The sequence below is a fragment of the Ranitomeya imitator genome, chromosome 2, assembly GCF_032444005.1.
Source record: "Ranitomeya imitator isolate aRanImi1 chromosome 2, aRanImi1.pri, whole genome shotgun sequence".
NCBI lineage: Eukaryota > Metazoa > Chordata > Amphibia > Anura > Dendrobatidae > Ranitomeya > Ranitomeya imitator.
Genome location: NC_091283.1, coordinates 429,969,415 through 430,094,181, shown reverse-complemented (window position 1 = coordinate 430,094,181; position 124,767 = coordinate 429,969,415). Strand labels below are relative to the sequence as shown.

Sequence of the window (124,767 nt, the reverse complement as noted above, 5' to 3'; positions counted from 1 at the left end):
ATCTGTGGCCATTGCCACTTGTAAGACCCAGCTGGAAGAAGTGAACTGCCATCCTGTAGTTCACTCTAAAAATAAAAGCCCACGCCAGGTTTCCTTTAATCCGCCGCAGCCATTTGGTAAATTCAAAACTGTTCATTTTTTCACATTAATGTATACTCTGCACCCCATTTTGACTGAAGAAAAACAGAAATGTAGTAATTTTTGCAAATTTATTAAAAAAGAAAAACTGTAATATCATATAGTCATAAGTATTCAGACCATTTTGTCAGACACTCATATTTAAGTCACATTCTGTCCATTTCCTTGTGATCCTCCGTGTTATGGTTCTACTCCTCCATTGGAGTCCAGCTATGTTTAATTAAATTGATAGGACATGATTTGGAAAGGCACACACCTGTCTATATAAGACCTCACAGCTCACAGTGCATGTCAGACCAAATGAGAATAATGAGGTCAAAGGAACTGGCCAAGGAGCTCAGAGACAGAATTGTGGCAAGGCACAGATCTGGCCAAGGTTACAACAGAATTTCTGCAGTACTCAAGGTTCCTAAGAGCACAGTGGCCTCCATAATCCTTAAATGGAAGAAGTTTGGGACCACCAGAAGTCTTCCTAGAACTGGCTGTCCAGCCAAACTGAGCAATCGTGGGAGGAGAGCCTTGGTGGGAGCGGTAAAGAAGAACCCCAAGATCACTGTGGCTGAGTTCCAGAGATGCAGTAGGGAGATGGCAGAAAGTTCCACAAAGTCAACTATCACTTCAGCCTCCACCAGTCTGTTTGTTTATGGCAGAGTGGCCCGACAGAAGCCTCTCCTCTGTGCAAGACATCAAAGCCTGCATAGAGTTTGCCAAAAAAAAACACATGACAGACCCCAGACTATGAGAAATAAGATTCTCTGGTCTGATGAGATGAAGATAGACCTTTTTGATGATCGTTCTAAGCGGTACATATGGAGAAAACCAGGCACTGATCATCACCTGCCCACTACAATCCCAACAGTGAAACGTGGTGGCAGCATCATGCTATGGGGTTGTTTTTTAGCTGCAGGGACAGGACAACTGGTTGTCATTGAAGGAAACATGAACGTGGCTTCAGAACAACTCTGTGAACATTCTTAACTGGAACACCAAAGAGCCCTGAGCTAAACTCAATTGAGCATCTCTGGAGAGACCTGAAAATGTCTGTCCACCAACTTTCACAATCCAACCTGATGGAACTGGAGAGGATCTGTCAAGGAAGAATGGCACAGGATCCCCAAATCCAGGTGTGAAAAACTTGTTGCATTATTCCCAAGAAGACTCATGGCTGTACTAGCTCAAAAGGGAGCTTCTACTCAATACTGAGCAAAGGGTCTCAACACTTAATGTGATATTTCAGTTTTTCTTTTTTAATAAATTAGCAAAAATTACTATATTTCTGGGTTTTTCAGTCAAGATGGGGTTCAGAGTTTATATTAATGAGAAAAAAAATGCACTTTCTTGAATTTACCAAAATGGCTGCAATGAAAGAAAGAGTGAAATTTTTTTAAAGGGGTATGAATAATTTCCGTACCCACTGTGTATATGTATGTATATGTAAGCAGATAAAGGCATGCAGTAACGCAGGGAATGCAGAGCAAGGATTAACAACAGTGCTGTTTAATTTATAACAATAATGAACTAACAATAATGAACTCGCAGGGAGATGAGTTAATTAACAGTAGAATTATGGAAAAACACAACAGTCTTATTAAACTTCACTTATCGTGACTTCTCTGCTCATTCGCATGCAGTTTGATGAGAGTTGAAATACCGGCAGCGTCCGGCACTGCACCTTCAGGCGTAACCCGTCAACACTTGATCCAGCTTCTGGCAGCAATAGGCGGTCACCGATTTTGCCTGTTGAGCCCCTGGTCCATTAATCTATAAAGCTGGGTGGGAAGTGTCGTAGAAGTCTCTGTCCGGTCGTTGCTCCGTTGCACGCCTATCGGTGAAGAGGAACACACCTAATGATCAGGCACCATGCACTTGCTTCTCAATGCGGGCACTGAACACTTTTTCGCTAAGCACCCGACGCTCTGCGCGCTCAATGACTCTCGGAGGCCCTCAAGTAACCCCGGCCAGGTCTCAGCGCCGCACCTTATCTCGCTCTGCAGCGCACGAAACACGTCTCCTTTACTCTGCCGGCGGGAAACTTCCCCCTTTTCCCGCGTTTCCCGCTCTCTGCCCAGTCTCGTCATGCGCCCTCTCACCAGGTCATGGGTCCTGTCCGGTTCCCCATTCTTTCCCCCCGGCAACACTGGATGCAGCCTCGACAGTTCCGGAGATATATATATTGTTTACCCCCTTCCTGATTTCCTATTCTTTTGCATGTTTTTCACACTTAAATGTTTCAGCTCACCAAACGAATTTAAACAAAGACATTAATCAAAGATAACACAAGTAAACACAAGCCGTTTTTAAATGTAGGCCTTTATTATTAAGGGAAAAAATCTAAACCTACAGGGCCCTGTGTGAAAAAGTGATTGCCCCCTCAACGGAATAACTGGTTGGGCCACCTTTAGCAGCCAGAAATGCAATCGGCAATTAATCTTTTACAACGCACTGGAGGAATTTTGTCCCACTCCTCTTTGCAGAATTGTTGTAATTCATCAACATTATAAGGTTTCTGAGCATGAACTGCCTTTTTATCGCCATGCGACAGCATCTCAATCGGATTAAGGTCAGGACTTTGACTAGGCCACTCCAAAGTTATCAAGAAAACTAATACCCTAAAAAATAGCTTGTATTAAACATATTAAAACCAATATAATTTGTAAAGCGCTGCGGAATATGTTGGCGCTATATAAATAAAAATTATTATTATTATATAAACTAAAAGGTACAGTAAATTAACGAGACGGCATAGACAGCACTCTGGGTAAAAATGGGCACACAGACCCAAAAATCTGGCAAAAAAAGACAGAAAATAGGGCAGAACTATCACTCGCCCTGACCTTCCCCTATAAATGTCCCTACATTGTTGCGGAGGTTTTGCACCCTATCTTGACATGGAAAATGGCTCCCCCACTCAACGAAGGCTCACGCTGTATTGCCCTTGGAAATTTTAGCTTAACAAAAAGATTAACAACCGTTAAGAGGGAATGCAACAAAAGGGGTGACTCACAACAAATATGTATGCAAATAGGCCATGACACAGTTTCCAAAATAGGGGTTAAGAGGAAGATCAGCAAGCCCCTTGGTCCTGTGCAATATACCTAGTTTAGACAGGTGTATATACTCAAAGGGTTTGGGCGGTATATAAATAAGAGATATGACTCACAAGTCCCCAGCATACAATAAGCCAAAGAATGACAAAAACAGATGTCCAGAAAAATAATATAGTTATGGTGGACCTAAACATGTGCCTTACCCTGTGGAGTCCCAAAAGGTTGTCCCTATCTTGCCATGGAGGTTGGCACCCTTGCTTGAATGCAATATGGCGCCCCTGCTCACTGAAGGCTAACCATATATTTACCTTTTCAGACTCCCTCCCGCAATCCTCTTAAAGACCGCTGCAACAAAAAATGAGGGGATAAGAATCGGGGAATTCAAGAAGGAGGATATACAATGGTCAGTAAGATAGGATTAGGACACAGACTGAAGCAGGGTATACTCAGGTGATGACATGTTGATCCACCCGATGCATAGGAATCAAATCCATAGACCAGTGGATCATGTGAGGGCAAAAATTATTTGGATTTATCAACAAAAAAATATCATAAATGACACAAACCATTACCCTGGGCAGAGGTAAATCAATATAAAAAAAAAAGAAGGTACCCGGAAAATGTTGATTTATCTGAGGAATCCTAATAAATAAGAATAGCCTCGGTCCACCTGATACAATAGTCAAATGCATAGACTAATAACTCATGTAGAGATTGTAGTTATGGTTATCCATAGAAAAATCCCCACAGATAACACATGAATAATTACCCTGAACAAAGGTAAATCAATATCAAGATAGAAAGCTAAACAGAAGATGATGACTTATCTGTAGCATCCTATTGAATAAGAACAGCCTCGACGCGTTTCCCATCCATGATGTAGTTCCTGAGGAGGCTTATGAACAATGTCATAATCTTGACATCTGAAAAAAGCAGCAGCCCGGTGGAAGGTCCACTCCAATGTCTTGATTTTGTTTTTCTTAAGCCATTCAACGGTGGACTTGGTGGTGTGTTTTGGATCACTGTCCTGCTGCATATCCCAAGTGCGCTTCAGCTTGAGGTCACAACCAGATGGCCGGACATTTTCCTTTAGGATTATTTGGAAGATAGCAGAATTCATGGTTCCATTTACCACAGCAAAATAGCCCTAGACCATCACACTACCAACACCATATTTTACTGTTGGTAAGAGCTTCCTTTTCTGAAATAATGTTACTTCTACGCCAGATGTAATGGGACATACTGTACACCTTCCTAAAAGTTCAAATTTTGTCTCTTCAGTCCACAGAGTACCCTCCCAAAAGTCTTGGGGATCATAAAGATGTTTTCTGGAAAAACTAAGACGAGCCTTTGTTTTTATTGCTCTGCAGTGGTTTTCGTCTTGGAACTTTGCAGTGCAGGTCATTTTTGCCCAGTCGCTTTCTCATGGTGAAGTCAGGAACACTGACCTTAAGTGAGGCCTGAAGTTCTTTGAATGTTGTTGTGGGGTCTTTTGTGACCTATCGGATGAGTTGTCATTGCGCTCTTGGGGTAGTTTTGTTTGTCAGGCAACTCATGTTCACCACTGTTCCATGTTTTTGCCATTTGTGGATAATGGCTCTCACTGTGGTTCACTGGAATCCCAAAGCTTCAGAAATGGCTTTCTAACCTTTTCCAGACTGATAGACCTGAATGACTTTGTTTCTCATTTGGTCCAGAATTTCTTTTGGATCGCAGCATGATGTCTAGCTTTTAAGGATCTTTTGGTAGGCTTCACTTTGTCAGGCAGTAGAGAACAGGTGTGGCAGTAATCAGGCCTGGGTATGGCTAGGGAATTTGAACTCCGCTTCTCAAAAGATGTGATAAATTAACCCTGGTTTATGTTTTTAACCCCTTCACGCCGAGGTATTTTCGTTTTTGCGGTTTCGTTTTTTGCTCCCCTTCTTCCCAGAGCCATAACTTATTTTTTGGTCAATATTGCCATGTAAGGGCTTGTTTTTTGTGGGACAAGTTGTACTTTTGAACGACACCATTGGCTTTAACAATTTATTGTGTACTGGAAAACGGGGAAAAATAATTCCAAATGCAGTAAAATTGCAAAAAACAAAACGTGCAATTCCACATTTGTGGGTGTTTTTTTTTTTTTTTTTATACAATGTTCACTAAATCCTAAAACTGACCTGCCATTATGATTCTCCAGGTCATTACAAGTTCACAGACACCAAAGGGCAGTCTCACACGTCCAGATAATTCCGGTACCGGAAAAATCGGTACCGGAATTATCTGTGTCCGTGTACCAGTGCGGCACACGTGTGCCGCCCATGTGCCCACTGGGTACCACACGCACCGTGCCGGAGACAGTGCTAAAGTTTAGCGCTGTCCCCCCCACTGGTGCTGAAGCCCCATTCATATCTTCCCTGCAGCAGCATTTGCTGTAGAGAAGATATGAATAATAGTGTGTAAAATCCAGGTCCCCCCCCCCCCCCCCCGCTGTGATCAAAATACTCACCCAGCTCTCGGCTCCCTCGCTGCTTCCTTTCCTGGCCGCACCTTCTACTGTATGAGCGGTCACGTGGGGCCGCTCATTTACAGTAATGAATATGCGGCTCCACCCCTATGGGAGGTGGAGACGCATATTCATGACTGTAATCGGCGGCCCCACGTGACCGCATACAGTAGAAGGTGCGGCCAGGAGAGGAAGCAGCGACAGCCAACGAGGGAGCTGGGTGAGTATTTTCAGAACGGGGTGGGAGGGGGGTGGGGACATGGACCTTTATTTTATACAAGAAAAAAACAAAAAAAATGGATTATTCATATCTTCTTTACAGCAAACGCTGCTGCACAGAAGATATGAATCGCAGCTTCAGCACCATGTGGGGGGGACAGCGCTAAATGTTAGCGCTGTCTCCTGCACGGCACACGGACTGCACACGGACAACGTCCGTGTGCGGTACAAGTTTTACACGGACCCATTGACTTTAATGGGTCCGTGTAGTACGTGCGCTACCACGAACACTGACATGTCTCCGTGTTTGGCACACGGAGACACGGTCCGCAAAAAATCAATGACATCTGCACAGATGCATTGATTTTAATGCGTCTACGTGTGTCAGTGGCTCCGGTACGTGAGGAAACTGTCAACTCACGTACCGGAGCCACTGACGTGTGAAACCGGCCAAACATGTATAGGTTCTCTCTTATTTAAGTGGTTTAAAAAAAAAAAGGCCCAATTTTCCGAGACCTGTAGTGTCTCCATTTTTTGTGATCTTGGGCAGGGTGAGGGCTTATTTTTTGTGCGTCGAGCTGACATTTTTATTGATACCATTTTGGTGTAGATACAATCTTTTGATTGCCCGTTATTTCATTTTATTGCAATGTAGCGGTGACCAAAAAAACAATCCTGACTTTTTAAATTATTTTCTCGTTACGCCGTTTAGCAATTGGGTTAGTTCTTATTTTTGTATTGATAGATCGGGCGATTCTGTACGCGGCGATACCAAATATGTGTATGTTTTTATTTATTGTTTTATTTTGAACAGGGTGAAAGGGGGTGATTTGAACTTTTATATTTTTAATGTTTTTAAAAACTTTTTTACTTTTTGCATGTTTTAGTAGTCTCCATGGGATATTAGGAGCTGTACTACTTTGATTGCCTTTGGTACACACAGGCGATGATCAGATCGCCTGTGTGTAGTAGAAATGCCCACTTGCTATGAGCACCGACCACTAACAATCCAGCTATGACAACAATTGAGGTCTGCTGGAGATCTCTGGTTCTAATGCCGACCAATCGGTGACCCGCGATCATGGATGGGGTCACCGATGGGCGGGATTAGTGACGCACTTCCGGTAAGCACAAGTTAACCTCTTTCTGACCTCGGACGGGATAGTACGTCCGAAGTCAGAAGCCCCGCTTTGATGCGGGCTCCGGCGGTGAGCCCGCATCAAAGCCGGGACATGTCAGCTGTTTTGAACAGCTGACATGTGCCCGTAATAGGCGCGAGCAGAATCGCGATCAGCCCGCGCCTATTAACTAGTTAAATGCCGCTGTCAAATGCAGACAGCGGCATTTAACTATCGCATCCGGCCGGGCGGCCGGAAATGATGGCTTCGCCGACCCCGTCACATGATCGGAGGTCGATGATGCTTCTCCATTGTAACCATAGAGGTCCTTGAGACCTCTATGGTTACTGATCGCCGGTAGCTGTGAGCGCCACCCTGTGGTCGGCGCTCACAGCACACCTGATTTTCTGCTACATAGCAGCGAACAGCAGATCGCTGCTATGTAGCAGAGGCGATCGTGCTGTGCCTGCTTCTAGCCTCCCATGGAGGCTATTGAAGCATGGCAAAAGTAAAAAAAAAAAGTTTAAAAAAATGTGAAAAAAATAAAAAAAAATAAAAGTTTAAATCACCCCCCTTTCGCCCCAATCAAAATAAATCAATAAAAAAAAATCAAATCTACACATATTTGGTATCGCCGCGTTCAGAATCGCCCGATCTATCAATTAAAAAAAACCATTAACCTGATCGCTAAACAGCGTAGCGAGAAAAAAAATCGAAACTCCAGAATTGCATTTTTTTGGTCGCCGTGACATTGCATTAAAATGCAATAATGGGCGATCAAAAGAACGTATCTGCACCAAAATGCTATCATTAAACGTCATCTTGGCACGCAAAAAATAATGGAGACGCTACGAGTATTGGAAAATGGCGCAATTTTTTTTTTTTTTTTTTTTTTTTTTTTAGCAAAGTTTGGAATTTTTTTCCTCCACTTTGATGAAAAAATAACCTAGTCATGTTAGGTGTCTATGAACTCGTACTGACCTGTCAGGTCAGTTTTAGCATTTAGTGAACCTTGCAAAAAAGCCAAACAAAAAACAAGTGTGGGATTGCACTTTTTTTTGCAATTTCACCGCACTTGGAATTTTTTTCCTGTTTTCTAGTACACGACATGCTAAAACCAATGATGTCGTTCAAAAGTACAACTCGTCCCGCAAAAAATAAGCCCTCACATGGCCATATTGACGGAAAAATAAAAAAGTTATGGCTCTGGGAAGGAGGGGAGTGAAAATCGAATACGGAAAAATGAAAAATCCCAAGGTCATGAAGGGGTTAAATGCCGCCGTCAGAAATTGACAGCGGCATTTAATTAGTTAACAGCTGCTGGTGGATCGTGATTCCACCCTCGGCTGTTGTGGGCACATGTCAGCTGTATATATCAGCTGACATGTGCCCGGAAAGGTGCAGGCTCAACACCGGAGCCCGCGCCAAACAGGTGGAGTCCGACATCGGCGTACTATTGCTCCCAATATTGGAAAGGGGGGTGCAATCACTTTTTCACACAGCCCGCAGGTTTGGATTTATTTTTCCGTTAATAATAAAGACCTTCATTCAAAAACTGCATTTTGTGTTTACACGTGTTACCTTTATCTAATATTTAAAGTTGTTTGTTGATATGAGACATTTAACACTAGAACTACTGATGAAGTCATTTTGACTCCTTTCGTTTTTTATTTCTCTTCTGTGACTACATTTTTCAGAATTCCGGCTTGAAACTCGGTGACTTTTCCTCAAATATGATGTGAAAAAAGATTTTGTGAGAATAAATAATTTTGGTAAAAAATTTGCGCGTTTTTTTCAAAATTTACCAAGAACTACTGAAGGGAGTAATTTTGACTCCCTACTATATTTTGAGGTCCTTTTGTCACTAAATGTTGCTATAAAGTTTTGTGCATAATTTTTTCACTCTGTCTTATTTACCCTGATGTTCATATAGATGTAGTTCAATTTACATGTCAACTTTTCACATTTTTCTTGTGTTTTACCTGCTTGTATTACTGTGTAATGCTGAACAAAATAGCTTGTTTACTCTAGGCTCTTATTTTATGCTAATGAAGGGTGGTGTTTTTCTAAGGTCCTAGCAGGAGACAGTATTCTGGATAGTAACTTTACTTTCAGTTCAGCTGAAGAGACAAAGAGAACAGACGCAGACATATGAGCTCTGAAGACTCATACAGGTATGAATTGTTATGAAATAGTTTAGCTGTCTGTCAACTGATTCAGCCCACCTACTTTTGAAGGTGGCAGAACAGTTATTATTTCTTTTAGTTTTTATTTCATTTCTATTTTTCAGCAGGGAACTATATAGAATTATGGAATTTGTGAGGAATATGGAGAGAAGACGTTTGATAAAGCCTCAGGATATTCTGGCTACTTTGCAATCCATACCGGAGGATGAATCGGAATCCGAATTGCAGGAACATGTATTTGATTCTGACAGTGATGAAGATTTCATTCCTCAGAACATATCAAGTGAATCTGAAGACTCAGAAGGAACAAATCCAGAAGGTAAGTAGTTATGTGTATTTATTTGTTCTTCCACACACTGAGTTAGGGCCTGTGCACACTAGCAGAATTCTGGCTGAATAGCCATCTGGATATTCTTGCCGCAATACAGGCCGTACCTGCCCGCTCATGCCTGAAGCTCCGCTCCGAACCCCGGGCTGGAGCCGCTGTCAGGGACAGAGCAGCACTTGCTTACGCGCGAGCACGGCTCCGTCCCAGACAGCGGCTCCAGCCCGGGGTTCGGAGCGGAGCTTCAGGTATGAAACTCCGCTCTGTACCTGAGCGGGCAGGTACGGGCCGGATTGTGGTGAGAATATCCGGTCGGATATTCCGCCGCTAATCCACCCAGTGTGCACGGACCCTTACAAAACAAAAATTCTAAATATTCATCAACTTTTTTCCAGATATTCCAAGCACATCAACTGGGGATCGGGCTCATGCAGTTATGTTGCCTCGTGACCATCCTCCTGGTCGTGGACAGAAAAAAATCAGCAAAACGTCTCAGAAATGAAAGAACAACAGATAACGATGGCGGCGAAGGTAATGCAACAACAAACACCAGAGAAGGCGAATCTGAAGGAATACTAGTTTCAGCGGATGGTATTCAATGGAAACCTGTTGAAATTGGACAACACTTGCCTGGTAGGCGTGACAGCCAAAATATTCTTCGAGAAGCACCTGGCCCTACAGGATACGCCAGAAGAAATATCATTATCGATAGTCCTTTGAGCGCATGGCGTTTATTTTTTGATTCATATATATTGACACATATAAAGAACTGTACGCTTGCAGAAGCATGCAGGAACAATAATTTACAGTTTACTCTATCTGATGAGGAGCTAGATGCATTCATTGCGATATTCTATGCTCGTGGAATATCTGGCACGAACCGTCACTCGATTAGCAATATTTGGTGTAATGACTGGGGAATACCGTTTTGCAAAGCGACAATGTCTAGGGACCGCTTTGTTGAAATTATGAGGTTTCTCAGATTTGATGAGAAATCTACTCGATCGGAGAGACTGCAAACGGACAAGTTTGCTCTATTTTCTACTGTGTGGGACAGGTTTATTGAAAATTGTATTGCGTGTTACAAACCTGGCCCATACATAACGGTGGATGAGCAACTTTTCCCAAGCAAAACTAGGTGTCCATTCACGCAGTACATGCCTTCCAAACCAGATAAATATGGCCACAAATATTGGATAGCTGTTGATAAGGAGAGCAAATATCTGGCAAATGGCTTCCCTTATCTAGGCAAAGATGACACACGCCGTGCTGAGGACCGTTTAGCTGACCATGTGGTAATGAAGTTATTGGACCCGTTTTTGAAAAAAGGTCGCAATGTTACAACCGATAATTATTTTACTTCATTAAAATTAGCTAAACAGCTAAAAAGCAAAGGAACAACCATCGTGGGAACACTGAATAAGATAAGGCGAGAAGTGCCTAAAGAAATAAAATCCATGAAAGAGGAATTGTACAACACTAAAGTGTTTAGAAATGAAGACAATTTTACACTTACAGTATATCAAGGAAAGCCCAACAAAAATGTTGTCATTTTGAGTTCCGTCCATCCAGATGCTGTTGTTGCGTCTGATTCCGCTAAAAAAATTCCAGAAACGGTAAAGTTTTACAATGAAACAAAATATGGAGTAGATGTAGTGGATCAGATGGCACGAAAATATACCACACGAACATCCACAAGGAGATGGCCTGTTCATGCATTTGAAAATGCCTTAGACTTTGCGGGTATAAATGCATGTATAATATTCAAGGAGATTACCCACCAAAAAATGTCACGCAAGGCATTTTTGCAAACGCTTGTGAGAGAGTTGAGTGGTCCTTATGTCACAGATAGGGAAAAGGGTTCCACGTCCCAAGTTTCTACATGTTCAGAAGTGATGGTTCAAACAAAATTTTGCCAGATCAAAGAAAAGTGCAAGAAAAATAGATCTGTCGGCAATTGTAAGACTTGTGGTAAGTCTTTGTGTGGGCAATGTACTGCCATAAATCAAAGGCAATGCCTAAAATGCGAAACACCAAATGTTTAGAAGGTGAATTCTGCGCCATATTTTCATTTTTATGCTCCTCCACCTACATTTTCTCTGCTTTTTGTTCTTCAGTTGTTGTTTATATGTGTGCACTTGAATAAAAAAAATGTTTGAAAAACGTCTATTATAATTTATTGTTATTTTCTGTAGAAAAATAAGAAAAGCAGAAAAAAAACAATCAAAAGCATTACTGTTGGATCTCACAATAATAATACATTACAAAAAATATAATTATTAATAAATAACCACAAATGAAACTCTAAAAATAAACGAAAACAAGCAAGGAGTCAAAATGACTCCTTTCAGTAGTTCTAGGCGGGGTCACGAGTCCAGTAGTCCTAGTGCTAAGTGTGACAAACATGCAAAAGAGTAGACAATTGGGAAGGAGGTAAACACTTTTTCACACAAGTGTGTGTGTTTGTGTGGATATATATGTGTGGAGATATATATATGTATACATACACTAGATGGTGGCCCGATTCTAACGCATCGGGTATTCTAAAATATGTATGTCCACGTAGTATATTGCCCAGCCCACGTAGTATATTGCCCAGCCACGTAGTATATTGCCCAGCCACGTAGTATATTGTCCAGCCACGTAGTATATTGCACAGCCACGTAGTATATTGCACAGCCACGTAGTATATTGCCCAGCCACGTAGTATATTGCCCAGCCACGTGGTATATTGCCCAGTGACGTAGTATACAGCACAGAGCCACGTAGTATATTGCACAGCGACGTAGTATACAGCACAGAGCCACGTAGTATATAGGCCAGTCACGTAGTATATTGCCCAGTGACGTAGTATACAGCACAAAGCCACGCAGTATATTGCACAGCAAAGTAGTATACAGCACAGAGCCACGTAGTATATTGGCCAGTCACGTAGTATATTGCCCCGCCATGTTTGTCACAGGTTAAAAAATAAAAAACATACTCGCCTTTCCGAGGGCCCGTTGTAGTCCACGGCAGCTTCCGGTCCCAGGGTTGGTATGAGCGCAGGACCTGTGAAGACGTCGCGGTCACATGATCGTGACGTCATGGCAGGTCTTTCTAGCGCAGGGCCTGTGATGACGTCGCGGTCACATGACCGTGACGTCATGGCAGGTCCTTGTCCCATACCATCTTTGCCACCGGAACCTGCAACGGAAGATGGCGGCCGGCGCGAGCGGTTCGGCGGATTACAGAGGGTGAGTATAGCAGGGTTTTTTTTTATTATTATTTTTAACATTACGTTTTTTACTATTGATGCCGCATAGGCAGCGTCAATAGTAAAAAGTTGGGGACACACTGGGTTAATTGTGGCGGTAACGGAGTGCGTTACCCGCGGCATAACGCTGTCCGTTACCGCCGGCATTAACCCTGTGTTAGCGGTGACTGGAGGGGAGTATGCCGGCGACAGGCACTGACTGCGGGAATTAAGGAGCGGCCATTTTCTTCCGGACTGTGCCCGTCGCTGATTGGTCGCGGCAGCCATGACAGGCAGCTGGCTAGACCAATCAGCGAATGAATAACCGTGACAGAAAGACAGACGGAAGTGACCCTTAGACAATTATATAGTAGATATTCACAGCCTCCTGCTTCTCCAGTCTGAAATTATAAATTCTTTTCTTATGACGAAGTGTGAAAATGAAACAGGAACCAAACCACATTGGTAATCAGAAGAGACAGAAAACCCACGGTGTCCTCCATCCCCCATGTATAATAAAGCAAAGATATTTAGCCAGCAGCGTCTTCTCCGCACACTGGGGCATTTAACATAATAGATGACAGGCAGCGAAGCTGAAAGTGGGGCATGTTCTACTTTTCTCAGTCCATTTGTAAGTTTTGCCTTCAATATGTTTAGACACTTGCAGTCAAAAGTGAATCAGATAAAAGCCTGTGTGTGACACAGGAGACGAGTAATCTGTACTGTGCATGGAGAGGGTGTTCTCATTGAGCAGATGCATGCACCATGCTTGAACTACCAACATGCTGGCCTGTCCGCATATATACACTGCTGGAGACCCACCACCCATCTATATTACATCCATGTGCCCTAATAAACATACGAGAATTCTAACATTTGGGTATGATTCTTGGTCCAGTTCATATTGATGCAGCTATAGCACAAGGTCCATTCACTTCAGTGGCCCTTTTTTATCAATAGTTGTACATCGGCCCAGCTCTAGAGAGTGCAGAGGTTAGCAGTCTCCTCCAGCCATAATTCTTCAGGGAGTCCAAAAGTCACAAGAGCTAAAATTGGTACATGGTGGATGACTAGAGTTAAAGGGAAAGTGTCATCGGTGTTACTTGTATTTTTAAAAACTTTTTGACAATTTTTCTTTGTTGTTCTCACAATCTGTATAAAAAAATAACAGAATTCGTAGTCTTGCAAATTTTACACTTGACAAAAAATCAATACAAAACTTAGGAGGGCCCGATTTATCACTCGTGCTTTTTTTTTTTAACATCACTTTTCTATTTTTGCCCTGTGTTATTCTTTGACTGTTTTGATGCTAAATTCTTCCAAATGGCGCACGCGGTTCAAGAGTTTTGCATGTAATCAAAAATGCTAATTATTTTTGTCGAGTTCGCATCTCGGCTGCAGGAAAATGGCCGCCGCGATCTCCATCTGCGCACGCGCGGCATTCCGCGGCCATTTTCCTGAAGCCCCAGGAAGCCGAGAAGAACCATCTGCGCACGCGCAGCCTCACAAAGATGGCCGCGCCCACCGATAAACGGCTGAATAGCGCAGATCGCGCTATTTTCCTTGAAGCTGCGCAGTAGATTCACCACTTGGACATGCGCACACCACTACGCCACCAACGGAGATCTGGGGGAGAAACAGCGCTGTCACCACGCCCATATGACCTGACCAGCGTGAGTGACAGCCCAAAACGGCGACTTTACAAAGGTATTTCGGCAGCATAGGTGGGGAATAAAGGCTCCAAAATACACTAATGTAAAGCCCAGCTCTGCCCCTATTTAACGCTATTTTTAGCTCTTCTTGAAAAAAAACAGGGTGAAAGGTTCCCTTTAAATAATAGGTTATTTTCTGATCGCACATTGCCTTTATGGTCTATTTAGATGAGCCGATACTCAGGAAGAAGTATTCATTAGAACGCTATTTTTTTGGTAATTATTCTGGCAAGACGCTCGTTCGGCAGGTGGTTGGATAGTTCATGTCAATATTAAAATCCTTATTGGCACCACATTATCCTAGGATGCAGATGATATATGTGCTGCCGATAACTATGATATTCTCTGTGCAGATAGACAGGCCAACCAGAATCCTAAACAAGCCATTAAATGTGCGCTTTTAACAGACACTATTGGCCTTTACGTGTGGGTTTACATCTGTTGGGAAGTTCCAAACATCCCCTAATGGTGGAAGATTTCTAGTTTTTGCCATGATCATAGTATAAAATTCATCTGTAGCAGAATACCTGTAGGTTTGAATGAATATTCTGCTCCACTGACGGCACCAGTGTGAATTTTAAGTCATGTGATCTCGCATTCTATTCGAAGGGTTCTAATTTGGATTTGAAAAGGGGCTAAAGCAGGCCACACACATTTACTAGATGACAGTCTAGTGCCTGATTTTTCTAGGCAAGGAGTACGCGGATGCATGCTCTATGGTTTCGAGTCTGCAAGCTCTGGATATGACCTGTTTCAGTGTCCCTGCTCTTCTATGCTGAAGAGGCTAAGCTGGCAATGCTCGCAGCCTGGAAGAGAGAGCCATGCCGCTGGTCTAAACTCACTCATATGGAAAGCAATGCCCCCCTGGAAGAAGAGGAGTGGTGCGCTCCTAAAGGAACAAGATGAAACCCCTTTAACATTATTTTGTACAGCAGTAGTCAAGTGTGTCATTGATACAAAGGGTTCCAGGAGATGCCCCTTCTGTTTCTTCTACTTCAAAACACTTTCTGTGTCAAACGTATATCCCTATAAGCAAGAAATCACACCTAAAATAGAAATGAAAAATGCAGCAATATATAGAAACCCGATACATATGATATAAGAAAGGGTCTAACATACTGTATATGTACAATAATTTGTAATCACAGGATTATATGGGGGGGTGTCTTTAGACAACTTTGTAAAATTACCATGTGAGCACCGCCCCCTTTGTAAAAGCCATAAAAATTTGCACTAGATAAAAAGGTCCATATCTATGGAACCGTATGGCTAATTTGTAAACAAAAACAAAATACTCAAGGGAGCAGTGGAAAAAAAAAAAAGAACTAAAACTGGCCTCTTTTTACTTGTTGACAGGCCCTCTTTAAGACTGCAGTAGATAATTTGACGCTTAGTAAATAGACAATATTGTATGTTGTCTGAAATTAACGTAAATTTTAATCCTAAATGTCTATCTAATGTAATAATCTAATAGCTATTCTACTATACTTTAATTAAAAAGTCCCTATTATTCAATTGCGGTGAGCAGAAGAGACCAGCTTTCCCCCTGATTGTGACGTCTATTTTGGGGAAGAACTGGTCTCTGGTCTCCTTGTTTGCCGTGTTCTTGACTTACAATGTACACTGACAGTGCGCTCTCTTGCCAGCTCGGCACATCTCATTAAAGCCGGCGAGGGAGCTCACGGTCACTGTTTATTTCTTTTATTGAAAAGAATATTGCACAATTAAAAGCTTGTACTGAGCATATGTTGGAATTGACAACCAACGCATGCTCAGTAGAGCAAGGACTAGCCCACCCCCTAACTACACTTCATTTCAGGGTGAGCAAAGAGGCTTCGGCAGTGACCACAGCCTCTGCTCCCTGATGAAATCTCATTTGAGTATCCCAGCATTCATTAAAACAGAAGTCAGTAAAAAAAAGTAGATCAGAGAGGAAACAGTAGGGACTTTAATTAGAAAACTGGTGTTTTTAGAAAACACCAGTTATTGTCTTACCGCTGCCTCTAACATCATGTCCTCCCTCTATCTGAAACTGAACCTGTCAAAAACTGAACTCCTTGTGTTTCCTCCCTCTGTACTAATGTACCTATGCACAATATTGCCATCTCCGTGTGTGGTTCCACCGTTACTCCCCAGCAACATGCCCGCTGTCTTGGGGGTCATACTTGATTCAGAGCTTTCATTCACCCCCCACATCACTGGCTCGCTCTTGTTATCTGCACCTCAAAAACATTTATAGAATTCGACCCTTTCTTACTTTTGACTCGGCAAAACTCTTACTGTTTCATTTATTCATTCTCATCTGGACTATTGTAACTCTCTACTAATCGGTCTCCCTGTTGCCAAACTCTCCCCTCTCCAATCTGTCTTGAATGCTGCAGCCAAGATCATATTCCTCACCAACCGTTACACCGATGCCTCTACCTTGTGCCAGTCATTACACTGGCTACCCATCCACTCCAGAATCCAGTATAAACTTATTACCCTCGCCCACAAAGCACTCCATGGCTCAGCATCACCCTACATCTCCTCCCTCGTCTCAGACTACCACCCTACCTGTGCCCTCTGTTCTGCTAATGACCTGAGGTTAACATCCTCAATAATCAGAACCTCCCACTCCCGTCTCCAAGACTTTTCACGTGCTGTGCCAATTCTTTGAAATGCACTACCCAGGTGCATACGATTAACACTAGAACTACCGGAGGCGTCATTTTGACCCTTTTGCTATTTCTTTTTCCTATGATTTCTAAAATTTTAACAAATGAGTTCTGAGTTTTTGTGACTTTTATTTATTCATGGTAGTGTATATTTTAGGACACAAAAATGAATTGAAACTTTTTCAGGGGCCCGGATTTTACAATTCATACCTGTAAATACTGAAGGGGTCAATTTGACCCCATACATAAAAGTAAAAGTAGGCAAGTCTCCTAATAACAAATACATATGAGACTACTCTGATGAAGAATGGTGACATCACTCTTACAGTTTACCAAGGTAAGCCAAATAAGAATGTCATTTTGCTCAGTAGTCTTCACCCAGATGTAGCAGTTGGAAACGACAAGAAAAAAAATGGAAACGGTACAATTTTGCAATAAAACAAAGGTTGGAGTGGACACAGTAGACCAGATGGCTCGAAAGTACACCACAAAATCTGGAAGCCTCCAATGGCCTGTTCAGGTGTTTTGTAATGTACTTGATTTAGCAGCTATAAACGCAACTATACTCTATAAAACAGCAACTGGGAGTAAAATTAGCAAACGGGAGATCATTCTTCAGCTTCATGCTATGACCATGTAAAAGGAAAATGCGTGCTGTACTTCATCTTAACACTGTTCCTACTAAGTTAAAATAAATGTTCTTTAATTTGTTGGCAACAAAAAAGTTATTTTTACTCCAGAGTCAGTACTTTTGAATGGGGGTCAAAATGACCCCTAATGGTAGTTATAGGTATTATGAAACCTGCGGTAGTTCTAGTGTTAATCCCCAATCCCCACAGCTTTAAGCGCTAAAATGCATTTGTTCAGACTGGCCTACCGCCTCAACGCATTAACCTAACTATCCCTGTGTTGCCCATTCAAAATTGTCACCATACTCTGCTTCCTCGCATCATGTTCTCATACACTTTATGCAGTTAATAGCCCTCTGTGTCTGTACTGTTACATACTTGGCAGTTAACTGGTTCATGCAGCTTTACATGAACACCCGATCCTTACACTATGGCCGGTCCGAATAACTAAAGCAATTGTTACCATCCACCTCTCGTGTCTCCCTTTTCCCTCATAGACTGTAAGCTTGTGAGCAGGGCCCTCATTCCTCTTGGTATCTATTTTGAGCTATGTGATTATTGTTATGTTGTAATGTCTATTGTCTGTACCAGTCCCCTCTAAAATGTAAAGTGCTGCGGAATATGTTGACGCTATAGAAATAAAATTATTATTATTCTTATTAATTAATTAAAGAGTCTACTGGAAAAGCGATTAGATTATTACTATAAACTGACAATAAGGATTAAAATCAAGTTTAGTTTAGGACCACCCTTTTAACAGATCCATATTGAAGAGTTTATACAACACAATAATATTAACCCATTAAAGATCTTGCCCTTTTTCGTTTTTGCGTTCTCGTTTTTCGCTCCCCTCATTCCCAGAGCCATAACTTTTTTATTTTTCCGTCAATATGGCCATGTGAGGGCTTGTTTTTTGCGGGACAAGTTACACTTTTGAACGACATCATTGGTTTTACCATGCCATGTACTAGAAAACGGGAAAAAAATTCCAAGTGCGGTGTAATTGCAAAAAAAAGTGCAATCCCACATTTGTTTTTTGTTTGGCTTTTTTTGCTAGGTTCACTAAATGCTAACTAACCTGCCATTATGATTCTCCAGGTCATTACGAGTTCAAAGACAACAAACATGTCTAAGTTACCTTTTATCTAAGTGGTTAAAACAAAAATTCCAATCTTTGCAAAAAAAAAAAAAAAAATCCAATACCCGTAGCGTTCGTGATCTCAGGTTAGGTGAGGGCTTATTTTTTGCGTGCCGAGCTGATGTTTTTAATGATACAATTTTGGTGCAGATACGTTCTTTTGTTCGCCCGTTATTGCATTTTAATGCAATATGCAATGTCGCGGCGACCAAAAAAACGTAATTCTGGCGTTTTGAATTTTTTTCTCGCTACGCTGTTTAGCGATCAGGTTAATGTTTTTTATTGATAGATCAGGCGATTCTGAACGCAGCGATACCAAATATGTGCAGGTTTGATTTTTTTTTTTTATTGTATTATTTTGAATGGGGCAAAAGGGGAGTGATTTAAACTTTTATATTTTTTTTTTTTTTCATATTTTTTTAAACTTTTTTTTTTTTTTTTTTTTTACTTTTGCCTTGCTTCAATAGCCTCCATGGGAGGCTAGAAGCTGGCATAGCCTGATCGGCTCTGCTACATAGCAGCAATCATCAGATCTCTACTATGTAGCTGAATTGCAGGCTTGCTATGAGCGCCGACCACAGGGTGGCGCTCACAGCAAGCCGGCATCAGTAACCATAGAGGTCTCAAGGAGACCTCTGGTTACTATGCCGACGCATCGCTGACCCCCAATCATGTGACGGGGTCGGCGATGTGCGCATTTCCGGCCCGATGGCCGGAAGCGCCGGTTAAATGCCGCTATCAGCATTTGACAGCGGCATTTAACTAGTTAATAGAGGGTGGTTAATCGTGATTTTGCCCGCCACTATTGCGGGCACGTGTCCCGGCTTTGATGCGGACTCACCGCCGGAGCCCACATCAAAGCAGGGGATCCGACCTCCGCAGTAACAGTACGGCGGAGGTCGGTAAGGGGTTAACCCCATATTCATCATAAGATGAGTAAATATTAGTGATGAGCGAATATACTCGTTACTCGAGATTTCTCGAGCACGCTCGGGGGTCCTCCGAGTATTTTTCAGTGCTCGGAGATTTAGTTTTTCTTGCTGCAGCTGAATGATTTACATCTGTTAGCCAGCATAAGTACATGTGGGGGTTGCCTGGTTGCTAGGGAATCCCCACATGTACTTATGCTGGCTAACAGATGTAAATCATTCAGCTGCAGCAAGAAAAACTAAATCTCCGAGCCCTAAAAAAATACTCGGAGGACCCCTGACCATGCTCGAGAAATCTCGAGTAACGAGTATATTCGCTCATCACTAGTAAATATTAATCCAAAATTGACGTTAACAGGCGTCTGCGCAATAGAATGTAGCAGAGAAGTAGTTTACTAATTATGCATGAGTAATACAGAAAATAGCAACCATGGAACCTAGGTTGTTATCAAGAATAGAGCCTATCTGAATAACAGTGAATACACTGTCTGGACAGTACATAATGCCAGGGGTGTTATACATATAATAGTGTGTCCGTCTAAGGGCTAGTGAAGGGGACAAAAATATTAACATGAGAAAAAAATGTCAATTGAAAGGACCATGGTAATATAAAACAGAAATGGCCCATGGCAGATACTCGGGTATCAATAATACCCAAATTAGGAAAGCTAGGAAACTAAAGGGAGCAAACCTTAATTGCTCATTCATTCTCTTTGGAATCACACAGTCTAGCGGAAAAATCAATTTACATTCATGTTGCAGAATTCTCCTATTCCACCCCTTCTCATTTTCTAGAGAAGCATAGCTTCTATAGCACCTAAAAAAAAAAATAGACCCCACATCGCTGTTTGTCGGGTGACATTTGTGGGAGGAGTTCTTTAGCCTTGCAGAAAATAAGGTATTAATAATCTCAAAGATCTTATTTATGCAAATGTGAATAGTCACAGAATGTATGTATCTGTACATGCCACCAGGGCATTTAAAGGGGTGGTCCAATGCCTACAATGCCCCCAACCCCTCCCCCCTGAAACATTACTTAATCGGGGGCAGCCCTGCAGTCACTTCCCTGTAGGTTACATCTCTGCCATCCCCTGATGATATCTTGTTTTGGGGGTGATGGCAAAGTAACCGCAGCTTCAGTGGCCACCGCCACACTTCTGTGCCTGCCGCCGCCACACTTCTGTGCCCGCCACTAATATCTTCAATGACCGCTGCCATACTTCGTCTGTGCCCGCCACCCACATTCTCAGTGGCCATTGTAAGGCCAGCATCACACTTGGAGTATCAAAATACAGTTCGTTTTTTTACAGGCGTAATACGCAGAAATGTTCCCTAAACACTGATCCGTATGTCATCCGTAGGCAGGGTCTGGCAGCGTATTTTACGCATGTCATCCTCCGCTTGTAATCCGTATGGCATCCGTACTGCGTTTTTTTCTCGCAACCTTGCAAAATGGACATATAATGGATCCATGGGCTCAAATATTCGTGAAATCATATATACAGTCTACACACATATATATATATATATATATATATATATATATAATATAACGCTGGGAGCGTCACTCTGTCCGAAGCCTTTATAGACTGCGCAGGCGCGACGCTCCTAGCGTTACATTATAGAGTGTCAGGAAAAAAAATGGCACCGGAAGGCGCGGACTGCCGGGAGCAGGGGGTCAGGAGCAGGGGGACACCGTGCACATATTTGCGCCCTGATTATGCTGTGGCACTTCATGCCACAGCAATTTGTTACTTACGCCATTCCTTTGCCATTTTCTTCGTCCTCCTACTGCCGGAATCGGCGCCTGCGCAGTCCGTGCTTTCCGGCGCCATTTTCTTGAAGACACACTGCAGTGTGTCTTCAAGAAAATTGCGCCGGAAAGCGCGGACTGCGCAGGCGCCGATCCCGGCAGCAGGAGGACGAAGAAAATGGCAAAGGAAAGGAATCAGGTGGCGCAAGTAACAAATTGCTGTGGCATGAAGCTGTGGCACTTTATGCCACAGCAATTTGTTACTTACGCCACCTGATTCCTTTCCGCCGCCATTTTCTTGGTCCTGCTCCCGGAATCGGCGCCTGCGCAGTCCACGTTTTCCGGCGCCATTTTCTTTTCAAGAAAATGGCGCCGGAAAGCGCGGACTGCGCAGGCACCGATTCTGGCAGCAGGAGGACCAAGAAAAAGGCGGCGGAACGGAATCAGGTAGCGTGTGCACAGGATCCCGCCCTCATTACGCTGTGGCACTTCATGCCACAGCGATTTCTTAATTTTAGGCCCCCTGACTCCAGGCCATGAGTACTTTGCATACTATTAGGGATTGGTGTGCTTTCAGCATAGGTATTTAGTGGGGCCTTGGTGGCTTAATTAGTGCAGCTCCTCCATTACTTCAGCACTTTAGCTTATATTGCACTTTAGAACTTACATTTGTTATTTGCACATTTATACCATTTTTGGTTGTTTTTCTAATTGTTCCAGTACAGTGCAACTATTCTCCTTTTTTCTAAATATATGGTCAGGGATCAGGCTGTTAAATTTTTATGCGGACGACCTGTATTTGTCTTTTACCTGCTTGGTAGTGTTTATTCTGCTTTTGTATTCTGTAACTAATAAATTTTTGATATATACTCCTTTGGGTCTCTGATGTTTGAGCTTTCCCTGGTTGTGCTATGTATTGTTTGGAGTTTCTACTATTTTGATCCTGTGGTATATCCTGTGTTTCTAACTGTTAGTGTTCTGTTTTATAACAGTGTTGATTTTCCAAATGGATCTTAAAGCCAGAGAAAAAAGCTGGCTGGACAAAGCGTCTAATTTATTTAAGCAGGGTATCACTACCAATTTTAATTCTGCTCAGAGTGACATTAAGGAATTATTATCCAAATATAAAAATGTATTGAATAAAAAGACAAAAATTTGGTGGACAAAAACAACATTGGATAATTATATGCAGCAAGGAATTGTCCCAAGGGGCTTGCGGATACAGCTTTACCCGACCTTTGGATTGGATGATGTTGAATTGACAAATAAATGGGCCAATGCAGCCTCAACATGTTCTATGACGTTCATGGAAATTATTAATTGTAAAAACACATCACTATTAGAAAAAATTGATAGTGAATTGATTGAGTTACAAAAAGAACTGGCAGGTAAATTAACCCCGGAAGAATCCAATAAGTTTTATCAGGAGATTAATGTGGAGATGGAAAAATGGGAACAACAGATTAGTACTGCCAAAATGAAAAAGTATGCCCGTGATAAACAGGACTACGAGCAGAAGAGAATTTTTCGATGGCAAAATGGATCTAGAGATGAAAATAAGTCCCATACTCGGAGTCCATCAGCCTCATCAACGTCATCTAGAGCAAGCAGTATCTCTTCAAATCATGAACAGGAACAGCATGGACCCAGACATATGAGTACGAGACTTGGTGGTAAAAGAGACTATCATTGGAAAAAAGGAACGGGATCCAATAATAAAAGAAAGGATCATTTAAAGGTAATCAATCTGTCCTCCCATATATTATCACCTGAACATATGTCATTGCTTGAAAAGGGTCTAACATTTTCTCCTCCACAACATCTAGACCCCTTCACAACTGTGAAGGACATCCATTTATTTGCCAGGAAATTGATCCTTAAGAGATTCCATGAGAAGTCACACATGGGGTTAACTACGAATGAGGATGAAGAAATGGAGGCATTAGCTATCCTGGAATCACTAGCAGAGGAAAATAATTCAATTGAAATGGTGAGCAATTTCCCTTCCTCTCTGTTTAATAAATCAAAAAAATTTCCCAATATTAACACATGCTCTGCCGTTGAGGTCTTCGTGAAATTGGTTACCAAGGACATAGAGGACATCAGCAGCGGGCACTATTTGAAATCATCTGATATAAGAGATAGAGAGATCATTCAGGAACTACAGGGGTGGAAGGATGTCACCTTTAAGATGGCGGATAAGGGTGGCAATCTTGTTATTTGGCCTAATACATTATATGAAAAACAGGCCTTCAAACTTCTTCTAGATGACAGATGTTATAAGAAGCTAACATATATTCCCCTTCAACAGTATCAAAGTGAACTTGTGGACATTCTCATGGAGGCCTATGCAGAAGGAATAATTCCTAAGAAATTTCTTGAAACAATTGAGACACTTAAACCAAAGCTACCAACGTTTTACCTACTACCAAAATTACATAAGAACCCGAAGGATCCACCTGGACGCCCTATCGTTTCTGGTAAGGAAGGTTTAAATGAGATCATATGCCAAGTCATTGATTATTATTTGAAACCATTGGTCACAACTCTGCCGTCACATATATTGGATACAACAGCGGCTCTAAGGAGACTGGATCAACTCCATATAGAGAAGGACATGATACTTGTGACGGCAGATGTTGAGGCACTATATACCTCCATAAAACATACCCAGGGCTTAGCGGCAGTTGGATGGTTCTTGAATAATAGTAATTTGGATGGTTCTTTGGTTAGATTTTTATTAACTCTTTTGGAGTTTGTACTTACTCATAACTGTTTCACATTCAAAAATCAAGTCTTTCTTCAAGTACAGGGTACGGCTATGGGGGCAGCTTGTGCCCCCTCATATGCCAACCTTTTTTTAGGATTATGGGAACGCGATTTGTTTCAATGTTCTTCTATTCCTGGTATTGATAAAATACATAAGTGGCTAAGGTATATAGACGACATTATTTTTGTATGGGAAGGTACTGTTGACGAACTTAATTATTTAATGACCCATTTAAACAACAATGACATGAATATCCATCTAACTTACACATATGGTCATAGAGTCACCTTCTTAGACATTGATATTTCAGTGGATCCAGATGGATCAATTTCTACAACTATCTTTAGAAAACCGACGGCAACAAATTCTATCTTACATGCTAGCTCCTCCCATTTACCATCCACAATTAGGTCTATTCCGGTTAGCCAATATTTAAGAGCTAAAAGAATTTGCTCAACTGAACAAGCATTCCAAGAACAAGCCAAAGATTTATACTCCAGATTCCGGGAAAGGGGTTATGGGCATAGGCCAATTAGACAGGCTTACAATAGAGCAATAAACGCAAACAGAAACCATCTACTGTACCACAATAAAGGTGGAAAGATAAAATCAGAGAACACCGATGTCAGACTTATTACACCATATAACAAACAGTGGAAGCAGTTTGTTCAAATTATACATGACCGATGGAACGTGTTGTTGGTGGATCCCATACTGAGAAGAACGCTTTCTCCCAAACCTCTAATCATGGCAAAAAGAGCCAAGAACTTATCTGACCTTCTAGTGCAGAGCCATTATTGCCCCAAAAAACAAAAAATTCAAACTAATGTCTTTGGTGAAGTGCAAGGCTTTTTTCCCTGTAAGAAATGCAAAGCATGTACGAATACCATTAAAAGCAAGGAATTTGTGAACTTCGATGGCTCTAGGAAATTCTCAATAAGAAAGTATTTGACCTGTTCGACCCAAGGCGTTATATATCAAGCACGATGTCCATGCAATTTATTGTACATTGGGATGACAACTAGGGAGCTACGTATAAGAATACGCGAGCATGTGCGAGATATAGAAAAATCAAGAGAAGCCAAGGAAGGGGAGCAGCTTAAAACTCTCCCAAGACATTTCAGAGCAGTACATGGTTCCGATGCACGTGGCCTGCAAATCATGGCCATTGATCAGGTAACATTAGGTATACGGGGTGGGAATTTGTTCAAGACATTGTCGCAGGTAGAGAGTCGGTGGATATACCGACTCAACACCCTGGTACCCTATGGGTTAAATGAAAACCATGGGTTTGGGGCCTTCCTATAAGCTGTGTTAGTTACTCTGGGCTTTTTATGTTTTTTAATATTTTTAGGTTCTATGTCGGTACTGTGCTTTTATTAATACTTTTCTTGTATCCTCATTTTAGAATTCATATCTTGTGTATGTCCAATGGCGTCGGGAGTCCTGTTGTCCTTGGATCTTGTCCTGTGTGGCTGCATGATCATTGCAGTCATGGTATCTATCATGGACAAACATTTCCAACAAGAGATTAAGGGATGAAAGAGGGATCATGCAAGAACAACTAGAGGAGAAAGAAAAAGAGGGAACTTTTGCTCTTCTTTACATATATTTATGATGTATGGACTGACTACCCTGTTTATTATTATTTTTAGGTCTTTTTTACTATATATCACATTAGCACTTATTTACTAACTAGGTATAATTTTTATATATCTTTATAAAATAATTGGTACCCATCCCAACACATCACTTTTTTTCTTGTGACTTATATGTCACCATTAGGTTTTTAGGATATGGATATGCGTTTATTTATGCTATTGTTACCGCAATGTTACAATGATGGTACTTTGTACTATTTCATTAGGTTAGCACAGTTGTATATAGTCCTCTTCACAGTTGGATGTGTGCACAAATTGTCATTTTTCTTCTGCCCCTTGACTGAATAGGTAGGTTTATATATTAAATATTATGGTGTGGGTCTTTCGTTCTAATAGGATATTTTAGGTATGTAGTTTTGCTCACGGCAGGGCCTTCAGTCCATTACACCCCTTATCCCTCTTACTGTCTCGCCAGGGCTTTGTGTCGGCTGGTGCGCATGCTCAGGACTACGGCATCCGGGACTTCCAGACGCGTCCTCCTGGCCCGCACGTGTTCACCGTCGCTTAGCGACGGTGGATTGCGTGCATTCCATGGACTCCGCAGGAAGAGCCCTGTGGGCTGCCGATATCCCTGCGCATGCGCCGCTCATTTGCCGACGTAACTCTCCGTACCTCCCTTTCTTTGTGACCCCCACGCTCATTGGTTAGCCTTAACTATTTATAGCTCTGGAAGCAGTACCTAAGCCACGCCTCCTGACGAAGATCGGCGAAACGCGCGTTGAGGCGGCAGGCTAGGACTTCAGATGGTTTTCCGCATGTAGGTATTTTCCCTCTTACGTACTCATTTACACCTCCTGGCATTTCCTGACCTTATAGATAACGTGCACTTTATCCCATTTCTTCCTATCCTGGCACTCCTCGCACTTTGCATACTATTAGGGATTGGTGTGCTTTCAGCATAGGTATTTAGTGGGGCCTTGGTGGCTTAATTAGTGCAGCTCCTCCATTACTTCAGCACTTTAGCTAATATTGCACTTTAGAACTTACATTTGTTATTTGCACATTTATACCATTTTTGGTTGTTTTTCTAATTGTTCCAGTACAGTGCAACTATTCTCCTTTTTTCTAAATATATGGTCAGGGATCAGGCTGTTAAATTTTTATGCGGACCACCTGTATTTGTCTTTTACCTGCTTGGTAGTGTTTATTCTGCTTTTGTATTCTGTACCTAATACATTTTTGATATATACTCCTTTGGGTCTCTGATGTTTGAGCTTTCCCTGGTTGTGCTATGTATTGTTTGGAGTTTCTACTATTTTGATCCTGTGGTATATCCTGTGTTTCTAAGGTGACATTAAGCCTGATTAATAATGGAGAGGTGTCAATAAGACACCTATCCATTATTAATCCTATATTAATAAAGGGTTAGTAATACACACACACATTGTGAATAAAGTATTTAGCAGAGCTCCTGGTTGTAAAATTATTTAACCCCTTCTGATGGATTTACAGCGTGGGACATGACTGTACCGGCGGAGAGGTATGGGATATTGTTGTTTGTTTCTTTTACCTTTTTTACAGAAGACATGGGTCATCATTTGAATTGAGCGTATAATAAACATATTACCACACCCTGTGTATTTATTTCATTAAAATACTTTATTCACAATGTGTGTATTATTAGCCCTTTATTAATATAGGATTAATAATGGATAGGTGTCTTCTTGACACATCTCCATTATTAACCAGGCTTAATGTCACCTTACATTAGCAAGGTGACATTAACCTTTTATTACCCCATATCCCACCGCTACTCGGGAGTGGGAAGAGAGAGGCTAAGTGCCAGAATAGGCGCATCTTACAGATGTGCCTTTTCTGGGGTGGCTGGGGGCAGATGTCTTTAGCCAGGGGGGCCAATATCCATGGTCCCTCTCTAGGCTATTAATATCTGCCCTCAGTCACTGGCTTTCCCACTCTGGCGGAGAAAATTGCGCGGGAGCCCACGCCAATTTTTCCCGTGATTTAACCCTTTATTTTAACACCTAGAACCCCCATATTTTGCACACACACTCTATTAACATTAGTAATGATGAATATGTAAAAAAAAGGAATATGAAATGTCTCATATCCTGTCGGGTTTGGGAAGGAGATAGCAAAATCCGGCAATTGAATTAACGGCTTTTAAGCTATATAGCGCTGTATGAAATATAAATATATATATATATGTCTCACTGACATATATATATATATATATATATATATATAGACCAAAAGTTTGGACACATCTTCTCATTTAAAGATTTTCCTGTATTTTCATGACTATGCAAATTGTACATTCACACTGAAGGCATCAAAACTATGAATTAACATGTGGAATTATATACTTAACAAAAAAGTGTGAAACAGCTGAAATTATGTCTTATATTCTAGGTTCTTCAAAGTAGCCACCTTTTGCTTTGATGCCTGCTTTGCACACTCTTGGCATTCTCTTGATGAGCTTCAAGAGGTAGTCACCGGGAATGGTCTTCCAACAATCTTGAAGGAGTTCCCAGAGATGCTTAGCACTTGTTGGCCCTTTTGCCTTCACTCTGCGGTCCAGCTCACCCAAAACCATCTTGATTGGGTTCAGGTCTGGTGACTGTGGAGGCCAGATCATCTGGCATAGCACGCCATCCAGGGCCGTATTTAGAGTTTCTGCTGCCCTAGGCACTTTTAGTGCTGCCTCCAACTTTGGTGAGTAAGACACTATCGGCAGTCGCCTTTTGCAGCAGATCGGCAGTTTTTCTGCATCTGCCGCGTACCGGATCACTTACGACAACACTGCGTTCAACCTCATTCATTCCCTATGGGATTTGCGGCACTTGCCATGATCTGGCAAATGCGGTACCATACCTCCCAACTTTTGAAAAAGGGAAGGAGCTATGAAGTTTGCGGCGCACTACGTGCGCCGCGGCAAATTTTAGGCCACACCTCTGACCACACCCATTTCACAACTAGTCACACCCATATCCACGTCCCAACCACAGCCATTTAGCACTGCTGATCACACTGTTTTATATACAATAATTATAAACAAAAAAAATATGGCCACACAGTGCTCCATACTGTATAATGGCCACACATGATGCTCAATACTGTATAATGGCCATTCGCCACACATGATGCTCCATCCTGTATAACGGCCACACATGATGCTCCATCCTGTATAACGGCCACACATGATGCTCCATCCTGTATAATGGCCACACAATGCTCCATACTGTATAATGGCCGCACGTGATGCTCCATACTGTATAATGACCACACATGATGCTCCATACTGTACAGGTCCTTCTCAAAAAATTAGCATATAGTGTTAAATTTCATTATTTACCATAATGTAATGATTACAATTAAACTTTCATATATTATAGATTCATTATCCACCAACTGAAATTTGTCACGTCTTTTATTGTTTTAATACTGATGATTTTGGCATACAACTCCTGATAACCCAAAAAACCTGTCTCAATAAATTAGCATATCAAGAAAAGGTTCTCTAAACGACCTATTACCCTAATCTTCTGAATCAACTAATTAACTCTAAACACATGCAAAAGATACCTGAGGCTTTTATAAACTCCCTGCCTGGTTCATTACTCAAAACCCCCATCATGGGTAAGACTAGCGACCTGACAGATGTCAAGAAGGCCATCATTGACACCCTCAAGCAAGAGGGTAAGACCCAGAAAGAAATTTCTCAACAAATAGGCTGTTCCCAGAGTGCTGTATCAAGGCACCTCAATGGTAAGTCTGTTGGAAGGAAACAATGTGGCAGAAAACGCTGTACAACGAGAAGAGGAGACCGGACCCTGAGGAAGATTGTGGAGAAGGACCGATTCCAGACCTTGGGGAACCTGAGGAAGCAGTGGACTGAGTCTGGTGTGGAAACATCCAGAGCCACCGTGCACAGGCGTGTGCAGGAAATGGGCTACAGGTGCCGAAATGGGCTACACAGAAGAAGCACTGGACTGTTGCTAAGTGGTCCCAAGTACTTTTTTCTGATGAAAGCAAATTTTGCATGTCATTCGGAAATCAAGGTGCCAGAGTCTGGAGGAAGACTGGGGAGAAGGAAATGCCAAAATGCCTGAAGTCCAGTGTCAAGTACCCACAGTCAGTGATGGTGTGGGGTGCCATGTCAGCTGCTGGTGTTGGTCCACTGTGTTTCATCAAGGGCAGGGTCAATGCAGCTAGCTATCAGGAGATTTTGGAGCACTTCATGCTTCCATCGGCTGAAATGCTTTATGGAGATGAAGATTTCATTTTTCAGCATGACCTGGCACCTGCTCACAGTGCCAAAACCACTGGTAAATGGTTTACTGACCATGGTATTACTGTGCTCAATTGGCCTGCCAACTCTCCTGACCTGAACCCCATAGAGAATCTGTGGGATATTGTGAAGAGAAAGTTGAGAGACGCAAGACCCAACACTCTGGATGAGCTTAAGGCCGCTATTGAAGCATCCTGGGCCTCCATAACATCTCAGCAGTGTCACAGGCTGATTGCCTCCATGCCACGCCGCATTGAAGCAGTCATTTCTGCCAAAGGATTCCCGACCAAGTATTGAGTGCATAACTGAACATTATTATTTGATGGTTTTTTTGTTTGTTATTAAAAAACACTTTTATTTGATTGGATGGGTGAAATATGCTAATTTATTGAGACAGGTTTTTTGGGTTATCAGGAGTTGTATGCCAAAATCATCAGTATTAAAACAATAAAAGACGTGACAAATTTCAGTTGGTGGATAATGAATCTATAATATATGAAAGTTTAATTGTAATCATTACATTATGGTAAATAATGAAATTTAACACTATATGCTAATTTTTTGAGAAGGACCTGTATATTGGCAGCACATGATGCTCCATACTGTATAACGGCCACACATGATGTTCCATACTGTATAATGGCCACACATGATGCTCCATACTGTATAATGGCCACACATGATGCTCCATACTGTATAATGGCCACACATGATGCTCCATACTGTATAATGGCAGCACGTGATGCTCCATACTGTATAATGGCCACACAATGCTCCATACTGTATAACGGCCACACATGATGCTCCATACTGTATAATGGCCACACATGATGCTCCATCCTGTATAATGGCCACACATGATGCTCCATCCTGTATAATGGCCACACATGATGCTCCATCCTGTATAATGGCCACACAATGCTCCATACTGTATAATGGCTCCACATGATGCTCAATACTGTATAATGGCCACACAATGCTCCATACTGTATAACGGCCACACATGATGCTCCATACTGTATAATGGCCACACATGATGCTCCATACTGTATAATGGCCACACATGATGCTCCATCCTGTATAACGGCCACATGATGCTCCATACTGTATAATGGCCACACATGATGCTCAATACTGTATTATGGCCACACACGATGCTCAATACTGTATTATGGCCACACACAGTTCTCCATACTGTATAATGACCCCCCCTCTTGTATGCATGGCTCATATTCCCCACCCCCCTGTATGCATGGCTCATATTCCCCACCCCCCTGTATGAATGGCTCATATTCCACCCCCCCCTGTATACATGGCTCATATTCCACCCCCCCTGTATGCATGGCTCATATTCCACCCCCCCCCCGTATGCATGGCTCATATTCCACCCCCCCCTGTATGCATGGCTCATATTCCACCCCCCCGTATGCATGGCTCATATTCCACTCCCCCCCCGTATGCATGGCTCACATTCCACCCCCCCCCTGTATGCATGGCTCACATTCCACCCCCCCCCCCCGTGTGCATGGCTCATATTCCTCCACCCCCCACACCTGTATGCATGGCTCATATTCCTCCACCCCCCATCTTGAATGGCGCGGCTTACCGTCCTCCTTCTTCCCCCCTCCCCTGTCCCCCCATCCCTCATACTCACCTGCTCCTCACCGCACGGCCGCGACGTCCCTCTGGCTGTCCCGACTCCCGGCGCGCTGCACCTTCTTCCTGCGTGAGCGGTCAGGTGATACCGCTCTGCTCATTAAGGTAATGAATATGCGCATATTCATGACCTTAATTAGCGGTACCACGTGACCGCTCATTAAGGACGAGCTCCAGATGCCGAGACCAGGCATCGCTGGAGCAGCAGGGTGAGTATTGTCTTCAAGGAGGGCGGCCAGGTGGGGCGGGGAGTGGCGGGGTGGCGGGGTCGTTCGGGAGGTGACCCAGCTTTAAAAAAAAAAAAAAAAAAAACCTTGCTCAGGTGCCGCCCCCTGCATTGTCCCCACCCTAGGCACGTGCCCTCACGTGCCTAGTGGCAACTACGGCCCTGACGCCATCACTCTCCTTCTTGGTCAAATAGCCCTTACACAGCCTGGAAGTGTGTTTGGGGTCATTGTCCTGTTGAAAAATAAATGATGTTCTCACTAAACTCAAACCGCATGGAATAGCGTGCCGCTGCAAGATGCTGTGGTAAACATGCTGGTTCTGTATGCCTTCAATTTTGAATAAATCCCCAACAGTGTCACCAGCAAAGCATCCCCACTCCATCACACCTCCTCTTCCATGCTTCACGGTGGGAACCAGGCATGTAGAGTCCATCCGTTCACCTTTTCTGCGTTGCCAACAGTGTCACCAGCAAAGCATCCCCACTCCATCACACCTCCTCTTCCATGCTTCACGGTGGGAACCAGGCATGTAGAGTCCATCCGTTCACCTTTTCTGCGTTGCACAAGGACACGGTGGTTGGAACCAAAGATCTCAAATTTGGACTCATCAGACCAAAGCACAGATTTCCACAGGTCTAATATCCATTCCTTGTGTTCTTTAGCCCGAACAAGTCTCTTCTGCTTGTTGCCTGTCCTTAGCAGTGGTTTTCTAGCAGCTATTTTACCATGAAGGCCTACTGCACAAAGTCTCCTCTTAAAGGGACTCTGTCACCTGAATTTGGAGGGAAAAATTTTCAGCCATAGGGGCGGGGTTTTCGGGTGTTTGATTCACCCTTTCCTTACCCGCTGGCTGCAATATTGGATTGAAGTTCATTCTCTGTCCTCCGTAGTACATGCCTGCACAAGGCAATCTTGCCCCTGGGCTGAAAATTGTTCCGTCCAAATTCAGGTGACAGAGTCCCTTTAACAGTTGTAGAGATGTGTCTGCTGCTAGAACTCTGTGTGGCATTGACCTGGTCTCTAATCTGAGCTGCTGTTAACCTGCGATTTCTGAGGCTGGTGACTCGGATAAATCTTTATCCTCAGAAGCAGAGGTGACTCTTGGTCTTCCTTTCCTGGGGTGGTCCTCATGTGAGCCAGTTACTTTGTAGCGCTTGATGGTTTTTGCCACTGCACTTGGGGACACTTTCAAAGTTTTCCCAATTTTTCAGACTGACTGACCTTCATTTCTTAAAGAAATGATGGCCACTCGTTTTTCTTTACTTAGCTGCTTTTTTCTTGCCATAATACAAATTCTAACAGTCTATTCAGTAGGACTATCAGCTGTGTATCCACCAGACTTCTGCACAACACAATTGATGGTCCCAACCCCATTTATAAGGCAAGAAATCCCACTTATTAAACCTGACAGGGCACACCTGTGAAGTGAAAGCCATTCCCGGTGATTACCTCTTCAAGCTCATCAAGAGAATGCCAAGAGTGTGCAAAGCAGTCATCAAAGCAAAAGGTGGCTACTTTGAAGTACCTAGAATATAAGGCATATTTTCAGTTGTTTCTCACTTTTCTGTTAAGTATATAATTCCACATGTGTTAATTCATAGTTTTGATGCCTTCAGTGTGAATGCACAATTTTCATAGTCATGAAAATACAGAAAAATCTTTAACTGAGAAATGTGTCCAAACTATTGGTGTGTACAGTATATATACAGTATATCTCCCTATACTATGTGTACACAGTTATTTGATCTATTCTATTCTAACCAGTCAGTGTGATTTTACTGTACACCGCACTGAATTGCCGGCTTTTCTATTATTATTATTATTATTATTATTATTTATTTATATAGCACCATTGATTCCATGGTGCTGTACATGAGAAGGGGTTACATACAAGTAATAATAATAATAATAATAATAATTCTATCCAGTCAGTGTGATTTTACTGTACACCGCACTGAATTGCCGGCTTTTCTATAGAACACCGCTGCGTATTTCTCACAAGTCACACTGATGGTCCGTGTGTAATGCGTATTTTTCTCACCCCATAGACTTTCATTGGCGGATTTTTTGCGCAATACGCTGACAAATGCAGCATGCTGTGATTTTCTACGCCCATAAAATACAGCTGTGAAATATACGGCAGATAGAAGCTGCCCCATAGAGAATTATTGGTCCGTGTGCAATGCGTTTTTTTTTTGTGCCTCTCATATGTCCGTAAACTCTCTAATGTGACGCCGGCCTAATACTTCTGCTTTCTACTTCATGAAAGGATTTGCACCTCTTTTATGTTTTGGTCCCCACACCCAAAAACCTTTTGAAACTCTCCCATGCTCTATGTAAATCCTGCCGATCCGGTCCGATAGGTGTCTTTGCTGAGGCTTCTATCCTGGCTTCTGATCGCTGCCCTCCTGCTCTTATTGAAGTGGATGAAGCCTCCTGCCCCTATGAGACAGGACCGTCAGGATTTACGTAGAGAGCTGGAAAGTTTTAACAGGTTTTTAGGGTATATACAGGGGGCGTTGTGGTTATACACTATGTTCCAAATTATTATGCAAATTACATTTTTCTCGGATTTTCCTAAATGGTCGGTGCAAGTGACATTCAGTCTAATAAAAGTCATCACCCGTTAGAGTATACATCAAATTTTATTGAAGAAACCTCCCAATGATAACAGTATAATCTCCAAAATGAATAAAAACTCAAAACGCACTATTCCAAATTATTAGGCACAGTAGAATTTAAAAACATTTGATATGTTTTAAAGAACTGAAAATGCTCATTTGTGGAATTTGCAGCATTAGGAGGTCACATTCACTAAACAAAAAAAGTATTCAACTCCAAAACATCCTAATAGCCAAGTTACATGTTAACATAGGACCTCTTCTTTGATATCACCTTCACAATTCTTGCATCCATTGAACTTGTGAGTTTTTGGAGAGTTTCTGCTTGTATTTCTTTGCATGAAGTCAGAATAGTCTCCCAGAGCTGCTGTTTTGATGTGAACTGCCTCCCACCCTCATAGATCTTTTGCTTGATGATACTCCAAAGGTTCTCTATAGGGTTGAGCTCAGGGGAAGATGATGGCCACACCATGAGTTTATCTCCTTTTATGCCCCTAGCAGCCAATGACTCAGAGGTATTCTTTGCAGCATGAGAGGGTGCGTTGTCATGCATGAAGATGATTTTGCTCCTGAAGGCACGTTTCTGCTTTTTATACCATGGAATAAAGTTGTCAGTCAGAAACGCTATATACTTTGCAGAGGTCATTTTCACACCTTCAGGAACCTTAAAGGGCCCTACCAGCTGTTTCCCAATGATTCTGGCCTAAAATCATGACTCCTCCACCTCCTTGCTGACGTCACTGCCTTGTTGGGACATTGTGGCCTCCACCAACCATCCACTACTCCATCCATCTGGACCATCCAGGGTTGCTCGACACTCATCAGTAAACAAGACTGTTTGAAAATTAGTCGTCATGTATGTCTGGGCCCACTGCAACCGTTTCGGCTTGTGAACACTGTTCAGGGGTGGCCGAATAGTAGGTTTATGAACCAAAGTAAGCCTTTGAAGGATCCTACACCTTGAGATTCGAGGGACTTCAGAGGCACCAGCAGCTTCAAATATCTGTTTGCTGGTTTGTAATGGCTTTTTAGCAACTGCTCTCTTAATCCGATGAACTTGTTTGGCAGAAACCTTCCTCATTCTGCCTTTATCAGCACAAACATGTCTGTGCTCAGATTCAGGAGTATAGCTAAGGCATATAGTAGAATAAGCCGTATCTATATCCTCAGAATTAAATATAACAATAGCTGTGGAGGATATCCGCTAAATAAAACATAACCTTTAATAAGTCTAATTAAAACTATTCGGATCCTAACAAACACATAAACAAAAAAACGTGCTCAAGAGAAACAGTGCTCAAGATAAAAAATTGGAACAGTCTTACCAATTAAACGGACATATGAGGAAGGTCACTCAGATAGTAGAAAGGAGGTGGTTCCAAATGTAACAATCAGGTCGAAGGGTAGGGAAATAATATGTAACCACTGCCTTCCCTGTAAAACCCTCCCAAGAGCTCCTGTCCTAACAAGGACAGGCCCCAAGTAGGTCCTGCTATGGACACCCACCAACCAGAAAGAAAAAAGCAAAGAAGTTGTGTCTCTTGTCTCCCAACGCGTTTCAACTCTGATGGGGGAGAATCATCAGGGGAGTTGTATGAGTCACGACCAATGGGTCTTTATAATAGTCCGGGAAAGATGTAGTCAAAACTTATCCATGAGGGTCCGTGTTATGGCTGGCAATCAGGCAACACAGCGTGCAGTAATCAGCGCACATACAGAGATCTGGCAAAAACCCAAAACAATAGGACGAGCTCTGAGACGTGGAATCTCTGTAGACTGCAGTACCTGAACTGTCCTCACACAACTGGAAGCAGCAGTGGATTGCGCCTAACAACTACCTATGCAACTCGACACTGCCTGAGGAGCTGACTAGCCTGAAGATAGAAATACAAGCCTGACTTACCTCAGAGAAATACCCCAAAGGAATAGGCAGCCCCCACATATAATGACTGTTAGCAAGATGAAAAGACAAACGTAGGAATGAAATAGATTCAGCAAAGTGAGGCCCGATATTCTAGACAGAGCGAGGATAGCAAAGAGAACTATGCAGTCTACAAAAAACCCTAAAACGAAAACCACGCAAAGGGGCAAAAAGACCCACCGTGCCGAACTAACAGCACGGCGGTGCACCCCTTTGCTTCTCAGAGCTTCCAGCAAAAGATAATAACAAGCTGGACAGAAAAAACAGAAAACAAACTAGAAGCACTTATCTAGCAGAGCAGCAGGCCCAAGGAAAGATGCAGTAGCTCAGATCCAACACTGGAACATAGACAAGGAGCAAGGAAGACAGACTCAGGTGGAGCTAAATAGCAAGGCAGCCAACGAGCTCACCAAAACACCTGAGGGAGGAAGCCCAGAGACTGCAATACCACTTGTGACCACAGAAGTGAACTCAGCCACAGAATTCACAACAGTACCCCCCCCTTGAGGAGGGGTCACCGAACCCTCACCAGAACCCCCAGGCCGACCAGGATGAGCCACATGAAAGGCACGAACAAGATCTGGGGCATGGACATCAGAGGCAAAAACCCAGGAATTATCTTCCTGAGCATAACCCTTCCATTTGACCAGATACTGGAGTTTCCGTCTAGAGACACGAGAATCCAAAATCTTCTCCACAATATACTCCAATTCCCCCTCCACCAAAACAGGGGCAGGAGGCTCCACAGATGGAACCATAGGTGCCACGTATCTCCTCAACAACGACCTATGGAATACATTATGTATGGAAAAGGAGTCTGGGAGGGTCAGACGAAAAGACACCGGATTGAGAATCTCAGAAATCCTATACGGACCAATAAAACGAGGTTTAAATTTAGGAGAGGAAACCTTCATAGGTATATGACGAGAAGATAACCAAACCAGATCCCCAACACGAAGTCGGGGTCCCACACGGCGTCTGCGATTAGCGAAAAGCTGAGCCTTCTCCTGGGACAAGGTCAAATTGTCCACTACCTGAGTCCAGATCTGCTGCAACCTGTCCACCACATAATCCACACCAGGACAGTCCGAAGACTCAACCTGTCCTGAAGAGAAACGAGGATGGAACCCAGAATTGCAGAAAAATGGAGAGACCAAGGTAGCCGAGCTGGCCCGATTATTAAGGGCGAACTCAGCCAACGGCAAAAATGACACCCAATCATCCTGGTCAGCGGAAACAAAACATCTCAGATATGTTTCCAAGGTCTGATTGGTTCGTTCGGTCTGGCCATTAGTCTGAGGATGGAAGGCCGAGGAAAAAGATAGGTCAATGCCCATCCTACCACAAAAGGCTCGCCAGAACCTCGAGACAAACTGGGAACCTCTGTCAGAAACAATATTCTCAGGAATGCCATGTAAACGAACCACATGCTGGAAGAACAAAGGCACCAAATCAGAGGAGGAAGGCAATTTAACCAAGGGCACCAGATGGACCATTTTAGAAAAGCGATCACAGACCACCCAAATGACAGACATCTTTTGAGAAACGGGAAGGTCAGAAATGAAATCCATCGAAATATGTGTCCAAGGCCTCTTCGGGACCGGCAAGGGCAAAAGCAACCCACTGGCACGTGAACAGCAGGGCTTAGCCCTAGCACAAATTCCACAGGACTGCACAAAAGCACGCACATCCCGCGACAGAGATGGCCACCAGAAGGATCTAGCAACCAACTCCCTGGTACCAAAGATTCCTGGATGACCGGCCAGCACCGAACAATGAAGTTCAGAGATAACTTTACTAGTCCACCTATCAGGGACGAACAGTTTCTCGGCCGGACAACGATCAGGTTTATTAGCCTGAAATTTCTGCAACACTCTCCGCAAATCAGGGGAGATGGCAGACACAATGACTCCTTCCTTGAGGATACTCGCCGGCTCAGATAACCCCGGAGAGTCGGGCACAAAACTCCTAGACAGAGCATCCGCCTTCACATTTTTAGAGCCCGGAAGGTATGAAATCACAAAATCAAAACGAGCAAAAAATAACGACCAACGGGCCTGTCTAGGATTCAAGCGCTTGGCAGACTCAAGATAAGTAAGGTTCTTATGATCAGTCAAAACCACCACGCGATGCTTAGCACCCTCAAGCCAATGACGCCACTCCTCGAATGCCCACTTCATGGCCAGCAACTCTCGGTTGCCCACATCATAATTACGCTCAGCAGCAGAAAATTTCCTGGAAAAGAAAGCACATGGTTTGAACACTGAGCAACCAGAACCTCTCTGTGACAAAACCGCCCCTGCACCAATCTCAGAAGCATCAACCTCGACCTGGAACGGAAGAGAAACATCAGGTTGACACAACACAGGGGCACAGCAAAAACGACGCTTCAACTCCTGAAAAGCTTCCACGGCAGCAGAAGACCAATTAACCAAATCAGCACCCTTCTTGGTCAAATCGGTCAATGGTCTGGCAATGCTAGAAAAATTACAGATGAAGCGACGATAAAAATTAGCAAAGCCCAGGAATTTCTGCAAACTTTTTAGAGATGTCGGCTGAGTCCAATCCTGGATGGCCTGAACCTTAACCGGATCCATCTCGATAGTAGAAGGGGAAAAGATGAACCCCAAAAATGAAACTTTCTGCACACCGAAGAGACACTTTGATCCCTTCACGAACAAGGAATTAGCACGCAGTACCTGGAAAACCATTCTGACTTGCTTTACATGAGACTCCCAATCATCTGAGAAGATCAAAATGTCATCCAAGTAAACAATCAAGAATTTATCCAGATACTCACGGAAAATGTCATGCATAAAAGACTGAAAAACAGATGGAGCATTGGCAAGTCCGAACGGCATCACCAGATACTCAAAATGACCCTCGGGCGTATTAAATGCCGTTTTCCATTCATCTCCCTGCCTGATTCTCACCAGATTATACGCACCACGAAGATCAATCTTAGTAAACCAACTAGCCCCCTTAATCCGAGCAAACAAGTCAGAAATCAATGGCAAGGGATACTGAAACTTAACAGTGATCTTATTAAGAAGGCGGTAATCAATACACGGTCTTAGCGAACCATCCTTCTTGGCTACAAAAAAGAACCCTGCTCCCAATGGTGACGACGATGGGCGAATATGTCCCTTCTCCAGGGACTCCTTCACATAACTGCGCATAGCGGTGTGTTCAGGTACGGACAAATTAAATAAACGACCCTTAGGGAATTTACTACCAGGAATCAAATCGATAGCACAATCACAATTCCTATGCGGAGGAAGGGCATCAGACTTGGACTCTTCAAATACATCCTGAAAGTCCGACAAGAACTCTGGGATGTCAGAAGGAATGGATGACGAAATAGACAAAAATGGAACATCACCATGTACTCCCTGACAACCCCAGCTGGTTACCGACATAGAGTTCCAATCCAATACTGGATTATGGGTTTGTAGCCATGGCAACCCCAACACGACCACATCATGCAAATTATGCAGTACCAAAAAGCGAATAACTTCCTGATGTGCAGGAGCCATGCACATGGTCAGCTGGGCCCAGTACTGAGGCTTATTCTTGGCCAGAGGTGTAGCATCAATTCCTCTCAACGGAATAGGACACTGCAAAGGCTCCAAGAAAAATCCACAACGTTTAGCATAATCCAAATCCATCAGATTCAGGGCAGCGCCTGAATCCACAAACGCCATGACAGAATATGATGACAAAGAGCACATTAAGGTAATGGACAAAAGGAATTTGGACTGTACAGTACCAATAACGGCAGAGCTATCGAACCGCCTAGTGCGTTTAGGACAATTAGAAATAGCATGAGTAGAATCACCACAATAGAAACACAGTCTGTTCAGACGTCTGTGTTCGTGCCGTTCTACTTTAGTCATAGTCCTGTTGCACTGCATAGGCTCAGGCTTACTCTCAGACAATACCGCCAGATGGTGCACAGATTTACGCTCGCGCAAGCGACGACCGATCTGAATGGCCAAGGACATAGACTCATTCAAACCAGCAGGCATAGGAAATCCCACCATTACATCCTTAAGAGCTTCAGAGAGACCCTTTCTGAACAAAGCCGCTAGTGCAGATTCATTCCACAGAGTGAGTACTGACCATTTTCTAAATTTCTGACAATATACTTCTACATCATCCTGACCCTGGCATAAAGCCAGCAGATTTTTCTCAGCTTGATCCACTGAATTAGGCTCATCGTAAAGCAATCCCAGCGCCTGGAAAAATGCATCAACATTACTCAATGCAGAATCTCCTGGTGCAAGAGAAAACGCCCAGTCCTGTGGGTCGCCGCGCAAAAAAGAAATAATAATCAAAACCTGTTGAATAGGATTACCAGAAGAATGAGGTTTCAAGGCCAAAAATAGCTTACAATTATTTCTGAAGCTCAGGAACTTAGTTCTGTCACCAAAAAAACAAATCAGGAATCGGAATTCTTGGTTCTAGCATCGATTTCTGATCAATAGTATCTTGAATCTTTTGTACATTTACAACGAGATTATCCATTGAGGAGCACAGAGCCTGAATATCCATGTCCACAGCTGTGTCCTGAAGCACTCTAATGTCTAGGGGAAAAAAAAGACTGAAGACAGAGCTAAGAAAAAAAAATGATGTCAGGATTTCTTTTTTCCCTCTATTGGAAATCATTGAATCGGCTCCTTGTACTGTTATGGCTGGCAATCAGGCAACACAGCGTGCAGTAATCAGCGCACATACAGAGATCTGGCAAAAACCCAAAACAATAGGACGAGCTCTGAGACGTGGAATCTCTGTAGACTGCAGTACCTGAACTGTCCTCACACAACTGGAAGCAGCAGTGGATTGCGCCTAACAACTACCTATGCAACTCGACACTGCCTGAGGAGCTGACTAGCCTGAAGATAGAAATACAAGCCTGACTTACCTCAGAGAAATACCCCAAAGGAATAGGCAGCCCCCACATATAATGACTGTTAGCAAGATGAAAAGACAAACGTAGGAATGAAATAGATTCAGCAAAGTGAGGCCCGATATTCTAGACAGAGCGAGGATAGCAAAGAGAACTATGCAGTCTACAAAAAACCCTAAAACGAAAACCACGCAAAGGGGCAAAAAGACCCACCGTGCCGAACTAACAGCACGGCGGTGCACCCCTTTGCTTCTCAGAGCTTCCAGCAAAAGATAATAACAAGCTGGACAGAAAAAACAGAAAACAAACTAGAAGCACTTATCTAGCAGAGCAGCAGGCCCAAGGAAAGATGCAGTAGCTCAGATCCAACACTGGAACATAGACAAGGAGCAAGGAAGACAGACTCAGGTGGAGCTAAATAGCAAGGCAGCCAACGAGCTCACCAAAACACCTGAGGGAGGAAGCCCAGAGACTGCAATACCACTTGTGACCACAGAAGTGAACTCAGCCACAGAATTCACAACAGGTCCGTGTAGAATATGGGTCCCGCAGTGGCAAGGAATACCCATATAAGGTTCACAGAAGTAAGTTGCATCCGCAACCTGCAAAACGTCCCTGTATACTGATCAAATTCCCCTCCCTATATAGCCCCCTCTTATGCCAGCTGTTTGGAATAATTACCCAAATGAGTGATTAGTTAACACATACCAGATTCCTGCAGTGTATACTGTGCCACCGAGTGGTGGGCAGTTCCGGTCACTGAGACGCTCGTTACCGGAAGTGTGCACATCATGAACAGAGCGTCGCTTCCGCCCACCATGTTTTTGGAGCACAGTGATACTCCCCCCATAGTCCATAGTATCGCCGGGCGATTCTAGCCCTCGCTACCGGAAGTTTGGACGCCATATTAGGAGCGTCACTTCCGCCCACCATATTACCGGAGCGCAAGGCTCCCTCTAGACTACTATGACGCCAGAAGGTCCAGTTCCTGTCACTACGGCACCTATTACCGGAAGTTTTGACGCCATATTGAAGGCGTCATTTATAGCCCACCACATTTACAGGGCACACTCATCCCTGCAATGCATTGTGGTGCCGGGTAGCGGGGTACTTCCGGCCACTATGCCACATTACTGGAGATTTAAATGATGTAACATTATGGACATATCTCATGTGTCCATATGATCCGCAATCGCACACTGTATAAAACAAAAACATGCATCATATGATATATTTTTTTACAGTATGTAAGTGTACCATTTTAGACCATCGGTAAGTATCCTCAAAATATATATATATCCCCATGTGGGGGCAGAGGAAATCTTTCATATGTATACCACGACCAGAACCAGACCAAATATGTATATAGGCAAAACAAACGTCTGTCATGCTCGACATACAGCCCAGTGGTGGTTAGACATAGGGGGAGAAGGTTATGAGGACAGGGAGGTCTCAGCATACAGGGCACATAAATTGCCATATAAGTTAGGTCCTAAGACGACTTCCGTACCAAAATGGGGAGGAAATCCCAGATGGGTTCCCCATTATATGCGGTAACTGGAAATATTAATAGAAAGGAACAATGGTTCCATTACTATATAGTAAAAGAAAAAATGACTTATTTTGTTTTCTTTGGCTGTTCTCTCAGTGTTAGGTCCTTGGACAGACTAGAAATATGAAAATGGAATCAAATATACAAATCAGATCTTAATATGTATATATAGATTTATCAAAAGGAGGGGGAGATGAAAAGTCGCACTAGATAACGATCTATTACCCTAAAACGAGATGTCCTGTGTGGGGACATTCTAAACACTTAAAGTATACGGAGGAGGAGGACCGGGGGGGGGGGGGATGCGCACAAGGGGGACAAAAAGAGAACTCTGTTATAAAAAACATCCAAAATTGATCTGATCGTTCAGACCTCTGGGGTGGCAGGTATCCAGCACAAATATCCAGCTGGCCTCTCTCTGAAGCAACTGTTTGTCAAAATCACCACCTCTGGCTGGCATATCAATTCTGTCAATCCCCATAAATCGTATAACTTTGAGATCTCCTCCATGCATGTTGTTGACATGTTTAACAATTGGGGTATCCCTATGATTGCGTATATCTCCCAAATGCTCCCCCACCCTCCTCCTCAATTCTCTGATTGTCTTCCCAACATACGTAATGCCGCATTGGCACAGGGCTCGATACACAACTCCTGTGCTTTTGCAATTCACACATTTTTTCAATTTGAATGTCTCTTGTGTATTCTCATTGAAAAACTCCTTGCCCGTAAGTATCGATTCACACGCTATGCATCCACCACACCTGAAGCATCCCGCTGGTCTCTGTGGGAGCCAAGTTGTACCCCTGGGTGTAGTAAAGTGACTATGGACAAGTCTGTCACCTAGTGTCTTAGCCCTGCGATAGGTAATAACTGGTTCTGTCCCCAAGGTGTCTCTCAGATCCTCATCCATCTTAAGGATGTCCCAGTGTTTCCGGATGATGTTTCTGACAGATGATGCTCCATTGTCATATGTACAAATGATTCTAGTAACCCTTGAGGGTTCGGTCTCTTCCCTTCGAGGTATTAAGAGGTTCCCCCTATCCTGTTGGGTGGCATAACGGAATGCCTCCCGTAGGATTCGATCCGGGTACCCTCTAGCCAAGAATCTCTGTCTTAAATCGTCGGCCATCACTTTGTAGTCCCTCTGATTAGAACAATTATGTCGTAATCGCAGGTATTGGCCCTTTGGGATGCCTTTCTTTAGGGAATAGGGATGATTACTATCCCACCTCAGGAGCGAGTTAGTTGCAGTGGGTTTCCTATAGATAGTACTTTCCAAGCGTTCTCCATCCTGTGACTTGGAGATCAATACATCCAGGAATGGTAATTGCGATTCTTGTATGTCACAAGTGAATTTAAGCCCCACCTCATTGTTGTTAAGGGACTCAATTCATTGCCTAAACTCCTCTCTAGATCCTCTCCAAATCACAAAAATATCATCAATATACCTGACCCATAAATCAATATGGGCCAGGTATTGAATATGTAGCTCCGAGAAGACGATGCAGTCCTCCCACCAGCCCAGGAACAAGTTGGCGTACGTGGGCGCACAGGGATTACCCATAGCGGTGCCCCTGAGCTGGTGGAAGGTTCTGCCGTCAAAGGTAAAGTAATTATTGGTAAGCACATATTCCAATAAGGTCAGGATGAGTTTATTATGGGCATTAAATTGGCAACCCCTAGTGTTAAGGAAATGATGTACACCCCTAATCCCATGTTCATGTGGGATTGAGGAGTACAGGGCCTCCACATCAATACTGGCAAGCAATGTGCCCGGTTCAAAGGAAATGCCCTCCAATTTACGGAGCAGGTCCATCGTGTCTCTGATGTAGGATGGCAGTGATATCACAAATGGTCTAAGTACATCATCTAGATAGATACCGATGTTTTGTCCCACACTCCCTATGCCGGACACGATGGGCCTGCCTCTCAGAGGGTCCAGACCCTTATGAACCTTAGGCAAGGCATAAAAAGTAGCCATCACCGGATGGCGGGGTAGAAGAAAAGATAGTTCATCCTCACTAATAAGCATATCATCTTTAGCTTTTGTTAAAATTACCCCAAGAGTTTTTACACAATCACCAACCGGATTGGAGGTCACCCGTGTGTACGTGGTGTGGTCATTCAGGAGCGACAGACACAGATTTCTGTAACTGTCCACATCCATCATGACCACATTCCCTCCTTTGTCAGATGGTTTTAAGACAAGAGATGTATCCGTTTCCAAATTACGGAGTGCTGTCATTTGTTCCCTGGTCAGATTATGCCTAGACTCATTTTTGGCATGTCTTTTGATGTCAGTGATGCTTAGATTGAGAAAAACATCTATTGCGAATAAGTCACCCCCTACTGGTGCCATTTTCTTGCTTGGATTTTTTAGCTGGGTAAATGGACCGTATCCATTGCTGTTGTCAGGTACCGTATCTAGACCCGCCAAAAGGCGTACATCTGATAACATTTCCTGTGGAATATTAAGGTCACCGCACATTCTTTTATCTTTAAGTTTAAAAAATTTGTGCCATCGGAGTTGAAACGCGTTGGGAGACAAGAGACACAACTTTTTTGCTTTTTTCTTTCTGGTTGGTGGGTGTCCATAGCAGGACCTACTTGGGGCCTGTCCTTGTTAGGACAGGAGCTCTTGGGAGGGTTTTACAGGGAAGGCAGTGGTTACATATTATTTCCCTACCCTTCGACCTGATTGTTACATTTGGAACCACCTCCTTTCTACTATCTGAGGGACCTTCCTCATATGTCCGTTTAATTGGTAAGACTGTTCCAATTTTTTATCTTGAGCACTGTTTCACTTGAGCACGTTTTTTTGTTTATGTGTTTGTTAGGATCCGAATAGTTTTAATTAGACTTATTAAAGGTTATGTTTTATTTAGCGGATATCCTCCACAGCTATTGTTATATTTAATCCTGAGGATATAGATACGGCTTATTCTACTATATGCCTTAGCTATACTCTAGTAGCTTTGCTTTTTGTTATGGCTGTTTTTTTGGCGACAGGTCCGGATACAGAGTCATGGCTTACTGAAGCATAATCATTTGGAACACAGTGTATACCCCGTTATGGAATGCAGCACATATGCTGATTAAGGTGGTAGTCTTAGTTCAGACATGAAAAAGCTGGTGACAGGTTCCCTTTAAGTATATTAGGTAACTTACTAATGAACTTGACAGTGAGAAATCAACATTTTGGCTTGTCTTGTCCAAGTGATTTATTCATTAACTGAAGTTACAAAAGATAAAGTTTAAATTCAGTGCCTTAATTTAGAAAGTAAGACTAATTTTGACTTGAGGTGTATAAATCAGTTCTCTATTTTCAAGCAGGATTGAGCTGGTATTATTTCAATATTAGTTTCTAGAAAGATATCCAAAAGACTGGTTCTAAAAACGTCATAAAAAATATTCTATATATTTAGGATGGCAACATTTTTTAACCCCTTTACCCCCAAGGGTGGTTTGCACGTTAATGACCAGGCCAATTTTTACAATTCTGACCACTGTCCCTTTATGAGGTTATAACTCCGAAACGCTTCAACGGATCCTGGTGATTCTGACATTGTTTTCTCGTGACATATTGTACTTCATGATAGTGGTAAAATTTCTTTGATAGTACCTGCGTTTATTTGTGAAAAAAACGGAAATTTGGCGAAAATTTTGAAAATTTCGCAATTTTCAAACTTTGAATTTTTATGCAATTAAATCACAGAGATATGTCACACAAAATACTTAATAAGTAACATTTCCCACATGTCTCCTTTACATCAGCATAATTTTGGAACCAATTTTTTTTTTGTTAGGGAGTTATAAGGGTTAAAAGTTGACCAGCAATTTCTCATTTTTACAACACCATTTTTTTTTAGGGACCACGTCTCATTTGAAGTCATTTTGAGGGGTCTATATGATAGAAAATGCCCAAGTGTGACACCATTCTAAAAACTGCACCCCTCAAGGTGCTCAAAACCACATTCAAGAAGTTTATTAACCCTTCAGGTGTTTAATAGGAATTTTTGGAATGTTTAAATAAAAATGAACATTTAACTTTTTTACACAAAAAATTTACTTCAGCTCCAATTTGTTTTATTTTACCAAGGGTAACAGGAGAAATTGGACCCAAAAAGTTGTTGTCCAATTTGTCCTGAGTACGCTGATACCCCATATGTGGCAGTAAACCACTGTTTGGGCGCATGGGAGAGCTCGGAAGGGAAGGAGCGCTATTTGACTTTTCAATGCAAAATTGACAGGAATTGAGATGGGACGCCATGTTGCGTTTGGAGAGCCACTGATGTGCCTAAACATTGAAACCCCCCACAAGTGACACCATTTTGGAAAGTAGACCCCCTAAGGAACTTATCTGGATGTGTGGTGAGCACTTTGACCCACCAAGTGCTTCACAGAAGTTTATAATGCAGAACCGTAAAAATAAAAAATCATATTTTTTCACAAAAATTATATTTTTGCCCCCAATTTTTTATTTTTCCAAGGGTAAGAGAAGAAATTGGACCTCAAAAGTTGTTGTCCAATTTGTCCTGAGTACGCTGATACCCCATATGTGGCAGTAAACCACTGTTTGGGCGCATGGGAGAGCTCGGAAGGGAAGGAGCGCAGTTTGACTTTTCAATGCAAAATTGACAGAAATTGAGATGGGACGCTATGTTGCGTTTGGAGAGCCACTGATGTGCCTAAACATTGAAACCCCCCACAAGTGACACCATTTTGGAAAGTAGACCCCCTAAGGAACTTATCTAGAGGTGTGGTGAGCACTTTGACCCACCAAGTGCTTCACAGAAGTTTATAATGCAGAACCGTAAAAATAAAAAATCATATTTTTTCACAAAAATTATATTTTTGCCCCCAATTTTTTATTTTTCCAAGGGTAAGAGAAGAAATTGGACCTCAAAAGTTGTTGTCCAATTTGTCCCGAGTACGCTGATACCCCATATGTGGCAGTAAACCACTGTTTGGGCGCATGGGAGAGCTCGGAAGGGAAGGAGCGCCGTTTGACTTTTCAATGCAAAATTGACAGGAATTGAGATGGGACGCCATGTTGCGTTTGGAGAGCCACTGATGTGCCTAAACATTGAAACCCCCCACAAGTGACACCATTTTGGAAAGTAGACCCCCTAAGGAACTTATCTGGATGTGTGGTGAGCACTTTGACCCACCAAGGGCTTCACAGAAGTTTATAATGCAGAGCCATAAAAATAAAACAAAAATTTTTTCCCACAAAAATTATTTTTTAGCCCCCAGTTTTGTATTTTCCCTAGGGTAACAGGAGAAATTGGACCCCAAAAGTTGTTGTCCAATTTGTCCTGAGTACGCTGATACCCCATATGTGGGGGGAAACCACCGTTTGGGCGCATGGGAGGGTTCGGAAGGGAAGGAGCGCCATTTGGAATGCAGACTTAGATGGAATGGTCTGCAGGCGTCACATTGCGTTTGCAGAGCCCCTAATGTACCTAAACAGTAGAAACCCCCCACAAGTGACACCATTTTGGAAAGTAGACCCCCTAAGGAACTCATCTTGATGTGTTGTGAGAGCTTTGAACCCCCAAGTATTTCACTACAGTTTATAACGCAGAGCCATGCAAATAAAAAATATTTTTTTTTCCACAAAAATTATATTTTAGCCCCCAGTTTTGTATTTTTCCAAGGTTAGCAGGAGAAATTGGACCCTAAATGTTGTTGTCCAATTTGTCCTGAGTACGCTGATACCCGATATGTGGGGGGGAACCACCGTTTGGGCGCATGGGAGGGTTCGGAAGGGAAGGAGCGCCATTTGGAATGCAGACTTAGATGGAATGGTCTGCAGGCGTCACATTGCGTTTGCAGAGCCCCTAATGTACCTAAACAGTAGAAACCCCCCACAAGTGACCCCATATTGGAAACTAGACCCCTCAATGAACTTATCTAGATGTGTTGTGAGAACTTTGAACCCCCAAGTGTTTCACTACAGTTTATAACGCAGAGCCGTGAAAATAAAATATCTTTTTGTTTTCCCACAAAAATTATTTTTTAGCCCCCAGTTTTGTATTTTCCCAAGGGTAACAGGAGAAATTGGTCCACAAAAGTTGTTGTCCAATTTGTCCTGAGTACGCTGATACCCCATATGTTGGGGTAAACCCCTGTTTGGGCACACAGGAGAGCTCGGAAGGGAAGGAGCACTGTTTTTCTTTTTCAACGCAGAATTGGCTGGAATTGAGATCGGACGCCATGTCGTGTTTGGAGAGCCCCTGATGTGCCGAAACAGTGGAAACCCCCCAATTATAACTGAAACCCTAATCTAAACACACCCCTAACCCTAATTCCAACGGTAACCCTAACCACACCTCTAACCCTGACACACCCCTAACCCTAATCCCAACCCTATTCCCAACTGTAAATGTAATCTAAACCCTAACCCTAACTTTAGCCCCAACCCTAACTGTAGCCCCAACCCTAACCCTAACCCTAGCCCTAACCCTAACCCTAGCCCTAACCCTAGCCCTAACCCTAGCCCTAACCCTAACCCTAACCCTAGCCCTAACCCTAGCCCTAACCCTAACCCTAACCCTAGCCCTAACCCTAGCCCTAACCCTAACCCTAGCCCTAACCCTAACCCTAACCCTAGCCCTAACCCTAGCCCTAACCCTAGCCCTAACCCTAACCCTAACCCTAGCCCTAACCCTAGCCCTAGCCCTAACCCTAGCCCTAACCCTAGCCCTAACCCTAATCCTAGCCCTAACCCTAGCCCTAATGGGAAAATGGAAATAAATACATTTTTTTTATTTTTCCCTAACTAAGGGGGTGATGAAGGGGGGTTTGATTTACTTTTATAGCGAGTTTTTTAGCGGATTTTTATGATTGGCAGCCGTCACACACTGAAAGACCCTTTTTATTGCAAAAAATATTTTTTGCAATACCACATTTTGAGAGCTATAATTTTTCCATATTTTGGTCCACAGAGTCATGTGAGGTCTTGTTTTTTGCGGGACGAGTTGACGTTTTTATTGAAAACATTTTTGGGCACGTGACATTTTTTTATCGCTTTTTATTCCGATTTTTGTGACGAAGAATGACCAAAAGCCAGCTATTCATGAATTTCTATTGGGGGAGGCGTTTATACCGTTCCGCGTTTGGTAAAATTGATAAATCAGTTTTATTCTTCGGGTCAGTACGATTACAGCGATACCTCATTTATATCATTTTTTTATGGTTTGGTGCTTTTATACGATAAAAACTATTTTACAGAAAAAATAATTATTTTTGCATCGCTTTATTCTCAGGACTATAACTTTTTTATTTTTTTGCTGATGATGCTGTATGGCGGCTCTTTTTTTGCGGGACAATATGACGCTTTCAGCGGTACCATGGTTATTTATATCTGTCCTTTTGATCGCGTGTTATTCCACTTTTTGTTCGGCGGTATGATAATAAAGCGTTGTTTTTTGCCTCGTTTTTTTTTTTTTTTTCTTACGGTGTTTACTGAAGGGGTTAACTAGTGGGACAGTTTTATAGGTCGGGTCGTTACGGACGCGGCGATACTAAATATTTGTACTTTTATTGGTTTTTTTTTTTTATTTAGATGAAGAAATGTATTTATGGGAATAATATTTTTTTTTTTTTTTTCATTATTTTGGAATATTTTTTTTTATTTTTTTTACACATTTGGAAATTTTTTTTTTTACTTTTTTACTTTGTCCCAGGGGGGGACATCACAGATCAGTGATCTGACAGTTTGCACAGCACTCTGTCAGATCACTGATCTGACATGCAGCGCTGCAGGCTTCACAGTGCCTGCTCTGAGCAGGCTCTGTGAAGCCACCTCCCTCCCTGCAGGACCCGGATCCGCGGCCATCTTGGATCCGGGGCTCGAGCAGGGAGGGAGGTGAGGAGACCCTCGCAGCAACGCGATCACATCGCGTTGCTGCGGGGGGCTCAGGGAAGCCCGCAGGGAGCCCCCTCCCTGCGCGGTGCTTCCCTGCACCGCCGGCACATCGCGATCATCTTTGATCGCGGTGTGCCAGGGGTTAATGTGCCGGGGGCGGTCCGTGACCGCTCCTGGCACATAGTGCCGGATGTCAGCTGCGATAAGCAGCTGACACCCGGCCGCGATCGGCCGCGCTCCCCCCGTGAGCGCGGCCGATCGGCTATGACGTACTATCCCGTCCAGGGTCAGATAAGCCCAGGGCACCTCGACGGGATAGTACGTCTAAGGTCACAGAGGGGTTAATATGTATTTTATTAGTTTTTGTGTTTATAACTCCACTAGGAAAAAAACACATAAGGGAAAAAAACACAACAAAAATAACACAACCATGCTCTCCTTTGATTTTAAATTTTGACCTGTAAATCTGTCATATTGCACATGCAAGTCTGTCTGTGGTTAGCACTAGTGATGAGCGACTATACTCGCTACTTGAGATTTCTCGAGCACGCTCGGGTGTCCTCCGAGTATTTTTAAGTGCTCAGAGATTTAGTTTTCATCGCCTCAGCTGAATGATTTACATCTGTTAGCCAGGCTAATGTGGGGGTTGCCTGGTTGCTAGGGAATCCCCACATGTAATCAAGCAGGCTAGTAGCTGGAAATCATCCAGCTGCAGCAAAAAAAAATAAATCTCCGAGCACTAAAAAACACTCGGAGGACACCCGGGCGTGCAGAGAACAGTGACATCACTTGTGGGGCAACGTTAGTCTTTGCACGCCGGGTATTCTGACAGCAATCTGTTGCCGACTTGTTACTGCTGATCTGAGCCAACAACAGAGAACGCACTGTCATTGTGCATATTGCGCAGCATGCATGGATGCCTCATTTCAGGGAGGGGTCAGAGGCTGTGACAGTTACCGAAACCTCTGCCCCAATGATGCTTCGTTTGAGTATCCCAGCATGTACTGGGATTCTGAAAAGAAGGGTAATCAAAAAAGGAAGTAGTTAAAAAAAATAAAAGCAGATAGCGTTAGAAGTTAGGGAAGGATAGGGAGTTTTTAATTCAAGTATATTAGAAAATAGTTTATGGTACTAAATAGATAGAGATTTAGGATGAAAATTACTTTGGACTTCTGACCACCCTTTTACTATCATGTATGTCTGCAAAGGGAGGACTGTTATTCACTGATTAAGCCCACCCACTTGACTCCCAAGCATAGAGATCACAGCAATTATAAATAAACTACCGGTACTAATTACCGTATATATTGCATTTTCCCCACAAATCTATAGATCTCTGCTCAGCTTCTCCTGCAGATCAGATACCATGTTCTTAACTTCAAAATGGTTTACTGAAATTACTCATTCCAGTCCCAGCTAGCAGAAGGAAATTAAAAAACAGCTCTGACTTAAAAGAACGTGAAAATTCACGAGTAATCAGACATTTTAGTAGACGTACATTCGATTTAAACGACCCTCACAGAGATCACAGCTGAGAATAACAGAAAAAAATACAATATTTTCCTGTTTCTAGAGTTTCGGACTCTTTCCATAATAGGTTAAAAAAAAACCTTGTATGATTTTCCATACCGTTGACATTTCAGTCATGGCAAGCGTTAAATATCACTCCTACCAAGAGACTTTTGTAGTTATCTCCACGCTTCCATGGGATGTGCAGTTAATATGTTCGTCCCCCATACTTTGCATTATTAAAGTTTTAGGTTTTTTCCGATTCAGAAAATAAAACTTTCAGCTACATAAAAAGTTCTGTACTTTCTCTTATACTTGCTGTACATATTGGTATTCACACTTGTTTTTTTGCAGTCAGTTTACTGAAAGTAGCAGGTCCACATTCAATTACTGCAAAACAAGGCATGAAAATGTGATACAAAACATGTATTGGTGGGACAATTCTTTCTAAAACTTATTGCTGTGCTTTAAGATATGATAGGAACAGACGCAAATTGCTGATGGTTCTTCCACCTATTTTCACCAACATACTCAAATCATTGTGAGGCAGAGACCGGTGTTACATGTAGGGGTCGCTGTGTGTTCCCCTCAGGATGCACATGGAAGCGTATTGAGGCCATGGGAGTGCACTGCAGTCACAGGCGTAGCTGTGATTGCAATGCAGAATAAAAGTGTTAGAAGTTGGGCAAACTAATTTTCCATGGCAGATTTAAAAAAATCTGCTCTGGGCTTTTATGTTTTGAGACGAACTACAGGATGGTAGTGCAAACAAGAAGAGCGGAGTATATAAAAAAGGTAAAATCTGTGTCCACAAACACCAGAGACAAGTGTTGCAGTGAATCGCTCCCACTTACCTATCATACATGGCAGCTCCCACATCTCACCCAGTGGTCCCTGATGCACGCTTTGCGTTGCAGCTTTTTCAAAAGGGGATCCCTTCCATGTCTCAATATTTTCCTCTGTGCGGATATTATTGTGTTTTGACTACGAACATGTATGTGATAACTGAATAAAAATTATTTTTATTATAACTTGTGGGATGTTATATACTCTGCTCTTCTTGTTTGCAATATCTTTGGAACTTTTTCTGCTTTACCTATTCTTCTCGGTTGCTCATTTTGGGAGAGAGATCTCTTTCTGCTCTCGGCCACAGTATTACACTCCATGACAGAAGTTATGTCGCTTATCCATGTTATGTAAATACAAGCTTATAACCTGATGTTAAATTCATCCATTGGTTGCATAAATTATTCTTTTGAAAGCTGAAACCCTCCCAAATGTGGTTTAGGTTTAGAAAATAAATTGGCATCAATGCAGAAATATTATCAATTAATGGACACAGAATAGTCAGATTTTGGCAAGACAAAAGTTTTGTCGCCCACAGAAGGTAATGTGATATTCAAACAAATAATTAACTTAAAATACAAATATATGTTGCATAACATTGGTGAATGAAGTTGTAGTGCTATTAGAGTCATATTTAATATTTTCTGTGACTTCCATGAGCTTGAAGGACTGCATCTATGCGGTTCAACAATGATTCATACAATTTATTAATGAAGTCATCAGGAATAGCACAGAATGCAGTCTTACATGCCTCACAGAGTTAATCTAGATTCTTTGGTTTTGTCTTCCAAGCTTCCTCTTTCATCCTACCCCAAACATGCTCAATGATGTTCATGTCTGGTGACTGGGCTGGCCAGTCCTTGAGCACCTTGATCTTTTTTGCCTGCAGGAACTTTGTTGTAGAGATGGATATATGAGATGGAGCACCATCCTGCTGCAGAATTTGACCCCTTTTATGATTTGGAATATAAGAGGTAGCTAATACCTCTTGATATTTTAGGCTATTGATATTGCCTTCCACCTTGCAAATGTTTTGGACACCCCCATACTGAATGTAACCCCAGACCATGATCTTTCCACCAACAAATTTAACTGTTTTCTGGGTGTATTTTGGATCCATATGGGCTCCAGTAGGTCTCCTGCAGTATTTGCGGCTGTGGTGTAATTCTACTGAAGATTCATCAGAGAAATCCACCTTCTGACACTTTTCAAACGTTAATCGGTTTAGCAGGCTGTGGGACTTTGCAAATGCCACACAGTTTTTTATTTGCCTTTTGTTCAGTGCGGGCTTCTGGGCACTGATTCGACCATGGAGGCCATTTCGAGACAGAATCCTACAAACTATTCTAGTTGACACAGGGACTTGAGGTGACCAGGCCTGTTGGAGCTCTGCTGCAGTGGAAGAGGGGCTTCCTTTGGATTTTCTAACCTAAAAACGTTCCTCCTCAGCAGTTGTCTTGCGGGGTCTGCCGGACCTGGGATTGTCAAACACATTTCCAGTCTCTTCAAATCTTTTTTTTAATTCTTTGTACTTGACACTGAGACACATTAAAGGTGCCAGCCATCTCTGCAGTGGATCTGGTCTTCAGCCTCTTGATAATCCATGATTTGGTCGCATGATGGATTTTTAGCATGTTGTCAGAGCTCAAGTTGCAGTTCAAGTGAAGGTCTGGGGTGCTGGGTTTCTTTTTATACACACACACTAATTAACCAATCATTTATTGAGCACAGATGAGGATGTAAACTAGGATTGGGTGCATTATATAACCAGGCGACAAAACTTTTGTCTTGCCAAAATCTGACCATTCTGTGTCCATTAACTGATCAATATTTCTGCATTGATGCCAATTTATTTTCTTAACCTAAACCACATTTCGGAGGGTTTCAGCTTTCAAAATAATAATTTATACAACCAGTGGATGAATTTAACGTCAGGTTATAAGCTTTTATTTAAATAACATGGATAAACGACATAACTTCTGTCAGGGAGTGTACATTGTGCTATATGATTATTGTTCTAAATACAGGATGGTAGTGGTGCAGTCCGTTTTATTCCTGGCTTGGGTTTTCCAGGTGGCCCGTGGCCACAGATTCCAGCTAAAATCCCTGCAGTAAAGTGTTTAGGTGTGTCAGGGGTCAGAGTCAGTCTGGTGTTTGCAGAAGTACGGAGCAGTCGGTTCTGCAGAGCTGCACCTGTGTGAGGCAACACAGGCAAGCGGAGCCAAACAGCCAAGGGAGCTGGGAGGCCTGGCACCCACAGTGTACAAGGCGGTGCAGTCACCCACGGCAACCGGTCTCAGAGGTGGACTGGCAGGTTTATCGGCTGCAATCTGGAGGATATTGTGTGCTGTGTACTTTATGTGAGTTGAACACTAACCCCTTCACGACATGTCCCATACTAGTACGGCGCATGCCGTGTCTCCCCCTTTGATGTGGGCTTCGGCGCTGAGCCCACATCAAAGTTGCGACATGTCAGCTGTTATGTACAGCTGACATGTGCGCGCAACAGCGGCAGGTAGAATCGCGATCCACCTGCCGCTATTAACCAGTTAAATGCCGCTGTCAAATGTTGACAGCGGCATTTAACTACAAATTCCAGCCGCGCGGCCGGAAATGAGAGCATCGCCGACCCTCGTCACATGATTAGGGGTCAGCGATGCGTCAGGATAGTAACCATAGAGGTCCTTGAGACCTTTATGGTTACTGATGCCGGCTAGCTGTGAGCGCCACCCTGTGGTCGGCGCTCATAGCAAGCCTGCAATAATAATAATAATCTTTATTTTTATATAGCGCTAACATATTCCGCAGCGCTTTACAGTTTGCACACATTATCAGCGCTGTCCCCGATGGGGCTCACAATCTAAATTCCCTATCAGTATGTCTTTGGAATGTGGGAGGAAACCGGAGTACCCGGAGGAAACCCACGCAAACATGGGGAGAACATACAAACTCCTTGCAGATGTTGTCCAGGGTGGTATTAGAACCCAGGACTCCAGCGCTGCAAGGCTGCAGTGCTAACCACTGCGCTACCGTGCTGCCCCTGATGATCGCTGCTATGTAGCAGAGCTGATCCAGTAAAATAAACAAAAATAAAAGTTTAAATCACCCCCCTTTTCGCCCCATCCATAGTAAAACAATAAGAAAAAAATCAAACATACACTTATTTGGTATCGCTGCGTTCAGAATCGCCCAATCTATCAATAAAAAAAGCATTAACCTGATCGCTAAACAGCGTAGCGAGAAAAAAAATTGAAACGCCAGAATTACGTTTTTTTGGTCGCCACGACATTGCATTAAAAAGCAATAACGGGCGATCAAAAGACCGTATCTGCAGAAAAGTGGTATCATTTAAAACGTCAGCTCAGCACACAAAAAATAAACCCTCAACCGACCCGAGATCCCGAAAAATGGAGACGCTATGGGTATCGGAAAATGGCACACTTTTTTTTTAGCAAAGTTTTGAATTTTTTTTCACCACTTAAATAAAAAAATTACCTAGATATGTTAGGTGTCTATGAACTCGTAATGACCTAGAGAATCACAATGGCAGGTCAGTTTTAGCATTTAGTGAACCTAGCAAAAAAGCCAAACAAAAAACAAGTGTGGGATTGCACTTTTTTTGCAATTTCACCACACTTTGAATTGTTTTCCCGTTTTCTAGTACAAGGCATGGTAAAACCAATGGTGTAGTTCAAAAGTACAACTCATCCCGCAAAAATAAGCCTTCACATGGCCATATTGATGGAAAAATAAAAAAGTTATGGCTCTGGGAAGGAGGAGAGCGAAAACGAAAAAGCAAAAACGAAAAAGGGCTGCGGCATGAAGGGGTTAAAGAGACTTTTGTTTTGAACTTTACTGGGTTACTGCCTCATCACTGCACAGTGTGGATACCGCTACACTACATCATCCAAATCCAGCTTCCTCATGATTACTTCAGAATTAACAAAAGAAAAAGAGAGGGTGCATCGTTTTATGTCCTTTTTTACAGTTAGGGCCAGAAATATTTGGACAGTGACACAATTTTCGCGAGTTGGGCTCTGCATGCCACCACATTGGATTTGAAATGAAACCTCTACAACAGAATTCAAGTGCAGATTGTAACGTTTAATTTGAAGGGTTGAACAAAAATATCTGATAGAAAATGTAGGAATTGTACACATTTCTTTACAAACACTCCACATTTTAGGAGGTCAAAAGTAATTGGACAAATAAACATAACCCAAACAAAATATTTTTATTTTCAATATTTTGTTGCAAATCCTTTGGAGGCAATCACTGCCTTAAGTCTGGAACCCATGGACATCACCAAACGCTGGGTTTCCTCCTTCTTAATGCTTTGCCAGGCCTTTACAGCCGCAGCCTTCAGGTCTTGCTTGTTTGTGGGTCTTTCCGTCTTAAGTCTGGATTTGAGCAAGTGAAATGCATGCTCAATTGGGTTTAGATCTGGAGATTGACTTGGCCATTGCAGAATGTTCCACTTTTTGGCACTCATGAACTCCTGGGTAGCTTTGGATGTATGCTTGGGGTCATTGTCCATCTGTACTATGAAGCGCCGTCCAATCAACTTTGCAGCATTTGGCTGAATCTGGGCTGAAAGTATATCCCGGTACACTTCAGAATTCATCCGGCTACTCTTGTCTGCTCTTATGTCATCAATAAACACAAGTGACCCAGTGCCATTGAAAGCCATGAATGCCCATGCCATCACGTTGCCTCCACCATGTTTTACAGAGGATGTGGTGTGCCTTGGATCATGTGCCGTTCCCTTTCTTCTCCAAACTTTTTTCTTCCCATCATTCTGGTACAGGTTGATCTTTGTCTCATCTGTCCATAGAATACTTTTCCAGAACTGAGCTGGCTTCTTGAGGTGTTTTTCTGCAAATTTAACTCTGGCCTGTCTATTTTTGGTATTGATGAATGGTTTGCATCTAGATGTGAACCCTTTGTATTTACTGTCATGGAGTCTTCTCTTTACTGTTGACTTAGAGACAGATACACCTACTTCACTGAGAGTGTTCTGGACTTCAGTTGATGTTGTGAACGGGTCCTTCTTCACCAAATTAAGTATGCGGCGATCATCCACCACTGTTGTCATCCGTGGACGCCCAGGCCTTTTTGAGTTCCCAAGCTCACCAGTCAATTCCTTTTTTCTCAGAATGTACCCAACTGTTGATTTTGCTACTCCAAGCATGTCTGCTATCTCTCTGATGGATTTTTTATTTTTTTTCAGCCTCAGGATGTTCTGCTTCACCTCAATTGAGAGTTCCTTTGACCGCATGTTGTCTGCTCACAGCAACAGCTTCCAAATGCAAAACCACACACCTGGAATCCACCCCTGACCTTTTAACTACTTCATTGATTACAGGTTAACGAGGGAGACGCCTTCAGAGTTAATTGCAGCCCTTAGAGTCCATTGTCCAATTACTTTTGGTCCCTTGAAAAAGAGGACGCTATGCATTACAGAGCTATGATTCCTAAACCCTTTCTCCGATTTGGATGTGGAAACTATCATATTGCAGCTGGGAGTGTGCACTTTCAGCCCATATTATATATATAATTGTATTTCTGAACATGTTTTTGTAAACAGCTAAAATAACAAAACTTGTGTCACTGTCCAAATGTTTCTGGCCCTAACTGTATCTTGAACCATTCGATTTCTTCACACCTGGTTTGCACTGTAGCTTCCTGATCATCGTAGAGTGACTTGATTAACCAAATCACGTGTGCCAAAACATTGCTTCGCCCAGCGCTTCCCTAGGATTATCATGCTCAACACAATAAAAAGCCTTGATATATTAAACTAGATGGCAGCCCGATTCTAAAGAATCGGGAGTCTAGAATCCATATATACTTTATTTATTCAAATGTAAGAATAATACAATTAATAAATAATAGTAAGAAAGAACAAAAAATGGCTGCACTCACCAGCTCTTGACAATTCTTGTTACTTAAGGTACAGTTACACAGGATCCATGAACATGCTTATGAGGGGAGGGATGAAAGACATCAGACGACAACTTTGCGTGTTGTGGCAAATGCCACAACAACGGTTCTTTGCGAAAATAGCCAGTTAATAATAGGCAATAGTTCTTTGCAGGAATGCAGATATTAATAAATAGGCAGTTTATATTGCAGAGAAATTGCTGGGCAATAATGGACAATGTCCTTATGTGGCAAATAATAGAGCAATATACCCAATGTGGCAAAGAAGAGGTTAATAAACGGCAGTCTCTCAGTATAACAGTCAGTGAATAATAGGCAGTATATGGAGAAAACACCAAACAAAAGTTCAAAATTGGTGTGAAAATGTCACTGAACCACTTCACAACTAAATATATATAGTTTTGGTAAATGGTATTATCATTTTTTTGACGAAATTCGGCAGGAGCTTGAAGAGCAACGTCACTGGGCCCGCCTCCACGCAGTAGAAACTTGCTGTGAGGTAAAAATTAAAAAATCACACCAAAATGGCGGGCGGAGTGTGTCACAGTACGGCACGTTTCTGATTGGTCGCTCGCAGCAGGCGGCAACCAATCAGACACTGGACACTGTTGACGTCACTTATCTCCGGACATTAGCTCCGGACATTAGCTCCGGACATTAGCTCCGGACATTAGCTCCGGACAAAGCCACGGAAGTTGGCACAAATTGCAGGAAGTAGTATTCTAGGCAATTATATATTAGATGAAGCACACGTAGAGCCTCTTATGGTACTCCCTCGTCTTTTCTATGATCCATCTCAGGTTTACAATATGATCATGGGTCCTCATGAAATCAGGTTGGGTGTTAAGGAGTTCTCTATCACGGATGTTACCCAAACGCTTCTGAATTAATTTTAGAAACAGTTTGCAGGTATGGAGGATGAAGACGATTGTTCTATAGTTGGCACAGTCCCTGTCATTGACCTTCTTCGTCACTGATCTGAAAACTGATTTTTCCAGACCTTTGGCCATGTGTATGTCCTCCAGATCTTCTGGCATAGTGCTGTCAGTGTGGGTCTTTGGTCTAGTTTGAGCAGTGATATCATCAATGTCAGGTGCTTTGTTGAATGGCAGCTGCCTCAGTGCCCAATCCACTTCACTTTCCAATATGTGTAATTTTGGTTCCTTTTAGACTGATGGTCATTGCTGGTGCTAGCATATAGTTTTGCTGTGTATTACTTCCATATCTGCTTGATGTCCTCTTGGTCGCTAATTTAATTCCCATCACGTTCTTGATTGGTTGTTTTGCGTGCCAAGAAAGGCTGCTTCTTCCCTTTTGTCATTATGGCAAATAATATGCAAAAAGATAAAAAAATGCCACTGTAGGATATGTACACCACCAATGTTATAATAAAAGGAAAAATTTTTAATAACATTTGAAGGTTAAAAAATAATTAAAACCATTGTGGTCCCCCCCATGCAATCTACATACCACATTGGTAACAGTTGATGGGCCCTAGAAGATACATGCCCCTAATGCATCAAACATGACAATAAATACAGCAGCATAATTAAAATAGAAATAATTATCAAAATCCTAGTATGTGGTAGACACAATACTTATCCCTTTAAATATACAGTATGTATCACAATGTTATAAAGTAGACCAGGCAACACACGCAAATGAATGAATGACACCAGGCAAACACATGTCACAGCAATGCCTATACTGCTGGGCAAAAGACTAGCCCTAGGGTGCAAGCTAAATAACTAGGTGCTGCAATCGCACCTCGCTGAACCTCCAACATGGGCCCTGCATGAGAGAAACAAGTGGCCACCTGGAACCCATCCTAGATGGGGAGCAAGGGAGAAGAGGAGCAAGGGGGGGAGGAGAACATTACCCCACGCGTATCGCCGTCAACAGAACAGCTTCGTCAGGGGTGATGTGATACATATATTTTTATTTCTATTTTAATCATGCTGCTGTATTTATTGTCATGTTTGATGCATTAGGGGCATGTATCTTCTAGGGCCCATCAACTGTTACCAATGTAATATGTACATTGCATGGGGGGGGACCCACATGGCTTTAATTAGGTTTTTAGCTTCAATTGTTAATAAAGTTTTTGTGTTATTATAACATTGGTGGTGTGCATATCCTACAGTGGTTCTTTTGTCAATTTTTGCATGTTCCAGGTTCTCCACTGATATTGCACCCCGTTCCTCATAATATTTATAATTATTGGGTAGTGCACCTTGTTCTTGTTTTTTTATTATGGCAAATAATTCCATTTTGTGACCTCCATTATAGACCTTTTCTCTTTGGAAATCAGCATTGAGTCGCCTTGCCTCATTCAAGCTACCTGAAGCCTTGGCTTCTCTCCACTTACTAGCGATCCGGAGGGTGAATGCAGTTAACCAATTCCTACCACATATTGGCTTTTTGTATGGCACATGCTCTTGAGCAGTTTCAGTAATGATTCCTTCTTCCTCTACTCACAATTCTTCTGGGCCCCCTTCTTGCCTAAGCAGGTTGAACCTGTTACTTTGATTGTATACTGCGGAGGGATCTTACTGACATCAATCTTTCTCTGCATGGCTATATGCTTCATCTTGCTTAGTTGGACACTGATTTTGGCTACTAGGAGTTGGTGATCAGACCCATCATCTGCGCTTGGTAGTGTTTTTGCAGAGAAAATTGATCCCTTCTATTTTTGTTGATAAGAGAGAATGTAGTCAATCTGGTTGCAATGCTGTCCATTTGAAGATTTCCACGCTTGGAGGCATCACTTCGGCTGGGTGAACTATGTGGTGGTGATTCTAAGCTTGTTCTCATGGCATAACTGCACAAGGTAGTCCCCAGCTTCATTCCTCTTCCCTAAGCCATATCTGACCATCATTCATGCATCCTCTTCTTCTCCAACTTTGACATTGAAGTCACCTATAATGTAGGGAATATCCTTCTTGGGGTTCCGTTGAGTGTACCCTGGACCTGTGCGTAGAAGTCCTAAATGTCCTGCTCTAATGCACCTGCTGTTGGTGCATAGACTTAGATAATAGTCACATTCAGGTTTCCCTCTGATGTGGATGGACATGATCACATAACTGATCTACTAGGGGGAGGGGGTCTGTATGCAACTTGCAATCCTTTTGTTGGTGACAGTGGCAGCTCTTCTTTTTGTCTTGTGAGATTATTAAATGGCATAGTTGTCTGAGCTGAAATCCTCCAATGTCATTCACTGACTTCCACTAGGTCCGCATTCGCCCTTTCCATTTCCCTCTTGATAATGTCCAGCTTTCCAATTTTTATCCCCCTCATGTTCTGATGGTATTTTGTTCTTTGCAGCTCAAGTAGCTCTACATGAGTAATTGGGCCACCATGTGGATTTCCCATCCATATCCTGATTATTTCGGATCTAGCCTTGGGTCCCTATTTGAGCACCAGATTTGAAGCATACTGATTCTGATCCATAGAGTTTCATGGTGAAAATTTTATGAGGTAGATCATCAAATCTTTCCCCAACCTATAGCACATTAGCACACAGCCAATACATCTGGTATGAAATGTTTTGCTAACCTTCACTTTTACTTTCAGCCAGATATTGAAAGGGAGGGGGAACGTTTCTTAATATACTAAATGTAGAAAACTGACGCATGGATATAAGAGAATTTTCTGCTGTATTTTGGGGCATGCTCACTGTCGAGGGGACACCGGAGGGGTCAGTCAGAATCCCACCGCTGCCACCAATTTGATCACAGCCAGAGGAGTTGTATCCCATATCCACTCGCTGTTATCTTTGGAGTTCTGTGCTGCCCCCCTATCATCCAGACAATTACGCAATTGAGCTACGATCCATGGAGGAGGCCACAGGCTGTTTTCACGAATACCCTGCAGTAAATAAATAAACCGCAATTGTGCATGAAAATAATATAGGGTACTTAGTTAACATGTTTTTTGATTAAAAAAAAAAATGCAAAAGCCATCCCACCACTCCCACGAATAGGTCGGTTATTGAGAAACTAACAGTGAGCGTATGGTATGGTATATGGTATATAGTCCTCCAATTCTAACGCATGGAATATGTGTACAAACCTCTGATACACTCACTGCAAACTCCATGATAACTGCAGACTACTCGCTGCCACCAGTCTTTTATAGAGGTCTGGTTCAGGTTCTGGTAGCATATGGCTTCGGGGTGCGGGTTACAGATCAAAAGGAACAGAACTATTAAATTTTATATTTAATCCAAAAAATACAATTTTAAAAAATTTACAAAGGGGAATCACAGAGATGATTCAGCTTAGTGGATGGAAGCAATCCGACTGAAAATGCTCATTAATGGGTTCAAGCCTACACTGGTGTGTATCTTTCTCGGCATTGAACACAGATCATACTTTGTCTTGACCATTTATCAGTACCTGAGTTAACTCCCTTCCTAAATGCCCACGTGATGACCTCACGTGGGCCGGGTTGTGGGATGTCCTCAGCCCTTCAGGATTTTATTACATTTTTAACTTATGAGATAACTTCACTTCTGATGATCGCAGAAGTTCGAGATCACCAATATATGTTTTATATGGATTTTACTGTTACCCAGAGACCAAACATGACTTTTGTCATTTATCTGGCCACTATGGATTTGGGGCTCATAGTCAGGTGTTACTGTTATGAAAATGCACGCATCTTCTTCTCTGTTTAGACCTGAAGCTGAAAATGTATGTTCCATCACTATCGGATATAAACAAACTCCAATATTCAGAATTTTCTTTCAGACACAGCCATCTATTGTAAATATATAATGTTTCCTCTGAGAGAACCTAGGTGTCATTTAAATTCAGGATGCAGTTCCTGGAGACAAAAGAGGCTCTTCCATGTATCTGTCTATGTGTAAACACAGGTACCTGTGTTCCAACTTTTGAAAACACCTTTTCCTGCCTTAATGATTTGTCTAATATATAACTCTTTATCCTCGCACAATCCCTTTTTTCACTGCAGGGGCACTTTGTCCTAAAGGGACTGCCTTCATTTTAATTAGGATGGTTTACTTCACAACTATATACTGTATAAATTCCTACTTCCTTCTGTCCATTGTACAGCCTATTCCAAGAGGCTCATACTGTAAGCTATTTGCTTCCTCACTGGAAATCTATGTGAGAGGGAAGTAGAGAGAGGGGGTCAGTGCCCCTTCACAAGGGGCTTAGAGATTTTAATAGTTTCTATGACACTCATTGACACCTAATGCTGTAAAAAAGTTTAAAAAAATAAACAAAGGGCCGATTTTGCTCAATTTACCCTTAATTAAAAATTTGTCAGTAGGGTGACTGACAATTTTACAAGTAGAATGTGTCACATGAGATTTAGAAATTTGGCGCAAGCTTGAAAAAATTAAGCCACACATCCAAAACTGTAGTCAACATGAGAAATATGCAAAAATCACATCTATTCATACATCAAGCTATGATATATAAGGGGGCACTTACTTTTATATAGGTAGAATCATTATTGGATGTTGGTATGTTATATGATCACTGAAAAACATCTGGAAGTCAGCAAATACCTTTAGATATTCAGTATTAAAGTTGATAAAGGCGATCTTAGGACATATGAAGTCATGGCTGCTCTATATGTTACTTCTTCATTCTCACAACAGGAGGTCTTGGGTCCTATATATATATGCCCTTAGTATAGAAAATTCAACGCTCCTGGGATAAAAATGACTGGATTCTTTATTTCTGGGATACTATTTGCGGCTCTTCTTCGCCTCTAACATGGGTGAGATTGTTCCTATCTTTATTTGATGGTGAATTTACTATACTTAGGGCGTATATTTAGGACCCAAGACCTCCTTTTTATATGGAGTCATATCTATACCCACTGATATGACATTTTATGAAAAATGTAGCTGTTTACACACTATGTTTTTTGTGGGTGTTTTTTGCATCCTCAACTAGTGTGTTTTTATCGAGTATATTAAAGGTTACATTTTATTCCTACTTTTTTGCTACCAATTCTAATGAACGTCTAGAAATTATTGTTCAATACATCTATTGTGCTGATTTAATGACACGCATTCCCTACATGAATAGTGCCATACCCTGCTCATATGAGGGTCATGCAGTGCCCACATGAATAGTGCCGTACGCTGCTCATGTTAAGCATCATGCAGCGCCTGCATAAATGGTGCCATACACTACTCTTATGAAGAAACATACAGTGCCCACATACCATGGCTTGTAAAAGTATTCAACACCCCCTTAGCTTTTTACCTATTTTGATAAATTACAACTTGTGTTTAAATATTTTTTTAGCCGATTTGTGTGTGATGCATCAGCACTAGATAGTCTAAGTTGTTGACGTGAAGTGTGAAAAATATAGGCATAAATTACATTTATGGGATCAAATAAGATTTGGCATGTGCCAATATTAACCCCTTTTGCGATGAAGCCCCTAGAAATTTCTGGTGCAAGGAAGTCCACCTGTGTGCAATCTAAGTGTCACACAGTCTGTAGTATATACACCTTTTCTGAAAGACAACAGAGGCTGCAACACGATTAATGAGAGACATCACTAAGCAAACACCACCATGAAGACCAAGGAGATCTCCAAACAAGTCAGGGACAAAGTTGTTGAGAAGTTCAAGTCAGGGTTGGGTTATAAAAAATATCCAAATCTCTGATGATCTCTGGAGCACCATCAAATCCATTATCATCAAATGGAAAGAACATGGTACAACAAACCTGCCAAGAGAGGGCCGCCCACCAAAACTGTCAGCCTAGGCAAGGGCATTAATCAGAGAGGTGCACAGAGACCATAGGCCTCACTCACCCCTCACTCCTACCTAGCCATACAGTGCTAGAATACGTAGTGGCCATAGATATGATGCCAGTGGGAACATACATAATGCCACAAGTAATTATTACACATAACGCTCCGATTACCGCTCCCTGATCCCAGCACTGTCATAGAGAAAGGGTCTCAAGTTCGAAGAGTGTCCATTACCCCAATGGGACGTCCACATTACCTGTGGGAACTTTTCATTGAAGTTCATAGTAATTTATAATGTTTAATTGATGTGAGAGAAGCTGAATAAATACAGTCTCTTAGGTTGGGACTTGGGAATATTTCCTCTGTTACTGAGATGGATGGGAGCGTGGGTATTATTGAGATCAGCGCTAGTAGAGGAAGACCCCGGCTGCTGCTAAGAGGACAGACGCACTAGCGAAGACTCAGTGGCTCCTTATATGACCTCATGCGCTAATTACAGGCTACTCCCAGCACGCAACCAATGCTGACCGGCGTCTACCTATCTATAGAAGAGCGGCGGCACGAGGAACAGCGCCATTCTTGTCAATGGCCATGTCAGGTATAACAGTTGACCTGATGGACATGAGACTTATTTCCGGTAGAAAGCTGATATATTTCTCTTATGGTTTTTGGGTAGACACTATGTCATGGCCAAACACTTTTGCAGAAGCCGTAGTGCTGGCCAGCACAACGTGTTTCTGGTACTAGGTACATAGCCTGAAGAAAATCACAGTCATAACCAGGATGACGCCTCACGTCTAGGATCCCAAGAAGAGCTGCAGCAGTAGCTACACCAATAGCGTCATAGAACCAATGGTCCTCCAAATTTGACTTTGGCAAATTGGGTCTGTAGGCCTAAACATTGGTCAAAATGTATCTGGTTGGATAAAAAACCCAACCATATCATTGGTGATGGTGGTGGTGTTGGTTGTGTTCTTTCAGTGGCCCCTGGCCAATATGGGGGACCCTAGGGCAGCATAGGAGCAGGAGTCAGGGTCCCAGGCAGTACTGCTGATGGCCATTGTTTGAGCTGCATGCTGCACAGAGCAGGAAATGGGGGCCCTGAGTCTGCAATCCTCGCCCTGACCGCATGGCTGCAGCACTGAGCACCCAGCACCATGTGACCAGCTCCAGCATGTAGCCCCGGCAGCGGAAGGATATGCTACAGAGAAGAGGGAAAAACACAGCACACACTGAACCCCGCCGTGATTTCACATCATCTCCTCGTATCCTTCCGTCAGAGTGAGGCGCCCCCTACTGGAGGCTGTGTGCAGCTGTCGGCGCCGTCCTCTCGCTTTCGGCTCCAGGACAAAGAGCTTCCCGCAATCCTCAACAGCAGACGGAACCGCATCCCGGGAGCTCCCGCCAGGCCGGAAAGGTTTGTGTTTTCCCGGGCTCTCCTCGCTCCCCTCACGGACAATGAGTCCCCCCCACATGCTAATGAGCCGCTGACGCCACATCCGATCTTTCTCGGACGCCATTTTGGCCAGGGCAGGATCGTACTACCGCGGTGTATTGTCTGGAGGAGGACCCCGGCCGCCGGCTCCCGCCTCATCCTCCTCCTCATCTCCCGCCACGGCCTGCCACCCCCTTCCTGCCGGCCGGTGAGGGGGAGCCTGACAGCCGACCACCGGAGGTACGTAGGGGCCCGGGAGGAGGGGAGCGGCGCCCCGGGAGCAGGAGCCCCGGAACCAGCGTGTACCGGCGCTCCGATAGCAGGAGCCCCCCATACATAGGAGGAACATGTATACACTTGTATGTAGCCTGTGTCTCCTCACATTCAGGGGCTGTGCGCAGAGTAATATATATCATCCCCAGTATGAGGAGTGCAGTGTGTGTCTGCAGGCGGCGGACACCATGTCACATCGGGACACTACACCCCCCTCCTGTATACGGGACACTACATCCCCCCTCCTCCTGTATACGGGACACTACATCCCCCCTCTCCTGTATACGGGACACTACATCCCCCCTCTCCTGTATACGGGACACTACATCCCCCCTCTCCTGTATACGGGACACTACATCCCCCCTCTCCTGTATACGGGACACTACATCCCCCCTCTCCTGTATACGGGACACTACATCCCCCCCTCTCCTGTATACGGGACACTACATCCCCCCCTCTCCTGTATACGGGACACTACACCCCCCTCCTGTATACGGGACACTACATCCCCCCCTCCTCCTGTATACGGGACACTACATCCCCCCCTCCTCCTGTATACGGAACACTACATCCCCCCCCTCTCCTGTATACGGGACACTACATCACCCCCCTCCTGTATACGGGACACTACATCCCCCCCCCCTCCTCCTGTATACGGGACACTACATCCCCCCCCTCCTCCTGTATACGGGAAACTACATCCCCCCCCTCCTCCTGTATACGGGACACTACATCCCCCCCCCTCCTCCTGTATACGGGACACTACATCCCCCCCCCTCCTGTATACGGGACACTACAACCCCCCCCTCCTGTATATGGGACACTACACCCCCCTCCTGTATACGGGACACTACATCCCCCCCTCTCCTGTATACGGGACACTACATCCCCCCTCTCCTGTATACGGGACACTACATCACCCCCCTCCTGTATACGGGACACTACATCCCCCCCCCTCCTCCTGTATACGGGACACTACATCCCCCCCCTCTCCTGTATACGGGACACTACACCCCCCTCCTGTATACGGGACACTACATCCCCCCCCCTCCTGTATACGCGACACTACATCCCCCCCCTCCTCCTGTATACGGGACACTACATCCCCCCCCCCCTCCTCCTGTATACGGGACACTACATCCCCCCCCTCCTCCTGTATACGGGACACTACATCCCCCCCCTCCTCCTGTATACGGGACACTACATCCCCCCCCTCCTCCTGTATACGGGACACTACATCCCCCCTCCTCCTGTATACGGGACACTACATCCCCCCCTCCCCTCCTGTATACGGGACACTACATCCCCCCCTCCCCTCCTGTATACGGGACACTACATCCCCCTCCCCTCCTGTATACGGGACACTACATCCCCCCCCCTCCTGTATACGCGACACTACATCCCCCCCCTCCTGTATACGGGACACTACATCCCCCCCCTCCTGTATACGGGACACTACATCCCCCCCCCCTCCTCCTGTATACGGGACACTACATCCCCCCCTCCTCCTGTATACGGGACACTACATCCCCCCCTCCTCCTGTATACGGGACACTACATCCCCCCCCTCCTCCTGTATACGGGACACTGCCTGTGTCTCCTCACATTCAGGGGCTGTGCGCAGAGTAATATATATCATCCCCAGTATGAGGAGTGCAGTGTGTGTCTGCAGGCGGCGGACACCATGTCACATCGGGACACTACACCCCCCTCCTGTATACGGGACACTACATCCCCCCCCCCTCCTGTATACGGGACACTACATCCCCCCTCTCCTGTATACGGGACACTACATCCCCCCTCTCCTGTATACGGGACACTACATCCCCCCTCTCCTGTATACGGGACACTACATCCCCCCTCTCCTGTATACGGGACACTACATCCCCCCCTCTCCTGTATACGGGACACTACACCCCCCTCCTGTATTCGGGACACTACATCTCCCCCCCCTCCTGTATACGGGACACTACATCCCCCCCCCTCCTGTATACGGGACACTACATCCCCCCCCTCTCCTGTATACGGGACACTACATCACCCCCCTCCTGTATACGGGACACTACATCCCCCCCCCTCCTCCTGTATACGGGACACTACATCCCCCCCCCTCCTCCTGTATACGGGACACTACATCCCCCCCCTCCTCCTGTATACGGGACACTACATCCCCCCCCCCCTCCTCCTGTATACGGGACACTACATCCCCCCCCTCCTGTATACGGGACACTACAACCCCCCCCTCCTGTATATGGGACACTACACCCCCCTCCTGTATACGGGACACTACATCCCCCCCCTCTCCTGTATACGGGACACTACACCCCCCTCCTGTATACGGGACACTACATCCCCCCCTCTCCTGTATACGGGACACTACACCCCCCTCCTGTATACGGGACACTACATCCCCCTCCTGTATACGCGACACTACATCCCCCCCCCTCCTCCTGTATACGGGACACTACATCCCCCCCCCCCCCCTCCTCCTGTATACGGGACACTACATCCCCCCCCTCCTCCTGTATGCGGGACACTACATCCCCCCCCCCCCTCCTCCTGTATGCGGGACACTACATCCCCCCCCCCCCTCCTCCTGTATGCGGGACACTACATCCCCAGCACCCTCCTGCACGCGGGACACTACATCCCCAGCACCCTCCTGCACGCGGGACACTACATCCCCAGCACCCTCCTGCACGCGGGACACTACATCCCCAGCACCCTCCTGCACGCGGGACACTACATCCCCAGCACCCTCCTGCACGCGGGACACTACATCCCCAGCACCCTCCTGCACGCGGGACACTACATCCCCAGCACCCTCCTGCACGCGGGACACTACATCCCCAGCACCCTCCTGCACGCGGGACACTACATCCCCAGCACCCTCCTGCACGCGGGACACTACATCCCCAGCACCCTCCTGCACGCGGGACACTACATCCCCAGCACCCTCCTGCACGCGGGACACTACATCCCCAGCACCCTCCTGCACGCGGGACACTACATCCCCAGCACCCTCCTGCACGCGGGACACTACATCCCCAGCACCCTCCTGCACGCGGGACACTACATCCCCAGCACCCTCCTGCACGCGGGACACTACATCCCCAGCACCCTCCTGCACGCGGGACACTACATCCCCAGCACCCTCCTGCACGCGGGACACTACATCCCCAGCACCCTCCTGCACGCGGGACACTACATCCCCAGCACCCTCCTGCACGCGGGACACTACATCCCCAGCACCCTCCTGCACGCGGGACACTACATCCCCAGCACCCTCCTGCACGCGGGACACTACATCCCCAGCACCCTCCTGCACGCGGGACACTACATCCCCAGCACCCTCCTGCACGCGGGACACTACATCCCCAGCACCCTCCTGCACGCGGGACACTACATCCCCAGCACCCTCCTGCACGCGGGACACTACATCCCCAGCACCCTCCTGCACGCGGGACACTACATCCCCAGCACCCTCCTGCACGCGGGACACTACATCCCCAGCACCCTCCTGCACGCGGGACACTACATCCCCAGCACCCTCCTGCACGCGGGACACTACATCCCCAGCACCCTCCTGCACGCGGGACACTACATCCCCAGCACCCTCCTGCACGCGGGACACTACATCCCCAGCACCCTCCTGCACGCGGGACACTACATCCCCAGCACCCTCCTGCACGCGGGACACTACATCCCCAGCACCCTCCTGCACGCGGGACACTACATCCCCAGCACCCTCCTGCACGCGGGACACTACATCCCCAGCACCCTCCTGCACGCGGGACACTACATCCCCAGCACCCTCCTGCACGCGGGACACTACATCCCCAGCACCCTCCTGCACGCGGGACACTACATCCCCAGCACCCTCCTGCACGCGGGACACTACATCCCCAGCACCCTCCTGCACGCGGGACACTACATCCCCAGCACCCTCCTGCACGCGGGACACTACATCCCCAGCACCCTCCTGCACGCGGGACACTACATCCCCAGCACCCTCCTGCACGCGGGACACTACATCCCCAGCACCCTCCTGCACGCGGGACACTACATCCCCAGCACCCTCCTGCACGCGGGACACTACATCCCCAGCACCCTCCTGCACGCGGGACACTACATCCCCAGCACCCTCCTGCACGCGGGACACTACATCCCCAGCACCCTCCTGCACGCGGGACACTACATCCCCAGCACCCTCCTGCACGCGGGACACTACATCCCCAGCACCCTCCTGCACGCGGGACACTACATCCCCAGCACCCTCCTGTACATGGGGGTACACAACATTACGCTGCTCCCCTATGGGGGGCATTACATTACGCTTATGCCGCTCCCCTGTAGGGTGAAGGATGACAATTCGTCGCTCGCATATGAGGGGGACACTGCATGACACTGCTCACGTTTGAGGGGACACTGCTCACGTATGAGGGGGGGGGGGGGGGACACTGTATGACACTGCTCACGTATGAGGGGACACTGCTCACGTATGAGGGGGGGACACTGCATGACACTGCTCACGTATGAGGGGACACTGCTCACGTATGAGGTGGGGACACTGCATGACACTGCTCACGTATGAGGTGGGGACACTGCATGATACTGCTCACGTATGAGGGGATACTGCTCACGTATGAGGTGGGGACACTGCATGACACTGCTCACGTATGAGGGGGGGCACACTGCATGACACTGCTCACGTATGAGGGGGGACACTGCATGACACTGCTCACGTATGAGGGGGGACACTGCATGACACTGCTCACGTATGAGGGGGGGACACTGCATGACACTGCTCACGTATGGGGGGGACACTGCATGACACTGCTCACGTATGAGGTGGGGACACTGCATGACACTGCTCACGTATGAGGTGGGGACACTGCATGACACTGCTCACGTATGAGGTGGGGACACTGCATGACACTGCTCACGTATGAGGTGGGGACACTGCATGACACTGCTCACGTATGAGGTGGGGACACTGCATGACACTGCTCACGTATGAGGTGGGGACACTGCATGACACTGCTCACGTATGAGGTGGGGACACTGCATGACACTGCTCACGTATGAGGGGGGACACTGCATGACACTGCTCACGTATGAGGGGGGACACTGCATGACACTGCTCACGTATGGGGGGGGGACACTGCATGACACTGCTCACGTAAGGGGGGGGACACTGCATGACACTGCTCACGTATGGGGGGACACTGCATGACACTGCTCACGTATGAGGGGACACTGCTCACGTATGAGGGGGGACACTGCATGACACTGCTCAGGTATGAGGGGGGACACTGCATGACACTGCTCAGGTATGAGGGGGGACAGTGCATGACACTGCTCAGGTATGAGGGGGGACAGTGCATGACACTGCTCAGGTATGAGGGGGGACACTGCATGACACTGCTCAGGTATGAGGGGGGGACACTGCATGACACTGCTCAGGTATGAGGGGGGGACACTGCATGACACTGCTCAGGTATGAGGGGGGGACACTGCATGACACTGCTCAGGTATGAGGGGGGGACACTGCATGACACTGCTCACGTATGAGGGGGGACACTGCATGACACTGCTCACGTATGAGGGGGGGACACTGCATGACACTGCTCACGTATGAGGGGGGACACTGCTCACGTATGAGGGGGGACACTGCATGACACTGCTCACGTATGAGGGGGGGACACTGCATGACACTGCTCACGTATGAGGGGGGACACTGCATGACACTGCTCACGTATGAGGGGGGGACACTGCATGACACTGCTCACGTATGAGGGGGGGACACTGCATGACACTGCTCACGTATGAGGGGGGGACACTGCTCACGTATGAGGGGGGGGACACTGCTCACGTATGAGGGGGGGACACTGCATGACACTGCTCACGTATGAGGGGGGGACACTGCATGACACTGCTCACGTATGAGGGGGGGACACTGCATGACACTGCTCACGTATGAGGGGGGACACTGCATGACACTGCTCACGTATGAGGGGGGGACACTGCATGACACTGCTCACGTATGAGGTGGGGACACTGCATGACACTGCTCACGTATGAGGGGGGGACACTGCATGACACTGCTCACGTATGAGGGGGGGACACTGCATGACACTGCTCACGTATGAGGGGGGACACTGCATGACACTGCTCACGTATGAGGGGGGGACACTGCATGACACTGCTCACGTATGAGGGGGGGGACACTGCTCACGTATGAGGGGGGACACTGCTCACGTATGAGGGGGGGGGACACTGCATGACACTGCTCACGTATGAGGGGGGGACACTGCATGACACTGCTCACGTATGAGGGGGGGACACTGCATGACACTGCTCACGTATGAGGGGGGGACACTGCATGACACTGCTCACGTATGAGGGGGGGACACTGCATGACACTGCTCACGTATGAGGGGGGGACACTGCATGACACTGCTCACGTATGAGGGGGGGACACTGCATGACACTGCTCACGTATGAGGGGGGGACACTGCATGACACTGCTCACGTATGAGGGGGGGACACTGCATGACACTGCTCACGTATGAGGGGGGGACACTGCATGACACTGCTCACGTATGAGGGGGGGACACTGCATGACACTGCTCACGTATGAGGGGGGGACACTGCATGACACTGCTCACGTATGAGGGGGGGACACTGCTCACGTATGAGGGGGGACACTGCATGACACTGCTCACGTATGAGGGGGGGGACACTGCATGACACTGCTCCTGTATAGGGGGAACTATATCGCATTGCTCCTGTTTTTGTGGGGGATATATCCAACCCCTCCTGTTGCTGTATGGGGGGCTGCACAACCTCCCACCCCTCCTGTACTGAGTATTTGGAGAGCTCCATCCCCCCCTCTGCTCCTAGATGCTGGGTGCACCCTGACCTGCCGGGTGATGGCCTTGGTCGCTGTCATCAGGTGACATTGTCATGTAAATTGTCGCACACGTGTGATTTGTAACTGGCGCAGAACTAGTTACACCGGGAAGCAATGCGGCTGCGGGCCGGGAAGGGGTTAATGCCGGGGGCGGGCCAGTCTGCTGTGAAAAGGCGCGCTCGGTGCCGGGCCATGTGTCCGTCTGCTCTCCGCCGCCGTTTGCGCGGTGCGAGCCCCTCCGCCGCCCGGGCTCCACTGCCGCCGTCACCGCTGCCCGGGCTCCGCCGCTCCCGCCGAGCGCTCGTGCAGCACGGAAAAGAACAGGCAGTAAGCGCCTCCACCCAACATGCACCGCAGCAGAGGCGCCCACAAGCCTGTAGGGGGCGCATTCTGTGCGCTGGGTAAGGCTCCGGAGTGTGGGGGAGGGGAGGCTGGAGCAGGAACTGCAGCACAGCGCCTCCTACAAGGCAGCAGAGACTGCGGAGAGGAGGGAGGCAGGCGGCCTGTCTGCCGGCCATAGTGCTCGGTGAGGGGAGCAGCGGCCCCGGTGTGGGCTGTCACTGACCCGTCTGTACTTCTCTTCCAGGAGGCCTCGCTGCACACTGGATGCATGGATGTGACCTGTCCGCCCTGGTGCTGTGTGAACACCCCCGACATCTGTGCCACTGGTTCCAGTCTTTACCTTCTTGATCTAATTTTTTTTTGAGGAGCAAAAGGTTTGTCTTTGTTCCATGCATTTAGCTTCACCATGTCATGAAATAGCAGCACCACATACTGTGGCAGCGCTGTGCAGAGAATGCTCTGGGGTGGTGGGGGATATTCAGCGCTGTCCTGCACAACTTTATTTCTCTGGTATCACAGCATTTTAGGGGAAGCCTCAGTACAACTGCTTTGTTGTGGTCACATGGAGCTGAGTTATTGTGGGGTCTCCTTGGCCTGTGGTGGTCTTCCTGCTGCTCTTTATATGTCGGGTGTCGTGAACATTGGTGTCTGATTTGTCGGATGGTGGGGGTCTTGGATCTCTCTTGTCCCAATATCCTCAGGTTGTATTCGGACTGCCCCGTTGGGTTATTTTCATTATAAGTTGGATCCTTTCATATCTGGTGACTTATTTCTGTGATTTGTCCGATATTCAAGTTTGTCATTTTGATTAAATCTCCAATTTTGTTTGTTTTTCCCCTGGATGTTTATTTTATTTTTTTCAATAAGCACTTTCATCAAGTTTGTTTAACGAATAATATGCTTAGTCCTGTTACTAAATACACAGGGGTCTTAGACTGATCAGAAAACATAACTTGTACTTGGACCTAATACTTCTTAACTTTCATGATTTCTTATAAAAGTAAAAACACAGATCAGACGCCACTGCCCTGGTTAGTGTTTATCGGTCGAATCATGCTGTAGAATGAATTCTGTTTCTACCTATAGAAAACACAACACCGCGAGGCCCAGTACACTAAAAAACATCAATGGATCCTGACCGATCCCACTAGCAGGCTTCTATTGATGAAGAAAAATAGCGTATGTAGCACAAGATTTCCTATTTCTGTCAAACATGGGTGATTGGAGGCCCATCACGGATGTGAGGCACAGTTCTGAAAGATGAACACATCCTTGTCTTTTGTTCTGGTCAGCACTCGCATATTCCTGGGCCCAGTAGCCCCAGGCTATAAAGGTCCTTATAAAAGTTTGTGCAAATCGATCTTTCAGGGCCCAGTCCCTTGGCTCCGTCTTTAGCCTGTGGCTTCTGGATGGGGGTCCTGATCTCCGCTTCCTACCTGATGTCATCCACTTCTCTTTTTTGATCAGCCAGCCAGGTGCAATCTCATCTTTTTAGTAGAACAAATGTGACGTCACACTAGGCCAGATAATCAAGAGCCGCGGATGGTGGGAGGTTCTATTAGCTACAGATTAATGTTGTGTGACTCAATTTGCACCAACTCTAGCCCTCCATACACATTAGCTGGTGATTGAACAATCACTCGGTTGATGGCAATCTTTCCCAACTGCCCCATATACAGGCACGCTTGGCTAAAGGTACCGTCACATTTAGCGACGCTGCAGCGATCTAGACAACGATCCCGATCGCTGCAGCGTCGCTGTTTGGTCGCTGGAGAGCTGTCACACAGCTCTCCAGCGACCAACGATGCCGGTCCCCGGGTAACCAGGGTAAACATCGGGTTACTAAGCGCAGGGCCGCGTTTAGTAACCCGATGTTTACCCTTGTTGGCAGCGTAAACGTAAAAAAAACAAACACTACATTCTTACCTACCGCTGTCTGTCCCCCGGCGCTGTGCTTCTCTGCACTGTCTGTGAGCGCCAGCCGGAAAGCAGAGCGGTGACATCACCGCTGTAATCTGCTTTCCGGCTGGCCGGCGCTCACAGTGCAGAGAAGCACGGCGCCGAAGGACAGACACCGGACTGTAAGTATATAGTGTTTGTTTTTTTTTACGTTTACGCTGCTAACCAGGGTAAACATCAGGTTACTAAGCGCGACCCTGCACTTAGTAACCCGATGTTTACCCTGGTTACCAGTGAATCGCTGAATCGGCGTCACACGCCGATTCAGCGATGTCTGCGGGAGTCCAGCGACGAAATAAAGTTCTGGACTTTGCGCCGACCAACGATGGCACAGCAGGATCCAGATCGCTGCTGCCTGTCAAACTGAACGATATCGCTAGCCAGGACACTGCAACGTCATGGATCGCTAGCAATATCGTTCAGTGTGAAGGTACCTTAAGCGTTTGTGTTCTGAGAGCCGCTGGCAGACATTTCTGTAGCCGGTTATCTCTGGGGAGAACAAAAGGATCAGCTGCTAAAAATTCTACTGTCTCCTGACATAAGTTGGGAGGCCCCCATAGATATGCGTGTTGGTTTGCTAGTCTGTGTATTGAAGGTCTTTAGATACTAGCTGTATATTTTTTCAGTTCAGTATGTGATCTCATGAGCATGGTCCCTGCTGTAAATAAAATGTCACCAGCTGCTGAACTTTACCAAATCATTCCTTGTGAGAGTGCAGTGGATAAGACCACATCTTTTGTAAAATTCTTCCCTTTATATTTTCCTCCTTTCTCCCACCACTCACTCACTGTTTACCATCCCCCATGGGACATGTCACCTCGATGACCAGCCTCTGCCCATCAGTGATGTCACATGACAGGCTGCTATTATAGAAGTCACATTATCATGGTATATTGTGAATGAGAGGTGGGATATCTGAGATAGGTGACTCTCCTTCAAGGCTTATTGACTCCTTCACTCCCAGGCAATTTACCTCCTCTTCTTCCATAAGCCACAGCTTTATTTTTCCATCGACAAAGATGTATGATAAAGTCTTGTAGTTTTGGATAATGTGCTGAAAAATTGGGGAGGGAAACTCCAAGTTGGGTGACATTCTGAAAAATATGCAATTACACTTTTTTTTTCTTTCTCTCCAGTGTTCATTTTATGGTAAAAATTACCTGGAGACATTTTTCCCTAGGTCAGTATGAGCACAGCAATTCCAAACATACATGCATATTTTTCTTTAAGTGGGAAAAAAAATCAAAAGTAAAAAAAAGTCTGTTTTTTGTTTTCATCTTTTGAGACACTTAATGTATTTAGTTTTCCATCAATGAGGCTATGTGAGGGCTGTTTTTTTGTGTCGGCCTGATGTTTTCATTTGTACCATATTCGGCTCCATCAGACTTTCTGCTTTCTCTCTTAGAATGACGTTTAGGGCTCATACTCAAATGTGAGAAACTCGGATGAGTCTCGCACGTCAATACCCGGCACCCAGATCGGAGCGTGCGGCCGCGTAGCAATACATGCAGCCGCACGCTCCACTCCTGAGTGCTGGGTATTGACGTGCGAGACTCATCCGAGTTTCTCGCATGTGAGTATGAGCCCTTATTGATCAAGTTGATAACTTTGTCTTGATAGAAAGAGACCTTTTTGTTGAAACACTTTCTTATATATCCTGCAATTGATCTCTTGTACTATATACCACAGTATACAGTAACAATCTGTCTCCTTTTGAAGCGACTGATGCAGGAATCAGCCACATGTGGAGGAAGCCTGCCTCCACATGTCACCACAGCAAGGATTTACAGTTGACCTGTGTGAAGGGGTTAAAATCTTTTTAAAATTTCCAAATTTCTCACTTCTAGAATATCATAGTTTAAAAGAAAGGCATAGGCCTGGATTAATTAAGAATGATGTTTTCTATCAAGCCTTAATTGAGTACCTCATATTAAATCTGGCGCCTGCTTTGGGCTTCCTTCAGAGATGTCCAGTCAGGGGCTGGTTTACATTTCTGGCATAATTTACATTATTTTTGTGTCATGAATTATGAATTTGTCATTAAGGCTTTGCCACGTCATGCTCTGCCTACCTTGATGGAGCTGAAAATCACAAAAATTTTGCACAACTTTCGAGTTGTGAAATTTTTTTTTGCTACATTTGCAGGAGTTTTACACCATAATTCTGGTGAAAATTCCTTGATGGATCAGGCCCATAAATTCAACTGGTTTATTCTCCAGCAGAATTGATCCAGAGGCAAAAACATACAGCACATGAATCATGAGGATCCTGACTACAAATATGGCAATCAGAATAAATCCCTGGATCAATGACCCATCTAGTAATCTAGTAGACAGAACTTGTACGATTATTACACTCCCTCTCGAAATCTCTCCTACAATTTATTTTCCTTCTCCCATATATGATTTGGCTATATCTATCTATCTATCTATCTAATGATAACTTTTTGATCGGTAGGGGGTCTGACCTCTGGCACCTCCACCGATCCCTAGAACAGGTCACTTTTATCCCTGTTATAATGGAGCTGCCCTGCACTTGCTTGACTGCTGCTCCATGTATTCACCATGGGACTGCTGGAACACTGCATTTGGCTTTTTCTGATTGTCTCATAGGGAATGAATAGAGCAAAACCCTGTTGTGGGGATCTCGGCAGTTGCACCCCCTCCTCTCCCACTGATTATCACTGGAATTATTCTTTACAACAATCTGCCTCCCTTGCTGTGACTAAAAAAATATTTAGATTTGAGAGTCCTCAGTGGTTGATACCTGTGTGATGTTGTGGCTAAGCATTTTTTATATTTTGCCATCCACTTGGCTCTGGCTGTTTTACCTTGCTATGACCATTTTATGGGAAAGTCAGTCTTGGCATTTTTCGGACTTAATGCTGTACTTCCTATGTTTGTCACTGACACCTTCACTAAATTAGATGTGAGTGACGTAGGCAGCTAGGCGAACACCAGGCAAGGTGGTTTATACATGAGTTCGTTTTAATTCAAGGTGTAAAAAGTCACATTACGATAGTGTCAGAAATTGGTAGGTTTGTCCAACTATCGGTAAACAAGAATTGGACATATTGGATTTCACCAGACTTTAAGCTTTATTTCTCCTGGAGATACACCATGGTATCAAAAATCCGGTGTTATTCACCAAGCCACTTAAATATAACTTTTCTAGATTGTGGCATGGTGTCTGTCATGCTGGAAAAAGTATTGTTCATCAGCTTGTTTCTGGATCACTGGGAGAAGTTGCTCTTGGAGGATGTTTTTCTCAGATGCCCTTTCAGACTATTAGGCATATGTGGAACAATGATGGCCTAGAGAAGAAAAGGTGAGCGCTACCATGTGTCCTGTGTGGTACCAAAGATAAAGCATACTGAGATCACTCGTGTGGGGGCTTTCATGCAAGAGAGTGGACTCTCAATTTTGCCCAAGAACACAGCCAGTAATAAAGAATGGTATCAAGAAATCTTCCCAGGAGCAACTTTTCCCAACTACCCTGGAGCAATTTTGTGATGAACAATGCTGGTTCCAGTAGACGGAGACTGTCATGGGACAAAAGTGACAAGTGGCTCAGAGAACAAAACATTGAAATGTTGTGTACATGTCCAAAAAACTTCCCAGATCTCATTCCCACTGAGAACCCTGTGGTCAATCCTCCAAACATTGATGAGACCAGAATGGGCGGTCATCAGTCAGGATTTGGCCAAGAAGCTGATGTCCAGCTGTGAGGCTAAAGGCCCCTTCACATTTAGCGACGCTGCAGCGATACCGACAACGATCCGGATCGCTGCAGCGTCGCTGTTTGGTCGCTGGAGAGCTGTCACACAGACCGCTCTCCAGCGACCAACTATGCCGGTAACCAGGGTAAACATCGGGTAACTAAGCGCAGGCCGCGCTTAGTAACCCGATGTTTACCCTGGTTACCATGCTAAAAGTAAAAAAAAACAAACACTAGATACTTACCTACAGCCGTCTGTCCTCCAGCGCTGCGCTCTGCTTCTCTGCTCTCCTCTTGTACTGTCTGGGAGCCGGAAAGCAGAGCGGTGACGTCACCGCTCTGCTTTCCGGCTCACAGCCAGTACAGGAGGAGTGCAGAGCGCAGCGCTGGAGGACAGACAGCGGTAGGTAAGTATCTAGTGTTTGTTTTTTTTTTACTTTTAGCATGGTAACCAGGGTAAACATCGGGTTACTAAGCGCGGCCCTGCGCTTAGTTACCCGATGTTTACCCTGGTTACCAGTGAAGACATAGCTGGATCGGTGTCACACACGCCGATCCAGCGATGTCAGCAGGGAGTCCAGCGACCAAATAAAGTTCTGGACTTTCCTCAGCGACCAACGATCTCCCAGCAGGGGCCTGATCGTTGGTCGCTGTCACACATAACGATTTCATTAACGATATCGTTGCTACGTCACAAATAGCAACGATATCGTTAACAATATCGTTATGTGTGAAGGTACCTTAAGGGCAGAAGTCTTGGAAAATAAGGGACAACACTGTAAATATTGAGTCTTTACTTAAACTTGATCTGTTTGTAAGAAGTTTGAAAACTTATGAACTACTGATAATTGTACTTTAGTAACCACATAAATATGACAACCAGAGCTAAAAATCACAACTGGCAAATTTAGAAAATCAAAAATTCTCTACACTTTTGGTCAGTCCTGCATATGGGCTGCTTCCTTGTAAAGAGGGCAGTGGTGTGAGAGCATTTTCTATGCACCAGTGCAAATTGTACACACACATTTCTGTGAATGGAACATACTGGATACTGTTCACACCTTGGTCAAGAAGGATTTACAGGGGATTTCCACCCATAGTTACAAGACAGGAAGTACTTTCATGTGGTAGTGTACACTGGAGTCTGCTCTGATTTCCAGAACAAAGGATCGTCAGCCATATAGTCTCTGAGATATACCCTCTTTGTCTGGAGGTTTCTCCAACCTACTTCTCCATCAGTTTAGTGACTGAACTAATTTGTAACATAGGTCCAATTTGTATGTTGATTCTTAAAATCTGGGGTCCGATCTGTTCTTGTCTTGGTGTATATATAAAAATAAATGTGTATGTATGTATAACATATCTCATAGCTCCTGTTATAGTGGACTGTGCCTGTCAGTCTTTATAAAGTTAGCCAAATTGGGATGTATCTAAAATGTTGTCGTGTGTGCCGTAGCTTATTATAATTTACACCTGTTTCTGGTTTAAATTTTATTAAGTTTGACAATACTATGAGAGGCCTTGCCTCCTAACCTACTTTTCCAAAGATTGGTAGGAATTGTAGCGACTGAAAGACAATTTATTGCCAAATTGGATGTGCACCATGAGTTTTGACTTTGCAAAGTAAACGGCTTGCAACCATTAATAAGTTCCCCCATAGCTGAGGTGCAGTTCCTATTAGGACTGGTTGCCGCATACAGATGGCTTCCAGAGATGCCTGCATCAGTGCTTCATATGCCAGTGGTATGGATTTATGACTGAACAGAATTGCTGGGCATATCTGGAATTTCCGTGCAGAAAACCCTAATTGCATTTGTGAGGATTTTGCTTGTTTTACACATTTTGTAGAGCATTTCTATTTTCTTCGAGGGTTCTGACATGTCTGATTAATCTAGTGTAATGTTGTAGCCGGGTGTTGTTCTACATAGGTTGGATGCACATGGAGTCTTTTCACTGAGTTTTTGGAACGGAAACTCCCAATATTTTTAGGAGGATTTAGATTCCACTCAGTTTCCTCTTAGCTTCAGCATTAAAACGTCTTTAAAGAAAAAAGTCAGTGTGCACATAATCTCAGGCATTTTCTGCTTTTGGAAAACCCTTCTGCAACTGCAGTTTAAAACCATACACAAAAGAAAGCCACAAAAAACTGTCCTATACTCGCCCTCCTCGGGTCCATAATTGATTCTCTTCAGTGCAGAGCTCACTGGGTGGCTGCACTGCAGCGTTGGTGTCATAATGTCAGTACTGCATCCTTTAATGGACACCAGAAACGGCTGCAAGAGACTGCAATGAACCCAGGAAGGGTGAATAAAAGCAGTTGTTTTTTTTTTTTTTTTTTTGTGTGGAAACGCTGAATAAAAACAGAATATTCAGGGAAGGAGCAGGAGTAAAAGAGCAAAATCTGTCCCACTTTTTATCTGGCTACAGGTCCTCATTTTATAGCGGGAGATTACTCACTAAAAAAAACCAACAGTTTACCAAATCCTGAACGTTTGTTTCAGGGTGGACATGTGACCACTGCTACCAATGGCTGTTCTACAATTAGTAATAGTAGCGCTTCGGTAAGGTGTTAGTTATTCCCATTTTCATAGATGGTGGAATTGTTGGATACTGCTGGCAAAGAGTAGCATTTTTACAGTTATCTGTTTTAGTAAGGCTTGGTTCACATTGCGTTCAGGGGCAACGTTAAACTGAGTACGTTACACCGCGGCATAACGCGGTGTAACGTACTCCGTTAACGCTGCCATTGAATGCAATGCCGGACGCATCGCCTAGCGCACGCCCAGAATGGGCGTGCGCTAGTGATGCGCCGTCATTGAGTGACGGACCCGAGACGCTGGCTGTAGCGTTTCCGGGTCCGTCACTGCTAGCGCAGATGGAGCTAGCAGAAGCTCCATCTGCGCTAGCGTGATGTAGCGCCGGCACTTGCGTTAGCAGCAGCCCGTTAGCAGCAGCCCGTTCAGCACATACGCTAACGCAATGTGACCCTAGCCTAAAGGTACCTTCACACATAACTATTTCGTTAACGATATCGTTGCTTTTTGTGATGTAGCAACGATATCGTTAACAAAATTGTTATGCGTGACAGCGACCAACGATCAGGCCCCTGCTGGGAGATCGTTGGTCGCTGGGAATGATCAGGACCTTTTTTTTGGTCGCTGATCACCCGCTGACATCGCTGAATCGGCATGTGTGACGCCGATCCTTCGATGTCTTCACTGGTATCCAGGGTAAACATCTGGTTACTAAGCGCAGGGCCACGCTTAGTAACCCAATGTTTACCCTGGTTACCATTGTAAAAGTAAAAAAAAAACAAACAGTACATACTTACATTCCGGTGTCTGTCCCCCGGCATCAGCTTCCCTGCACTGTCAGCGCCGGCCGGCCGTAAAGCAGAGCACAGCGGTGACGTCACTGCTGTGCTCTGCTTTACGGCCAGCCAGCGCTGACACAGTGCAGGGAAGCTGATGCCGGGGGACAGACACCGAAATGTAAGTATGTACTGTTTTTTTTTTTTTTTTAACTTTTATAATGGTAACCAGGGTAAATATCGGGTTACTAAGCGCGGCCCTGCGCTTAGTAACCCGATGTTTACCCTGGTTACCCGGGGACTTCGGCATCGTTGGTCGCTGGAGAGCTGTCTGTGTGACAGCTCTCCAGCGACCACACAATGACTAAACAGCGACACTGCAGCGATCGGCATCGTTGTCTATATCGCTACAATGTCGCTAAATGTGACGGTACCTTAAGGTTTGCAGCCGATCTTGTGATAGTAACTTCTTTTGTTTAGTTTGTTGCCTGGGAGACCGACCACTGCAGCTTTGTAAGCACTAGGCAGAAGCTGGCAGGTTTAGGAGGTAACGGCGCACATTGACAGTCCCGGCTGTTTAAAAGCAGTGCCAAAAGCTCAGTAGAAAAATATAAATGTGCTTGTTTTACAAGCAGTATCTGACTATACTGATCTATGAAGTTTGTAATAACCCTTTTAAGACGAATATGTTGCAAATATCGCATCTGCAGGTAACAGAAGGTTCTTGGTATGATTATATAAATGTTCTTGAAGATGTCATGTTTCCATTCAAGCAGAAAATCATAGGAAACCTCTGATGGACATGTGAAAAGATGACATTTGTGAAGTCGGGTCATGGCAGATTTCAAGAATGCCAAGGCGGTCAAGTGGTTAAACCCCTTTTGCACTGCCCAGAGACTTCTTCTCTTACTGGAAACATTTTAAGCAAAGGGTCATTCACATCAATAGCTGTGTACTGGGAGTGTGGTCAGATTTCCATTTGGAAAAATTCCTGAGCCGTGCCCACGGGTATATTCACACACCAGAAATGTCTGTGGTTGCGTATCCATCTATTATGTTTTGGTGGAAATCGCATGGATTTCTAAGAGCACCATTCACATGAATTGAGCTGTCGCAAAGATTCCTGCGATCAGTCTGCCGAGAGTATATTGTAATGGTCTTATTGTCCTAGAAATGTTCCAGTGTCAAGATTGGGCTTAACATGTAAGGCCACGTTCCCATGTTGAGCTTTTACTCGCGTTTTTACATTGTGTTTTCCCTGCGTCAAAAACACAACGTCTTAGGCTATGTGCCCACGTTGCCGAAATGCTGTGGAAATGTCCGCAGCATTTCCGCAACTCCCTGCTGCGGGTAAAACGCATGCGGAATTCGCATGCATTTTCCCGCAAAACACAAACGTTTTTAGCTTGCAGAATGCTTGTTTTCCAAGTGATTTGAAGCATCGCCTGGAAAAGTGATTGACAGGTTGGTCACACTTGTCAAGCATAGTGCTTGACACGTGTGACCAACTTTTTACTATTGATGCTGCCTATGCAGCATAAATAGTAAAACGATATGTTAAAAATAATAATAATCAAAAATATGCTTAGTCTCACCTTCCGACGTCCCCCGATCTCCTCAGCGGTGCTCCCGGTACGTTCCGTTCCCATGGATGCTTTGCGCGAAGGACCTTTGTGACATCAAGGTCGCGTGACCGCGATGTCATCCCAGGTCCTTCGCGCAATGCATCCCTGGGAACGGAAGCTGCCGTGTGCACTGCTAAGAGGCAGGAGGACTCTGGGGGACCATCAGAAGGTGAGTATATCCCTATTTTTTTTTTTTTTCTCTTTTTCACAGAAATATGGATCCCAGGGCCTGAAGGAGAGTCTCCTCTCCTCCAGACCCTGGGTACCATCCGCACATGAAGCGCTCACTTTACACATGGTGGGCATAGCCACATGCGTAAAGTGAGCGTTTCAATGCAATCCTATGGCTACAGAATCGTGGCTATTCTGCAGAAATAATGAACATGCTGCGGATTTTACAGCTATGCGGTTCTGTAGCGGGAAAATCTGCAGCATGGGCACAGCAACTGGGGAATCCGATAGGATTGTATGGGAATGCGGTTTTTATGCGTTTTGCTGCAGTGGAAACACACAAAAAACGCAACGTGGGCACACAGCCTTAGGGTATGTGTCCACGTTCAGGATTGCATCAGGATTTGGTCAGGATTTTCCATCAGTTTTTGTAAGTCAAAACCAGGAGTGGGTGATAAATGCAGAAGTGTATATGTTTCTATTATACTTTTCCGCTAATTGTTCCACTCCTGGTTTTGGCTTACAAATACTGATGAAAAATCCTGACCAAATCCTCATGCAATCCTGAACTTGGACACATACCCTAAAGGTACCGTCACACTAGACGATATCGCTAGCGATCCGTGACGTTGCAGCGTCCTCGCTAGCGATATCGTCCAGTGTGACAGGCAGCAGCGATCAGGCCCCTGCTGTGCTGTCGCTGGTCGGGGAAGAAAGTCCAGAACTTTATTTGGTCGCTGGACTCCCCGTAGACATCGCTGAATCGGCGTGTGTGACACCGATTCAGCGATGTCTTCACTGGTAACCAGGGTAAACATCGGGTAACTAAGCGCAGGGCCGCGCTTAGTAACCCGATGTTTACCCTGGTTACCATCCTAAAAGTAAAAAAAAAACAAACACTACATACTTACCTACCGCTGTCTGTCCTCCAGCGCTGTGCTCTGCACTCCTCCTGCTCTGGCTGTGAGCGTCGGTCAGCCGGAAAGCAGAGCGGTGACGTCACCGCTCTGCTTTCCGGCCGCTGTGCTCACAGCCAGTACAGGAGGAGTGCAGAGCACAGCTCTGGAGGACAGACGGCTGTAGGGAAGTATGTAGTGTTTTTTTTTTTTTTTTTTACTTTTAGGATGGTAACCAGGGTAAACATCAGGTTACTAAGCGTGGCCCTGCGCTTAGTTACCCGATGTTTACCCTGGTTACCAGCATCGTTGGTCGCTGGAGAGCGGTCTGTGTGACAGCTCTCCAGCGACCAAACAGCGACGCTGCAGCGATCCGGATCGTTGTCGGTATCGCTGCAGCGTCGCTAAGTGTGACGGTACCTTTAGAGTCCCAGCAATGTAGATGGAGTTTCTAGAAATCTCCTGCCAGTGTGCTTTTCTAATCTGCGTAAACTACACTGCGGTGCATGTTTACATCAATTTCTCTTGCGGGTAGGCGGATTTTTCTGTGAAGTTTTCCCCCAAAGACTGAAATTAGATACGGCAAACCGCAGGTAAAAAGAAAACCGTACATGCGTTTTTAGCGCATTTCCACGGCGGTAATCCGCGCCTAAGTATGTCAATAAAGTTCAGTGAATTCAAAGTACCAGGAAATTTAAAAAAACAAGGCAGCTTTATTTAAAGAATGACATGCCATACAAAAAAACACAATAAAAATGCATGTTTAAAGCAAGTAACCCAATTTTAAATATGTACAGAAATTCTGCAACGTCAAAAAATGCACCAAAAGCTCATCATGGGAATGTAGCGTAAGGAGCTCACGGTGGTCAGTGGATGTCGCACAGTCGTTGTGACTAGATGGTATTTGTGTGTTTTCCTTGTATAAATAGGTTGTTAGTTCTTCTGTCTGATGGTGCTCTGAATGGTGATGTTGGTGGTCTTCTCTGGGCTTGTGTTCATTTTAATTAAACCCTATTGTCTTGGCATCACTCCGATTCTGTCGCTGCATTTTGTGAGCTATTTACCTGACTCTTGGTGTTGCCATATAACTTAATTCCATAAACCCCATTACACACGCACACTTTTCTTGGCTACCCCTTTTATCGGGGCTGTGGACTCGGTAAGCCAAGCATCAGACTCCTCAATTTCCCTGACTCCATCTCCACAGCCCTGCCTCACCACTGAGCATGTACATAAAGTGCAAATCATAAAAGCCAAGATCCTTAGGTCAGGAATAGCACAGACATTCATAGGACATTTCATAACCTTCCAAAACTATGCAATTTACAGCACATCCTGCACTGAACTACTGTACCCAATTATATATTTTAGGAGTCTGTTCATTTTATACCAATAAACATATACCATACGGGACAACATAAATAAAGGGGTGCCACAGAGACCAAAACCCATGTGGGCGTCTCAAAGGTGCACCACACGGACACTCCCAAGCATAATATAAAACATAAGGCAAAAATTGGAGCAAAAAAAAAGTTCAAAGAGTAATCAAAGTATTAATTTATTGAAAAATAATATCTATAATATAACGCTGGGAGCGTCACTCTGTCCGAAGCCTCTATAGACTGCGCAAGCGCCGGCGCAGTCTGGGCCTCACAGAGCGACGCTCCCGGGAGATCGCGGTATGCGTAAGCACTGAACGCATACCGCGATCTCCAAACCCCGGCCCCCCATGTTATAGCCAGTCAAACCTCCCAATTGCTACACCCAGAAACCCCTCTAACCTTATTAATATTCCCTGCATGCCTGCTGTCTCTTTCAATTGTGCCCTTTGGAATTCTCGCTCTGTGTGTAATAAACTCTCCTTCATCCATGACTTCTTCCTTTCTAATTCTCTTAATCTCCTGGCTCTTACTGAAACCTGGATCCAGCAGTCAGACACCACCGCTGCTGCTGCTCTTTCATATGGTGCACTACACTTTTCTCATACCCCAAGATCAGACAACAGAGCAGGTGGAGGCGTTGGTCTGCTCCTTTCACCAAAATGTACTTTCCAAGTTATCCCCCAAGTACCCTCACTTGTCTTCCCTTCCTTTGAGGTCCATGTGGTCAGACTCTACGTCCCCTTCTCCATGCGAGTGGTGGTGGTGTATCGTCCTCCCGGCCCCTCTCATCAGTTCCTGGATCACTTTGCCACCTGGCTTCCACACTTTCTTTCCTGTGACACCCCCACCCTTATCATGGGTGATTTCAACATCCCTATTGCCTCTCCCCTCTCCCCATCTGCTTCTCACCTTTTGGCTCTAACCTCCTCTTTCGGCCTCTCGCAGCATACTAACTCGCCAACACATGAAGATGGAAACTCCCTTGACTTGGTCTTCTCCCGGCTTTGCTCAGTGGATGATTTCACAAACTCCCCTCTCCCACTCTCTGACCACCACCTTCTTTCATTCTCTATCAAGAACTGCCATCCCGCTCAGGTCACCCCCACTTTCCACACTTATAGAAACATACAGGCCATTAACACCCAGGAACTTATGAAGAACTTGCAGTCCTCATTGGCCCCAATCTCCTCCATCTCATGTCCTGATTCTGCTCTGAAGCATTACAATGAAACCCTGCAAAGTGCCCTGGATGAAGCTGCTCCTCCTATACATAAAACAACTCGGCACAGACGGCAACAACCGTGGCACACGCTGCAAACACGTTTCCTGCAGCGGTGCTCCAGGTGCGCAGAACGTCTGTGGAGAAAATCTAATCTACCCGAAGATTTCATCCATTATAAGTTCATGCTAAAGACATACAATTCTGCCCTTCACCTCTCCAAACAAACCTACTTCAACACCCTCATCACCTCCCTGTCCAATAACCCTAAACGTCTCTTTGACACGTTCCAGTCCCTACTCAACCCAAGAGCGCAGGCCCCAACCACGGATCTCCGTGCTGACAATCTGGCCAATTACTTCAAAGAAAAAATTGACCATATTCGACAGGAAATCATCTCCCAATCTCTTCATACCATGCACTGTCCTCCCTCCCCCACTGCATCTAGTTCACTCTCTGACTTTGAACCAGTTACAGAAGAAGAAGTAAGCAGGCTCCTTGCATCTTCTCGCCCGACCACTTGCACCAGTGACCCCATTCCGTCACATTTCCTCCAGTCCCTTTCCCCGGCTGTCACCTCTCACCTAACAAAAATATTCAACCTTTCCCTCACTTCCGGTATTTTTCCCTCCTCATTTAAGCATGCCATCATACATCCATTACTTAAAAAACCATCCCTCGACCAAAACTGTGCCGCTAATTATAGACCTGTCTCTAATCTTCCCTTCATCTCTAAACTCCTCGAACGCCTGGTCCACTCCCGTCTTACCCGCTATCTCTCAGATAACTCTCTTCTCGACCCTCTTCAATCTGGTTTCCGCTCTTTACACTCTACTGAAACTGCCCTCACTAAAGTCTCTAATGACCTACTAACAGCTAAATCTAATGGTCACTACTCCATGCTAATTCTCTTGGATCTCTCTGCAGCATTTGATACTGTGGATCATCAGCTCCTCCTCACTATGCTCCGCTCCATCGGCCTCAAGGACACCGTTCTCTCCTGGTTCTCCTCCTATCTCTCTGACCGATCCTTCACTGTATGTTTCGCTGGTTCCTCCTCCTCTCACCTTCCCCTTACTGTTGGGGTTCCTCAAGGATCAGTCCTAGGCCCCCTCCTCTTCTCTTTGTATACTGCCCCTATTGGACAAACAATCAGTAGATTTGGCTTCCAGTACCATCTCTATGCTGACGACACCCAACTATACACTTCTTCTCCTGATCTCACGCCTGCCTTATTAGAAAACACCAGTGATTGTCTTACCGCTGTCTCTAGCATCATGTCCTCCCTCTATCTGAAACTAAACCTGTCAAAAACTGAACTCCTCGTGTTTTCTCCCTCTACTAACCTACCTTTGCCTGACATTGCCATCTCCGTGTGCGGTTCCACCATTACTCCAAAGCAACATGCCCGCTGCCTTGGGGTCATCCTTGATTCTGACCTTTCATTCACCCCCCACATCCGATCACTGGCTCGCTCTTCTTACCTGCATCTCAAAAACATTTCTAGAATTCGCCCTTTTCTTACTTTCGACTCTGCAAAAACTCTTACTGTTTCACTTATTCATTCTCGTCTGGACTATTGTAACTCTCTACTAATCGGCCTCCCTCTTACCAAACTCTCCCCGCTCCAATCTGTCCTGAATGCTGCTGCCAGGATCATATTCCTCACCAACCGTTACACCGATGCCTCTACCTTGTGCCAGTCATTACACTGGCTACCCATCCACTCCAGAATCCAGTACAAAACTACTACCCTCATCCACAAAGCACTCCATGGCTCAGCACCACCCTACATCTCCTCTCTGGTCTCAGTCTACCACCCTACCCGTGCCCTCCGCTCCGCTGATGACCTCAGGTTAGCATCCTCAATAATCAGAACCTCCCACTCCCGTCTCCAAGACTTTACACGTGCTGCGCCGATTCTTTGGAATGCACTACCTAGGATAATACGATTAATCCCCAATCCCCACAGTTTTAAGCGTGCCCTAAAAACTCATTTGTTCAGACTGGCCTACCGCCTCAATGCATTAACCTAACGATCCCTGTGTGGCCTATATTAAAAAAAAAAAAAAAATTAATTAACTGGTTCATGCAGCTTTACATGAACACCCAAGCCTTACACTATGGCTGGTCCGAATAACTATAGCAATTGTTACCATCCACCTCTCGTGTCTCCCCTTTTCCTCATAGTTTGTAAGCTTACGAGCAGGGCCCTCACTCCTCTTGGTATCTGTTTTGAACTGTATTTCTGTTATGCTGTAATGTCTATTGTATGTACAAGTCCCCTCTATAATTTGTAAAGCGCTGCGGAATATGTTGGCGCTATATAAATAAAATTATTATTATTATTATTATCTCCACCGGAGAGTCAGGGACCGCCAGGAGGGAGGGTAAGTATACTCACCTTTCCCGGTTCCAGCGCTGCTTGCGGCTCCGTCTCCCGGCTCCTCTGCTTCCGGCTCCGGAGGGCGCGGACTGCGCAGGCGCCGATTCCTGCTGCCGGAATCGGCGCCTGCGCAGTCCGCGCTTTCCGGCGCCATTTTCTTGAAGACACACTCCGGCTCCACTGCAGGTGTGTCTTCAAGAAAATGGCGCCGGAAAGCGCGGACTGCGCGGGCGCCGATTCCTGCTGCCGGAATCGGCGCCTGCGCAGTCCCCGCTTTCCGGCGCCATTTTCTTAAAGACATACCTGCAGTGGAGCCGGACGATAGGTGAGTATGGTATTTTTTTTTTTTTTATATGGCAGCAGCATTTGGGGGCATACACACTGGAGCGGGGGGCATATAATACAATGGTGGCGCAGGATGGGAGCAGCACATGACAGAACGGGCGCAGGATGGCAGCAGCACATGACAGAACGGGCGCAGGATGGCCGCAGCACATGACAGAACGGGCGCAGGATGGCCGCAGCACATGACAGAACGGGCGCAGGATGGCAGCAGCACATGACAGAACGGGCGCAGGATGGCAGCAGCACATGACAGAACGGGCGCAGGATGGCAGCAGCACATGACAGAACGGGCTCAGGATGGCCGCAGCACATGACAGAACGGCCGCAGGATGGCCGCAGCACATGTCAGAACGGGCGCAGGATGGCCGCAGCACATGACAGAACGGGCGCAGGATGGCAGCAGCACATGACAGAACGGGCGCAGGATGGCAGCAGCACATGACAGAACGGGCGAAGGATGGCAGCAGCACATGACAGAACGGGCGAAGGATGGCAGCAGCACATGACAGAACGGGCGAAGGATGGCAGCAGCACATGACAGAACGGGCGCAGGATGGCAGCAGCACATGACAGAACGGGCGCAGGATGGCAGCAGCACATGACAGAACGGGCGCAGGATGGCAGCAGCACATGACAGAACGGGGACGCAGGATGGGAGCAGCAAATGACAGGATGGGAGCAGCAAATGACAGAACGGGGGCGCAGGATGGGAGCAGCACATACCAGGATGGAGACCATATACCAATATAAATGCTCCTGACAGAAGATGTTAAGTATTTAACATGGGTAAAGGTGCTCAAGTGCTGCAAGAGAGAGACCGGAAGGTCCAAAGTAAAGATAGAAACAAGTATCCAGATGGCTAAGTAAATCTGCGCGCTATGCCATTCTATAGGACTGGGTCCCAAACTAGATTCATTGCTTACCCATGATATTGGTATGTAAGAATCAGTGTCCAAGCCGCCACCGACGCTCGTTTCGCCTCTTTCTCAAGGTACGGTGGTGTACAGTGTGCCGAGCCGCCGTTAAATACCCGTTAGAATGGCATAGCGCGCAGACTTATTTAGCCATCTGGATACCAGTTTATATCTTTACTTTGGACTTTCCGGTCTCTTTTTTGATGCACTTGAGCACCTTTACCCATGTTAAATACTTAACATCTAACGTCAGGATACGGTTGTCCTTTGTTATTACCTGATCCTAGTCTGTTTATATGTTGTATATTATTTTTCAATAAATTGATACTTTGATTAATCATTTTATACCAACTCCACCAAAATGGACACCAAGAGTCCGGCCTTTTTATACCTATTGACTGGAGCATTGGAACTAATTTCTTACAACAGGTTTCCAATGCGTATTATGGCATATGTGCTGCTGTCATTGCCTCTGCAGTTCTTTGCCGTGGAAATTCTATAATTTTAACCTTTTGGGATCTTGAGGGAGAATACCAGCTGAGAATTACCCTCTGACTTTAGGTTACTGATGTTTCTAACCAGAGGTGCTTCTACCAAGGGGGGAAGCATTTGTCTGTGGTGTCGGACTTCTGCTTATATTTCTATTTCAATTGTTGATCAAAAGACTTACACCTTGAGGTGATGTATCTCTGTACTCTGTGATTATTTTGGGCGCCAATTGGGAGATAAGTGGCGCGATGACATCACATCTACACATACATTTGCCAAGATGTGCGCAAAGATGGCAGATTTTGTGCATAAAACCTGGAATACAGTGGTCAGATTTGACTGAAACGACGTTAGCTGACTTGACCCCATTGTTAGTCAGTGGGGCATCAATATTACCTTGTGTATATTTAAAAAACCTGACCTGCACATCCAAACATAGACTAAGTGTGAACAGGTGCTGAACCTAGAGTCGCCAACTTGTATATAGTTAAATAAATAAGGCAGCACACTGCAGCGCTAGAACATAGAAACTTGAAAACATGAAATTTGAACTGCATTACTGCACTAGAAATATGAAAAATGAGAGCGTTTAGCGCATAAAAATGGCCAATTTTATGTGTACACGTGTTTTAATTACAGCAGGTCCAATACCCCTAAATAGAGAGAGAGAATTTTAGTCTAGGAAAAGGTTTCACATGTACCCATTCAGATGGAGACGTTTATTCTCAGTGAGGTAAGGCAAGCGTAGGACCTGGTATAAGAGAGATGCCGTAAAGTGGCTACCAGGTACACATAAAATTGGCCATTTTTATGCACTAAACGCTCTCATTTTTCATATTTCTAGTGCAGTAATGCAGTTCAAATTTCATGTTTTCAAGTTTCTATGTTCTAGCGCTGCGGTGTGCTGCCTTATTTATTTAACTATTACCTTGTGTATGACTGATCTGTTTTGGCAGATCACCGTGGTTTTTTTCCGCCATACAGTTCCTGAGATACTGGCCTTTTTAATGTTCTTTACAAGGGGGCAGTGCTCACGGGGTAATGAAGAGCAGACAGAGAAACCTCCCGAAAATCCTGTGAGCAATGCTCTCTGGTAAAGATCATAACAGTTTGCACTAAATTAAAATAAAAAATTAATATCTCTAGGAACCATATGAAAGATTAAAAAGGAATAATCAAGGGAGCAGCAGGAATAACAGAACAGCAAACACTGGGCACTTTTTACTGTGACAGAAGCATAGAAGTTATTCCCTAGCTGCAGGGGACCTCACCGTGATCCTGGCTGAGTGTAGGGGATGTCGAGCACCTCCAATCCATTTCTTCTTTATGGGACTGAGGGGCATGTCCATTAACAAAAGTTAATTTTAATCAATACACTCCCTGACAGAAGTTATGTCCCTTATCCATGTTATGTAAATCAAAGCTTATAACCTGACGTTAAATTCATCCATTGGTTGTATACATTATTCTTTTGAAAGCTGAAACCCTCCGAAATGTGGTTTAGTTTAAGAAAATAAATTGGCATCAATGCAGGAATATTGATCAGTTAATGGACAGAGAATGGTCAGATTTTGGCAAGACAAAAGTTTTGTCGCCTGGTTATATAATGCACCCAATCCTAGTTTACATCCTCGCCTGTGCTCAGTAAATGATTGGTTAATTAGTGTGTGTGTGTATAAAAACAAACCCAGCACCCCAGACCTTCACTTGAACTGCAACTTGAGCTTTGACAACATGCCAAAGATCCACCCTGCGACCAAAGCCTGGATTATCAAGAGGCTGAAGACCAGATCCACTGCAGAGGTGACTGGCACCTTTAATGTGTCTCAGCGTCAAGTACAAAGAATTAAAAAAGATTTGAAGAGACTGGAGATGTTTGACAAGCCCAGGTCCGGCAGACCCCGCAAGACAACTGCTGAGGAGGAACATTTGTTGGTTAGAAAATCCAATGGAAGCCCCTCTTCCACTGCAGCAGAGCTCCAACACTCCTGGTCCCCTAAAGTCCCTGTGTCAACTAGAACAGTTTGTAGGATTCTGTCTCGAAATGGCCTCCATGGTCGAATCAGTGCCCAGATCCAGCACTAACCCCTTTACCCCCAAGGGTGGTTTGCACGTTAATGACCAGGCCAATTTTTACAATTCTGACAACTGTCTTTTTATAAGGTTATAACTCTGGAACGCTTCAACGGATCCTGGTGATTCTGACATTGTTTTCTCGTGACATATTGTACTTCATGGTAGTGGTAAAATTTCTTTGATAGTACCTGCGTTTATTTGTGAAAAAAACGTAAATTTGGCGAAAATTTTGAAAATTTTGCAATTTTCAAACTTTGAATTTTTATGCAATTAAATCACAGAGATATGTCACACAAAATACTTAATAAGTAACATTTCCCACATGTCTACTTTACATCAGCATAATTTTGGAACCAAAATTTTTTTTTGTTAGGGAGTTATAAGGGTTAAAAGTTGACCAGCAATATCTCATTTTTACAACACCATTTTTTTTTTTTAGGGACCACATCTCATTTGAAGTCATTTTGAGGGGTCTATATGATAGAAAATACCCAAGTGTGACACCATTCTAAAACCTTCACCCCTCAAGGTGCTCAAAACCACATTCAAGAAGTTTATTAACCCTTCAGGTGTTTCATAGGAATTTTTGGAATGTTTAAATAAAAATGAACATTTAACTTTTTTTCACAAAAAATTTACTTCAGCTCCAATTTGTGTTATTTTACCAAGGGTAACAGGAGAAAATGGACCCCAAAAGTTGTTGTACAATTTGTCCTGAGTACGCCGATACCCCATATGTGGGGGTAAACCACTGTTTGGGTGCATGACAGAGCTTGGAAGGAGGGCAATTTGACTTTTCAATGCAAAATTGACAGGAATTGAGATGGGACACCATGTTGCGTTTGGAGAGCCACTGATGTGCCTAAACATTGAAACCCCCCACAAGTGACACCATTTTGGAAAGTAGACCCCCTAAGGAACTTATCTAGAGGTGTGGTGAGCACTTTGACCCACCAAGTGCTTCACAGAAGTTTATAATGCAGAACCGTAAAAATAAAAAATCATATTTTTTCACAAAAATTATATTTTTGCCCCCAATTTTTTATTTTTCCAAGGGTAAGAGAAGAAATTGGACCCCAAAAGTTGTTGCACAATTTGTCCTGAGTACGCTGATACCCCATATGTGGGGGTAAACCACTGTTTGGGCACATGGTAGAGCTCGGAAGGGAAGGAGCACCGTTTGACTTTTCACGCCAAAATTGACAGGAATTGAGATGGGACGCCATGTTGCATTTGGAGAGCCACTGATGTGCCTAAACATTGAAACCCCCCACAAGTGACAACATTTTGGAAAGTAGACCTAAGGAACTTATCTGGATGTGTGGTGAGCACTATGACCCACCAAGGGCTTCACAGAAGTTTATAATGCAGAGCCAGAAAAATAAAACAATTTTTTTCCCACAAAAATTATTTTTTAGCCCCCAGTTTTGTATTTTCCCTAGGGTAACAGGAGAAATTGGACCCCAAAAGTTGTTGTCCAATTTGTCCTGAGTACGCTGATACCCCATATGTGGTGGGGGGAACCACCGTTTGGGCGCATGGGAGGGCTCGGAAGGGAAGGAGCGCCATTTGGAATGCAGACTTAGATGGAATGGTCTGCAGGCGTCACATTGCGTTTGCAGAGCCCCTAATGTACCTAAAACAGTAGAAACCCCCCCACAAGTGACACCATTTTGGAAAGTAGACCCCCTAAGGAACTCATCTAGATGTGTTGTGACAGCTTTGAACCCCCAAGTATTTCACTACAGTTTATAACGCAGAGCTGTGCAAATAAAAAATATTTTTTTCCACAAAAATTATATTTTAGCCCCCAGTTTTGTATTTTTCCAAGGGTAACAGGAGAAATTGGACCCTAAATGTTGTTGTCCAATTTGTCCGGAGTACGCTGATACCCGATATGTGGGGGGGAACCACCGTTTGGGCGCATGGGAGGGCTCGGAAGGGAAGGAGCATCATTTGGAATGCAGACTTAGATGGATTGGTCTGCAGGCGTCACATTGCGTTTGCAGAGCCCCTAATGTACCTAAACTATTGGAAACTAGACCCCCCCCCCCCCACAAACTTATCTAGATGTGTTGTGAGAACTTTGAACCCCCAAGTGTTTCACTACAGTTTATAACGCAGAGCCGTGAAAATAAAAAATCTTTTTGTTTTCCCACAAAAATAATTTTTTAGCCCCCAGTTTTGTATTTTCCCAAGGGTAACAGGAGAAATTGGACCCCAAAAGTTGTTGTCCCATTTGTCCTGAGTACGCTGATACCCCATATGTTGGGGTAAACCCCTGTTTGAGCACGGGAGAGCTCAGAAGGGAAGGAGCACTGTTTTACTTTTTCAACGCAGAATTGGCTGGAATTGAGATCGGACGCCATGTCGTGTTTGGAGAGCCCCTGATGTGCCTAAACAGTGGAAACCCCCCAATTATAACTGAAACCCTAATCCAAACACATCCCTAACCCTAATTCCAACGGTAACCCTAACCACACCTCTAACCCTGACACACCCCTAACCCCAACCCTATTCCCAACTGTAAATGTAATCTAAACCCTAACTTTAGCCCCAACCCTAACCCTAGCCCTAATCCTAGCCCTAACTCTAGCCCTAACCCTAGCCCTAGCCCTAATGGGAAAATGGAAATAAATACATTTTTTTTATTTTTCCCTAACTAAGGGGGTGATGAAGGGGGGTTTGATTTACTTTTATAGCTAGTTTTTTTGCGGATTTTTATGATTGGCAGCCGTCACACACTGAAAGACGCTTTTTATTGCAAAAAATATTTTTTGCGTTACCACATTTTGAGAGCTATAATTTTTCCATATTTTGGTCCACAGAGTCATGTGAGGTCTTGTTTTTTGCGGGACGAGTTGACGTTTTTATTGGTAACATTTTCGGGCACGTGACATTTTTTGATAGCTTTTTATTCCGATTTTTGTGAGGAAGAATGACCAAAAACCAGCTATTCATGAATTTCTTTTGGGGGAGGCGTTTATACCGTTCCGCGTTTGGTAAAATTGATAAAGGAGTTTTATTCTTCGGTTCAGTACGATTACAGCGACACCTCATTTATATCATTTTTTTGTGTTTTGGCGCTTTTATACGATAAAAACAATTTTACAGAAAAAATAATTATTTTTGCATCGCTTTATTCTCAGGACTATAACTTTTTTATTTTTTTGCTGATGATGCTGTATGGCGGTTCATTTTTTGCGGGACAAGATGACGTTTTCAGCGGTACCATGGTTATTTATATCTGTCTTTTTGATTGCGTGTTCCACTTTTTGTTCGGCGGTATGATAATAAAGCGTTGTTTTTTGCCTCGTGTTTTTTTTTTTACGGTGTTTACTGAAGGGGTTAACTAGTGGGCCAGTTTTATAGGTCGGGTCGTTACGGACGCGGCGATACTAAATATGTGTACTTTTATTTATTTTTTTTGTTATTTAGATGAAGAAATGTATTTATGGGAATAATATATATTTTTTTTTTTCCATTATTTAGGAATATTTTTTTTTTTTTTTTTTTTTTTTTTACACATTTGGAAATTTTTTTTAAACTTTTTTACTTTGTCCCATGGGGGGACATCACAGATCAGTGATCTGACAGTTTGCACAGCACTCTGTCAGATCACCGATCTGAGAGCAGTGCAGGCTGCTTCACAGTGCCTGCTCTGAGCAGGCTCTGTGAAGCCACCTCCCTCCCTGCAGGACCCGGATCCGCGGCCATCTTGGATCCGGGCCTGGAGCAGGGAGGGAAGGAGGTAAGACCCTCGCAGCAACGCGATCACATCACTTTGCTGCGGGGGGCTCCCTCCCCCTCCCTGCGCGATGCTTCCCTGCACCGCCGGCACATCGCGATCATCTTTGGTCGCGGTGTGCCGGGGGTTAATGTGCCGGGGGCGGTCCGTGACCGCTCCTGGCACATAGTGCCGGATGTCAGCTGTGATAAGCAGCTGACACCCGGCCGCGATCGGCGGCGCTCCCCCCGTGAGCGCTGCCGATCGCTGTGACGTACTATCCCGTCCAGGGTCAGATAGGCCCAGGGCACCTCGACGGGATAGTATGTCTAAGGTCACAGAGGGGCTAAACAAAAAAGGAAAATTAAAAACCCGTGTGGCATTTGCAAAGTCCCACAGCCTGCTAAACAGATGGACGCTGGAAAAGTGGCAGAAGGTGGATTTCTCTGATGAATCTTCAGTAGAATTATACCACAGCCGCCACAAATACTGCAGGAGACCTACTGGAGGCCATATGGATCCAAAATACACCCAGAAAACAGTTAAATTTGTTGGTGGAAAGATCATGGTCTGGGGTTACATTCAGTATGGGGTGTGTGAAACGTTTGCAAGGTGGAAGGCAATATCAATAGCCTAAAATATCAAGAAGTATTATCTCATACATCCATCTCTACAACAAAGTTCCTCCAGGCAAAAAAGATCAAGGTGCTCAAGGACTGGTCAGCCCAGTCACCAGACATGAACATCATTGAGCATGTTTGGGGTAGCATGAAAGGGGAAGCTTGGAAGACAACCAAAGAATCTAGATGAACTCTGGGAGGCATGTAAGACTGCATTCTTTGCTATTCCTGATGACTTCATTAATAAATTGTATGAATCATTGTTGAACTGCATGGATGCAGTTCTTCAAGCTCATGGAAGTCACACAAAATATTAAATATGACCCTTCCCCCCCCCCCCCCCCCCCTTTAGCACCCCCATAGGTAGGGACAATAATAAAATAAAGAAAATTTATATATATATTTTTTTCCACTAGGGTTAGAACTAGGGTTAGGGTATGTGCACACGGTGCGTATTTGGCTGCACATCTGCAGCGGATTGGCCACGGATCCGCAGCGGATTGGCCGCCGCGAATTCGTAGCAGTTTTCCATCAGGTTTACAGTACCATGTAAACCTATGGAAAACCAAATCCGCTGTGCCCATGGTGTGGAAAATACCGTACGGAAACGCTGCGTTATATTTTCCGCAGCATGTCAATTTTGTGCGGATTCCGCAGCGTTTTACACCTGTTCCTCAATAGGAATCCGCAGGTGAAATCCGCACAAAAAAACACTGTAAATCCGCAGGTAAAATGCAGTGCCTTTTCCCTGCAGATTTTTCAAAAATCGTGCGGAAAAATCTCAAACGAATCCGCAACGTGAGCACATAGCCATAAGGTACCGTTACACTAAACGATTACCAACGATCACGACCAACGATACGACCTGGCCGTGATCGTTGGTAAGTCGTTGTGTGGTCGCTGGGGAGCTGTCACACAGACAGCTCTCTCCAGCGACCAACGATCAGGGGAACGACTTCGGCATCGTTGAAACTGTCTTCAACGATGCCGAAGTCCCCGGGTAACCAGGGTAAACATCGGGTTACTAAGCGCAGGGCCGCGCTTAGTAACCTAATATTTACCCTGGTTACCATTGTAAAAGTAAAAAAAAAAACACTACATACTCACATTCCGATGTCTGTCACGTCCCCCGCCGTCAGCTTCCCTGCACTGACTGTCAGTGCCGTCCGTAAAGCAGAGCACAGCGGTGACGTCATTGACCTAAATTTACCACTAACATGAAGCCCAATATGTCACGAAAAAACAATCTCAGAACCGTTACGATCCGTTGAAGCGTTCCCGAGTTATTACCTCATAAGGAGACACTGGTCAGAATTGCAAAAAAAAGGCCAGGTCATTAAGGTCAAAATAGGCTGGGTCATGAAGGGGTTAACATCCAGTTAGGCTATGTTCACACGTTCCTGATTTCCCTCCTTTTTTTTTCAGGACTAAAAACCGCAGCTCTTGGCAGAAAACGCAGGTCCTTTTTTTGGTGCTTTTTTGATGCGTTTTTTGATGTGTTTTTTTTTATGCAGTTTTCTATGCAGAGTCTGTGTGTTTTCTAGGAATTTTTTTAGGGTTAAAATGGCTGAAAATACCCTAACCCTACCCCTACCCCTAACCCTATTCTAACCTTAGTGAAAAAATAATAATTCTTAATTTTTTTTATTGTCCCTACCTATGGGGGTGACAAGGGGGGGGGGAGTCATTTACTATTTTTTTTATTTTGATCACTGAGATAGGTTATATCTCAGTGATCAAAATGCACTTTGGAACGAATCTGCCGGCCGGCAGATTCGGCGGGCGCACTGCGCATGCGCCCGCCATTTTGCAAGATGGCGGCGCCCAGGGAGAAGACGGCCGGACGGACACCCGGAGGCCGGCTAAGTATAAGGGGGGGAGATGAGGGCACGGGGGGGGGGGGGGGGGGCGGCGTCGGAGCACGGGGGGTGGCATCCGAGCATGGGGGGGGTGGGATTGGGGCACGGGGGGGGGGGGGGGATGGGTAGCCACACCGCAGCGGTTCTGCACCACATACCGCAGAAAACCCGCAGATATTTTTTTCATCTGCGGGTTTTACTGCGGGTTTGACCTCACAATGGAGGTCTATGGGTGCAGAACCGCTGCAGTTCCGCAAAAAGAAGTGACATGGTACTGTCAGCGCTGAGATCTCATCTCTCGAGATTCCGGCGGCCATTTTCCCGAAGTCAGTCATACAGGAACGCATGGACGAACTGCCTGGGGGCTCTGGTCTTTCACAAAATGTCGCCAGAGCCCCCCGCAGCACCGAAGTTTCCAGGATCTCCCGGGATAGCGGACAACTGCGGCAGCGGTGGCGGGCGATAGCCGGCGGCGGGCAGCAGCGGACACCCCCTCATCCCAGCCTGTAACGGTAAGCGGTATATCCGCTTTGTAAGACGCACCCCCATTTCCCCCCCAAATTTGGGGGAAATAAAGTGCGTCTTACAAAGCGGAAAATACGGTACATCATTACCTCTATACTTCTATTTGACTTTTTGTCATTAATAGTTTTGTTTGCTTTCCTCTAACATTTTTTTTCTACCCCTTCCATATTAGAATACCGTATATACTCGAGTATAAGCCAACCCGAGTATAAGCCGACCCCCTTAATTTTGCCACAAAAAACTGGGAAAACTTATTGACTAGAGTATAAGCCTAGGGTGGAAAATGTAGCAGCTACCGGTAAATGTCAAAAATAAAAATAGATGCTCCTTACCGTTCATTATGGCCCCATAGATGCTCCACATAAAGCTGTGCCATACAGAATGCATATATAATGCTCTGCACCGTTCAGTATGGCCCCATAGATGCTCCATATAAAGCTGTGCCACATATAATGCTCTGCACCATTCAGTATGGCCCCATAGATGCTCCACATAAAGCTGTGCCATATAGGATGCATATATAATGCTCTGCACCGTTCATTATGGCCCCATAGATGCTCCACATAAAGATGTGCCACATATATAATTCTCTGCACCGTTCAGTATGGCCCCATAGATGCTCCACATAAAGCTGTGCCATATAGAATGCTCTGCACCGTTCAGTATGGCTCCATAGATGCTCCACATAAAGCTGTGCCATATAGAATGCTCTGCACCGTTCAGTATGGCCCCATAGATGCTCCATATAAAGCTGTGCCATATAGAATGCTCTGCACCGTTCAGTATGGCTCCATAGATGCTCCATATAAAGCTGTGCCATATAGAATGCTCTGCACCGTTCAGTATGGCCCCATAGATGCTCCATATAAAGCTGTGCCATATAGAATGCTCTGCACCGTTCATTATGGCCCCATAGATGCTCCACATAAAGCTGTGCCATATAGAATGTTCTGCACCGTTCATTATGGCCCCATAGATGCTCCACATAAAACTGCCATATAGAATGCTCTGCACCGTTCATTATGGCCCCATAGATGCTCCACATAAAGCTGTGCCATATATAATGCTCTGCACCGTTCAGTATGGCCCCATAGATGCGCCATATAACAATGTGCCATATAGAATGCTCTGCACTGTTCATTATGGCCCCATAGATGCTCCACATAAAGCTGCCCCATATAGAATGTTCTGCACCGTTCATTATGGCCCCATAGATACTCCACATAAAGCTGCCCCATATAGAATGCTCTGCACCGTTCATTATGGCCCCATAGACGCTCCATATAAATCTGTGCAATATATAATGCTGCTGCAATTTAAAAAAAAAAAAGACATACTCGCCTCTCTTGCTTGCGGCTCCTCAGCGTCCCGTCTCGGCGTCTCTCTGCACTGACTGTTCAGGCAGAGGGCGGCGCGCACACTAGTACGTCATCGCGCCCTCTGACCTGAACATTCAGAGCAAGAAGACGGAGCGGCGCCCGGCGGGTGGAACGCGGACAGGTAACTATGAGATATTTACCTGCTCCCGGCGTCCCTGGCTCCTTCCCCCGGACAGCTGGTCTCCGGGTGCCGCAGCCTCTTCCTCTGTCAGCGGTCACCGTTACCGCTCATTAGAGAAATGAATATGCGGCTCCACCCCTATGAGAGTGGAGTCCATATTCATAACTTTAATGAGCGGTACCATGTGACCGCTGAACAGGGGAAGAGCTGCAGCACCGAAGACCATGGGACAGGCAGGAGGAGCGCCGGGACTAGGTGAGTATGCGACACGCTCTCTGCCCCTCACCCGCCGACCGTGACTCGAGTATAAGCCGAGAGGGGCACTTTCAGCCCAAAAATTTGGGCTGACAATCTCGGCTTATACTCGAGTATATACGGTACTTATAAATCGGGGTCACCTATATGTATTGGGAGTTTGGAAATGTCAGCATGTATTCATGTGTTGACTTTTTTTTTTCTTTACACCTGTACCTCGGATTATAATGTAGTGGGGACTGGGATCTGACACTCCTTAATAGGCTGCATTTTTGCATAGCAAGAGGCTATATCATACATACAACTGTATCCCTAGTACAATTTTAGGTTGGGGGTTTTCTCGGTGCCCTTGTTTGATCCCCCTGATTGCCTGCAGACTCATTTATTACATGGTGTTTATACCCTCTGTTCTAAACTCCATTAATAGGTTAGTGGCCAAGACATACCTACCTCCTATTATTTAGGAGAGAGGTTGACTGAACCATATTCGCAGTTCTTGTACATAACTGGGCTGCTGTATGATTTATGTTTTTACTACATGTTCAGTTAAGGGAGGGTCATTAGGGTTAGCTATCGACAAGTGGTGCGCCATACCGTAGAAACTAAGGGTGCCCAACTCCTTGTAGGTGAGGTATCCATGAGGGATTTCTAGGGCATACAAGCCCACACATACTGTGATCTTCATTGCTCCCTTGGAGGTATACTCTGATATTCCCCCCCCCCCTCCCCCTTTTCTCACATTTGTATACCCCCCCTCCCCCTTTTCTCACATTTGTGTATATATATATATATATATATATATATATATATATATATATATATATATATTTCATTCTGTATTAACATGGAGTACAATGTCACCAAAAAACTCTCGGAATCCGTGGGATCCGTTCAAGAGTTACCTCATAAAGTGACAAGGGTCAGAATTGTAAAAATTTTCCTGGTCATTAAGGTGCAAACCACCTTGGGGGGTAAAGGGGTTAAGTTAATAGGTGCAGAGTAGCTTCTAATAAAGGGGTATGCGCTCTCCTCCACATCCTTACAATGGAACGTGCCAAGGTACGTGCAGCCATCTTGCCAGAGACTAGATCCTTTTCTCTAGATCACTGGGGGGTTGTTGGTCCTCTGATCACATTCAGGCTTCTGTATGATAAATCTACTAGTTTGGACCATTTCCTTGCGGCAAGCCATGCTTGCCTGGTGATAGCAACACCATGCAGGAGAGAGATTGGCCAAGTGGTCATCTTCTGTTCTTTGATGGCTGGCAGGAACATAGTTTCTGGAGTGTGCTCTGTAATTTTTTTAAAATTGGGGCTGGTCATTCTTCTGGGTCTGCCTTCTGTTCAGCACCTAGGTGCTTTCAGGGCCCCGCTATCATCCTGAAATAAAGTGGGAAGACACCCCATTAGATGTAGCTTCTATTCTGTGGTGTTTGCACGCTTTGCTGCCGTCACCTGTTGACCATCTGGTTCCAGGAGCAGAGCTACCAATGAATGGAAACCACCTGTTGGTTTGAGTGCGATTATCTGGCGGTGGCACAGACAGGCCGTGGAATTTGCCAGGCGGCAGCTCTCATATGTTGGGGCCTGCTTAGCAACAAACGTCACACTCTTGCACATTAGGGAGCCTAAAGATCTCCCACTGGAATAATTATAATGGGAAACTCTGTGGGAAAATGTCCTTTCTTTGATGGTGGCAGGATTTTGTCACTCTGCAAAAATTCCTTATGATTTAAGACAATTGTTAAAATATAGCATTGTGCCTTTGTTCTTTAATATGATGTTGGATAAATAGCGTTACCTACCGTTCTGGAATAGAAGGTGGTGATGAAGTTGGGGAGGAAAAACTGAAAATGGTAGTCTTGTCATCCTTTAGGTCATGGTTCCTTTGTCTTCTGGTAAGTGGCAGGAGTGTGGCTTGCGGTTGCTTAGTTGCTATTAATGGTCATCGGTGTCTTGTGCATAAAGCTCCATAATATCTCAATATAACTTCCCTAAAAATTATGCATCTTCTATGTTTTAGAGTCTGTATAAAAGGGACCGACTCCTAAAATATGTAATACATTGGGTTCAGTAGTTGTGCTGGATGTGCTGTAAAAAAAAAAAAAAATTTTTCAGAAGAATTTGAGAAATTTGTGAAATGTCCTTTTAAATGTCTGTTCTGTTCCTGATCTGAGGATCGCGGCTTTTAGGGGAGATTAAAGGCCCCTTCACATTTAGCGACGCTGCAGCGATACCGACAACGATCCGAATCGCTGCAGCGTCGCTGTTTGGTCGCTGGAGAGCTGTCACACAGACCGCTCTCCAGCGACCAACGATGCCGGTAACCAGGGTAAACATCGGGTAACTAAGCGCAGGGCCGCGCTTAGTAACCCGATGTTTACCCTGGTTACCATGCTAAAAGTAAAAAAAAACAAACAGTACATACTTACCTACAGCCGTCTGTCCTCCAGCGCTGCGCTCTGCTCTCCTCCTGTACTGTCTGGGAGCCGGAAAGCAGAGCGGTGACGTCACCGCTCTGCTTTCCGGCTCACAGCCAGTACAGGAGGAGTGCAGAGAAGCAGAGCGCAGCGCTGGAGGACAGACAGCGGTAGGTAAGTATGTACTGTTTGTTTTTTTTTACTTTTAGCATGGTAACCAGGGTAAACATCGGGTTACTAAGCGCGGCCCTGCGCTTAGTTACCCGATGTTTACCCTGGTTACCAGTGAAGACATCGCTGGATCGGTGTCACACACGCCGATCCAGCGATGTCTCCAGGGAGTCCAGCGACGAAATAAAGTTCTGGACTTTCTTCAGCGACCAACGATCTCCCAGCAGGGGCCTGATCGTTGGTCGCTGTCACACAGAACGATTTCATTAACGATATCGTTGCTACGTCACAAATAGCAGCGATATCGTTAACAATATCGTTATGTGTGAAGCTACCTTAATCTGTGCTGCACTTTATGTACATGCTCAGTAGTGGCCATGCCCAGAGACATGTAAACATACTTTTATTTAACAGTTTATTTGGCTTAATTGCGTTTTCTACTGTTGTATTCTTCTGTGTTCCTATTAAGTCTATAAAGCTTAAAGGTACCGTCACATTCAGCGACGCTGCAGCGATATAGACAACGAGTCGATCGCTGCAGCGTCGCTGTTTAGGTCGCTGTAGAGACGTCAAACACGGCAACAGCAGAACGATGCAGGAGCGATCCAGTGACATACTTATCGTTCTCCTGGTTGTTCGCTCCATGTAAAACATTGCTGGCATCGTTGCTTTTGCTGTCAAACATGACGAATCACGCCGACCTGACGACCAAATAACGTTCTGGACTTCTAGCTACGACCAGCGATGTCACAGCGGGATCCTGATCGCTGCTGCGTGTCAAACACAACGAGATCGCTATCCAGGACGCTGCAACGTCACGGATCGTTGTCGTTCTCGTTGTAAGGTTGCTCAGTGTGAAGGTACCTTTAGACCAGTGGTCCCCAACTCCAGGCCTCGAGGGCCGCCAACAGTGCAGGTTTTCAGGATTTCCTTAGTATTGCACCGGGGTTGGAATCATCACCTGTGCAGATGATCACATTACCACCGATGCAATACTAAAGAAATCCTGAAAACCTGCACTGTTGGCGGCCCTCGAGGCCTGGAGTTGGGGACCCCTGCTTTAGACTATAATTTTATTTCTGGGTCCCAATAATAGTCTCTGGGCTTGGCATCTTCATTTTTTTGCCCTGTGCTCAACACAAGTATAGCGTTACCTCTGTGTGTAGCGACCTGAATGATGGGTTCTTTTTCAAAATCTAAGCCAGCCCCCTTCTCTGCTATACATTACATTAACTGTCAGAGATTGAGGCTCTATGCTGCAAGTTGCATGCAGACTACTGGAAATGGCGTTCACACAGAGCAGTTTGGTGACCACCCTGAAAATTAAAACTAAAAATATTTTGACAGTTCCTCCCTTTTCAATATCTTCCTATTCTTTGATCCTGTTTTGTTTCCTAGCTCTGGTTAATTCAAACTGGGAAAATATATATTAAACCATTTTGTGTCTTAATGGACCGACCTTGACACTATCGCACGTTGAGTATTTGTTTGCAGGAATTTCTGCATTTCTTGGCAGGAGAATGCAGCCTCAAAAACGTTGCGTCTTTGCCTTCGTGGTTTTTTTTTTTTTTTTTCAGTGCATTCAATGGACGAAAAACGCAGAGAATTGACATACAAATCTGCAAGTCAAAAATATCAAATGTGTGCATGACACGTAAGGTTTCTCATTCACTTTGCTGGCCTCATGTTTGCTGCAGGTTTTGTCACGAATCTGCACAAGAAAAACTTGACAAAAACGCACCAAAACTGCAACGTGTGCACAGTCTAAAGGTACCGTCACACTTGACGATATCGCTAGTGATCCGTGACGTTGCAGCGTCCTGGATAGCGATATCGTCCAGTGTGACACGCAGCAGCGATCAGGCCCCTGCTGTGATATCGCTGGTCGGGGAAGAAAGGCCAGAACTTTGTTTCGTCGCTGGATCTCCCGCTGACATCGCTGAATCGGTGTGTGTGTGTGACGCCGATTCAGCGATGTCTTCGCTGGTAACCAGGGTAAACATCGGGTTACTAAGTGCAGGGCCGCGCTTAGTAACCCGATGTTTTCCCTGGTTACCATCGTTAAAGTAAAAAAAACAACCACTACATACTTACCTTCTGCTGTCTGTCCCCGGCGCTGTGCTTCTCTGCTCTGGCTGTGAGCGTCGGGCAGCCGGAAAGCACAGCGGTGACGTCACCGCTCTGCTTTCCGGCCGCTGTGCTCACAGCCAGTACAGGAGGAGTGCAGAGAAGCAGAGCGCCGGGGACAGACAGCGGTAGGTAAGTATGTAGTGGTTGTTTTTTTTACTTTAACGATGGTAACCAGGGTGAACATCGGGTTACTAAGCGCGGCCCTGCGCTTAGTAACCCGATGTTTACCCTGGTTACCAGCGAAGACATCGCTGAATCGGCGTCACACGCCGATTCAGCGATGTCAGCGGGAGATCCAGCGACGAAATAAAGTTCTGGACTTTCTTCCCCGACCAGCGACATCACAGCAGGGGCCTGATCGCTGCTGCCTGTCACACTGGACGATATCGCTAGCCAGGACGCTGCAACGTCACGGATCGCTAGCGATATCGTCTAGTGTGACGGTACCTTTAGGCTGTCTGCAGCAGGAACTTCTCCCCTTTGCTCAAAGTTTTGCCTATCATCTCTATGGCTAGCAGAGAAGATGATAGAACTGCTCGACAGGATATTGCTCCTTTTGTAGGTTTACATCACTTTCTGCATGATCCTGAACATTGGCTACATTGAGACAGAGCAGAAATCCCTCATAGCTGTGTGTATAGGAAACATAGAAGCTAATCTCTACCCTCTAGCTCAGACAGGTGAAAATTAGAAATTGAGCTAGCTTAAAAAGTCAAATAATGACCCGTAATTGTTTTTACCTCTTGTACATACACATGACAGCTCATTCTGAATTCACCCGAGATCTAAATTGAATGTACTTTTTTATACAAAAAGTTGACCATAAAGCCAAGATGATGCCCGATTTCTGAAGTTTCTCTGGATCGCTTCCTTTTCTTTATTCTTTGTACCCACTGATGGACAGTTGTTCTGCTTTCTTATTGTCTTTTCACATGTGGTACATTTAGAAGCAGATCATATAAGTAACACTTGAGGAGTCAGTCGCCTCTCTTGCTTATAAAAGTAGGACTTAAAAGCTACCGCTGTGTAATTTCCATAATACAGACAAGCCGTTTTGGTGGCAACAATCCCTGATGTGTATTTGGGGTGTTACCTACCAAGTTGTCACTGACACTTGTCTTTGCAAGTTTCCTGGATCTTAATTTCTTGGGCCAGCTCAACATCTCTAGGTCTCCTTCAGACTGATGTACCCAATGCTTCTAGCATGGCGGCCATTAGATCTCAGAACTAGGCCAGTATTATGTCTTTGTCATGCTGTGGTGGCCGTAGGCACTGGACTTGCATTCGGTCTCCATGCCCTCAGTTACCATCAATGTGGCAGTCATGGTTCAGCCTTTAGTTGTAGGGAGTGTGATTGCTGTAGTCTTTCAGGTTAGGTGTGACCTGTTGTATCTGTTACAGGGAGTTGCACACATTGTGCCTATGGTTGAAGAAGTGTCCGCCCATGTCCAAAACCACCATGTAATTTTGACCTTGCAGCCAAATGACTGAAGTGTGAAAAACTTTTGACTTGTTCTTTAAAACGTGTCAGAAATATTTGATGTTTGTTTCCTCTCTTGTACCACAGCCAATAACTTAAATGATGGAACCAAAGCGCTGCTTTCATCTGCCACTAAAGGGGGGCACTCCAAAGAAAGTAGTCGGTCTCCAGTGTCAGAAGAGATCAGTGATTGGTAGAGGCCGTGGCTTCTGAACCCCTTCAGATCACTATTTGACATCTTTGACATGTTTAAAAGTTTTCTAAAAGTACAGTTACCTTTTATCTGTACTTCACTCAGGACATAATTATCAGTACTGCCTTTTTTTTTTTGTTCGTGCAAACTTCGATTATACAATCTTAAGATGCCTGATTTATAAAACTGTATGAAAACCTAGGATAAATGTGGCTCATTTTAAGAATAAACGATAAAGAATTTTTATCTTTGCTTACTCACCAAGGTTAATCACAGCAGACTTCAAATTTTAGACACTGCACAGGAAAAACCTCCAGAACCTCCAAAAGTCTTGAATGTTTCGCAGCACATGATGAAGGGGGAAAAAAAAAAAAAAAAGGTTTAAAATAATCCTTTATTTTACACTGAAATAAAAAGAAACAAAGATTCCTTGGAGACTGGCCCAAGCTTTTTGAGCTATGAGGTTCCTAATCTTAGCGTGGCTATGAAATGAAAGATTTTTATAATGTTTTGTCGGGTTGTGCTGCTAAGATTGTCTACTGTAAGTTCACCACCTATTAGTTTGTTTTGTTTTGTTTTTATGCTGTCGTGTATGGTCACTCCTCCATTCCAGTTACATTACATTATGCCTGTCTTTTTTTCCGTTGTTAAGCAAGGCTGATGTGGTCTTTCATTTATAAATGGGGTGAAAAACGTGTTTCTTGATAAATTTACTCCATGAGTGTTTGATATCAATGTATCCTTCATAATCTTAAAGTGAACCTGTTACCAGGTTTGTCTGAGACGAGTTGCAGCCACCTACTTCAGAGCAAATCTACAGCATTTTATAATGCTGTTGATAAGCCCCTGATCCGACCTGTAAGAAGAAAAATAAGTTTTATTTTACTCCCCTGCAGGGAGGGGTGTCCCAGGTCTTGGTCCGGCACCTCCTATCTTCTTGCGATGCCACCCTCCTACTTGCTTCACAGGCTACCTAGCATCGTACTCCTGCGCAGGCGTACTTATCTGCCATGTTGAGGGCAGAACAAATTACTGCAGTGTGCAGGTGCTGGGCTTCTCTGACCTTTCCCTGCGCACTGTAGTAATTTGTTCTGCCCTCAACAGAGCAGATAAGTACGCCTGCGCAGGAGCGTGATGCCGGGGAGCCTGTGTGGATGACGCAGGGACGCATCAGCCACATGAAGCAAGCGGGAATGTGGCATCGCAAGAAGATAGGCCCTGGTCCGGCACCTCTGTGACACCCATTGGACCTGATCACCCTGCAGGTGAGTATATTAAAAGCTCTTTTTCTTCTCTTGCAGGTTGGATCGAGGGCTTATCGACAGCATTATAGAATGCTGTAGATAAACCCTGAAAGGCGGTGGCCATAACTCGTATCGGCCAAACCTGGTGATAGATTTCCTTTTAAAGAGCACATCCTTAAAAGAAGCAATTTTGTAGGCACCATGGCCACTTGACTTCTTGGTGTTTTCCATATCTAGTTATGTGAGTTACAGTCTACCTCTATTATTCGTAGAGCTCATGTTGGATTCTATTCTTTCTTGGCTCAGAAATTTGCAAAAACTTAGTTTTTTGTTCGCAAAACATGCCTATTATACTTGGGCGTCTTATGGTAAAATATGTTGTCACTGATGGCCTCTGGTTCAGGTGGAGAGCCATAACACTATATACTGTGACTCTGCTGGATTGAACTTTTGGGCTACCTGCACAATTTGGGGAACTCGTTATTTGGTAATGATGGCTTCTGATTTATGCTTCCCGTTCACTGCTGCTTTTCAGACCTGTCTATATGCTGGCAGGTCTCCCATCTTTGACTGAACAAACGCATAGGTGGACTTTGGTACTGATGGATTATTCTATTGTTTGGGTCCTACCATAATTACTAATAGGAAGAAACTGCATCATATAGCTTAAAGAAATGGTAGTGTCCGAAGATTCGGTTAGTTTCAATAAAGCATTGATACACAGATGTTAATCCACCGCAAACGTTTAGTTATTTTGCTTTCCTGTATCCCTCAACCCTCAGGATACTCTTGGATTTTTACAGCCAGTAACAGTATCCTGAAGTTTATGTAACACCATTGACCTATGGTATAGTGACAGATATACGCAATCTGACGGCTGCTTGCAGTTTTGGCTTCTGTGAGCAGATGCTGTTGGCATGTTGATACGGTTACATGCCTCGGCAGTGCTGTAGTGTATGTGGTTATGCTTGGAAACAAAGGTGCGCCTTGATGCTTCAGAGCCAAAAAAACAGCACTCTGTACCATCACCTGCCACTTACAATACAGCTGCACTCTTACATGCGACACCTTTGGCCCCCTTCATACGCTAAAACCTGGGTGCATTGCAGCCCTGTAACATGGGCAGCTACACCACCACCTAATGTGTTCAATAGCAATTCTGGTGTTGCCTGGAAACTGACATTTTACTTTCGAGTAGTGTAAAAAGTGTGAATTCCATAACCCTTTTTGGTTTAGTAATTTGTTTTTTTAGGTAGCTGACAATTTTTCCCATTACCGAGAGATGACACATGGTGCTTTTAACATTCTATGCGGAGGGGAGAATGAGGGAGGAGCTAGTGGCAGACACGCATTCCGCTGCAAGTTCTCCTGAAATGCGTTGCATTGCAAGACATCTCCTATCTCAGTAATAGGGAAGTCTGTATTCACTAAAGTTGTATTTATCCATTAATTGAGAATTTTTAGGATGAATGATCATCATACTGATCTCAGATTGCATAACAAAAGCATTCTGTCAGATTCACTTTTATGCACCGTTTTATATAAAACAATCTACACCCGGGGTTCAAGTGTTTTCCAAAAGCTGAAAAACGCTTTTAAATTTAAAATTCAATTTTGTGTAATTGTGGTGGTTTTGTGTTTCTCATACTATTCACAATGGATATCCATCATATTAGGAGACTGCATCTTCCAATCCCAATGTTATACGTTTTGCTTAGAAACTCAAATCTACGTTTTGTGGATCTATTCCGGCAGGTTTTACTACTGGGGATGTTCTCAATTTTACACCCCCCCCCTCCCCCTCCCCCTGTTTTTTATCAAATTTATTTATTTATTTTATTAAATGTAGCGCCTCTTTTGTATTCCTCCAGGCAGTAATAATGTTCCAACTTCCGGTAAATAATCTGGGCAGCTTACGAAAAGCCAGGAAGACGGTGAAGAAGATCTTGGGTGATATTGGCCTGGAGTACTGCAAAGACCATGTGGACGTGAGTGTTATGTTGTTGGCTTTCTCATGGCATGGACATATTTGCTTTTATAGCCCCACAATAACCTGTATGGACCCTCACTAGCCGAAAGACCACGTTCCCATGGTGGTTGAGAACCTAAACCATCATACTTGTCTTGTTTGCTCCCATTCCTGTTCTTCACTTACAAATACTGAAGCAACACTACTTATGTATGTGGCCTTAAAAGGGGTCAGAATCTGCCCTTTAAGTGCTGCAATAAACCTTCTGCATTGCACTGGCTCTCTGTTAACCAGTATTGTAGAAATAATTGATGCACTTTTAATTTAAAAATAAAATAAAAATCACACTGTGGTATACAGTCCTGCTCAGCGTTATTGGCACCCATATATTGTAGTGTAGGTACATAATGTGGAATATCTGCTGAATAAATGAATCAAGGAGGGCAACAAAATTAATAAAGGGGATGGGAGAACTACAATACCCAGATAGATTAGCGAAATTAGGATTATTTAGTCTAGAAAAAAGACGACTGAGGGGCGATCTAATAACCATGTATAAGTATATAAGGGGACAATACAAATATCTCGCTGAGGATCTGTTTATACCAAGGAAGGTGACGGGCACAAGGGGGCATTCTTTGCGTCTGGAGGAGAGAAGGTTTTTCCACCAACATAGAAGAGGATTCTTTACTGTTAGGGCAGTGAGAATCTGGAATTGCTTGCCTGAGGAGGTGGTGATGGCCAACTCAGTCGAGGGGTTCAAGAGAGGCCTGGATGTCTTCCTGGAGCAGAACAATATTGTATCATACAATTATTAGGTTCTGTAGAAGGACGTAGATCTGGGGATTTATTATGATGGAATATAGGCTGAACTGGATGGACAAATGTCTTTTTTTCGGCCTTACTAACTATGTTACTATGTTACTAAGTGAAAAGTTTTTTGTATAGAGAACTTGTGTTAAATACAAAAGAGCAAATGATAAACAATAATTTAAAACAAAAAAAACAATGGGAGGAAAAATGGAAAAACCTAAATCTTGTTGTGACACTGGTATTGGCACCCTGCACATTAAATTAGTACGGAAACAGATTTTGACTCTTATGGTAAGTCACTAATGAGAATTGCCTCTGCTTAATTGCCGGTGGCCATGTGACATGAATTAGCCAATAAATGATGACTTCAGTGTTTTTAAAAAGCCACATGGTAAGCCGTGTTTTTTTCTCACAATGGTGAAGACAAAGGAGCTGTTGAAGGACATCAGAACTGCTATTATAAGCAAACTCAAGACTTGCAAAGGGAATGAGGCCATCTCCAAGGACCTTGGTATCCCAGTTTCAACAGTGTGCATTGTCACTAATAAGTTTGCCAAGCATAGAACAGACAAGAACCTCCCTGGACTTGGGGGAAAGAGGAAAATTAACAAGAGATGTCTTTAAAGGTTGGTGCAAATGGTGGAAAAGAACACCACGTCAAACATCCAAAGCCCTGAAAGCCAACGTGGAACAGTCTGGGGTCATGGTTTCAGCAAGTACCATACGCCGCACACTAAACCAATCAGAGCTTTAATGGGCGAAAGCCAAGGAAGAAACCATTGCTGAAGAAAAGACACATAAAAAGGAACAGCTGCTCTCTGCTGAAAAGTAACTTGACAAACCATAATCCTTCTGGGAAATTGTTCTGTGGACAGATAAAACAAAAATAGAGGTTTTTGGCAATGCAAAGCAACAGTTTTACAGACGTAATGACGCTTATAAGCAAAATAACACCCTGCCAACAGTAAAGCATGGTGTAGGATCCATCATGCTGTGGGGTTGATTTGCTTCTTCTGGTACTGGTGGCCTTGACCGTATCACAGGAATCAAGAAATTAGAGGGTTATCAAGAGATTTTAGAGCAAAATGGCCTACTTGGTGTAAGAAAACTTGGGTCGAGTTGAAGATTATGGATCCTTCAGCAATGAGTTCTTACCTGAAATCTGCCCTTGGGGAAAAGAACCCTGCAAACATACAAGAGCTTGAAACTACAAAGGAAGATTGGGAGAGAATACCAGCTGAGAAGTGCACGAAGCTTATAGATGGTCTACAGGAATCTTTTGGAGGCTGTCATCAATGCCAAAGGGTGTGCAACCAAGTAATAATTAGGGGTGCCTTTATTGCTGCACATGCTGTTAATTCTGTTTTGTTTTTTTTTTTTTAAATTGCAACATGTAAGTTGAAAAGCAATGTTTTATTATTGTATTATTTTGGAAAAAAATCCTGAGGATATAACTATGGTACATTTCATTTTATTTCTGAAGATATTGTACAGTCTATGAAAAAAAATGAAGGGGTTCAAATAATGGTGAACAGGACTGTATGGCTTGTCAAAAAAGAAATTTAGCTTGTTACAATGTGTCGGCCCATTAAATTGTTGTCGATCTGTCAGATTAAAAGTGTGTAGAGGAAGAAAGCAAGTAAATATATTAAGAACACTGCAGAAAAAATGGCAATGTTGGGCCAGTTTCACATTAGCGTTGTGGACGGCCGCGGACTTCCTATGTGAAGCCCCGCCCTCGGCCACACCTCCACCACTAGCTCCGCCTACTTCTGCATGCGGCGTGCCTGCGTACCTATCTTTAACATTAGGTACGCAGGTCGTAACGCTGTATGCGGATGCTTCCGCATGTGTCGTTTTGACAATGCGGCGACCAACGTAGAACGCAGCTTGTAGCAATTTTTTTTTCTTCTCCGCATCGTCGAAACGACGCATGCAGAATCACCCGCATACAGCGGCACGACCTGCGTACCTAATGTTAAAGATAGGTACGCAGGCCGCATGCACGCCACATGCAGAAGTAGGCAGAGCTAGCTGCTGAGGTGCGGCCAAGGGCGGGGCTCTACGGAGGAAGTCTGCAGCCCTCCGCACCTCTTCAAAACGCTAGTGTGAAACTAGCCTTAGATCTATACATTTGGTGCAAGTTGCACCAAATTACAAACTTATTTTTAACAAGGGCTTTAGTGTAACTGCAGTTACTGAATATGGACTTGTATGTTTTTTTTCCACTTTAAATACACCTCTTACACACTCTTTTTGATTTGCAGGAATTTAAGCCATTTGAACCCAATGACTTCTATGTGAAGAACACGTCATGGGATGATGTAGGACTCTGGGACCCCTCATTCACTAAAAATCAGGTATTTGTGGGAAAAAAAATCCCAGTGCATAAATCTTTGATTTTTGTTTGATAATTTTTTTTATGAAAGCAGTCTCCATCATTCAGCTTGCTGTTCGTGAGAAGGGAGTATTGTTTTATATTCAGAAGCTAAAACCTGGTTCCAGATTCATCAAGGATTTTTTTTGCCCTTTTTTTTTGGTTTAAGACTCCTTGAGGTGTCCAAAATGTTTCTCATCTCATGGTTATGCAAAAAAAAAAAAAAAATCCAGCTTTTTGCACTGTAGTGAACTCATCAAGTTGTGCCACATAAATGTGTAAATTACTCTAGGCGGTGGAGCCTGTGCCTCTTAATGTACTGGGTGGTGTGCAAAATGCTTGTCTTGGTGAACCTGGACTTATGGTTTTATTTCTCCTAAACCTAAAATATTAAAATTAGTACAGTAGGTAGCTTATGCTGCTAAATCAAGTATTGAGCTGGACATCGAATGGAATGATGTAATCAAATGGGAGCATGTGGAACACCCCGTGAATTAGTTAGCTTGAGACAGGTGCTGGTTCCTCTGGAGCCATCCGCTGAGCTTCTGTAGAACAATAGTAGCCAGAAAAAGTTGCACTTCTATGTAAATTGCCTCACCAGCAACAAATTTTTGAAAACACCAATGATGCCAACAGAAGACCAATATCTATAGGAATAGCTCCGTATTTTACTTCTGTACTATAGAAATTAGACTGTCCATCTGTCTGCTCCAATCCAGAATGGTTTACTGCGTTGAAATAAGTGTAATTGCTCTAAATTGTAATTTAAATAATGGAGAAAAACAGACCAATCTGTTCTATGAACTTGTGCTTAAAGGGAGCCTGTCACCTCTGGAAACTTTTTACCTGCAGATATAGTGGTAATCTGTGGGTAAATGGCATTTAAAATGCCTTACTGCTGGATCAGCAGCTACAGGGAGAAAATGAAGTTATATTCTCCTAGGATCTGCTTGCTTCCAGTCATCAGGGAGGTGCAGGGAGTGACTATAAGGTCAGCAATCGCTGCACATTGACGGCCTGTGCTGCATGCTGCAGAGCTGGCTTTTCAACCAGTGGGCAGGGGAGTGATTTACATTGTGTTCTTGTAGTGTGTGATGGCTGTAACCTCAGTCTGTCATGCCCCGATGATTGGAAGCGAATGAATGCAGGGAGGATATAACTTCACTTTTCCCCTGTTAGCTGCTGCTCCAGTGAAGCAGCCAGGCGTTATTTACCTGCAAATTACCATTTATATTTGGAGATGACAGGTTCTATTTAAATGGAGTCCAAGAGCCATAACTTATTTTATTTCCTGTCCATATGAGGGGTTATTTTTTTGTGGGAGGAGTTGTATAGTATATACCTGTATGTAATCTCCCCTGTATATAGTATATACATGTATGTCATCTCCTCCTGTATATAGTATACACCTGTGTCATCTCCTGTATATTGTGTATATACCTGTATGTCATCTCCTGTATATTGTATATACCTGTCTCATCTCCTCTTGTATATAGTATAAACCTGTCACCTCCTGTATATTGTATATACCTAGGTGTCATCTCCTCCTGTATATACCTGTATGTCCTCTCTTCCTGTATATAGTATATACCTGTCATCTCCCCTGTATATAGTATATACCTGTATGTCATCTCCTCCTGTATTAGACCTCGTTCATTTGGTCAGTATTTTTACCTCAGTATTTGTAAGCTAAATTGGCAGCCTGATAAATCCCCAGCCAACAGGAAGCCCTCCCCCTGGCAGTATATATTAGCTCACACATACACATAATAGGTCATGTGACTGACAGCTGCCGTATTTCCTATATGGTAAATTTGTTCCTCTTGTAGTTTGTCTGCTTATTAATCAGATTTTTATTTTTGAAGGATAATACCAGACTTGTGTGTGTTTTAGGGCGAGTTTCATGTGTCAAGTTGTGTGAGTTGTTTTGTGTGGTGACATGCGTGTAGCAACTTTTTGTGTCGAGTTGCATGTGACAGGTTAGTGTAGCAAGTTGTGTGCAGCAAGTTTTGCGCGTGGCGAGTTTTGTGTGGTGCGTTTTTGAGTGCAAGTTTTGTGTGAGGCAACTTTTGCGTATGTGGCAATTTTTCCGCGTGTGCAAGTTTTGCGTGTGGTGAGTTTTCCATGATGTGAGTTTTTTGCACGTGTGGCGAGTTTTACTTGAGCCTAGTTTTGCATGTGGCGAGTTTTGAGCGGTGACTTTTGTGTTTCGACTTTTATGTGGCGAGGTTGGTGTATGTGTGCTGAGGGTGGTATGTGTTCAAGCACGTATTAGTGTGTGGAGCATTTTGTGTGTGTTTATATTCCCGTGTGTGGTGAGTATCCCATGTCGGGGGCCCACCTTAGCAACTGTACGGTATATACTCTTTGGCGCCATCGCTCTCATTCTTCAAGCCCCCTTGTTCACATCTGGCAGCTGTCAATTTGCCTCCAACACTTTTCCATTCACTTTTTCCCCATTATGTAGATAGGGGGCAAAATTATTTGGTGAACTGGAACACGCAAGGTTAAAATTTCGCCTCACAACATAGCCTATGACGCTCTCGGGGTCCAGACGTGTGACTGTGCAAAATTTTGTGGCTGTAGCTGCGACGGTGCAGATGCCAATCACACACACGCCACACACTCCACACACACCACACACACACACCTTCATATATTAGATTGCCTTATCAAAAGCCGTGAGCTCTTTCCAGAAATTACTCCTTACAAAGTGAGCTGCTGCCTAAATGTGTTTTAATTCTAAGCGTTATAAAATTAAGTATAATAAAGTATATAGAACATTTTTCTTCACGCTGTTTGTATTAAAACCAGCAGGTTATGGTTTGACATTAGTATTTTCATGCAAAAGGCAGAGTGAATTGACTGTAAGGATATGTATAGGTGAATAAGCGCCAACACACTTTTTCTTATGTTTATGGTATTTTCAGCAGTTACATTTTCCTGTGTATATACAGAGCCGGATGTAATCGTGAGCTGTTGCTGAAAACTTTTTTTTTTCTCTCTTTTCTTATAGGACTACAGAACTAAACAGTTCTGCTGCAGCCAGTGTCCATTCTCTTCAAAGTTCTTTTCTGCTTACAAAAGTCACTTTCGAAACGTCCACAACGAAGACTTTGAGAACCGAATCCTTCTTAACTGTCCATACTGTACCTACAATGGAGACAGAAAGACTTTGGAAATGCACATTAAGGTGTTCCATGCACCAAACAACCCTCAGCCCAGTCCAGTCATCCAAACTTTTAAAGATAAAGCAAAGTTCGACAGCCTTAAACCTAAGCAGGCCGACAGTGTGGAGCAAGCGGTATATTACTGTAAAAAGTGCACTTACAGAGATCCTCTCTATGAAGTGGTGAGAAAACACATATACAGGGAACATTTCCAGCACGTCGCAGCACCGTATGTTGCAAAGGGCAGTGACAAATCGGTGAATGGGGCCATGCCAATAGGGGCAAGCCCAAGCAATGACGGCAGCATTCATTGCAAGCGATGCCTGTTTATGCCGAAGACATACGAAACCTTAGTTCAGCATGTAATTGAAGACCATGAGCGAATTGGATACCAAGTGACAGCAATGATAGGACATACAAATGTGGTCGTACCTAGATCCAAGCCGTTGATGCTGATAGCTCCAAAGCCACAAGATAAAAAACCCATGGGCATTCCCTCAAGAATGGGTCCAATGTCCCCAGGAAATGTCCGAACTCTTCCTTCTCAACAAATGGTGAACAGACTTTCAATACCAAAGCCTTCAATGAATTCTAATATGATGTCCAACGTCCACATGCAGCAAAATAACTATGGGGTGAAAGGATTGTCTTCAGGGTACCCTGTTGGGCAACAGATGAGATTAGGAATGGGTGGCAATGCCCCTGTTTCGATCCCGCAGCAATCCCAGTCAATGAAGCAGATGCTTCCTGGTGGTAACGTGAGATCTTACTCTCTTAGTAATGAGCAAAGATCGCAGGCTCCTTTAAGGTACGCTCTTCAGTGTGGAAACTCCAGCCTTTCAGGCGGCCATCTTAAACCAGCTTCCATGACTCCAACCCATATTCCATCTCGAAGCCTGGTTCAGCCTGGTGGAAAACCCACCACTGCTGCTGCGGCGGCCGCTGCAGCAGCAGCCGCCAACTCTTCTTCTACCCAAAAATGGAAAATATGTACAATTTGCAACGAGTTATTTCCAGAAAATGTGTACAGCATTCACTTTGAAAAGGAGCACAAAGCTGAAAAGGTCCCAGCGGTAGCAAACTACATAATGAAAATACATAACTTCACAAGCAAATGTCTATACTGTAACAGATACTTGCCAACTGACACGTTGCTAAACCACATGTTAATTCATGGCCTCTCCTGTCCTTACTGTCGCTCAACTTTCAACGACGTTGAGAAAATGGCAGCCCACATGAGAATGGTTCATGCAGACGAAGAAATGGCACCAAAAACTGATTCCACTTTGACATTCGACTTGACATTACAGCAAGGAAGCCACACCAATATCCACTTACTGGTCACAACGTACAACCTGAGGGATGCCCCGGCTGAATCTGTAGCCTACCACGCTCAGAACCAACCAGCTGTTCCTCCTCCTACTCCAAAAACGCAAGTAAAGACTGTAGAGAAGGTGGAACCACCCGTCAAAAACGTACCACAGACTGCTGTGCCGTACAAGAAAGATGTAGGCAAAACTCTTTGTCCTCTCTGCTTTTCCATCTTGAAGGGTCCCATTTCTGATGCCCTTGCCCATCATTTGAGAGAAAGACATCAAGTCATCCAGACTGTCCATCCTGTTGAGAAAAAGCTCACTTACAAATGCATCCATTGTCTAGGAGTGTACACGAGTAACATGACTGCTTCAACTATTACTCTGCATCTCGTACATTGCAGAGGGGTAGGCAAAACCCAGAACGGGCAAGAGAAGACTGGAGGTATCATCAAAATCAATCCATATCAACGAGTGCCAACGAAACGTTCCAATTTCTTTATTGATTTATCTCCTGCCAAAAAGATAAGACCTGATGACGACCCTGATGCCCCAATTATTTTAGATGACAAACCTGAAGAGCCAGTGGTCTTGGCTCTGGACCCTAGGGGTCATGAAGATGACTCCTATGAAGCCAGAAAGACATTCCTTACAAAATACTTCAACATGCAGCCCTATGCGGGCAGGCGAGAAATTGAAAAGCTGGCAGCCAGTTTGTGGTTATGGAAGAATGATATTTCTTCCCATTTCAGTAGCAAAAGAAAAAAGTGCACCAGAGATTGTGAAAGATACATGCTCAAAGTTTTGCTGGGCTTCAACATGAGGGAGCTGAATAAAGTCAAACACGAGATGGACTTTGGTGATGAATGGAAGTTTGAGAACATCGATGAAAGTCAGTCTGCCCCTAATGCGAGTAAAACAATAGAGAAGAAGAAATCGAACGAGTCCAGCTCGTCCGATGCATCTGAAAATGCAGCAGAGGATTCGAGCGAAAGTGTTGTTGAGCAAACACCCGAGAAGGATGTTAAGTCCACAAATTCAGAACACAACACAAGTCTCTCAGAGCAACCTGTCAAAGCGCTAGAAAACCAAAATGTTGACACTCCATCAAATGTGATTGACCACTCTAATGCAATTGTTTTGGACAGCTCTGACAACGATGGAGAGGCAGAAGATTCCCCTGTGCTGAAGAAAAAGATCGCAATCCCAGAGAGAGAGCCTCTTAAGTCCAAGCTAGAGTTGGACCTCGAGGACAGCAATCCGGAAGTGAAGCAGAGTATTCAGATCAATGATTCCAACCACAGTAAAGATGCTGAAAATGGCCAAGAGATTGAAAAAGATAATTTAGTCGAGAGCGACGAGGATCAAGTCAAGTGCAAAACAAACTCTCATGACAAAGCCGATGAATTCTGGTCTAAAGAGAAGTCTCTCTTGTTACCTAGCATGTCCGTGAAAGAGGAAAATTTGTCAGAGAAACCAGTGGAATGGCAGACTAGCACAAACGACCGAGAAGACGAAGATCACTTTAACGTGACTGTTACCGATAAAATGCACAACAGTCTACAAGGAGTAGGACTCAGTAGCCAACAAGTATAGGTTAAACTTTTTTAGATACCACTTGTGTGTACAGCCTCGTAGCTGATATTTTCATTACAGCAGGACTGATAAGCTACCCCAGTGAACTGTTACTGCATGGTGATGACGTCGGACGCTGGGTTATCCACTCTCCTTGGTTTCGATGGCTCTTTCTGTCGTCCTGCATTTGGCACATACCGATGTGACGCGCAACATTGGATGATACAAAATGCACACATGTTTTATCCGCATTTTTTTTTCCCTTTTGAGTTTTTCAATGATGTTCATCATTATTAGTTAATCATGTTATTTTTCTATTTTTTTTCTCTTACAAAAAAAAGATAAAACTTAAAAAAAGATAAAAATAAAAAAAAAAACTTGATGCAGAGAAACCCGGCAAACCTCACAGTGCAAGGTTTCCATCCTCTGAACTACAGGACTCTCTGCAGGTTATTCAGAATTTTCTGACTCACTGTGTATAGATTTTTGGGATACTAATTTTTTTTTTTTCTTCCCTCACTACCCTTGTCAATGTATTCATTCTGAATAGGCAAAATGTATATTTGTACAGTATTTTAGACTTCTTCAAAGTGACTTATCAAATTGTTCTTGTGTACCCACTATAGATTTTTTTTTAATTTAGTGATGGCCTGCTGTGTAATTAACGCTGTATCTACTTTACTTAGCAAACTGCTATAGCTAAAAACAAAAAAGGAAAAATATGAAAAAAAAAAACTTAAGAATTTTTGAAGAACTTGGGTTTTTGCACATAATCTGTACAATCTGAAGATGGATCCGGTCATATAAAATATATCTGGACTATTGTAATCAATACTTTGTTTGCTGCCCCCAAACCCTGAAAAATTGAGCTGATGGAAAACCTAATATCCTGGAAGAGAGGTAACTATAATAAAGTGTCCACGGTGCTAGTGTCCTGCTGCGGCGACCATTCGGCAGAGCAAACATTTGGGAAGGGATTGAAGCCTAGCCTTTTTTCTTGGCAGGTAATGTCACGATGATAAATGGACCCCAGTGATGGTATAGGTGGGGTGCTGGATCATTTCTCAGAATTGCCGCCTGTCCTGTCTGTAAGTGGCAGGCACGATTTAAACTAGGGAGAAGAAAAAAAAAAAAATCCACACACAATGTTTGCTAGTCGACATATTCTGATACCTTTCTAAAGGTAGAGATCTGTATAATATGTATTGTGTTTAAAGTATCAAACCAGAAAACACAATGCCGTATTTTCGTTATTAGTATATTTAGTTGCCCACCTAGTGATGTTCATTTATTCCATCTACTATTTGGCACACTGTTGTAGTAGTATTTTGTGATCTTTCTTTCCCTTTGTATTCATTTAAGCATCTAAATAAAAAGCTGTATTGTGCTTAATGTCCATCTTTGGCTCTGTTCTCTGGATATGTACAAGGGTGAGGACCATCTTTATTTACATTTCTGTAGATGTATATTATGATAAAGGGAACCTGCTATGTCAAAAACACTTAGGGTACCGTCACACTATACGATTTACCTACGATCACGACCTGCGATATGACCTGGCCGTGATCGTAGGTAAATCGTAGTGTGGTCGCTGGGGAGCTGTCACACAGACAGCTCTCCAGCGACCAACGATGCCGAGTCTCTGCTTCCCGCATTGTGACTGCCGGCCGTAAAGTGAAAGTGAAAGCACAGCCGCTGTGCTCTGCTTTCACTTTACGGCCGGCAGTCACAGTGCTGGAAGCAGACGGCAAGGGACCTGACGGACACCAGAATGTAAGTATGTGCTGTTTGTTTTTTTTTTAGTTTTACGCTTGTAACCAGGGTAAACATCGGGTTACTAAGCGCGGTCCTGCGCTTAGTTACCCGATGTTTACCCTGGTTACAAGCGAACGCATCGCTGGATCGCATCGCTAGATC

At 44.5% G+C, this 124,767-nt stretch overlaps 1 protein-coding gene across 2 annotated transcripts; it reads left to right on the top strand.

Annotated features, from left to right (window-relative positions):
* Positions 1-67,216: 67,216 nt before the first annotated feature.
* ADNP (activity dependent neuroprotector homeobox) lies at positions 67,217-123,551 on the top strand. 2 transcript variants are annotated; one of them, XM_069750887.1, is made up of 5 exons: positions 67,217-67,472; positions 75,266-75,395; positions 113,505-113,621; positions 116,683-116,775; positions 119,809-123,551. In XM_069750887.1, the coding sequence occupies exons 3-5, from the start codon at positions 113,514-113,516 to the stop codon at positions 122,869-122,871; spliced, it is 3,264 nt and encodes a 1,087-aa protein (XP_069606988.1). In that variant the 5' UTR covers positions 67,217-67,472; positions 75,266-75,395; positions 113,505-113,513; the 3' UTR covers positions 122,872-123,551. The 2 variants fall into 2 exon arrangements, with proteins under 2 accessions (XP_069606988.1, XP_069606987.1); XM_069750886.1 differs by having other exon boundaries at positions 67,259-67,730.
* Positions 123,552-124,767: the final 1,216 nt, after the last annotated feature.

Coding starts and splice junctions, on each gene's coding strand:
- ADNP (XM_069750887.1), top strand. CDS start 113,514: ATGTTCCAACTTCCGGTAAATAATCTGGGCAGCTTACGAAAAGCCAGG. Junction 113,622..116,682: donor ACTGCAAAGACCATGTGGAC/GTGAGTGTTATG, acceptor TTTGATTTGCAG/GAATTTAAGCCATTTGAACC. Junction 116,776..119,808: donor CCTCATTCACTAAAAATCAG/GTATTTGTGGGA, acceptor CTTTTCTTATAG/GACTACAGAACTAAACAGTT.